Source organism: Rattus norvegicus, chromosome 8 (assembly GCF_021556685.1).
Source record: "Rattus norvegicus strain SHRSP/BbbUtx chromosome 8, alternate assembly SHRSP_T2T, whole genome shotgun sequence".
NCBI lineage: Eukaryota > Metazoa > Chordata > Mammalia > Rodentia > Muridae > Rattus > Rattus norvegicus.
The window spans coordinates 91,531,619-91,675,797 of record NC_141541.1 but is presented as its reverse complement, the minus strand read 5'-3'; the positions used below and the strand labels follow the sequence as shown (position 1 = coordinate 91,675,797).

The following is a 144,179-nucleotide window of genomic DNA, read 5'->3' as shown; positions in this document are numbered from 1 at the left end:
GTCATACGTTCCACATCAGATGCTCCATGGTACATACTAGCCACATGCCTCGAGCTTTGGTTTCTTCCCACAAGACTTGAATGGAATGCCACAGAACCTACTATCTGGTATTCCATGTGGCAATAGCAACTTGAACTTGGAAAGGAGCTAATACAGTGTAAAACTTGACCAGTGGGAGAATGGGAGATAGAGAAATTCTGCCTTCTTGATTTCTTTCCACAAATTGTGCAAGTCATTCTTTCTCCCAATATAGCCTACGGGGATTTCTCCAAAGCCACCTGTGACACCCTGTGACCTCATCAGGGCTGGTCACGAAGCAGTGCAAGCTTGAGAAAGCATCACCTGGCTCTGCCACCGTTCCCCATTCTTGGCAACCCCACTTACATTTTGTCACTTCTAACATTTTGGTTTTCAACCTCCCAAATAAAATATCACTATTTGTACTTTACATGGTTTTGGGTTAGAAGAAGTCATCAACATGGTGCTAAAAAGGAGAATTCTAGAATAATACCCCTTCTAGGCAGTCCAGCTCCATGGATTCCTGGGTGTAGTCACATATTTTTAATTCATTTATTTATTTTGTTTTATTGAGATGAGGCTTCACTGTGAGACTCTAGAGCTCGAACTCATATGCCAGGCTAGCTTCAAACTTGAAACAACTCTCCTGACTCAGCCTCCCACCTTCTGGAGAGGTATAGCCATGAGCAGCCATGTCTGGTTTCAGGTTGCAGATATTAAGGAGTCTCTCCTGCTGTGCTGTCCTTGGGTAGAGGGATAATGACTGTCTTGTCAATTTATCCTAGTAGTTTAGAACACCATTTATGGAGTCAGAAGACAATTTTACTTAGCAGCAAGCTAGTAGTAAGAAAAGAAATTGTCTATATCATCAAGTGATAGAACCAGGATCAGAACCAGGATTTGTCTGCCCAAAATGCATATCCCTGACCTGCTGACCTGACCCGAGTCTTGAGAAAAGCAATGGGGATTCAGGTTTCATTCCTATGCTCAAGGGACCATGTTGGTGCAGAAATGGCCACCACGGTACAGTGGCCACAAGAAAAGTTCAAACGGAAGAGCTTTCTAGAAAGCATGGTTCTAGTAGAGGCGTAACATTTAATAATAATACCATTTAATAATACCATTTAATAATAATAATAACAACAACAATAACATTTAATAATACCACAAGTGGTAAAGTAAACACAGGAGGTGAGTAAAGAGGCAAAGACATCTCAGAAAGAGAGGAGACCAGCAAGGACTTGGGAAAGTCAGTCCACAAGCCTCCATGACACGGAACAGGCAAGTATCATAGATTCTCCAAAGAGTGCACCAGGGAGGAAGGTGCTCTCCTCCCCTCTCCTGCTCTCCTCTTTCTCCTTTCTTGTTCCATCTATTTTTTTTTTGCTCCCCTCACCCCTGGTCTTGCTGTGTATAACAGGTTTGCCTGGTAAGTAAGATACAGACTACTTTGGTTTCAAACTAATGGCAATCTGGCTTCCGTGTCCGGAATGGTGGGGTTATGGGCATAATCCACCATACCTGGCTTTTGTCAGATCTTATGCCACAACGAGAAAAGTAACTCATACAGTAACCACGAGGTGACAGATGATTAGCTAGCCCTCTATAAGAATCACTTCCTAACCCTAACCCTACTCCTACCCTAACCCTAATCGTAACCTAACCCTAACCCTAACCCTACCCCTAACCATACCCTAAACCTAACCCTAAGCCTAACCCTTAATCCTAACCAAAACCCTAACCCTAACTCTAACCGTAAGTCTAATCCGTAACCTTAACCTAACTCTAACCCTAACCCTAACCCTAACCCTAACCCTAACCCTAACCCTAACCATACCCTAAACCTAACCCTAAGCCTAACCCTTAATCCTAACCAAAACCCTAACCTTAACTCTAACCCTAACCCTAACTCTAACCGTAAGTCTAATCGGTAACCTTAACCTAACTCTAACCCTAACCCTTACCCTAACCCTACCCCTAACCATACCCTAAACCTAACCCTAACCCTAACCCTTAATCCTAACCAAAACCTTAACCCTAACCCTAAACCTAACCCTAACTCTAACCCTAAGTCTAACTCTAACCCTAACCCTAACCCAAACCCTAACCCTTAGCCTTAACCTTAAAGAAAAAGAAAGAAAGAAAAAAAGGAAAGAATCACTTCCTGTACACATAGCAAAACCATCCCACTCTGTGCCTTGAACTTAAGTCACTTTTTAAAGCTGAAAAAGGTAGTGCTTAGTAAGAATTATTCAGAAAAGTCACCAGCATAAGCTGTTTTAAAGGCTTGGCTTCTTAAAATGGCATAAATAATAACACCCCATTTACAAAAATCAAGACAGAGTGGATTATTTTTAAATGATCAAAGTGACTGTCCTACATTCAGAAATCTGGTGCTGTTTGTCTAGAAAGGGAAAAAGTAAGAAATCATCTGCTGTGAGGAGAGCAGTCACTCATGTCTTACTATAAAGCACAATTAACCTTATCAACTTCCCTTCAAGATTTGGCAGAGGCAGCTGAGAAGCCAACACCTAGTTTCTTTCCCTTAAAAGTTGAACATGTGCGAATGGGCAATTTTGTCTTTTTTTTTTTTCAATGTTAGTTTTTTAGAAATATGTTATATATGTCAAGTATGTTTTTATTTTTTTAATTTAAGAAAAATAAAACCAAATACAAGATAGCAATTCTTTAAAGCTACTAAAACATCTGATTATTCTGGTGATATGCTGTCAGCTACTGTTGGGGTCATGGCAAGAAATAATCCAAAAATACCTTGGATGCCACTCTTCAGCCCTGTAACAATTGTCTGGTTGCTCTGTTTCTCCACCCTGAAAAGCAATTCTGTGGAGGATGCTAGCACTTTAAGAACACAAAACCCTCTTTGAATGTTTCTATAGCTTGGGGTCTTGAAAGTCCTCCAAAGACTCCTATGTTAATGGCTTGATTCCAAAGGCGATGGTATTTGGAATTGGTAGATATTTACAAGGTGGGTTTGGTACACATTCCTTAGGTCTTTGAGAGTGTGTTGATAAATTGGAGAAAGGTACTTTTGATCTCTCTTCTCCTTTGCCTCCCGGCTGATGAGATGAGGATTTTTCCCTTTCTACTCTGCACTTGGGCATGAGTATAAATACACACACACACACACACACACACACACACACACACACACACACCAGAATTCACACACATGTGTGCACACACAGGTGAGAATACACACATGCCCATACCCATAAGTACAAACACACACATGTGCTCACATATACATAAGTATACACATATATGCCCATACCCACATAAATGCAAGAACACTTTTTATTTTTATTTTTTAAGAGACTGTCTTGCAGCATTCTGTGTGCAATGAACCTGCTGTGAGCCCAGCCTTTTCCTGCCATTGAAGCCTATCCAACTCTCGTAATGTAATGTCTTACCTGCCAGGAGGAATAATGCTTACTGGAAGATAGGTCAGAAGAGAAGAGCTTTGCCAGTCTGCAGTAAATGCCTGGGGTACATATCACCCACAAAGGAGATGATCAAGCCTAAATATTAGACAGCAGTTAGACTCACTGATAGCCTCAAAGCTGTCTAATGTTCAAATTTTAGTTCTTCAATTTACAATTTTAATAGATAAATGCATGCTTTATACAAGTCCATATGATGGATTTCTACTTTTCCTCTTTTGACTAGTTAGAAAAATGTCTTTATGACATTCCAACTCACTGTGGTGGGAAAAATAGACACAAAAGAGAACGTTTGGCTGGTTTCCAGGTTTCCTGCCAAGAGTGGTGTAGTAGTGAAGAAGAATTGGGTGTAGCAGTTAAGTCTTTTGCTTGGATTATTTTTTAACAATTAGGGAATGCATTCATCACACAAAGTCTTTCTGTCAAGTTGATCCCAATAGCTTACACTGAAGACCTTTTATGAAGCTGGTCAGTGAAAATTATGAGCCAAGCACTGAACTAAATAAAATAGTAGAAAGTGTGCTTCTACCCTTCCTGGAGAAAAGATACTTTTTTTAATGTGTCAAAATTTGAAGTATTACTAAGAAAAATTTAACTACAGTGTAAGAGAGATAAGCTGTTTAGATTTGGGTAAGATAAATGTATTCCAAGTTGAAGAATGGACCTGGGCTTCCAGCCAAGGTGAAGTAGCAGAAACTGAAGTCTCTCTGCTCTGAAATAAATAAAATGTGTAAAGCACTGCTTTTCAAGAAACTAGATATCAGGTTGGACTTAGTAGCTCATAGTTGACAATTGCTATCTTAAAAGAGAAAGGAAGAAAGCAGAAAAACAGCAGGCAATGAATGACCTTGACTTACAAGACCAAATACAAGTGAGATGAACAGCAACATTGTGTTAACTTGTGGTCCAGAAACCATTTCCAGACTGTGTCGCTGAGCAGAGCAATCCAAATGGACACTGGTTGTCTCCTTGAGTAAAGGCTAGTGGGGGAGCCAGGGGAGCCAATGTGCTAAAGTCTGCAGGGCATGAAACTGTGTCAAAAGAAGTTATCTACAAATAATTATAAAACTCTTTTAGGCCAATAAATTAATTGTTTAAATTTCATGTATCTGCTAAATAGATTGAATTCATAATTAAACTTTTGCGTCGAGAAAATGTAGACTCTAGATGGCTCTGTTGGTGAATTCTGCCCAAACATTCAAATAAGATAAAAACAAGCATCGTTTAGTCAAACGATTACAAAGAAGCACACAGTTCCCAAGTCATTCTGAGATCCTAATTTCACTGAGACATAACAACCAATCCAAACTGTACAGGAAAAGAAATACGGAACATTATTTTTATGAGCATAGATTGAAATATTCATAACAAAAACTTATAGCAGTTCAGACCAAAGGGTATATTTCAAGTGAAGCTTTTCTCAAGAATGCAAGGTTAGTTTAACTTTCTAAACTCTATCAATGTTACTTACCATACTAACAGATGGAAAGTCAGTCACACACTATCCTCTCACAAAGTACAAAAAACAAAACCAAACAATCAAAAACAAGAACAATATTTGCAGCCATTCGTGGTAAAACAAAACAAATACAAAAATACAAAAAAAAAGAAGAAAAAGAAGAAGAAAAAAGGAAAGGAAGAAAAAGAAAAAAGAAAGAAGTAAACCTTCTTAGCACACTAGGAAAAGGAGAGAAAGTAGAGTATCTACAAAGCTTACCAAAAGCGTAAGACTTAATGGTAAAAGGTTAAATATTTTTCCTCTGATATCATCAGAAAAGCTAGTCTGTTGGCTCTTAGTATTTTTATCTAACAGTTTGCTGAAGCTTTAAGTAAGAAAAAGAAATTAAAGAAGACATTAGAAAGAAAGACATGGCCCTGGTTTTGTTTATCCTACATGGAAAAAACTGGAAGTCGACACACACACACACACACACACACACACACACACACACACACACACACACACACCTATTAACATTTCTACTGTTGGCAAACGCAGGCAGCAGAAGCTATGGCACAGGCTGACCAACTCAGCTACCGTCTGGGCCGAGATCCAGCACTTGAGTCACACCACCCTAATGTCTACTGTGTCCACACGCTGCTGGAGCAGGCTGAGGAGTTCACCCTGCAGAAACAGAGGTCACTGCTAAGTGTGAATGGTCCTGGGTCTGCTGGCAGATGCCGCCCACCCAGCTTTCTGCGTTGGACGACAAGAGGAGCAGAGCAGTGGTGTAGGCTGCAAGCACAAAGATGGAGCCCAGCGGGCCTCAGTATAGCTGATATCAAGGCAAGAACCAGAAGGGGAGATTGCACGAAAGCTGCTCCCATCTATCCACAGGATCGCCTTGACTCTGGGCAACAGTAGGATATCTAAGATGAATCTCAGCGAGGTTCCAGTAACCCAGGGATCCCGAATCTTTGCAGTGAATGTATCCATGTAAAGCTGTTTGGGGGAAAAATACACTGTCTGACACACAAAGCTTCCAATGCCATTATGATGAAGAGGCAGGAAATATGGAAAAAACAAACAAACAAACAAACCGGTAAGTGCACCACGAATATGCAACTGTCATAGGTGTAAGTGAGGGTTGTAGCTTACACTGAAGACCTTTTATGAAGCTGGTCAGTGAAAATTATGAGCCAAGCACTGAGCTAAATAAAATAGTTGTGGCCATGTTGATTCCCATGCTCCCTGTTGGCGCTAAGGGCCACAAATGGGTCCATGGTCCTGATGTAGCTGGGGGCTGGATTTACGTCCATGACCCATGTTACCCTCAAGGGCCATATGAATATACTTGGCTTTTGCTGCTGACTGAGGCCATGTTTATAACCCTAGGCTGGCTGGGTTGATATGAGTGGCCTATATACCCACCTGAGGCCATGTTGATATCGTGGTCTGGGTTACCTCCAGCCTGATCTGATTCTGTGGTCCTCCTATAGCTAGGGGCCATGTTCATACTCTGTGCTGTCATCAGAAACCATGTGTTAGCCATGATCCATGTTCCCACTGACTGTAAAGGGCAAGGAAGCTACTTTTGCAATGATAATAATGACTGCAGATAGACAGTTGAGAAAGGGGGACAGGGGAGGCTTCTGTGACAACCCCCACTCCCATCCCAACCCAACCCACCTCCTAAAAAATTAACAGTCTAGACAGGAAGCCACAGAAGAGAACCCTTAACAAGAGTGATAAGGAGGCTGAAGTGTAGCGCTTCATAATTTATGGCTTCTGGTTGGGGGTGTGGGAGGGAAAAGACTCAGTTCTATTTATGAGGCAGACCACCAGGAGTTTGACCATGCTCCAGTGAGTATCCAGACAACACAAATTGAACTTTTTTATCCTATTTTTTTTATTTTCATTTTGGGAGGATCACAAGGGTTAAGGAGTGGACATGGAAGGACTGGGAAGTGAGTATGGTTAGGGTGCCTGATATGAAAGGACCAATAAAAATATGTTGGGGAAAGGGGAATTTCTAGTGTTGAAAGTGTTAAAAACATGTAACTTCAGTGTTCATAATGGTGGTAAAGGCAAAATGGCCCCTGGTCAAATTGCACTCATAGTGATGAAGCAGAGAGAGAGAGAGGAATGGCCGTGCTTAGTTCACTTTCTCATTCATATGCCATCAAGACTCTGTCCAATGGGATGTGCCACTTACATGTAGTATGGGTCTTCCCATCTCAAGTCTCAATTAGTGGAGTCTAGAAATTCACTTTCATGTCCAGAAGTTTGTCTTTTGGATGACTCTAGATATCATTGAGTGGACAACAAATGTCACCCACTTCATTTTTATTATTAGGTTGTTTAGATTTAAAAAAAAAAGGAAATGTAGGGCTGGAGAGATGGCTCAAGGGTCTTGAGGTCTTGAATTCAATTCCCAGCAACTACATGGTAGCTCACAACCATCTGTAATGGGATCACATGCCCTCTTCTGTTGTGTCTGAAGACAGCTCTGTGTACTATATAAAATAAATAAATCTTAAAAAAAAAAGAAAAAATTGAGATCTATGTTTTCTATGTATTCTTTATCAGACAAGGATGTTTATAATGCATATGCATCCTCCCAACTGTGGATTGCTACTTAATCTAAAATCTGCTTATATTACTGGCAATCAGACATTAAGTTTGATAACTTCTAATTTTCATATCTATGATGTTCTCTATCCTGTATTGGTGGCTGGTTGTCAACTCCTGGCAGCACCTCCATTCTACTTCAAAGAAGCTGAAGTGCATTGGAGACCTCCATTTGGAGTTTGCAATCTAGCCACTGGGCAGTTGCTTCAACTGCAGACAGAAAGCTGTCCAAACTGGACAAGCAGGACACAGGGAAGTCAATTGCCAAGCTTTGCCAAGACAAGGTAAGCAGTCCTTCATAACTCCTGCTTCACAGAAAGTCTGTCAAATATAATGGGCCAGAAGGCAGAAGATGATGCCCCAATGTTGCAGAGGAACCTTGGGTTAACTCTCTATGCAGCCAGCTGTCTGTCATTTCTGTAGTTTTGGACTTCCTGCATACTCAGGTCTTTGATGGGGTTGAAGACTAGAGAGTTATAGCCTCACAATTAAGCTTAAGTTGTTTAGGATTTAAGAAAATGATTTAGGTACAGAACTCTGAACTCATCAAGATAGGAAACATAATAAAATATTTTATCCAACATTACCAAATACAAATGATAGGGCATTATGAATGTAATTCTTTTCTGATAGTTGTCATAATTGTTTCTATTGTATATAGTTTATTGTTATAAGAGAAAGGTCCTTTATTGAAGGGGGAGACGTTTGGGGATGGTTTTGTGCACTGTGCATACAGATGCTGACTTCTGTGCCCCAGAGATAGGGTTGCGGTCTGGATGTCAAGCATCTGTCTCAGTGTTGTATAAAAATTGTTTTCCCCCACCTCTGATTGGTTAACAAAGAGCTGATGAACCAATAGCTGCACAGAGGAGAGAGGAGGCAGGATTTCCCGTCCCGGTGAGAGGGGTGTCTGGTGGAAACCAGAAGCAGAAAGGATTCGCCAAGAGAATTTGCCACGAGCAAGTCACCAGGGGAATTGCCCTAAGGACAGTGGTGGAGCAGAAGCAGCCAGGCCCAGACTCAGATGGCAGGCAGGGAGCCACACAGCTGGGTAGGAGGGTTAGCATAAATAAACATCTGCCCCGTTACAGTGCTTAAACCTTACTAAATGTGACTCTGTATCAATATTTAGGAGCTAGAATGGGTAGAAAAACCCCCATTCTACTTTTTACAATTTACTTCTACATGTTGTGGTTTGGTTCTAATGCTATTTGTGTTAATTTGGCTCCCAAAATTACATGGGGACTTGCACATTTGAGCTCTGATTGGGAAATAAATTTGCCAGAGGCCAATGACTGGGCAGAGAGATGGAGGTGGGACTTTTAGGATTCCCAGGCAAGAAACACAGGAGAGAAAAAGGCAGAATCACCATGGTGGGGGAAGCAGCGAGATGAGACTTGTGGGAGCAGGAAAGAAAGCATGAAGCCATGGAAGAGTCAGGGAAGGAGGCCCCAGGGGCCACTTTGCCAATTGGGTCTGGGATAGCAACGATGGATTCTAGAGTTTAATAAGTAATAATTCAGGAATATCAGATGGCGAGAGTGTGCTAGCTGCAGGGAGATTTGGAAGTGCCTGGCCACTGCACTGTTTAAGGCATATTAAAAATCCCTACTCTCTCTCTCTCTCTCTCTCTCTCTCTCTCTCTCTCTCTCTCTCTGTGTGTGTGTGTGTGTGTGTGTGTGTGTGTGTGTGTGTGTGTGTGTGTGTGTTTCTTTCAGGAATCCAAAACATCTGGGTGGGTATAGAGGAGGTGCATGCATCCACTGGGAAAAAGAGAGCAAATTAGCAAAACTGCTCCATCTACATTGTTGTTTCCTTATTTTCTTACTATTTCATAATCATGAAGATATCATTAGCTGTTTAAAAGGAGTTTTATTGCTTATTGTTACAATCTAGATATTTCTATTAACATAAATTTAATTTAAAAACTCAATATCACCAGAACTCTTCATTGTGAAGAACACTTTATCTACTGCACTGATTGGTTAACATGACTGACAAAAATCCGGTGACTACACTTTAGACCATCTGACCTTTATGTCCTCATGACAGTGGCTTTAGGGCAGTGGTTGTTTGTTTGTTTGTTTGTCTTTCAAGACTGGCTTCTCTGGGTAGTGGCTCTGGCTATTCTGGAACTCACTTGGTAGACAGGCTGGCTTCCAACCTATTGCCTCTATCTCCTGAGTAGTGGGGTTAAAGGCATGCACCACCACACCCGTCCTAGGACAGTCTAAAATGTGGTTGTGTAAGTCTTTTCAGTTTTACCTGATGCTTCAAGACTTTTACAACTACCCACATTGTTTTCCATATATTCAGAATAGACTCTTGAAATGTCTCACCAGGGAAAAGCAAAGTGGAACTATAATGAAAATCCACTACCTGTCTGTGTTGGCTAGTTTTATGTCAACCTAACACAAGCTGCGGTCATTTGGGAGGAGGGGACCTAGAGTGAGAAAACGCCTCCAAATACAGGATGGGCATGTGGAGCATTCTCTTAATCAGTGATTAACGGGGAGAGCCCAGCCCACAGTGGGTAGAGCCCCTAAGCTGTGGTCCTGGGTTCTAGAAGCAAACAAGCCAGTAAGCAGCACTCCGGCAGGGCCTCTGCATCAAATCCTGTCTCCAGCTTCCTGCTCTGTTTGCATTTCTGTCCTGACTTCCTTCAATGATGAACACTGATGTGAACATATTAGCCAAATAAAATTTTTCCTCCCCAAATTGCTTTTGGTCATGGAGCTCTTCATAGCAATTGTAACCCTAACTAAGACAACATCCAGGGCTGGATAGATGGCTCAGAGGTTAAGAGCACCCGACTACTCTTCCAGAGGTCCTGAGTTCAATTCTCAGCAACCACATGGTGGCTCACAACCATCTGCAAAGAGATCCAATGCCCTCTTCTGGTGTATCTGAAGACAGCTACAGTGTACTTATATATAATAAATGAATAAATCTTTAAAAAAAAACAAAAGACAACATCCAAAGTATTACTATAACTAAATTCTGAAAATACTTTCAATTAGGATGTGAAACTATTGGGATCTGATAACAGGGTAAATGATGTAATTTAAAGAACACTATTAAAGTACTTGAGATTATCTACAAATATCAAAAATATATTCGACCTATAATTCATGAATTCTACCCTGGATATATACACCCAAAAGACTTGCACATAGTAAACAGTCATATGATTATGGTCACGCACAATAGTCATCTTATTCCTAGCAGTTACTGACTAAAGCAAAGCAATGTTTCTTCACAGACTAATGCAAAATTAAACTATAGAACAGTCACATGATGAAATAGCACACAGCAATATATAGTTATAAATTATATATTGGCACAGCTAATCTTCTCTTAAATGATGTCATTAGTTTAGACATTTTGCTCATAGGTTGCAGAACCAAATATAGTTTAGTTTAAACAAAGAAATATTTATGATATCGATACTGTACTGTCTTACTCAATTCACATGGTTAGGAGCTCATTTTCAAAAAGAAACCAGATTTGGAGAAATGTTTGATTTAAAATTTTTTTACCTGGAAGAAAATTTAGTAAAGAGTAAACATGATCAAGCAAATGAACCATTCTGTTCTTGAATCAAATAAGCCTTTTCTCTTGTTAGTAATTAGAACAATAAATAATTTAAACTGAAACTTTCTTTTTTTTTTTCTTTTTCGGAGCTGGGGACCGAACCCAGGACCTTGCGCTTCCTAGGCAAGCACTCTACCACTGAGCTAAATCCCCAACCCCGAAACTTTCTTTTTTAATGGTTGTTTTATTTACTTACTTTTCAAATGTTATCCGCCTTCCCCTCTGCAGACCACCTATCCCTCGCCCCCTGTATCTTTGAGGGTGCTCCCCCACCCATCCACTCCCGCCTCACCACCCTAGCATTCCCTTACACTGGGGCACTGAGCCTCCACACGACCAAGGGCCTCCCTTTTTATGGTTGCTAGAGAAGGCAATCCATTGCTACATGTGCAGCTGGAGCCATGGGTCCTCCATGTATTCTCTTTGGTTGGTGGTTTAGTCCCTGGGAGCTCTGGGGGGCCTGGTTGATTGACACTGTTGTTCTTCCTAATGGGTTTGCAAACCCCTTCAGCTCCTTCAGTCCTTCCCCTACTTCCTCCATCGGGGTTCCCAATTCTCAGTCCAATGGTTGGCTGCGAGCATCCACATCTGTATTGGTCAGGCTCTGGCAGAGCCTTTCAGGAAACAGCTATATCAGACCCCTGTCAGCAAGCCTTTCTTGGTATCAGCAATAGTGACTGGGTTTGGTGTCTGCAAATGGGATGGATGTGGCCAGTAGGATTTGCTGAAGGAGGCTAGAGGCAGGAGGATCACGAATTTGAGGCCAGCCTGGGCCAAACTGAAACTTCTTAAGGACTTATTTTCATCTCCCTCTCTCTCTCTTTCTCTCTCTCTCTCTCTCTCTCTCTCTCTCTCTCTCTATCTCTGTGTGTGTGTGTGTGTGTGTGTGTGTGTGTGTGTGTGTGTGTGTGTGTGCATGAGCACACGCATGCGTATTCTCCTAATGTAGGTTCCCACAGACACCAGAAGAGGGCATTCAGCCCCTGAAGCTGGAGTTACAGGCAGTAGTGAGCTGATAAACATGCGTGATTGAACTCCAGTCCTCTACAAAAATAGTATGCACTCTAAACCCCTGAGCTAGCTCTTCGGTTCACTGAAACTTTAAAATAATCTACAAATATTAATAATGGAAGATAGCTGTGTCATTTCCACTTTATAGATGTGAAAAACAAGCCTAAAAGACTAAAAGTAGAGAAAAATGGCTGTGCAGAAATCTGGTTTGTGAACAGTGCTGTTGGTTAAGAACTCTCTTCTCAAAAAGATCATGTCTTCACCCGCATTCTAAAGGGCGGTTAGAATCTGTGTCACCACACCTAACAGTTTGAGTCTGTATGCTTGGTTTGGCACGTTGAGGGATACACTCTATATCCAAAAAACCATTATTATTTTATTGTTCACCACGTTGTTCACATACATCAGTATAAACAAATGCATTTGGAAATTCTGAAAGTTAATGATGCTCTGTGTATTTTGTGTGCTTCAAATCTACCTGAATCTGGGGGACTTTACACTCAAGGACTAGGTACTCAAGGCTACTAGGAATATAGGTTGTTTGGGAGTGGAGAGTGTTGACTATAAATCCTCTTTCCTCTCAAACACTATGTCTTCAAATGCATTCTAAAAGCACGCTTAGTATCAATGTCGAAACACCTAACAGACCAGGATTTGATTTTGTGATGAGGAGAATATTAGAAAATACCATTTTTTTGGTCAAGCGTGTAGTCCAAAGTCAGCATTCTATTTATGAGAGTAATACCGCGGAGATAGTTGTAGAGAACTCCACTTTCCCCTATAATGCTGCCTGAAGAAGAGGTGTATGTACTCATTCTCTCATTCCTTAACAGAGATAACTCTCATGGATTGTGTTAACCTATTTGCATATTTTTAAATCATTTAAAACTATTTAATTTATTAATATTTTGTACCTGTATGTGCATATTCTCTCTCTCTCCCTCTCTCTCTCTCTCTCTCTCTCTCTCTCTCTATCTATCTATCTCCTTCCCCTGCTCTCTCTCTCTCTCTCTCTCTCTCTCTCTCTCTCTGTGTGTGTGTGTGTGTGTGTGTGTGTGTGTATGTGCACAAGCACATATACTTTCAGGAGTTAACTCTTTACATTATAGGTTCAGGAGATCAAACTCAAGCTGTCAGGTGTGTATGGCAACAACTTTTCCCTCTGAGCCAGCTTATCGGTCTATATAAGTATTCTAAGCAAATGATATTCTTTCTTGGTCTTCTCATAGAAATAACAAACACCCTTTGAACTGTAACTGGATGTCAAAAGGTAGGGAACCATCTTAGTTCCAGCTTTAAGAAATGCTGAAGAGTTACACTACCTGGGTTGTATTCTTCCCAAAAATTTTAACTTTAATCACAAAGAAACAATTAGTGAAATTCAAGCTGAGAAATATTTTTCTTTTGAAAATATTTTTTGGGAGGTTCTTGAAAACTATCAATGGTGAGGCCCTGTATCAAAAGTCCAACAGAACTGGATGGGGAGATAGCTGTTGGTAAAGTGCTTGCCATGTAAACTCTGGGAACTGTGTAATCCCTAGACTCCAGAAGCCACATATGGTAGTAAGTTTATAATCCCATCCCTGGGGAGGCAGAGACAGGCCGATCCCTGGGGCTCTCAGGCAAGTTAGCCTAGCCTAGTTGGCAAACTATGGGCTAATGAAAGACCCTAGTTCAAAAAACAAGATGGCTACTTCCCTAAGGCTGACATTAAAATTGACTTCTGGCTTCCATAAGCATGCATACACAAATGTTTGCCCACCTGCCCACATATGTGCACCCTTATGAACACAAATGAACAAGCAATGCGCAAACACCAAAATCCCCACAAAACACTAAACCCTCAATCTGTCATGTCATGAAAGATGTGAAAAGCTAGACAACTTGTTCCAGGATAAGAGAAAAATAAAACACTGTATCAAGTCACTGCAATATGAGCTAGGTCTTCAGTCAATGGGTGACTCTTTAGTCCTCAGATAAGAAAGTATGGAACAATAAAAGCGTGCATTTATTAAGCTCTTATTGTGTACCTAGTTCTGCACATTGAGAAAGATTTGGGTACACTAATAACATAGGAGCCAATGGATTTGTTGGCTGAGTAGGGACTCTGGGGCCAGCTCTCCTTACACGATTTGTTTCTTGGATTTTCAAGTTACTAACTTGACACAGGACACACTACTCTACCATTCTATACCTCACTTCACTAATTTTTAAGGCAAGCAAATGATAGTAGTACCTTCATCGTGGGGTCTTGCGAAGATGAAGTAAGATGGCGTTTATTAAACACTTAGAATAGTGTCTGATCATTCTCAATGCTCAGTACTCAGCACTGTGCTTAGTACACAGTGTTGGCTTTTTAGTATGGATAGTATTATCTAATTCAGTCCTCATGATGACCTTATGAGTTAGGTAAACACCTCTCTTCTTATATTTTTTGTGGGAAAGTAATGCTAAGTGTGGTTAAATCCCCTAAGGTCACTGATATGATTCTTGTCTATGTAATTTAACTCTTCAGATCTTTTCTTGATTCTCTCTAACTTCATTCTTTCTCCTCCTCCTCCTCTCCCTCCTCTTCTTCCTACTCTTTCTTCTCTTTCTTCCTCCCCTTCTTCGTCTTCCTTCTCTACCCAGCCCCCGGTTTATTTTGCCTCATGGTTTCAGAGCATACAGTCAGTCCATAGTGTAAGGAGAGTCTGGCAGAATACAAGGTAGATTGTATTCAAGCAGAAAATGAAATCTTCAGGCTAATTTAAAATAGGGATTGTTTACATAGTCTGATTGTTTTGTCGAGACCATTTTGAAAGTTGGAATATCTGCTCTCTCCCCAGATTTCTTAGTTGTATTTGGCAATTCCAGTGAAATCAATGAATGTCATTTCTCTTGCAGACATCATGTTGATTGCTTTGTGATAAGCTATTCTCATTCGATGATTCTGTTCATCTACCCTTTAACCAAGCATAGCAGAAGGATTTCAGTGTTGATTAAAATTTGGAAAGGAGAATATGGGCTTGGATAAATGATTTCAAATTATTTAACATCCTTGTTAACCAGACAATCCTCAAAGATCTTTTCCTCCTCTATACTGCGATATTTTTAAAAGATTAATATATTTTTATTTTATGCATATGAACATTCAGAAGAGCCAGAACAACCCTGAACAACAAAAGGAAAATGCTGGAGCTCTCACCAATGCAGATTTTAAGATATACTATAAAGCAATATTAATAAAAACAGCATGGTACTGGCTTAAAACAGACTCAAGACCCATGTAAACCCCCGTTTCAATCAAAGAGAGCATCTTCAACAGATGATACTGGTCAACCTGTATAGCTATTTGTAGAAGAATGAAACTTAATACTCAGCTCTGACCCTGAACAAAACCTCAGGTCTGAAAGGATCAAGGACTTTAACATAAGACCAGATATCCTGAATTTGATGAAGGAGAAAGTAGAAAATACACTTGAACTCACTGGCACAGGAATGGACGTTTCCAACAGACTCCGTTAACACAGGCATCAAACCCAGCAGCTAATAAATGGAAGCTCATGAAGCCAAAATGGTTCTTGGACAACAAAGGGCACTCTCATTAGAGGGAGGAGGACACCTATAAAATCAGGAAACATTTACTAGTGACACATCTGACAGAGAGATCATATCTAGGATGTATAAAGAACTAAAAAGCATACATAACAAGACAGCAAACTCTCCACTTAAAAAGTGGGACATGGAACTAAATAAAGAGTCCCCAAAACGAAATAGAAATGGCTGAAAAAAAAAAACTTTGAAAAAAAGTCTAATACCTTTAGCGATCAGGAAAGTGCAAATTAAATTTACTTTTTAGATTTTATCTTACCACAGTCAGACTGGCTAAGGTAAAATAAATAAATAACAAAATAAAAAAAGACAAGAAACATATAAAAACATAAAAAACAAACCACTACAAATACTAGCACTGCTGGAGAGAAAGGGGAGCATTTCCTCACTGTTGGTGGCAGTACAAACCGGTTCAGCCACTATGGAAATTAGTGTGGAGGAGCATCAAAAACCTGAAAATAGATCTACCATATGATCCAACCATTTCACTCTTGGGCATATGCTCCAAAGACTCTATATGCTAATATAGAGATATAGAAATTTATTCTTGTTTTATTGCAGCTCTATTCGCAATGTCCAGGAAATGGGTACAGTTTAGCTGGCCATCAACTGATAAATGGATCCCAAAAATGTGGCATATTTACACATTGGAATATTACTTGGCTATTAAGAAAAATGAAATTATGAAATGAATGGCGCTGAAAACAATCATCGTGAGTTTGAAGATCCAGACTCAGAAAGACAAATTTCACATTTCCCCTCATTTTTGGAGATTAGCTTTGAATCTTCAGCTATCTGTGTTTTATTTGGAATATCCAGAGAGGTCAGGAGATTACTAAGGGCCAGTGGGGTGAGGGGGGAGCAGAATACATGTAGGTCAGAAGGGGCATCAGGACATCTGGAACTGGAGTTACAGATGGTTATGAGTCAACTTACTTGGGAACAAGGAAATGGACCTGGCTTTTGTAGGTTGCTTTCGTCTATGTTGTGGGTTCTTTCTTCCCCCCTTTCAACTCCCTAACACTAGATAAGATAGGAAAAAGAACAGAGAGGAAAGGAACTAGATCCCTGAATGAAGTCAGGGGCAGAGGGAAGACCATGTTACTGTTAGACTACTTACTGCTGATTAGGGCCATCGAGTTCCTTGGGGCAAGTTTAACCTTTGATGTCAAGATATCTAATTTCTTCTTGTTTTGTCTTTGTGCATGACTACTTAACAAACCAAGACCAACAACAGCCAAACAACTAACAGCCCTTCTTGGGGCTCTCTGAAAGGTCCCCAGAAGTCCAACCATCACACAATCGCAGGAACTATCTGCAGCTGGGAAAACTATGCCTCTACTAGAGCACAAGGCAAATCATAGTCAGCTGCTTCGAAGCAGCACCATATCCCCAACACTTGGCTTTAAAATGGAAACATATTCTTCTAAAATTTCCCCAAAATTGTCACTACAGGGTTCTCTACAGAAGCAGCAAGTAACCTCTGAGCCACCTCTCCAGGTCCTATTCCCATTTTAAATGTGGAACTACCAAAGTTTTAGATGATATGACTCAGACCCTATTTTGCACTTGGTGTATAGACAAATACAAAATGGGGATAAAGACATTTAAGAAAATTATAAAAGGCATAATAAAGTCAAGTGGCAAGAAGAATATGAGGGGATTAAAAAGTTATGTTTGTTCATTTAAATCAGGCTTGTTTTGTATTCTGTGGCCTTTTATAAGTCATATCATTTCTTCATTTTATATTCAACTAATACTGTTATAAATACTTGGAAAGGGCAAAGCTGATATATAAATGTCACATGATTTTCTGGCATTCCAACCTTTTGTTTCCTTCCCTCAAGAGGTAAACTACCAGTGGTTCCATATGCTACTGTTAGTCTTATGAAATTGTGGAAAACTAGGATCATTGTTGATAGCAATCCTACTCTACCTCCCCATTGCCATTTATTTAATACAGATATCTCGAGAAAAAATATCGCCAATTATTATCTGTTGTATATTTCGAATTGTGTACACAAGGAAGATGCAGAAATCCAAAGTCCAGGGATTGTCCCTAAAAAGATAAAAACAGAAAAGACAAAAAACAAAACAATAGCTACAAAACAAACGAAGCCTCTTAGTATAGTGTTAGCTTTCACTATTAAATTTGAAACAGCCCAGAGTTACCTGAGAAGGAAGTCTTTACCAAATACTACCCAGATCAGATTGGCATGAGGGAACACTCATGGGGATTTTCCTGATTCTCATTTGACATAAGAGAGATCAGCCCATTGTGGGCAGCAACATTCCAAAGCCAGGTAGTCCAAGATGAATAAGGATTCTAGCTGAGCAGGACTGAGTGAGCAAGACAGCAGGCAGTGTTCTTTTATGGTTTCTGCCCCAAGTTCCTTCTTGAGTTCCTGCTATGACTTCTCTCACTGGAGCACCTTGACTTGCAAGTGTAAGCCAAATAACTATATCCCTCTCCTAAGACGATTTTGGTCATGGTGACCATCACAGCAAGAGAAAGAAAATGAAGATACAGTTAGTAAAAAACAAAACAAAACAAAAACCAACGTTTATATACTTGAATATTTTGTGACTATAGAGACTTACAAAGTTTGAAAGCACAGGGTATGGACAGCTCATCCCTTGTTTGCTTGTTGTTCTTTACTTGTTCTTTTTTTGGAAAATAAGGTTTCCTAGACAGGCAATTTTTTGTGCTATGCATCCTGAAAACTGCACTGGATTGGCCTAGTTTGGAGACTCTAAAAAGAGATATCAATATTTATAAAAAGTTAATATGTCATCGTTGGAAAACTAAATGTTTATCTGGAGGGTAGTAAAGAGATACAGTTGAGGATAGAGATTTTGGGGGCAATAAAATAAATATTTTATTTATTCTTGAGTATTGGAGAGTTTTTCACAATGACACATTTTTAAAATTAAATTTTTAAGATCTCTCAATTTCTAGAAGAATACATGTTCTGGTTTAAGAGAGAATTAGACCTTTTTTCCCACCCAGGGTTAAGCACTGAAGCCAGGGTCTTGCACATGCTAGACAATTGTTCTACTGATCTGCCTTCCTCAGTCCAAGAATTAATCTTTTAAAAAGTGAGAATGTAGGTTTGCAACTAGAAGATAAGGAAAACCCTGCACATAATAAACATTTTCTGTAGTCAATACAACTTAAAAATTATTACATTTATATTTATTATGTGCTGGTGTGTATGTGTGTTGGGGGAGGGGAATCAGTGTACAAGTTGCAGGTGTCAGCTCTCTCTCCACCTTGTAGGTCCTGAGGATGAACCACAGGGAAGGCAGATGTCCTTTCTTACTGAATCACCTTGTCCACCTGTCAGTGCAAAAGAGTCGTTGACTGCAGTTTATAAGTTTCAATTTCATCGTGGCTACAGGATCCTTTGACTCCAAACCTCTCCACATCCAGTTTGCATGACTAAGACTAAACTAGAAATTAGTTGTTAATTTTCAAATATGGGACCCCTACCCTCACTACCAAAAGTCTTATAAAACTGTCCAGAAATCTGTGTTGTACTTAGGTGTTTATTTCGCAGAATTTGTTGAAAATATTTTTTCATGGATTTGCTAAAGTTATAAATGTGTACTATAGCACATTAGGTTAAGACGCAAAAACAGAGTCCCATATGATAAGTATACCATTGTTTTTATTTCAGGTCTTGAAATTCTCTAAAGCTATAGTGGATATATATATATATATATATATATATATATATATATATATATAATCTCCACCCATATCTCTTATAGGCCATGCAATAAATTGAATTATGGCTGCTAAAGAAAGTCCAATTTTAATTACTGACCACTCATGGAGATGGGTCAAACTTTTGCTTTCCAGGTATAGCCCTTAGGAGGTGATGCTGGTGATTCATCAGCCTCCGAACTCACCTGTGCTGATCTGTGCACCTTGGGTGTTGGGATGATATAATGAGGGTCCACACTGCAAGCTAGCATTTAAATGATGGCTCCTCGGCTGACACGCAGAAAGTAAGAATTTGCAATGAGAATACTATTATATGAAGCAAAGCAGATGGGGCAAGGGCTGGATGCTAGAGATGGACTTCGAGTTTCCATGTCAACTCACTTTTGTCCGGAAAAAGAAATACAGCTTCACAGAAGGAGTAAACAATACCAGAACTTGTAATAGATCCTATCTGTGTTGTTTTTAAACTTTTCAAAAGTAAAGTTCTATTGAAATGGTTCATTAGTAATATAGGATGAGAACTAAACAAGCCACAGAAAAGGAAAAGAACTGCATGCCAAAGGAATACACAGACTGTAGTGATTATTCTAAGAAAAGTGCCTGGGGAGAGTTATTGGAGGAAGATATCTTTACAACTGAGCCATGGTTCATTTCCCAAGTCTGTATCAAAAATTACTTTAAAAACTTAAGGTCGTATGGAATCTGGACCTAATAATAAACGCATATCCTAATTTAAACTTTGTAGAGAGGAGAAGTTAGGGCAACATTAGTCGTAAAGAAATTCAAGCCTATGTAAGTTCTGGAAGCATCATAATCTAAGAATCAGAGAGAAGCAATCATAATACTGAAAAATTCAGTAATCCCTCTAAAGGAAATCTCACATCTGAAGAGGCCTGGTTTGTCCTGACCTGGTCAAATACTTTGGAAAAGGAAAAAACAATACTAATGTGACCATGCACTCTCACATTGCATAGAAGAAAAACCCTGTGGTTAGACTGCACTTGCTTACATCTATGACAAAAGAGAGAAAAAGGAAGAGGAAGAAGAGGAGGGACAGAAGGAGAGAGGAAAAGGCCTCCATTTCCTAATTTTTTTTTGCAAACATTTCTCTCAGTCTTTCCTTTCACAGCCAGAACAGTTGAGAGTTAGAGGCATGGAAAGTTTTAATGTATGATGCCTCAATTCTGAACCACAGGGACTACATTCATTGTTATATAACTTTTAGAGTTCTTCAGGTAGATCCAAACTAACCACACCGAATGGGAATCGAATCTTCTTTCTCATACTGGATTTACCATTAGAAACCGAGGTCTCAATGACAGAAGAGGAGGCAAATTTAGATACTTTGAAAATGACTGAAAATATAGGCGTGTTGGGGGAGATGGAAATTGGAGGCAGGAACCTACCAGAAACCACGACTGAAGGGTTAGATAGAAAGCACACTGTATGACGTGCACCAGCCAGGGAACAACGGGGAGAGAGAGCTCTGAAGAGTGGGAGTTGTTTGATTTTTTTTTTTTAAATAAGTTTTAAAAGTTAAGAAGATGTGCAGAGTCAGGAAAAAGACAACGTAGGTCTTCCCTCTCACGTGATTCTACTTTCTTAACATTCTTAAGATAGTCCCTGGGGGATGCCCAGCCATGCGTCATGCAATCCGTGTTGAAGGGAAACAGCGAGGGTGTTCTTACTACAACGTTGTGCGGAAAGGCTGTTTGTCTGTCAATCCTTTTTGTTCGGTATGGGTTCTCCACACCTGAATGTAAGCATGAGGGTTATGAAGGTAATAGGATTTGTAATCCCAGAATCTAATTATGAGCTTTTCATAAACTTCAGCACACATATCTCTCAATAGGATAATGTTGGTATTATTCTGTAAGTGCTTGCTGGCCAGTAATGTTTCAGTGGGATAAAGCAACAAGAGTCACGCTTGCAAAATAGGCACATGTATGAAAACAAAAGCAGTCTGCAAATACAGTATAGATAGGCCTTCTATTTTCTAATTCTGAAATTGGAAAGAACAGTTTTGATTAACTGGATGGGGTAAGTCTAATGGCATCTCTTTAAACTTCACTAAAAACTAAAATTAATTCTCAATTTTGAGGTCGACTTGAGTTCTACTGGCAATCTGAAAGTTTAGGTCTTATTCCTATGGGTGGTTTTCCTTCCTCACCAACAGGTCGACTTTGGTGTCCCTGAATCCTTGCATTTTTGTTATGAGGAAATTTCTCAATATTTATTGGTTAAGCCTCCCTCCCTTCTCTCTCCCTAAGTTGATTTTCATTCCTTGGGTGTTCTTGAAGTTTATGAATTAAGTATATATAAATGTAAGAGATGTTGTAGCCCCAGTCCTGAAATCCTGTCTTAAAAATCATATTAATGATACTATATTTTATTTAAAATACAACCAGCAGCAACTTCCTGGAGCTTGGGCATCCTCCCCACCATCTACCTTCTCTGTGAGTTCAGCCCCCTTCCTATTCATCAAACACCTCGCTAGGATAACACACACCTGCAGACTTCCTTATGTCTTCTCCCCCTCTGGAACAGCCTTTTTCTACACCATCTTCCGTGCTGCTCCGAATCTTAGAGAGATATGTTCCAAAAACTGTTTTTCTGTAATATCTAACTGTACTGTTAAAATCAGAAAGTGGTTCTAAAATGTGTACATGGATTTATCCATGAAGGTATGTGTTTCTTTTACAAACTAACCTGTAACAATTGTAAATGACCAGGGTTATTTAACTGGGAGGGAAAAAAAGCTTGAATGATTCACTAACATTAAAATAAGAAAGGGAATATATGATTATTGGAATCTAGCTAATATTTGTTACAGATTATAAGAAAATGTACTACAGTTTATGGGGAAAGCTTTCAGTGATCTAATAAGGGAGAATCATTAAGTAAAATTAAATACCAAAAAAAACCCTCAAACAAACCAACAAACCCCATATTAAATGATGCAGTGGTTTACTAAAGTAAATTAACCCCCATTCCTTCTGAAGGTACCAAACTTATAGCTGCTCATGAGATTCAGCCTTGATATTCATGGGTGGCGGAGACAGTAGGGTGTGAGAAGAACAGACAGGCATGGCAGAAGGCACAGAGGTGGAGGGTAAGTCGCAGCAGTGTGGCTTATCAGAAAGTGCCCTTCTAGTAGCATGTGCATTTTGTTCTTCAGGGCAAATAGGTGTTTGGTTTTGTTTTAAGTTATTCTTTGGAGAAGGATGCTTTCTGCTTTATTTCATGGAGTGAAACTTTTCGCTTTGAAAGTAGCATCCAGAGACTATACAGCTGAGTGGGAGGTAGTCTGCATAGCATGAGCAAGGACCTGGGTTCACCGCCCAGCCTTACAAAACAACAAAACAATGTAATTGCTCCCCCAAACCTCATAAGGGTAACATGAGAGCAGTACAGAAACACGACTTACATAAAAGGTAACACACTGAATCCACGAGTTTTCCTTCTGTGTCAGTATATATGTCATACTATAGGAGGCAAATCAAATTTCATAAAGATAGTAGAACGTTAAGGTTTGTAATTAGCATCCATCTTATTCTAGAAAAGATTTAAATGGCTGTCTATCATTCATGTTTTTGAAGAATTATTGCTTATCAAAATCAATACGAAATTTCTGTTAAGTGCTTAGCCTGGCTCACGTGATACCAAGGTTCCAGTGTGGAATTTCATAGAAATTTTGAAAAAGTTTATAATTCTTCTAAGGAGACTATCAGATAAAAATTAGTTTTTGCTTCCAAGAGTTCTTTTCTTCTTTGATGTTGTTTGGTTGTCTGTTTTTCTTTTCTGTTTTTTGTTTTTACCTCTTTAATTAAAATGCACTGAGATATTTCTTTAATAGTATTTTTTCTTGTACATAAAAACAGAAAGGAATAGAAAGGGGTATGGATTGCGTTAAACTGTCTTTACGTAGAAACAAATCACCTGTGGAAAGAACTGTGCACACCTCTGCTTTGGGAACAAAATACAGGATTTCTACAAGAACTTGTATTTGATAAGCAAAGACATTTTGCATACATATGCACAATAAATGACTTAGCAATCTCCAGTTAGCTGAAATGTTTTATGCTTGATGTTAAAGAATGTGAAGTGATCATGGTCTTGTTTTTTCTCAAAAGAACATTTAATGGACTTAGCAAGATGCAATTTAACAACTAGAGCTAAAAGCAATTCTTTATTTACTGAGGGAATGAGAGAAATCCTAATTTTTGTCAAGCACTCTGTATATTTTACATGAAACATTGATAGGAATTATTTTAAAGGCAAGCTTACAACTGTTTTCAAACTAAGTATTTCAAAAAGAAACTAAAAACATTGCCCAAGTTAGCCAAAAATGTTAGCAATAACATGTTTAGAAGGAAGCAGGCTTTCCTTAAAATTTTTTATTTTTGTTTTTCAGTCTCACGAAAAATCTTCCATGACTTCTGCCTGGAAACCATACATGATATCATGTTAGCTTTGCAGGTTTCCCAACACCTACAAAACTTTATCCAGCTAAATTTTACATTACCTGTCAAAATCTGATTTTACTTCACAGGGACAAAACATGGAAGAGTAAGAATTAGATTAGTGCTGCATTCAGAACCAGCAAACCTCAAGTCGAATTTTTAGTTATCAAAATCTGTTCATTTAAAGACCTTCTCAATGAAGTACCAAAATTATTTGAAGGGCACAATACATTTAAAACAGTTAAGATAGAACAACATCAGTCATATAAATAAATACAATTGCAAAGGCATATAAAATATGCTTTTATGCCTAATTATCCAGAAGCAGGCTACTTTACCCATCATTGTAAGCAAAGGATTACATGTTTTAAAAATGCAAACATGTCCAGATTCTGAGGACAGCCACGCCAGTTTAGGGGCAGTTCTGATAATAAGGTAGCAATAGGACCAATCATGATAACCTCTTATATTTATTTTATTGAGTTACAAAAGGCATTTTTACATCCATTATTCCAAAAAGGATTGAGATAGTTTCCTCTTGCTTACACGTGTGAGGATTTCTGGTGTGTTACTGCACTCTTGCAGTACAGCCGAAGGCGGCTGCAGCATTTCCCACTAGGAAGGCAAGGAGCTAGGAGGGTGCTCGCTCAGAGAAACAATCCGGAAAACACAATACACCTTCTTGGTCCTTACCTCACAAATTACCTTTTAAAATCAGACCCACAAAATGCAGCTTATTATCTAAAAAATTCAAAGAGGATCCTTTGTTAAGAATTAACAAAAGAATGACTATCCTAATTCTCTCTAAAATGCCAACCTTTAAAAAAAATTGAACTCTCAAAGTCTTTTTGGAAAGTGCTTAATTCATCTGGAGATAAATATCACTCGGTGTCCTTGTTTTCTAACAAACGGCCTTTTCCATTGTTCCCATTAATTTCACCCATATTCGTTTTAAAAATAACAAGGCCCCTATCCTCATCAGCAAAACACAGATGAACGATGTATCATATAAAACCTGTAATTACATTAGGATTTACGGAAGATTTTTGTTTCTGCTTTTCGCCAGTTTTTAAGAAGTCCTCCCGTGATTAACTGTAAACAGGAATGGTTTACACCATAAATTAGAAGCCATTAATTAGCATGACGAAGTCAACTGCAAGATACACAGATAATTTAAATTATTTAACCACTAATCACCTTTGCCAAACTGTAATATACTCTTTCAATAACCTTCGGTAGGTTATCGACCGGTCAGTAATTTACCTCCATATCAGTTAGAGATAAGTATTAGCTAGCGCCCTTTCCTTTCCCTCAGGTTTATATTAGCTCTTCTTGTAAACACTTTAAAAAGCTTTAAGGTTCTTCACTTCCAAATCCCTAATTAGCCATCACTAGCCTTTTTGTAATGGGGGAGGGAGGAGATGAGCTGAAGTACAAATCTGGAGTTCCTCTTGCCCGTTTATCAAAACAAAAACATTTAAAAAAGAAAACGAACGCTTCAGGCGATGGTAGTAATAAAAGAAATATGCAGAGGTGGCTTCAGGGAATAACGGGTTTGCAGAACGCAAGTAGCTCACAAAAAAAAGCAGCCCGAACCTCTATTGCAACCCACGGCACTCCAATAAATTACACAACACTTGCCCAGGCTGCAGAAATATCGCAGGACAAGACTTACACGGATGCCAATCCGCAGCATTTATACACATGCACATGGCAAGACAGGAAGCAAACACTAGCGTTCAAGTCGGGCAGGGCGGCGCGATCCCGACTTGGCCCAGCTTGAGAGTGCTCCCTGAGTCTCTCTGTGCGTGCGTGAGAGTGAGCCCCGTCCTCCCGGCATTTCCCCTCTTTGGGCAGTTTTGCTTCATTTGTTTCCTATTTCTGCTACATAGAAACTAACTTCCATCTCAGCCCAGCCAGCGCCGCTGAATAGAGCCTGTGCTGCGGCTCCGTGTGCGTCAGATCCCTCCGCGCAGCCGTGCCGGCCCCCTCCTTCCCTCCCTTTCTCCCTCCCGCGGGCGGCCTCCTTAGAGAAAGCGCCTGCCAGGCAGCCCGCCGCTTCGGCTCCGGCATCTTCTCGGGCCGGAAATAAATAAATAAGTCGTGGCCCGGGCCGCGCGGAGGGGCGACCGCGCGGGCGCAGGCCTAGGCCGAGGCACTCCTTTTCCCGCGGGGGGCGGGGGCGGCGAGAGCGGGCCGCGAAGGCGCGGACTCCTTTCTGTGGCGGAGGGATCCCGGCGGAGGCGGCCGCAGCCGGGGCCGCTGCCTGAGAGTTGTTGTTTCCTCCTCCTCCTCCTCCGCCTCCGCCGCCGTTGCTTGAATGGTGGAGCCGAGGCTCGGCTCGTGAGCACACACTGACAGCTACAGGGCAGGCGGCGGCACCGTCCCCGCTTCCCCTCGGCGGCGGGGTGTCCCGCCGGCGGCCCCGAAGTGACCCGCAAACATGTCTCGTGAGAGGAAAGGCCTCTCGGAGCTGCGATCGGGTAAGTCGGGAGCTGCGGGGCCGCCGCGCCGGGCGGACTCGCCCGCGGGCCCCCGCCCCCCGCGGCCGCTCAGCCCGTGTCTCCCCGTCCTTCTCTCCCGCGCAGAGCTCTACTTCCTCATCGCCCGGTTCCTGGAAGATGGACCCTGTCAGCAGGCGGCTCAGGTAGGCGGCGCGCGGCGCGGGCCGGGCGGGCGCTCGCGGTGGCCGCCCGCGGGCGTGGGGGAGGGCGGCGGCGGCGGCGGGGCCGCGGCCCGGGGCGCGGGGCTCAGCGTCCCCGCTTTGTTGTTGCAGGTGCTGATCCGCGAAGTGGCCGAGAAGGAGGTAAGGGCGCGGCGGCCCGGCGCTGTCCCGCCGCCGCACGGCCTTCCCCGGCCGCTGCGCAAGCCCGGGTGTCCGGCGGGGCGCGGGACGTGGGGCGCGGGGGTCCCCGGCGGGGCGCGGGGCGGGCTGGGGAGGGGAGCGGCGGCGGGCCGGGCTGGGGGCCGCGCTCACCGGGCGTCCTGTCCCCGCAGCTGCTGCCCCGGCGCACCGACTGGACCGGGAAGGAGCACCCCAGGACCTACCAGAATCTGGTGAGACATTCACAGCGCACTGCAAAGAAACTTTTCCCTGAGTCGAATAAAAATTGAATTTCCCGCAATTTTTTACAGAGACAAAAACTTGGCCCCAGAACGGGAAAGCTGCAAAGGCCACGGGGAGGGTTGGGAGGCTGGAGCGGGGACTGCGGGGGGCGGCGGTCGGGGGTGCGGACGCCCCGGGGCCGCAGGGGCCGCGGACAATTTATTTGTGATATTTTGTTAATGTGCTAGAAATAAAGATACGTCATGAGTGTTGTGCAGTGCAAGGCCGGAGGAGGAGGGGCCGGCGCGCGTATCCGCGCGGGCGCGGGTGCGCGCGCGCGGGGCGGCGGCGGCGGCGGCGGCAGCGGGAGCGGCGCAAGCCTAGAGAGCGCGCTCGCCAGCTCCTCGCTTGCTCTGCACGCGCGGCCGGCTCAGCTTTCTCCAGACCCACACAATAGCTGGTGACTAACTGCTCCGAAGTGGCATTAGCATTTCACAAGAAGGCCTTTGAGCCCCGGTGGAACCTTGGCAAGATTTTTTTTCTCTTTACCCCCCCCCCCCTCTTCCTTTTGTTTTCTGTATATTCAGACCAAGATTTTTAATTTTTTAAAAAAATCTTTTTGGTTGGAGGCGTTCTGATATGTTTGATGGTAGTCATCCAGCGGCACACTGTGCATTATACAAACAGATCGGCCGAAGTATAAACCTGGAAGTTTTAATAGGCGTTTCCTAATTTTGTTGATTTTGGGGGGGTGTATATTACCTTTTATTAAAAGTCATTTATAGAGGGCATTAAAGAGTTGTGATTTTTATCTGCATAGTTGCCCTGTGATGGACTTTGGCTTTTACGTTTTTGTTTATATTGAGATGTTTTCGTTTAATTGATTAAAAAATAACGTTTTTATAGTTTGTGAGTTTTCAAAGGCAATAATTTGCAAATAATTGCTTTCCAAAAATGGAGCTATCACGAGTATTGTGAATGGTAAGGTAAAGCCTTGCTGTTAGTTTACTTCATTCAGTAAAGGAGCTGTAGTTTTCACAGCATCTTCTTTGCCTAAGACATTAGTTAATATATAGTTAGTTGTTCGTATGCATGTGCATATGCATATGCATGTCACAGCAGGACCCGTTGAGCAGTTGAAATTTAGACAATGTATAAAAAATTTTTGAGATGTTTGTGACTCTTAAAGGTAGTTGTAATTACTAATGCTCGAAAGGCTGTAGTGATGAGGCAGTTTTAGTAGTTCAGAATGCAAGTCTTTTAAGTGATGGCATGGCATGATCTTGATAGCTTTTGCTTGGTTTTGGGTAAGAGTCGAATAGGTTTTGTGTGTATGTTTTATGATTTAATATATACTGATTACCCTGATCGTTTAGGCTTTAGAAACTTTAATAGAGAATGTTTTTATTTCCGTGCTTCCAAGGTAATTTCCAAGTATCGAATTAGGGAAGTTCAGTTAGTTACTTGGTCCAAAGTGATTGAAATTTTGAAGTAAACTCCTGAGTTTACCATTTGCAATATTGGAAATTTTTACATTTATGCTTTTTACAAAAATCTTGAGTGTATTTCCTTGCCTTTCGGGCTGTTTAAGAAAAAACAAGTCTAAAAAATACTATTACAACCATAGAGCTTTTCTTTTAAAACCAAACTCATCTTTTCCTTTCTTTAAAAACCCCACAAATTCCAAGTCACTGAAAATGGCTGTCTTGCCTACTTCATAGACTTTGAACTTGTGTTTTTTTGAATGAAACATCTAATAGTGTTTTTGACCAAATACTGGTAATGGTTAATCTGGGTAGGAATGTAAGAATATCACTTTGTATCCTGAAATGTAATTTTAGAGATGGTTCTTAGGCTCAAATATTGGTAAGATGAAATATTTGTATTCAGGTTTTTCAAACTTCATAAACTGTCATTGTCAGTATGTTATTTACCAAAAGCCACCTGTTTTCCTTGAGAGGTTTTTACCTCAGCAGTCAGCGATGGCTTTACTCTAAAGATAGGATAAAGTTCTTACTGGAACTTGAGTTTGATTCCTGCTCTCTTTCGTTTACTCAACATAGGACTGCACTGGATGCAGGGCACCCTTGAAGTGCTTGCCGGTCCATTAAGCTATACGCCGAGGTGTGGGAGAGCATGGGTTAGCTTTATATGTCACTTTAATTTTGATTTTAGGTAGCTTTAAAATATTTTGACTGTCAGGTTTTTTAACATATTGGTACATATGAAAATTATGTTTTGGTAAACACATGCATAGTCGCTTATATATTCTGTTGTCTTAATTAAATGTCATGACTTAAAGTTTTTCTTTTTGTACATCAAATTGAATTAACAAAAATTGATTTAAAATTATTTGGTGAGTAAAAATGTAGTTTCAACTTCTACTTGAAAATGGTTTGGAGTATACTGAACAATAATTTAAGTAGAAAAATTCATATGAAATTGGAATTTTCTAGAAAATCTTTAGGAAAGAACTATACATTTGTACTTAATGAGTTTAAAAATAAGTATTTATCAACATTGATAGCCTCTCAATAGAATTCCAATGTCATTCAGTTTTGGTTTAGAGGAAAATAAAGTGTTGAGTGCAGTTTTGAAAGTTTTATAAGTTAGAAAAGTAAAAATGACGTTTTATTTGATATATGATTGAAAAAGGGAATTCTTACAAGCTGAGCACTTTGTATTAAGGATGTGATAGATTATTAACTGTGGGAATACTTAAAACATTCTTGTACAAGTGAATAGAATTTGATAGGATAATTGTTTTTGGAACCATTTAAGTTTATTCAGACTTCATATTTGTTAACCTGGATTTTTTTCTTCTTAAAGTAAAAGACATTTTTCAAATATTCACCAGAATTCTTTTAAATGAAGCCAAGTATTAGGCCAAAAAAAAAAGTTTCTTGTTTTTATTTGTTTATTTTTAGATAGCCTGGTCTTGAACTGTGTGTGGCTGAGATTGACCTTGATTTTGTGGTGTCCTCCCCCCCCCCCCCAATGCCAGATTACAGAAAGGTTTTGAAGTGCTGGGGTGTAAACACTGGGTGTAAACACCCAGTGGGGTGGACACTTTGATAAGCACTTCACAGTTGAGCTCGCCACATATTCAGTCCTACCAAATTGTTACAGAGTAAGACGTTTATTTTCTGGACAGTATTTTCAGTTTTTTTAAAATGGGATTTCACTCATCCTAGGGTGGTCTTGAAACTGCTGTAGCCTACACTGGCTTTAGTTCTGTCTTTCTGCCTCAGCTTCCCAAGCTGGGGTTATAGGCATCAGCGACTTGGCTAATTTCTTACTTATGTGTTTGAATTTGTTGGCTTTTCAGTTCCTCTTCCCAGTTGTCTCCTTAACTAGTCCTGACTGCTATTTTATTAGGTCTTAAAGCAAATTATTAAAGCATTTTGATCATACTTGGGATGCTTTTTTATTTATAAGTTATTCTTTTCAGTTGAGTTAATATTTTGCTTATTCGTTTATATATGATTTTATTTTGAAAATAACTGTATTTCATTTTTTTAAACTAATTGCATGACATTAGAAATCTTTTTGTCAGTGAAAGAATTAGAAGTCAGGAGATGTGGACTGCTGTCTTAAAGCTAGTTGACAATTAGCTTGCAGGTGATATGAGCAAATTCTAAAATTTATTACTCTTGGCTATTTCTAACTGTAAAAATGTAGACGGAAAGTTATCTGGAAATAAAATTTTGAGTTAGAAATAGAAGTGCATTGTTTTTAAGTTTTTAACATTCATTTTGGAGTATACTTTTCCAAGATGGAAAGTTAAATCTATAGAAATCATACCAGTTTGGAAATTGAATAAATGCTTTTCGTAGTACCATTCTTTGATGTTGGCCTACTTTGGTTTCTGTTGCTACAATAAAAACTCTTCACGAAAAGTAACTTGGGGAGGAAAGGGTTTATTTCCACCCAGAATTCCCAAGTTACAATTCATTACTGTGGGAATTCAGAGGAACTGGAGGCAGAAACCTGGAGGCAGGAACTGAATCAGAGGTCTTTGGAGGCTGTGGAAGACCTCGGTTTATTGATTTGTTCCCCTCTGCTTGCTGAGCTACTTTTCTTGTGTAGTGCAGGCCAGTCACCACCCACTGCGAGCTAGACCCTCATCATTCTGCAATTGAGGTACCTCCCTTGCTTAGCCACAGGCTCCTTCAGAGGCTGGCTCCTTCAGTTAGGTTTCCCTTTTCCCAGTTGTCAAGGTGACAACTGAGTTTTTATAATACTATTTCTTCTTGTAAAGATGATTTTTGAGATAGTAGCCACATTGTAGAATACCTCTTTATTGCTGTATAATTCTGTGTCTTTCATTTTGTAAGTAAATAAGTTAGTTACTGGTAACTTCAGAATCAGAGATGAATAGAGGAACCGTAAATAGACTTTATTTAAGGATATGTCTTAGGTATACATATATTTAGAGTATGCTGATTAAAGTGAAAGTCATGGAATAAAACCTAGAGGTAACCTTAAGGAAATTGGTAACATATTAGATGTCTTTAAATGGTCTGTACAAGGGTACTTTGAAGATTTGAGTATAAGCCTTTTCCAAATTGGGAGAGAGCATCCGGGGAGGTGGATATTAATGGTAGCATTATAAGGGTTGTTTTTTTTTTTTTTTGTTTTGTTTTTTTTTGCGTGTCTCTTTTTTCTTCATTTTTAAATTCTTTGAAAGTTTCATACATGTGTGTAATGAAATTAGCTATTTTTTGACGTTGTAATTTAAGAGTTTCAATAAAATAGCTTAGCTTGGTAGTTTATAAAATTGAGCTTTTAAAATGACTTACAATTATAATGAGGGATAAGATGTGTTAGTAGGTTAGGTGTAAAGGAAATTGTATGTGCTAAAGGACTGAAACATTTTTTATATGCAGTTATTTTGTTGGTGCTTAGTATCATCCACTTTTTAAAAATTAGATGCATTTATAAAATTTATATGTGTACTTATTATGTGGATATTCATGAATGTGTGACTGTGGTGATCAGAACAACATTGGGCTATTCCTCAGGTACCATCCACTTGTTTTTCTTTTTTAAAAGATAGTTTCACTGGCCTACAACTCTCCCAGTAGACTAGCCTGGCTGGTCAACAAGTACCAGGGATCCACCCAGCTATTTGTCCTTTTAGAACTAGAAATATTGTGGATGCCTGGTATTTTTTGACCTGAGTTCTGAGGATCAAACTCAATTCTTTACCTACTTTATGCCCCAAACCTATGGAGTTTTTAAATGAAGTAAGTCTACATAAGATTCTTAATACTTACATTGCAAAGTGATATGGACATAAAGGGGTAGTGGAATTGTACCTTTGCTAACTGCATGGTGATGGTTTATAGGCGACAGATGGGCCTTAAAAGTCTGGGAGTAGGAATTGGTGTAGGGTTTGGGTTTGTTCTTGGCAACTTTAGTAACAGTAAAGGTAGAACTGTGAGGTAGGTAAAGTTTTCCGTAAGGAAAGTGTTTCTTTTTGAGATACATGTACTTATAACTTTCTCATCCTAGCTAATAATACCTTATAAAAAGAAAAGCTATTTGAAAACTTTAGAAAATACTGCTAATGTACTTTTTAGACTTGAAGGTGAAAAAACTCTTAAGACATAGAGAAAAGGTGAGTGTAAAACAAATAATTTCTTAAGTATTGTGAATAGGTCTGTAGAAATAGTTTGCTGTTAGCTCTGCTATGACTTTCTGTGAGACGGCAAACTTTAAATATTTGGGTGGTTGAGTTATCTCGAACTGGGCCTGGAGTGGAGATTTAGCTCCCATGGTTAAGTGCTTGCTTAGTGTGAATGAGGTCCTGGGTTCATTTCCCAGTGCTGAGAGAAGGAAAAAGAACAAAAAAGCAGAGGAGGAAAGTACTACCCTGACCATGTTAGAGACCAAGTGAAGTCTTTTCTTTTTCTGGAACTTTAGGTAAAGAGGGACTGAGAATTGACATTGGCTCTTTCTATTCAGAAGTTTGTGGCATTTAAAGCCATAGTAGTTTGTTCTTGGACTAAAGAGGATGTTTTCCAAACAAGTTAATAATTCAAAAATTGCATTCTCAGGTTAGTTTATGTTAAATATTGGCAAGCTTTTACCAACTTAGAGGTTCTTTGTAAAGATAGGCTTATGTTTATGTCCTTCTTCAGTACATCTGGAAATTCTTTGTCTGTAGGCATTTGTCGCTGCCCTAAGTTCTGTTATTATCTACCTACTTTGTGGTGCTTCAGCACGTGTGCAGTTTATTTTGAGCAGTACCTAATCTAATGGGTAAATTCATTCTTATAGTTTGGTTGTGAGCCTAGCCTTTAACGGCTGAGCCATCTCTCCAGCCCCGATAAATTCATTCTTAGGAATAGTTTTCTGATGTGCATTTCAGGATTCTCAGAACAATATATTTTTAATATTACTCATGTGGCCTTGCTAAGCAGACAATTTCCTAGTTTATTTTTTATTGATTTCAGGAAGATAAGGCATTAATGAACATACTGGGCATAAAGTATCTCAGTAGGAATTTTAAGTTACTTTTGTAATTATATCTAAAAGTGATAGACTGTCAAATTTTGGAAATCTGAAAATTACAATGTTCAGTGTTCAGTTTCATATTTTGTTTGAGAAGATATTTTGGTGACATGAATAAACTTTTGAAAAATTCTTTTGAGAAGTCATTTTAAATTAATATGTGAAAGCAAAAGTTTATAAATTAACTTTGCAATTAATAAGGTATTGAGCATATGGATTATAAAAGGGTATAAGTATTCTAAAATACAGAGAAAATTAAACTTTTATTTGTAGAATTTGAGAATATAAGGTATTAATATAAGTCCAGGATAATGATAGAGAAGTCATTTATGTAAATTTGAGAATGTTTGGTCTCTGTAATAGACAGTCATCATTTGTTTCCAAGCAAGGCTACCTTCAGTTACTCATCTACATGCGAGTGCAGCCTTTGAGCTTCTATGAGGCTTGCTGAGAAGTTTTTATCTTAAGGAGTCTAGGCAGTAACCTAGTATGGTCTACCCTCTGCTTAGTTTAAAATGCAACTGTAATGCGGTTTGTCATAGCCTTTCAGTTGACAATAGCATGTTAACGACACAGAACTAAATGAATGTGTGGTTCTGCTACAGTTGGCATGGCAAGCTAGGTTTCTGTCATGGGTAGAGAGGAGATGTATAACGGAAAAAGTTATAACAATGTAAGATAACTACTGTGAGCTGAGTCAGTTCACTTTGGTTTACTTTCAGAGTGGGGGAAACACTGGATTATAGGTAGCTTGGTGAAACGTAAGACTTCTGTCTCTGAGTGTGTGGTGATAATTATTTTGAGTACTGAAGATGAGACATATCTGAGAATGAAACTGGATGTTCTGTTTTTACACTGACTCTTTTAAGAGTAAGCAATTTAAGGACTTTTTTTCTATCCATCGGAAGGTAACTTTATCAGAGTCATAAATTTGAGTTTTAAATTATATTCTTAACATGTTTGAGAGATAATATATTTTACAACTTTTGCTTATAATTTGATTTTTAAAAACTTAATGTGTTACTCTAAAAAGTCATTTTGTGGTGTTTTAAATTAATTTGAATAGAGCACCACAACTTTGCTCTATGGAGGAATCTTTAATTCTGCTTGTTTTTACCAAAACAGTTGAGATTTTAAATGAATAAAGTTTGAAGTATTTGTATTGCCATTTTCTTTAGCCAACACTGTATTGATAAGCCCAGGTGAATTACCTACATGTGTTCTTATGGTTGACTGAACTCTTGAAATCATTCATGTTGTGTTTGTAAGTAGACTTCTAGATTGATTTTGATGTTTGGCAAGGTTCTCTATTGTTAAGCATTTTACCAGGAAATCATGAAAATCTAGGAATTCTCAATACTATTTTGTAAATAGTTATTCTAATTAAGAAGATTGATTTTACTTATAGATTGTAAGTTTTTAATGCTCAAGCCTTTGTGATTGGGAGGGGAGGGGACTAAAATTTTGAGAAGGAAACAGTACTACAAACAGCATTGGAATCTGGAGACCTGGACTTGATCGGTTCCTCTCCTGTTTTCTGAAGGTAAATCCTTAAACGGATTTGCTACTTTTGCTTTACCTATGACATAGGTGGAGTTTCCTTACTTGTTTTTTGCAATCTTTAATGTTTGCAGTTAAATTATGAAAATTGGCACAAAGATGTTTTGGGTTTTCTCCTGTGAGAAGCTGGTCAAGGTTATTTTGAGCACCAGCTTTAAAGGTGGTTATTGAGATTTATCTCTCTCACACTTTAATAGCAGTGTAAGTCTGGAAGTTCCGAGACTTTTAGTGTTAAAAATTTGGGGTTTTTATGATGAAGCCTAAGGCTTTTAAACAATGAATGTGGTTTTTTATTTGTATTAAAAAATATTCTAGAAGTCAGATTGTATGGAGAGCAGAAGTACCAGCCCTTTTGATCTGCCAAAGTTTATTGGTGTCATTACTAGACAGAGTGAATATGCAGTGAACACTTTAACTAAAACTTTGTGTTAACGCCAGACAAACTTCACTTTTGTAAATACCAGTTTGCTAAAGGAAAGGACATTTTTAGGTCAACATAGGCAAATCAAGTAATTGGTATGAACCTGTGTAGCTAATCTTAAAATGAAACTTCATTGCAAAGATTTTTTTATTATTGATACGTAATATCATTCATGTACGTAATATCATTCATGTATATGCGTCATGAAAGTACAGGGGAAACTGGCAAGGGAACAAAGGGGAGAAGGGCAAGTAGGGGGGACCCCAGGGAGAAATATACCCACTGTACATTGTAAACTTTATAAAATTAAAAAAAAAATAAAGAGGCTCAAAACAATTTCTTGGGTTAGATAAGTTTTCTCCTCAGTATATGGGTCATTTGTAATTTGTTGGAGTATTGTTAAAGTAACAGTTGACTCTACTGGTTGCAATGCTAAGGACACCAGATGATTTAAATAAGTTAGTGATGCCTTATGTGGTGATGAGGACACTGGGTTTAACATGCTTTCTCTATTCTCATTGCAAGCACCTCTGATGCCAGGTTGCTTGGATTTGGTGTTTTCTAAGCTACTGACCGTTTCTTTAAAAGTTGAATAAGAGTTGTTCTTTTAGCTTTTTGAGACAGAATCTCTGTAGCCTTGACTGTCTTGGATCTTGCTCTGTATACCGGGCTGGCCTCTGATATGCCTGCCTCTGCCTCCCAAGTACCTCCCTACTACAGCCCACCTCAGTAAGAGTCATAGTATGCCTAGAAACCAGTGGCTTTCAGTTTCCTCACAGTTAACATCTTGAATGATAACATCTTTTAACACTCCCTTCTCATGGTTGCCAACCTTTTTGTGTAAAATGGATAGCTGCTTATATTGGAAAGCAGGATCTTAGTTTTTCTTTTGTTAAAAATACCAAGACCAATAGCAGCTTGGGGAAGGAAAGGGTTATTTCATCTTACAACTTCAGATTACAGTCATTCCCTGGTGGGGAAGAACAAGAGTAAAGCAGGAATCTGGAGGCAAGAACAGAAGAGGCAGGGAGAAACACATCTTACTGGTTTATTCCCCATGGACTGCTGAGACTGCTTCTTACACAACACTGGACACCTGCCCAGGGATGCACCACCCAGAGTGAGCTTTGGGTCTTTCCACATCCACCATTACTTAAATGTTCTTCTCAGGTAACAAACTGACCAGGACAGTGAGCTGCCCAGAAGGAGGTTGGTTTACAACCAACCAGCTTAATTTTTTCCTGTTTTTTTTTTTTTTTCTAATATACTGACTGCTAGTCACGTTTTCAGATTATTATCAAACTGTAGTCAATTCTAGAAGTAGAATTCTTATCTACGGTGATGTGAGAAAGAAGGGGTAAGCCTGTGATTTTTGACCAAAGTGAAAAAGAAATGAAAAGAGCTGCATTTCTCTCAGAAATCTTTTGACCCTGACGTGAGAGACATTGCTGGACTGGATCATTCTTTGGGGAAAAGGTCAGTAAAAGTTGACTGCCTTGGTAAAGTGTTCTTGAGTTTTAAGGGTAAGTGCCTAGTGTTGACATGGAGATGATGATTGTAGTTTTGCACATGAGTTCTTAAAGAGACTGAGATTCTCGGTGTTCTGAGGAAGATGAATGACCAAGACCAAGACTAGATGTAAACTTGTGAAATAGCGTAAGAATTGTCCACAGATGAAATGTAATGTGAGGAAAGATTGTGTGGGTTTGGGCTCTTGACCTCAGGGAACTTGATTACTTTGTGACCCGGGAGAAGAGGATAACTTGCAGTAGAGGGCATGGTTTCACAGGTGGAGAAGAGCTAGAGCATAGCTTGGAATGAAGAGGGAGAAGTATGCAGCTGGCTCAGATGATGGCAGAGACAGTCAGATAAAGACTTACTAAAAAGACCAACAATACTTGTTTTTCTAGTGCTTTTGTATTTAAATAAAATTTTATATTAAGATACTTGTAGGTTAAGAGAAAGCAGAGAGAGCCCATCCATGTTCACCGAGGTCCACTGAGAATATTTTGCAAAATCGTGGTGATGATATTGACTTTGATTGAGTAAAAGGATCTCATTTTGATCCAAGTTTCTTCCACATTTGCTTACTATGGATGTGTGTGTGCATGTGTGTGCTCGCGCGCGCATGTTACATTCTGTGTGATTACCTGTTTCCCCCACTATATGAATTATATGTAATATGTATCTGAGAGTATAGTTAACATAGCAGTTGATTCTTATACAACAGGCACAATACGAAGGACATTTCATTTATCCAAGACCATTGCCAAGTACCAGGATATCTTTTATGAATACTCTCACTCTAACAGTGTCTTGCCTGTCTAAAATGTATCTCAAAAAGTGATATAACTTGAATCAGATTTATGCACATGAAAGTTGTTTTAGACTGAGTCAAAAAAGAGAGGGAAGAAATGAGACTGATAATAGACTATTTAAGCATATGTTTAAGGAGGCAAGCAATGGAAACATCTGGATGATTAAAACTGAAAGGAAATAGAGAACAGGTCAGGCAAAATTTGAGGGTTTTACTAGGAAGGCACATGAGGATGTTTAATGTGGATATGAGTAGTTGAGAACTAGTTTGGGATTTCTTCGAAGTCAAAGCATAGGTAGAGTTTCTCCATCTTCCACGTTAAAGGGAACAGTTGTGCTCAGAAACAGAATAGATTCAGTTGTAGCTTTAAGGATTCGATGGGATGAAAACAACCCTCCACTCCAACTCCCAGTAAGTAAGAAAGGGAGTATGGGAAACAGCTTATGCCTTGGGAAATTGTCTCAAGCAAGAAGGTAGATACACACAGTATAACAAAAGCTACATTTTATTATGCTGAAGGTCGTTATACAAGGTTCACATTCTATAAATTCTAACTAAGGTCCCTAAGCCTCCCCAAGGCTGCTCACCTGTGCCTCAGATCTTAGCTGAATGTCAGGTTCAGTCTCTAGTAGAAGTCTATGATTTGGGGATCAGGACCCTGGGAGACCCTAGCTGCAGAGCACATCAAGGTGGCGTCTCTCCAGATGGACAGCAGAGCATCACTCATGGTCTCTGCTTAGCTACAGTCCTGTGGCCATCATGGGGTCCTAGGACTGTGTCTGGTTATATTGAGTGAGTGATGCCATTGAATTCTGGTTCTCGGATAAAGCCTTGGGTCTAGTGGAGATCCTGAGTTCTCTGTCCATGTCTAAAAGGCACTTTCTTACTATGCTCACTGTAGAAAGAAAGTTTGTCTTTGCCCAACACCCCTGCCCCCCAACCTCCTGCCCCAGCACACACTTTTTGGTGATAACAGCTTACGGGCTGCTGAAGAGAAACAGTGACAATGATAAAAACACTGAGATATGTATTCTCCCATGTTACTTATATAAGAATACTTGAATAGTACTAGGACTTTGCTTTTTCTTTTAGAATTTGGTTTGGGGAATTTTCTGTGACAAAGGTGTTTGAAACTATTAGATAAAGCATTAAAATATATAAAGTGAAATATTGTTTCTTCTATTTTTATGCACTAGGATAGGTGCTAATAAAATGTTTTCAGATTGAGTAGTGGCAAAGTCAGCAATTTTTTTTTTGATGTTGATATGTTCATTTACCTAAACTATCATTTAACTCCTTGAATTACTCTTAGCTACTTTGTAGACAGGCAAACAGCTCTAATCCCGTGTCTTACAACCGACCCAGATAAGTTGGTTGGTGATTCCAATACAGTCTGTGGTCTTCTGGAATCCCAGGCAAAGAGATGAGGAATGGATTTCTGGTGAGGATTATAGTTACCATTAGATTCTCACGGAGGTTATAAAGTATCAAAATCTGTATATGCTACAAAGGGTTAAGGCCAATGAAGGGAAACTGAAACTGAAACTTCACATGAAAACACATGTGCAAAGAGAAGGGACTAAGGTGTTTGGACAGCGCCTGGACTGCAGTGAAGCACAGAAGGAAAGGTGTGGAAGTGGGCAGATAAAGAAAAGATTTCCAGTAGACAAGTGGACTTTATATTTAATACCTCAAAGCTGAGAAAGTATAACATTAAGAACTGAATGTTTCTTTTCTAACTCGGAAGTGAAAGTTCAGTATGAAAAATTAGAGTATGCTATATTATCAAAGAAAGCTTTAAAAGTCGAAGACCATTATAAACTAATGTTAACAAATAATGAACTACATACATCTGGGTAAAATGAAAAATTGAAAAGGAATTTTGAACAGTTTTAGAATCACATTGAAATACTTGTATGTGGGCTCAGTGTTTGAGGGCATTTGTATGTAGCTCTTGTCAAGGACCTGAGTTGAGATTGCAGCACCTGCACCTTATGGGCATCTTATGACCATGTATGACTCCAGTTCCTGGGAGCACTTTCTTGCCTCTGCAGGCACTGGTTGTGCTTGTGTGAGCATGCACACAATTTTGAAAACCTTTTTAAGGCAATAATTATGTACTTTTGGTCCAAAGGGGAGCTTATAAATACTCCAGGCCTTTTCATTTAAAATTTAGTTCTTTATTTCTTGTAATTTAAGGTGTAGGGGTATGTGTGTGAGTGTGTGTTGTGTGTGTGTGTGCGCACGCGCCCATATGAGTACAAGCAGGGAATGAGGATGACTATGGGTATTTTGCTCCATCACTCTGTCTTAGTCCTTTGAAATGGTGGTCTTCTGCTGATTTGGGCACTAGACTAGCCCTCAGAAAGCTCCAGTAGTCTTCCTGTCACCGCTCTCAATCCTTGGGGATTGCAGGCATATGTGACCCTTCATTTCTATGTGGACTGTAGGGATTCGAACTCTGCTCCCCAGCCCTTGTTTGCTCAGCAAATACTGTTACCTGCTGACCAGATTCCCGGGCACAGTTTTATTTTTAGTTAACACAGTAATTCTTCATGAGAAAAGTGCAGTGATAAATGCATTATGTGGTTATAAATCAGTGCTTAACACATCTAGCACCTGATATATTTATCATGGAATTATGGTAAGAACGCTCAAAATCTTTTGAGCTATTTAGGTAATTGATAACTGTACTCGTCTCTTGTATGTAGAATTCCAGAATTTTCTGGAACCAAGCAAAGAAAAGTAGAAATACAATTAAAAAAACTCTTACTTGTTTTGCTTTCTTTAGAACACTAAAGATAATTTAATACTCATTAGTGTTTCCTAAAGTATGTTCTGAGTATGACATACTAGGGAGAAAGTCAAGCTTCAGCCAAGCAAGTTAGGGAAATTACAGGCTAAACAACATTAAAAACAGATTTATCTAGTTTCTCAAAAGTGTTACCAATACTGGCCAGAAGGGTATATTGTACATAATTTGTAATGCATATTTTATTAAGGTTCTTTTTTTCTAAAGGTATTTATTCTGCCCTTTTGAACTTTTAAACAACATATCTATCTGTCTGTCCATCCTAGACTCTGATGTTTTTAATTATCAGTGTGACAGTACCTCATCCTCACAACAGGAGTGTTTCTCTAGAAGGATGTTTACTAGCCAACACTGAAATACATTCACACTAGTCTTCAGAGTATAGTAAAACTTAGAGGTGTATTTCGGTAGTAGAATGCTTGCTGAGTGACTCAAGGCTCTGAGTTCTATCTCTAGCACCAAGGAAGGGAAAATAAAAAGAATATAAAAGATAATATGAGATTCAATAAAAAGATTTATCTATTTACATTTCTCTTAATGTAAATTAAGAAGTTCATATTAGGATTTACCAAATGGATGAAATACTTTGAAACTTGGTCTGAAGGCCTCTTCTCACCCATACAAATTATGGAAGTTCATTTGTTGATGTGCATCATACTCTACTGGTGGCTGCAATTAATGTTTAACAGGCTAGAAACCTATTAAATACCAGTAATAATTTTATGTTATCACAAGTAACATCTGTGTAATACTTTTTCAAAGTTAACTTATGAGGGAAATTGCTGTTTTTTATTTACTCTATCTGTATCTTTAACATCTGGCTTACCTAGACCATTAGTCTTTGTTGATTCTGGTTTGAAATCATAAGTTGTATATATAGCTTTAAGGAAACTACAAAAGAAAGTGGCAGTTAAAGGCAAGCTAAGTTTTACTATTAGTTATGGTTTTTATCTGAAGAATCATCTGGTTCTCAGCATGTTTTAAGAGCCCCACTTCTACAATGGGACATATTTTATAACTTTGATAGGTAAGAGTATATATTCTAATTTAATTTAGTTTGGATTTTGAGACTTTATTGAAAGATGAAATAATAAAAAGTATTAGCATTATGATTTCAAATGCTGCTGAAACTTGTATGATGCAACAGTTAGAATTTTGCCCCCACTTTTTGAAAGTATGTTGGTAAATTAAAAATTTAGCATGGTGGGGCGTGGTGGTGCACATCTTTAATTCTAGCACTTGGGAGACACACATAGTTCGAGGCCAACATGGTTTACATAGTGAGTTCCAGAACAGTTGGGGCTAAGTAGAGAAACCCTGTCTCTAAAAACAACAATAAAAGTTAGCATAGATGGCATACTAAAAATCCCCAAAATTTGTATAATGAGAACCTAAAAATATTGTCTTTAAGTTTTAATTATTTTAGAGAGATAATAGCAGTTTTAAAACACTGATTTTATGAGTTTTTTTGTTGTTGCTGCTTAAGTTTTAGGAACTCCAACTGAAATATACCATATAATTCGATAATTGTATTTGTGCTGGGGTGGGGTTATTCTGTTTCCATCCCAGGCTGGCCTCAATTTACACAGTGAAGGATCTGCATGTCCAGACTACTGGGATTATAGGTCTGAACCACCAGATCCCAGGTATATAGTGTTAGAGATAACATACAGTGTTGCATCCTAGGCAAGCTCTGTCAACCAGAGTGTATCCTCAGCCCCGAAACTCTGTTGTTTATCATTGTTTAGTATTGGCTACCATGTTTATAGAATCTGTTACAATAGTTTACACTAGTCTATAGTGCCTTTTTCTTTCTTCTTGGTGGACTAAATAATACTGTGAAATACGTTGTTTAACAGAGTGGAGCATTCTCTTCGAGTGTTGACTGACCTAAACAGATTGTAACTTTAAAAACTGTTTTACTTAGCATTGCAGAGTAAACATTTTTGTTTGTGTGGTACATAATAGGTGCCTTTGTCTTTTTTGACAAAATAGGTGAAGTATTATAGACACCTTGCACCTGATCACTTGCTGCAAATCTGTCATCGACTAGGACCTCTTCTTGAGCAAGAAATTCCTCAGAGTGTTCCTGGAGTACAAACTTTATTAGGAGCAGGAAGACAGTCCTTGCTACGTACAAATAAAAGTATGAATGTTTTCCATTACACTTTGGATCTTCTTTTTCTCACTTTTTTGTGTTTTATTTTTGTATTCATGAACTGTATGTTTTAACAGGCTGCAAGCATGTGGTATGGAAAGGATCTGCTCTGGCTGCACTGCACTGTGGGAGGCCACCAGAGTCTCCAGTTAACTATGGCAGCCCACCTAACATTGGTGAGTTGGATTTACTATGTTGTGATAGCCTCTGGGTAAAGAGTTCTTGAAAATAATGTTTTTAGTTACTGTGCTGTCAGAGAACTTTTTATCTGTACATATTAGATATATCAACATTCAAAGATGGAAACCTCTCGAACTTTCTTAGGTCAATAGTTTTAATAATAAAGTCATAATGTACAATTTTAAATTACCTTACGAAGACATTATCTTATTAATGTTTTAATTTTGCTAAAATTTCCCTACTAAAAATTACATGTTGAGTTAATTGGTGTTATAATTCAATTTAGCTATAATGTTAGTTAGAAAACAGCTAGTTTTGTTTTCTTTTAATAGCATAGCATATTTTTGTCTAAAGTTTCAAAGAGAACAAACTTGCAAATAAGTTTTCCTCTCGAGTTGCTTTATAGACACAGCCTAATATCTCTTAGTACTACATTTTGTCTTTGAATTAATAGAGTATCCTCAGGTCTGAACTTCTTGATCTTGTCACTTGCCTTTCTTCCATCCAGTATATTGTCTAACACTATAATATAATATTAATTTGTATGACTTTACCTTTGCTCTTCACAGAGCAGTGCAAAGGTAAATTCTTACATGTAGAATGTAATAATGTCTTATTTCTTGTACCAGTACGTCAGCGCCTGGATTAGAGATCGTCTTGTGTTAGCCCTAGCTTCTTCCCTCATGTGCACTATTGATGTCTTTTATTGGAGGTGAAAAGTGCTCATTATTTAAAAATAATGTCTGCCTCATTAATTTTCCTGTGTAGATGTAGAACTTCAGTTAAACAAATGCAGGACTTTTTTGATGTAGTCTGTTACACTCTTGTCTGTTTACATTTTTTCTTTCTATGATAATACTCTGATATTTGTATGACCATAATCATAGTTGATCATATTTTATTTATCTTCCTGGTGAGATTCAACACAATTTTAAAATCAATCTAACATTAAAAAGAATTCCATTTTTATTATATATACTGCTTCTTTCTATTCATCAATTTTTCCTTCAGCTTTCTTTGTTCATTGTTCCTCTCTTCTCTTCAGCTCACACTCTGTCCCTCTTTACTTTGCACTTAGTTCTCCTCATAGAAGTATGGTCATGCCAGCCTGCTTTCTTAGTAAACTGCTTTCCTTTCACATTCACTTCTTGTGTTTTTTCTTGTCATAGTTTTAGTATAATACTTTACAGTTTGTGTTAAGTCATTTCACAATTATTTTCTTTTTGTATTGCCGTTTGTTTCTTAATTTTTCTATAAATATATTTTTATTGGGAACTGTGTAAGTGAAAAGGGTCATTGTCCCATCAGGTTATTCTTTTTTCTTTTCTTTGTAAAATAGAAAGGTAGCTTTTCAGACTCCCAGGATTTTTTATTTTTTTTTTGCATTATAGAAAAGTTCTATTGTTTACACTTGTATTTCAAGTTCCAGGTGACAAAGGGGTAGATTTAAAAAAAAAATAACTATTTTCATAGGGAGTTCAGAGCGTTTAGAGTTGTGTTCTCATTCCTTAAGTAACTAATTGGTCAGATTTACTTGTAAGTTACAGCTGTGATGACAGGTTCTCCTGTCCCTGATGTAGCTGGCAAGTGACTGTTTATTACAACGCACTCAGGTTCTCCTCAGTCCTCCCCACCTGCTTTCCCACAGTGATTGCGGAGTTTCATGTTGGTTTTCATCTTTATAAAGAGCAAAGATTGTCATCCTTTCATAAGGACTTTGACTTTTTCAGTTTCTTTAAGGATCCTGTGAATTTAATATTTGAACATTTCCTAGGAAATTTTTTTGGAAATTAGGAAGTTCATAGTAAGGCTGAGTAGATTTTATATAGATAATAGTGATTTGTTTAGCTCCTCAAAAATGACTCAATGAAATAAAATAATCTCCCACAAAATAACTGTTATAACATATAATGCTTTGATTGCCTAGGGATAGCCAATATAAATAAATGTTAGTATAAAATAGCTTTGAGTTTGCGGAAGAAGTGGTTTCTCTTGGATTCCATAGTGGCTCTGTAGGAGACCTCTTAATCAACGAAGAAACCAGATTGTAGATGAGTGGTAACAAAATTCAGTTCATTCTCTGGTTTTGATTTGCAGCTTCTGCATTCAATTCATATCACTATTATATATCAGTCTTTTATTTCTGTGAAATTATTTATGCATCAATGTACCGGCTATGTCTACTTATTATTTGAGTTAGTAATCCTTGGATCACTTTGTCTTAGTATAGGAACTGTGGAAATAATGGAGCATAGTATATTCTTTCAAGTTAAGTACTTGAATTTGAAATTAGGTACTCAGTCTTTTAAAGAAAATTACAGGAATCTCTGTACATTAGGCTTGTAGCTAAGGATGACTTTGAACTTGTGATTCTGCTCCCCTCTACCTCCTGAGAGCTGAGACTGTAGGTGCACACTTCACATCAGCTCTGTCCTGTGCTAGAGGTCGAACTCAGTGTGGTGGATAAAGCCCAAGAAAGAATTCCACCAACCACGCTATATCCCTAACCTCAAGTTTTATTCTTAGAGTAGCTGGGCTTGTTTCACTTAAGTAGCTTTGTTTTTAGTTAGATCATTTCCAGTTTCATCATCACTGCAGCCAAGTGAGAAAGTTTCAGTAAATTTTCTTAAAGCGAATTTTACATTATTTCATCCATTTCTCCCTAAAGACCTCAATCATAGTTTAACTGGAATTCTGTTAAAATGCATCTGTCGCATCTTAATTTTTCTCTCTTGACACTTGTTCCTTTGTATTTTGTGTGTCAATCATAACTAGACTTACTGTGTTTGGAGTTTTTCGTTTTTTCTTTCTCTTTTATTGAGATAGGGTGTCACTGTATTTCAGACTGACTTTGTAGAGTTAATTACAAACCTGTACCACCTTGTCCACAAGCTCTGGAACTTGTTAAGTTTTTTTTATTGTGTTTACTAAGTTTGTATTTTGCATGTGTGTGCTTGCTACATATTTGTATGGAGGTTCGAGAACAAGTTGTGGGAGTTGGTTTTCTCCACCATGTGGGTCCTGGGGATTGATGTCAGAGTATTTGGCTTCACAGCAAATACCAAAACCCTCTGACCCATCTCCTCATTCTATCTTTTTAATGCTGTTTTATGGACCCAGGCTATTGTACACGCTGTTCTCTCAACCTGGGAATATATTCTCCTCCTGTCAACATTTTTTGACTGTTTTCCAGTTTTTTAGATTTCCAGAGAATTTACTTAAACTTACTCCCCAATATGCTTGGAACCTTTGCTATGTGTTCCAAATTTTCCTTTATTTGATAACATTTACCATTGTTCTAAGTCCTTATTTCCTGTCTTTCTTCCTTGCTAGACTCAGTCTCCGTAAGGGTAAGTACCACATCTTCTTTTTTTCTCTGTTAACATCCAGTTGACTACACTCGTACCATACATGCTCTATAAATATTAGTTGGCTTAAATGACTGAGATGTTTGACATAGAAAAAAAGCTACCTAAAATTTTAAGGGTAGGCACGTGAGGTCCTAGGTGTGATATGTAGCACCAACCAAAAATTAAAACATTTAAAGAATTTTTATTAAAGTAACTAAGCTTTTTACCAATACTTAAAATTTAAAAGTATTCTTCTAGTTGAAGTAGCAGATTGATTCCTAGGAGAGAAAAAGGAAAATAAATACCATTGTAATGACAGTCACTGTCTCTTTTGTGTAATTCTTGGGAGTATCATTTCTTCCTGTCTTGAAATTTCAACTGCTTTGCTTCTCCGTTTTAGATAATATTCATAATACAGTACTTACTAAATCTATTATCCTTAAGTAAAACAACCGAACACCAAAACTTCACGTGGGAGGATTTCCTTGTAGGTTTTGAGTATACTAATCCTTTTACTCACATAAGTAAAGTAAGGAGAAAAGTTTTCCTGGTTGGTTTCCATCTTCTATTCCTCATTACCTCTCTGCATCATTATTAAGGGTTTGTCCTTCTAATTCTGAAGTTGGAGTTGTTGTTCATTATGTGATTTATCTTGTTCTGCTCTAGGTGCTGTAGAAATGAACTAAATTCTGTTGAAATGTTTTCCACATGCTATCTGGCCTTAATGTCTTTATTAACAGTAACCGCAGAATAATTTGTATATGTATAGTGATTTAATGTTTCCTTTTAAATCTTCTTAATAAAATAGAACTATCTTTGATACTTTATTTTTTAAACTCTAAAAGCTCAGTGAACTGTGTGGGGTGATCCGCGTGAGTGTGTGTGTGTGCAGCTACAAACACATGCATACACATATAGAGCCACATGTCATACTCTGTTGCTCTTTACCTCATTTTTTGAGTTAAGATCTCATTGAACTTTAGAGCTCATTGACTTTGCTAGGCTGACTGGACAGCAAGTCTCCTAGATATTGCTGTCTCTTCCTTTTCAGCACTAAGGCCATCACGTCTGTCTCATTTGGGTGCAGTGGTCTAAACTCAGGTTCTTATGCATGCATAACAAACACTTTACTTACCGGGCCAGATCCCCAGTGAGTTTTTATAAATAAAACTTAGATGAAAATTGAAGGCCTGTTCGTTTATCTTCTGGCTTACAAATCAGACTCTGTAATGGGTGAAATTCTTTTCTTCTTGATTGTGTTTTTGAGACATGATCTCCTTATGGAGCCCTATACCAGCCTTATACTTCTGCCTTAGTCTCCTCAATACTGGGATTACAGGTCTGTTCCACTGTGCTCAACAATATGTGACTTTCTTGAATCTAAAATCTTATTTTCTACTAAGCTTTGAATTCAAGCTAAAAATAGAATCAATGTAATTGGTTATATTATAATAGTTTTGGATATTTCCTTTTAGGCTTGTTTCCTAATGTTACACTCGTTGATAGTACTAATGTCATATTACTCTGTAATCCATTTTGTTGGGATCATTAACATTTACTCTGTTTTCTTACGGATAAGGCATCTAGTCTCGTATGACAAAGATGACAAAAAGTAGACCAAGAGCATTGCATAGTGTCTAGACTGTTGGAAAGCACTCAGAACATATTAGCCATTATGATCCATTAGTACAGATATGCTGTGTTGACATTTTTCAGCATTTTTGAACTTCATCTGCTAATATTTTACTTTTTAAAAATACATTTTGTTTGTGTGTATACTTGTGCTACAAGGAACCCTTTTGTGGTCCTTTGAAATAAGTAACATTTTATGTTTATTAAATACTTTATACCATATAGTATATTTGTATGATAGAAATGCTGAAATTACTGTCATCCTATAAAGACAAGCATTTTTTAAAACTTGAAAATCATAGAGAAATTGTTTTCAGAATGTTTGGTCATGAATAAAGAGTTATTCCATTAAAATTGAAGATATACTTGATAATTTGTTTTCTTTTGCTCATTTAAGTTTTTATCAATTTGTTGTCATTAAAATTTAGCTTCATAGATTTCCAAAGTCTTTAATGTACAGATATTAATTCTGAGTCTTATATTTAGAAAGCCTTTCTTTACATTGTGGAGATTAAAATGAAACTTAAGTTACAGATTACTCAAAGTTTATTTTTTTGTGCTTTAGTTTAGGAAACATTTTGGTGGTTATTATTCCTAATCTTAACGATAAGATTAATTTAAAAGTTAATTTAATAAACATTAAATTACTTAAAGCAACTTCCTGCTAAAGTACCCAGTGCTGCTAACCTGAGTTCTTACTTTGTGTCAGAAGGGGTTAGTGCTCAAGCTGTCCTGGGTACCTTCTGAGTTAAATACTTCTGTTCTTCATTTTCTCCACAACTGTTTTCTCACAGAAATTGTTTCCCTGGATTTGGAATCTGCAGCTATATTTCTTGTGTTCATTGGGCTGACAGACAGGCTTTGCTTTGATAAATTTGTGGTTCTGGGGCTCTCCAGTGCTGATATTAAGGGAGAAACTGCTTTTCTACACTAGAATCGATATTATACCAAATGTTACATTCATCTTAAAGATCTTTTAAAAATTATGGTTAATTTTGATCTTGGAACTTGGGTAATTTATTACAGGTTTACTTGAATGCTTGCTCGTTTTACTGAGTACTTTACAAATACAGAAAAACTCTAAACATTGTAGAGCCAAACAGTATTTCTGCTTTGGTACTTAACTGCTGATTTTTGCCATGGTCAATGCTCTTCTGTGGCAGCTGTACTTGTATGCTTGTGCATGTGCGTAAGCGTGTGTGATTTTTTTTTCCCCCTACTGTAAATAAACTTGGTACAACTAATACCTGTATTATGAAAGAAATTGGGGTAACTTTGCTGAAGTTCATCTAAAATCATCAGCCTTGAAAATTTGGCCCAGCTATAGAAACTTGATAATGAAAGATGTCATTTTATCAGCAAACAATTCTAGATTTAGACTTGCAACAAATGTTTTTACTTTATAATTTTTTCAAAGTTAGTTTCAAATAATCAGGAATATTTTTAAGTAGACTTATAATACCCAGAAATATTAAAATACCGTTAACTATAAAACTCAGTAATGCTTAGTAATGGCATAGATTAGCCTACCACAATTGTTAATCACAGTTTAATAGAAAAGAGGAGCATGAGTAAAATGAAAGACAAAGTCTTTTTTTTTTTTTTTTTTTTGTTCTTTTTTTCGGAGCTGGGGACCGAACCCAGGGCCTTGCGCTTCCTAGGTAAGCGCTCTACCACTGAGCTAAATCCCCAGCCAAGACAAAGTCTTTATAAGCTGTTTGAGTCACTTTTTTGTGTTGCTGTGAAGAGACGTTGTAACCAGGGCAACTCTTGTAACAAGAAAAAGCATTTAATTGGGGACTGGCTTACTGTTTCACAAGTTTAGTTTATTATTATTATATGGCAGTTAACATGGCGCGCGTTTGTGTGTGTGTGTGTGTGTGTGTGTGTGTGTGTGTGTGTGTGTGTAGGCAGTCATGTTGCTGGAGAAGCAGTTGAAACATGTCCTGATCTACAGAGACAGATAGACAGACAGAGACAGAGACTGACTGCCTGGTATGGGCTTTTAATGCATCAAAGCCAACCACTAGTGACATATATCCTCCAAGGCCACACCTACCAATCCCTTTAATCCTTTCAAAGAATTTTGTTATCTAATGACTAAGCATTCAAATGAACCTATGGGGATGGGGCACAACATTCTATTCCCTTGTGCCCATACATTTATAGTTATGTCATAATGCAAAGTCCAGCTTCAAAATCCTCATAGTCTTTCACAGTCTCAACATTTTTTAAAGTCTAGAGTCTCTCCTGAGACTCGGGCAATCTCATAATTATAACCCCATATAAAATCAAATTCTAAATGGCATAGAATATACATTACCATTCCAAAAGAGAGGAAGAGGAGTGTGGTGAAGAAATACTGGACCAAACAAGGCTAAAAGCCAACAGGGCAAACTCCAAATTGTCCATCTTCATATTTGAGATATGAAGATATTTCATATTTGATATTTTAGGTTTCTAACTCCTTTCAGCTTTGTTAACTTAAACATACTTCTCTCTCGGGCTGGTTCTGCACCTGGTCTACAGCTTTCTTCAGCAGATATCCTACAACTCTGGCATCTCCACATCTTGAGGTATTTAATACAATCCAGGCTTTACCTTCATAGCTTCATTTAATGGCCTCTGGGGACTTCCATCCAGGGACACTCCCTGACACTCCCTGACTTCAGGGCTTTCCTTAGACATAGGGAATCGTTCTACAACCTCTGTCATCTTTGACTCTAAAACCAGAACCACATGGCCATGCCTGAAGATGTAAGTTCTTGCTGAGGCTAGAACTTGACTTCCTCTTTCATTTATATTTGCATCAACTTTCTGTTATCGATGGCTTCCTTTACTGCTTAAGCTTTCCTGTAATTCCTTTTCACAAGTTAGTTGGAAGCTTGGCTGGAGAGGTCTTGCACTGACTTTTATTCCACTTCCTTCATTCCATTTAGCATCAGGCTCTAAGCTTTTTATCTCCTTGAGCACAGGACTTAACTCTATTACCTTACAGATGCTCTTTTTTCTCCTCAAATTGTGCATTTTGTATTTTTCCTTGCTTACATAGCTTCTTTTTATTACAGATCTGCATAAGCGTGACCACTAATAACCACGTGGCACTGTCAATAGTAGGCTGTCTTGAAATTTCTTCTGACAACACCATTAATCCTAAACTCTTCAATTTATCTTCAGGAAGATATTTAGGACAAGGGCACAAGGCAGCCATATCACAAGAATGGTCTCTAGGCCACTTTTTAATATTCTTCCCCTCTGCAACTTCCTGAGATGGGTCCCCACACTTCAAATAGCCCTCTTACCGTCTCCTATGCTCCTATAAAGATGGCACATTAAGCTCCACTTAAAGTATTCAACCGTTTTTCTAGTTCTCCAAACCCCAGCATGGTTAGGCCTGTTATAGCAGTACCTTACTCCTAGTACCAGCCAGACTTCGTCACTGTTATGTTACTGTTGAGACACCATGACTAAGACAAGTCTTAACAAGAGAAAGCATTAGGTTGGAGGTGTGCTCACAGTTTCAGCGGTTAGTTCATTATCATGATGCGGAGCATGGTGGCGCTGTGCAGGTGCTGGAGAAGGAATTGAGAGTTACCTCTTAAACTTCAGGCAGAGAGAGACAGACTGGGTCTGGTATGGGATTTTGATATCTCAAAGCCCACACCCAGTGACACACTTTCTCGAACAAGGGCACACCTCCTAATCCTTTACTCCTTTCAAAGAGTTCTTTCTAGTACCTGGTTACTAAGCATTTAAATATGTGAACCTACGAGTGTTACTCCTAGAAATTCACTTTATAATGCATATTAAAGTTGTAAGTGTATTAAAGGCCTAACCATGGAATGTAAATCAAAAGTTTTAAATAATTAGATATATTTTATTTTACTGTTTTCCCAGTAGTAGGACTATTAAACTAGGAAAAAGTGAGACAGAAAAAATTGGTATTAGTAATTGTGTAAAATATACATTACTTAAAAGTCAAGTACGTTGTGAACAATGAAAATTAGTTCTCACACCATGACTGAAAAAACTTGCTTAAGCTCACAAGAACTCACAGAGGCTGAAGTAGCACATGGTCCATATAGGCCAGGCCTACACCAGTTCCTCAGGATATATATTCTGTATGATTTCCAGTTTACTGTTTTTATGGGACCCCTGAATGTACAAATAAGTGTGTTTCTGATTCTTGTGCCTTTTCTTGGGCTCTTTTCCTTCTGTGATTTGTCGTGTCCATCTGGTCCAACTTCAATGTCATAAATATATAAGTATATATATATATATTTATATATTTATATTTTTATGTTATTAATTTTTTTCCCTAATGAGCAGAAAGGGAATGGATCAGGATGGGATGGAGAGGTAGGGAAAACTGGAAGGAATAGAGGGAGGGGGGCTGTAATGAGAATATTTTACATGGAAAAGAATCTGTAAGCAGGAGGAAAAACAGTATCATGCTTAACATCTCCATTGCTAGGTTCGAACACAAATATAGCATAGCTGTTAAAATACTGTTTGTGAAGAACACTTGGACAATTGATGAAATGGCTTTCCGTGGGGGCTTGCATTATACTTTGCAATGACATTGTTATTTTCTAAATTAGCTATGCACCAGTATTGTAGTTAGAGAGATGAGTCAATTCTTGAAAAATAACTAGGAGAAGAGATTTGTTTGGGAAATTTTGTCATTCTGGTACAGAAATTAGTGGTTTTGAACTCTAAAGTTTGATAGCTTACATACACATACTTGTATTTTATATCTTACAGGTAACATTTACAATGCCATGAGCTTTTCTTCTATAGTAGTTTATAGTGTTGTGCATACAGATTTTGATTGAAAGACTTCTGGATGACTTACTTTACAAATGACTTTGATTTTCACCATTTTCTCCCCCTTTATACATATTTTAAAGTGATTGATATTTCAAATGGCTAAACGTAATTTCCAAACTTTTTAGTTTATTACTGATTTATTGCCAGAAAAATTGATTGAATGTATTTAATCGTGCTCTTATCTGCAAATGAAGTCAATTTAGCAGAGTAGTTAAAATACAAAGCAATATTTGAGATTACTTAAACTACAAAACAGTATTAAATACAAAACAAAGTATATTACCTGTGGAGTTATGCATGTTATGGGAGGAAGCATGAAATAAATATAGTACATACAAATAGGTGGTTTTATGAAAATGTAAAAATAACCAAATACATGATTATCTAAAGGGTATCAAGAGTTAACTGGTGGTGGGGGAAAGAAGGGAAGTCATGGCATCAAGAATTTGAAATAGCTAGTTACATCGCATTTGCAGTCCAAAGTAGACAACAGTCAATTCATTCATGCACGCAGTGTACAACTTGCCCTCTTCATTTTATAGAGACCAGGATCCCTGCTCAGGGAATGGTCCCACCCACAACCAAAATGAATTTTCCCACATCAATCAAGATAATCTCTCAGACATTCTCAGAGGTTAGTTTTAATATAGTAAAGCCGTTTTAGAAATACCCCAGAGGCCTGCTTCCTAAGTGTCATGTTGACAGTATTAACCATCATATGACACAAGTTTATGTAAGACCTTGGTAGGTCAGTATCAAATAACATTTGTGATTATTTTGAATGAAATATTGTAGATTTGAGTAGAGAAGGTGGTGATCTTGGGACTTGAACTTTGGAAATTCACCAGTCTGCGTAGAAGGAATAGTCTCTTGCTTTGGAGGATAAGAAAGAATTCCCAAGGGAAAATGATTTAGTATTACTTGGTATGGTGTAGAACTCTTTCCTATCACCCTAACCAGGAAAATAAAGATACATTTAAACCACAGTTATATTTACATTTAATTTAAGAATTAAAGCTATAAATAATCTCATAGAAAGGAATAGTTAGTTGCTTTGTATCCTCTTACATCTATTCAACCAGGCTCATTTGAAAAATTGTTCTACTTTAATAAAATTTAAAAATTTTCTATAATTTGAGACATTTCCTTTTTACTCAAAAAATGTAACTAACTAGCTCATTTTTAGAATGTGAATAACTGCCATTTATCTTCCCCATGAAACTAAATTACATTGAACAGCCATTTATACCTTATTTAACCAAAATTCACTTATATTCCTTTTGTTTAAAAGGCTCACATTTGCTTGTGAATGAAATACACATTCTGTTTTTCAGTGAAATAGTTAAGATATAGGAGGATAGATAGATGTTATAGCAATGGTATAATAAAAGAAAAAAAGATATTTTGAGTCCTAGGGTATCTTTTCTGTTGTAAAAATGACCTACTTTTTTTGATATAGTCCGAGTTTTTTCAGATTTGGCTTTCTCAGTTGTATTTCAATTATATATTTTTTAACTCTCATAACTATAAGCTTTGAATCACCAACTCGATTACTTGGTAGCTCTCTCTCTCTTTATCTTCCTATGGTTGGTTGGTTGGTTAGTTAGTTAGTTAGTTAGTTAGTTGACAGCATGCCTACAGGAGAGGGTGCTGAGCAGTTAGCTGCTTGTTAAGTGTCGTTAAACATAGTGAAAGAGAGTTTCTTGTGCTTCTAGAATGGCTCAGTTGAAGACTTCACTGTTTAGAGGGATTCTTTTTTTTTTTTTTTTCTAGTTGACTCAAATTTAATTCTAGCTATCTTGAAGCTTGAGTAAACCCTGTTTTTAAGGCAGTAATACATTTTATATATTATCAGTTGTGATTTTTTTAATGTTATTCTCAAAATTTTGATTATGAGCCAGTACTTGTCATTGTGACATAATAATATTATTTTAGTTGTCTCTAACAAGAGTGTCTTCATGCCTTAACAGTGTTCAATATTTTTATAAAAATCGAATTTCAAGGATTTTACAAGTTTTGGGTAGAAGGAATTGAAGTCCATTTGTTAACAGATGTCATTATTTGGGTCGCATGTCACTAGTTGCTTCCTTACAGTACAGGGAGGAGAGTCTGAGCTGTCAGAAATTACCAGGTTACTTCTGTGTGAAAGGAAAGCATGTCAGAGGGTAAACTGTCATGGAAGCTTGAGTTTCCTGTAACTGAACTATTGTCTAAACTCGCTTAAACTTAGCTAAGTGAATTCACAGCTCTCAGACTTTTCAGATGTTAGACTATTGAATAGTGTTTGTGGGCTGACAGCCGTTATTTATTATATGCAAGTCTGTAAGTCTATAGTCATAGGACACACATGCATATGATTATTTTACCTCAAAATAGTATTACTTTAAAACCTGTGATGCATGTGTTTTTGTTATTTTTTTCAACAGGACTCAGAGAAATGTAGTGTGAGCCAAAAATTGCATGTAAAACAGTTGCTGAGATTCTTTACAATATATCTGAAATATTTATGTTTCATAAATATAAAGTATAATTTCTAGACTCTGATCTAAGTTAAAAAGCAGATTATTGGTGTGCGTGTGGACATGTGTGTGAGTGTATGTGTGTATAAAGTATGCACACTATTTTTAAGAAATGTTCTGAATAAGTTCAAGTTAGAAACTCTTGTGCTAATTATACTCTAATATAGCTGGCAGTCTTCTTTGGGGGAAATTAATCTGTTAAAAACAAAACTCAGAGTTATTAAAAACCTTCTCTGTCCATAAGTTATGTAAAGAAAGTAAGTACGGTAGTAATTTAGTTAGATGGGACATTTTGTGTTGGAGTCAGTATATAAAGCAAAGATCAGCCTTAGGCCTAGAGGTCAGGATCCCTAAGTGCCTTCTGTTTTCACTCATGGGAAGGTTTGTTTGTTTGTTTTCCTTAAAAACATTTTGTGAGACATGTTTAAAGTATTTGAGTATATTAGTTGATGAAGAAAAATACTACTCTCAAAATCTAACTGCTTTTGTAAGGAAACCTTAGGGAGCCTTGAAAAAGTATGGAATGCTTTGTTTTAAAGCACTCTGGCTAAACAGTAAAGACGTTTGAGTTTTAGTTTCATGCTTTATCGTGACTTTGGACATATTATTTAACTGCATTGGTTATTTATGGGAATAATGAGGAAAGGACAGTTATTTCAAGGACCTTAATTAATTTTGTTGTTTATTTTGAAGACTAAACTATAAACCATATAGGATTCATCTTTTTTTCTCTTTCTCTTTTTTTTTTTTTTTTTAAACCAGCATGTGATAAGTGAAATAAATGAGTTCTTGAAGTCTGAATTTAAGAAACCTATTTTGTTTCTGGAGTACATTTATATTCCCCCATTTTCTTGGTAGCGGATACTCTGTTTTCAAGGAAGCTGAATGGGAAATACAGACTTGAGCGACTTGTTCCAACTGCAGTCTATCAGCATATGAAGATGCATAAGCGAATTCTTGGACACTTATCATCGGTGTACTGTGTAACTTTTGATCGAACTGGCAGGCGGATATTTACTGTAAGTCATTTTAAAGTCTTATCTTTACTGATAGATAGAATTGAAGAAACATTATACAATAACTTGAAGTAAAAAGTTTATTTTTTTCTTTTAATGAAAAAATGGAAATTTGGATAATTTTCAAAAGCATGCTCTAACAAGTTTCTACTTAAATTTGAACTTTTTCCAAGTTTAGAAGTTCCTAAATTTAGTCCTGTTTTAGTGTAATCACAGTAACATTATGTCCTGTGTCCTGCATACATGCATTGCTCAATATTATATCAGATAGGCTGGTGGGCCTTTTATAAAAATGCCGTGTAATATTTTCAAGTCTAGACTGAACATGGGCAAATTGTAGAATAATATTATATGCAGAGACCCACTTGCTAACCAACCCAAGAAAATTTTCTTTAAATAGTGTTGGAACTTTTGTGCATGTCTGACATTCTTTGCTCAGGATTTTGTCATCCTTAACACCTAATTCTTTAAAAAACCTGATGATTTTAAAGAGTTGCTTTGGGAATTGTTTGGAATTTGGTTTCTCCTAACCTTCATGGAAAAGGAGCAGGACTTTTCAGCTTTAAGTGAGAAAAAATACTTTGGAAGTATTTCAAGTTATTTATTCAAGGGCCTTAACTATTATACTCAGTAAGGATAGTGTTTATCATACTACTGTGGTTATACTTATTGAACATTATCCTTTGGGCTGAAAGTATGCATTTATACAGTCCTTAATTGCTTTTGAAACAGGAAAATAAAAGATAGAACTTCTGATAGAAATACCAATTTCTCAGCAATCGATGGAAACAGATAGACACCCACAGCCAAACATTAGGGGATGCTTGGGGGATTCTGTGAGCGAGGGGAAGAAGGATTGTAGGAGCCAGGGGGAGGGTCAAGGACACCACAAGAAAACCCACAGAATCAACTCATAGTGTGCTCATAGAGAGACTCACAGAGACTAAACTGACGGTTAACCAGGAGCCTGCATGGGACTGACCTAGACCATCAGTGTATATGCTAAGGTTGTGTACCTTGGTTTTCCTGTGAGACTCCTCTAACAGTGGGAGCAGGGACTGTCTTACTCTTGACAACTTTTGGGGCCCTTTTCCTCATACTGAGTTGCCTTGTCCAACCTAATTGCGACTTGAATTGCCAAGGCTGGTTGATGTCCATAGAAAGTCTACCCTTTCCTGAAGAGAAACAGGAGGAGTGGATGGTTGGGGGTGGTGGTTCAGAGGGAAGATGTGTGTGTGTGTGTGTGTGTGTGTGTGTGTGTGTATACATATAACATATATATATATATATATGTATATATATGGGGGGGCGGCACAATGGTTGGGATGTAAAAAAGTAACAATAATAATAAAAAATAAAAAATAAATTTCCATTTCTGACTTTGGAAAACCACTTCTAACTTTTAAGATTTACTTATTTATTTTATGCATAGGATTGTGTTTTGCCTTCATGCATATGATGTGCATGCCTGGTACCCATGTAGTTCAGAAGAAAGCATCAGATTTTCTGAAGTCCAGAAGGCACACACACAGAAGGGAAGAAAAGTAACATAGTAATGATTATATGGTCTTGCCTAGACTCTAAAAGATATTTGTAAGAATATGATATAATTTGCTAATTTTGCCAAATTCATAGTTTCAGTTATCTGGTGATTTAGTAATTACTTTAAAGTAGTACCTTGGAGTAGAAATGCTAAGAAAGCATTTTTTTATAGTGTATTTCATTTATTTACATTTCAAAGTTATCTCCTTTCCTGGTTTCCCCTCCACAAACCCCTTATTCTATCCCCCCTCCTTTTCCTGCTTCCATGAGGGTGCTCCTCTACCCACCCACTACCCCTGCCTACCCGCACTGGCATTCCCCTACACTGAGGCATTGAGCCTTCACAGGACCAAGGGCTTCTGCTCCAATTGATTCCCGAAAAGGCCAGTCTCTGCCACATGTGCTGCTGGAGCAATGGGTCCTTCCACGTGTAATCTTTGGTTGGTGGATTAATCCGTGGGAGCATTGAGGGTCTGGTTGGTTGATATTGCTGTTCTTCCTATGGGGTTGCAAACCCCTTCAACTCCTTCAGTCCTTTCTCTAGTTCTTCCATTGGGGATGTTTTTGTTTTTTAAAATTCACTTTCTATTTATATACATTTTTGTGTGTGTGCCTGCAGGAGCAAGGTGTTAGATTTCCTGGAACTAGAGTTAGAGTCAGGTGTGAATATCCTCATGGGTGATGGCACCCAACTGGGTTTTTCAGTATATGCCCCTTAACCTCTGAGCTATACCTTTAGGTGTAAGATCTGATTTTTACAATTTACTTTTTTGTATTATCACTTCAGTTGATAACAGGGCACCTTTATATCTACTGCTCATATTACCTTGTAAAGTTGAACTTAGAGGTATTTTCTCATTGAACTAGAGGCACACTACATGCTGAACTCACTGGTGCTTGCTTTAAAATTTGGTCTTAAAAATTGAGTAAAGATTGGTCAAGCTTGTGATAGTAGTTCATGGGCAACATGAAATTCACATGTCAACATGTTGATATAATTTATTGGAATGAAATTTTGGTAAAGGACTATGCAATATTTTTTTTTCATGTATTTGGTATTTTAAGATGTTCAGTTTTAATACTGAGTTGCTAGTGCTATTTGAAAGCTTTTTCGAAAGACAAGAGCACTAGCTTTGGCATTAGAATGCTCTAGTCCCAGCTTTACTATGTTCTTTATCATGTCCAGAGAGGGGAATGGATAATAATAGCCAAGTAGGTTTTGAGGGAGTACGTAAAACATTGCAGTGATCACTACCCATCTAGGACTACAGAAAAAGCCATTACATTTTACCTATAGCTGTTAATTCTAAACAGACTTAAAACAAACATTATTTAGTTTACTCTTCTAAATGCTTGTGTGATGCTAGAGTTTGATTCAAGCCCTAAGCCACTGAACCATGTTCCAACCTCTAGCTAAACTTTTGTTTATAAATGCTATGAAAGGTTTTGGAGGAAATTGGTGAGTGAAGGTTTTGTGTTAGGAAACGTTATTTTTGCTAGTGTGTTTTAATAATATTTTCCTAGTAGAATATTTTTTAAGAGAAAGGAAGTAGCATAATTATCAAGTTAGGTTTTACTTTCTAATTTTCACTTAATCTTATAATCTTTTTACTCGATTTCAGAATCACTGCCTGAAATGTTAATGAAAGAAAAGCAGACATGATGAATTCTCAGGACTAAGGCAACAATATTAACATCCATTGAGTGTGTAAAAGGCAGATCCCAGCTGGGTGTGGTGATGCATTGCCTTTAATCCCAGCACAAGGCAGGGCTGGCTCTGTTAGGGAGTTCAGGCCAGCCAAGCACATAAAGTGAGGCACACGTAGTCTGTCCAAGAAAGTAGGGAGTCGGAGAGGGGGAGAGAAGGAGAGGGAGACAGATCCTTCATCTCCTTTCCAGAAAAGTAAAATGTATTTCTTTTCCACTAAGATTAAGGCAAAGGAACATAAAATGCCACGTGTATTAGAAGTTACAGTAATGAATATGGATTGGTGTATTTCTTTAGTAAATACGAATTTTTTTTACCAATCACTTTTAAGAATTTAAAATGTAAAAAATTGAAAACATCTCTATATAATAATAAACTGATAGTAGTGATACTGCGATTTTTGTTTTTGATAGAGAAGATACCTAAATTAATGAGGTATGTTAAAATAAGTCCATAATTCATCCTTACCATAGAAATGGTAAGGGAATTTGCTAGAGAAGAACACCTTAGCTAAATTGAGTGGATATTGCAGAGTTAGAGAAAGCTGTTTATGAATTTTAAGGAACTGTAACATAATTTTCATTATTGGATATAGCACAGAATTATTGATGGGTTTTCATTGAGCATGAAGTAAAAATAGTGATGGGAACAAATTCATCAGGTTTCTATACAACCTGCTAAAGAGTAAATAAATAGAAGTGTTCTCATTGAAGGCAGGGAGAACAAATGGTGCATTCAAAATACATCAGGTTTCAGATTAAGATAGAGCAACAGAAAACAGGCTGGTCTGCAATTCACCATCTTTCTGTCTCATGTACAGCCAGAATGCTGGGATTGTGGGTGCACACTACCACTCCTTGCAGAATATCTTTTAATGGATCCTATTGTGGTATATGGATTAAAATAAAAGTGATGTTGGGGGTGGTATAAATTGAAAAAATTTTGGCACTTAGCCATGAAACAAAGCAGAGCTTGAACAGTCACAGGGAAATGAGAGTTAGATCAGCACATTAAAAATAGATTTATAGGATTCAAAAGACTGATATATATATATACATATATACATATGTATATATATATGGACAAGTATGAGAGGACATGTATTTAACTTGTTTTACAGAAAGTCATCTTTCTTACTGTGTCAGGCATTTAAGCAGAAAAGGCTGCCAAGGTGGAACACGCTCTCTTGTGTCTTTGAGATGTCTGTGTGGGAAGCCAAGTAGACATTCTCAAGAACAATGGGAACTCAAGAGTGAGATCTTGTCTACAAGATTCAGCTTAAAAATTACTTATATGGGAAACAACATTACAGATGAAGAAAGCTTAATCTTCAACTTTTAAAGCGACAAGGGAACATCATAACTGGCATAGGCAGTTGGCCCCTGTTCTGGGTGATTTCATGTAGGTAGGGTAGGCGTGTCTGTCTTAAAAGCCAAGATTGTCATGAAAGACAAAAGACTAAGGCAGAGTAAGAGTGAAGGTGTCTTACCAGCTTTATTGATGATTGCTTTGATTTAACTGTTTGTAGTGACCTCTCTCAAACTATTTTAAAAATATCCTGAAACCAAATGCCTATATTAAGAGGTATGCCTTTTGGTAATGGTTAGGTTATGCCTTAGTGAATGAGCTGGCTTGGTTATTAAAGGAGGCCCAAGGGACTTGTCTCTTGTCATGTCTGTTAGCAGTTGCCACTTGGAAGTAGATACAGAGATTTTTTTACTAGATACTGAATCTCTTAGTCTCTGCCTCTTAGACTTAACCAGCCTCCAGAATTCTGAGCATTGTGTGGCTATTGTTTAGAGATTTATCGAGCCAAAGGTATTGTTACAGTAACTCCAATAGATTAAGACAGGAAACTTTGACAAATGCTAAATGTCGCCACTTCTGTGTTTTAATTTCATTGTTACTTTCCCTATATATCAGATGCAAAGCCTGCTTATTATTTTTTACAACTTTCTACTACTTACTCCCTTTGCTAGTGATTGGATTGTTTTCTCAAACCATTCATGTGGTTAATTTCTTTATTAGCAGGTTGAGGCTGGTAGAGAGGATCTTGGTTTGAAGATATTGACATAATCTTGCAGTATGCCCCAAAAGGTACCAATTGTTTAAGAGGAGAAATTGGAGGTGAGAAAACCAGGACACTTTAGAAATAACATGATGAAATTAATTTTACTAGTTGTAGGATATATCGACACTTCATTCAGAAAAGTGTTACAATAAGGAGAATGTTGCATCTTTGTGGTGACATTTGTGCAAAGACATTACCTGTATCTGTTTATTAAAAGACACATTCTACAGAGCCAGGCTCTGAGGTATTATATGGCCAATATTTACTTTGAATACATAAATAGATTCTAGCTATCAGAGTCTGAAGAAATGTGGCAGTTAAGTGTAATGTGTATATGGAGTCCAGAGCAAAAAAAGGAAAAAAAATTCATCATGAGTAGAATTGACAGACTGAATGGACCTTGCAGATTGAAATTAATATTATTTATATTAGCTTACTTGCTTATTCAGAAAGGGTCCATCTCTTAAGAGGAGATAGTTTCAGGTCTGCACACCTGCTCCTAAGTAGTTCAGAAAAAGACATTTCTCTCTGTTTATGTCTCTCTGTCTGTGTTTGTCTTTGTGTCTGTCACAGCATGTAAGTATGTAATGGTTATAGGGAAGAAATAGTACTGAAGTGGTATGTAATGATTATTGGGGAAAGAAATGGTCCTGGAGCACATACAGGAAAATCTTTAAGGGATTAATGGATCTGGGATTGAGATATGACAGACAGATTATGATTCTTGTAGTTTATCTCAAATTGAAAAAAAGTACGTCACTGGGAAAGCTGCAGCTGAACTGCCTTACCCTTGACAGGCAAATGCTTTAGAACTGAGCTATATCTATGGTATAAAAATGCTTCATGAAGAAAGAATTCAAGGTTATTTATATAGAAGCAATTATACTCTTACTTGGTATGTTTTGTTAGTGTTGTCAAGGAAAGGTATATTTAGGGGAATGTTAATTGTGGAAAACACTGTTACTGGGAAGGAACACCTGAGGATAAGAGATGACTTTTTGATAACACAGAAAATCTGAAGGAAGAAAGGTCGAGGAGTGCTTAAATAGGAATGTTTGGACTGATTTATTTGAACTGGTTAGAACAATGTTGATGTAGGCCTATAATTAACAGACTTTACTTACAATATAAAGTATTGTATCTGGTTAGAATCCTGGACAGGGAATGGTACTGAATTCTAGAGGTTAGTGATAAACCTTGGCAGCCAGAAAGAATGGTAAGTAGGAACCACCTAAAAGGAAAAGCTTGCTGAATATGCTTAGTCTTTCAAATAAAAGTGGGGATTTTTAATTTCTAGTATTGCAAAAGTAGTAGCATACTTATACTGGTTTTAGGTTTAGAGCCTATGATGATTGCTAAGTTGATTCAATGTTAGCATTACTGATATAGACAGACAGGAACATAAGAACATTGAGAAGAAGGGAATGATTGACCTTGGAATTTCCTAGCTAATTTTTAAGGGAAGTGAAACAGGATTCTTGGTAGATTAGCAATAAAATCCAGTGCCCTTTTCTTCAAAATAGTTTATACATAGATTAGAAACAATTTGGTAGCACATAAGATGTCTTGGTGGGTAAGGGAACTTGTTTCCTAAGCTTGGTGATTGATCTGACTATGATCCTTGGAACCCAAGTAAAAGTGGAGGAGAGAATTGGCCCTGCAGTTACCTTTTGACCTGCTTTATGCCCACTAATCCCTGCTCCTTCGCTGCTCCCCCGCCCCTAGTGTTTGAAAGCTTGCACACAAAGCGTCATGGGCTCTTAATAAAAAAATGTCTTTTAAAAATTTGAACAGTCTTTAGTTTTGACCATCTACTTTTTTAGGTTGAGTAAGAGTTAAGTCGAGGTGTACATTATTCTAAAAGTAAAAAAGCAACTGACTTTTGAAGTCCTTAGAGAAAGATTATGGTTCTATTCATTCTACTAGAAAATAGTGGGTTTTTAACTGAAAATTAAGAGCTCAAGGTTTTTTTTTTCTGTCAAAATGATAATTTCTTATTGGAATTTATAATGGTGATCTATTTTTTCCCCTCAAAAAATCTATAGGCTTACATTTAAAGGTCATCTTAGCAAAATTGCCCTGTTTCCAAATGTGTATAGTTTTCTACCTACACAAACATGAACTTACACTTTTAACACTTTTGCTTCTCTATCATATTATATATTTTCATTTCATATTTTACATACTTGTCACTTGAAAAAACATGTATTTAGTGTGTGTGAAGTGAGTTTATGTATACATGTGTGTAGGAGTGCTCATGCACAGAAACCAGGAGAGACTGTTGGTGCCCTCTACCACTCTTGACCTGTTCTTTTGAGTAGAGGTTATCTCTCCCCGAACCTGGGGCTCCTCTTTTCTCTTATAGGCTGTGGAATGCAGCAAGCCCGGGTGATCTACCTATCCTCATCCCCTTGAAGTTACAGGCTGCTGGAGTTATAGGCACTTGCAGAAAATTTAATGGATGCTGGGATCTGAACTCAGGAGGAACTAACTCTTAACCCCAAGTCATTTCTCCAGCCCCGATGCTTGTCTCCTCTTATCCTCTAGCTTTGTTTTATAGCAGCAACTGTAAAGGATTTTATTTACATAGGCAAGAGTATCTATTGGATTAGCCATATTAAAAACAACTTTCAAGTTCTGAAACAGCTTTCCCTTTAATAAATAAATAACAAATAACTACATTAAAACTTGCTTCTCAGAAAGTAGTTAAAATTTGTGAATATAGATTTTAGGCTTTTTTTTTTCTGCATCAGATTTATATGGTTTGCAGTTTTGTGTTGATGCTTAATGAATTTTTTTATGTTGTAAATATGGCATTTATTTTCTGAAACCCAAGGAAAGTCAGAAAGTCTGCATTACAAAGTAGAGGGCCTTATTAGACCTGTAGAAAGTCGGATTCTCAGAAGACATGACTGGATGTCCTCTCAGATGTCCTCTCGGGTGTGTGTGCCTAGACCAGTATCTAAAAGAGTGCAGGCTCTTCTCCCTGCCAGATGTTGTTCTTCCTTACACTTTATTTTATTTTTTAAAAATATGGCCATTTATAGGGACCTCATTAATTTATAAAATTTTAGGTAGATATTTTGCCCATAGTTAAAGATCTATATATATACTAATAGAGAGAAATTATTAATTCCAACGCTTTTATGTATACTTATAAGAATTTGATAAATAACAGTGATTCTAGAATAAAGACCTGTTGTAAAGGCATCTTTCTTCAGTAGGATGTGCATGGTTTTTTTTCAAGTTCAGCAGTAGAGTAAGTGAATTTATAGAATACATTAGACCAAATTCTTTGATTTGGACAAACCTAAATTTTGTTTAAATCCCACTTTACAAAAAAAATCCAGTCTTGTACTCTTTTATATTTTAACTTTTCCACCTCTGTCCTTTGTTGACAAAAGACATTGAAATAATTAAATATCTTGAAATAATTTTTTAAAAATCCCACAAAGTTTGATGCCTTGTTTTTAAAGATTATGTAAGCTAAAGTTTGCACAAATTTTTTGTCGTACCATTATTCAGCTCACACTAGGTATAGTGACAGTAGACAAACAAACATTGCAACGAGCCTTTTCACAGTAATTATTATTATTATATTGTTAAGTAAAATAGCTGTTTATTGCTCCTCCATGCTTTTTTGAGTTTAACACTATATATACCATAATTGGATTTAAAGTGAATCCCCAAATAAAATTTGGTCCTCATTCTTTGGTTAAGCATTCTATGTAATTATGAACTCTTAATGCTTTCTTTGTAATTATATCTGCTTCATTGTCAGCTATAAACTAGGCACTAAATTTTTTGCTCTTAGACCTTCTCTTGTAGCTTCAGTTCTATTCAGAAAGAGCAGAAACTAGCAGGGTCAGACACAGTGACTGTCCTGTTACTTGAAATTCTCCAGTAGCTACTTTACTAGGTTAAAGTCAGCCATTAATACCCTCTCTCGTCTCCCTTAGGTTAATAAGCCTTTCCAGATTAGTTGCTAGTATGTGGATATATAATGGTCCTGTAGCTGATGGCTAGTGTTTTCTACTGGGCATGGGATTTTAGTGAAGAAAACAATACTAGTAAATTAGGTGTTCATACTACCTGTTTTCTCACTGTTGATTTTGGGAATTTTCCTTCTTTTTTTTTTTTTTTTTTTTTTTTTTGGTTCTTTTTTTCGGAGCTGGGGACCGAACCCAGGGCCTTGCGCTTCCTAGGCAAGCGCTCTACCACTGAGCTAAATCCCCAGCCCGGGAATTTTCCTTCTTAACTACCTTTATTTAACTGTGTTTCTGTATTCACTTCTTTTTGGTTTGTTCCTTTTTCTCTTTCACCTCTCTGGAAATAATAATCATCTGCTTTTTTGTTTATTTTCTTGTCTGTCAGCTCTTTTATTTGCTGAGCTTAGTTACTTAATAATTCCATAAAAATTGATCCCAATGCTTCTTCATGTATGCATTTTAAATGTTATTTTAATATTTAAGTGTAGAAGAGAAGTAACTGAGTTTCGGTATGGCATTTTTGTAAATATGTATCATTATGTTTTGTTCTAATTTGCCACCACCCTCCCACTGTCCTCACCCGTGATCCCATCGTTAGGCTTGTTCCCTTACTGACATCCTCTCCGCCCTCCCCTTCTGGGAGTCCCTTCTGGGTTTTCATCTCACAGGTATTTTCCTCTCCTCCCCTTCATCCATTCTTAAGAAGTAAAGGATGATGCCAGAATATGGAGAAATGGAGGAAGAGTAAAATTAAATATAAAAAATGGGAAGGATAATGACAAGGGGAGAATAGTATTGGAAGGTAAGGGAAGAATAAGAGACTACAATAAAAAAAAATCAATGTTAAGGCAAAACAGCAAAATACTGCTCAGGAATGAAAACAGTCTAAAATCAAGTGATACGTGAAGGAGAATAAACAAACAAAAATCTTAGGGGAGAAAAAGGGCTAGGAAACAGAAATACATCTAAAAGTGTAGCTAAAAAAATGTGGCTGTATTTGGTGGCACACACTTTGGTCTATGTAGTAAGAGAACAGGAATGAGATTTTGGAACATGTTCTTCCTGGGTTAGCAGATTGAGGATGGCTAGTTATTATCTATGTAAAGGTTCGAGTGTTTGTATTGAACTGGCAGACTCTCGCATTCCTTACAGTTTGAACTGGTACTGCACCTGTATTAGACAGGTCTCCAGTGTTCACCTGCCTGCTCTGTATCCTTTACCTTTCTTCCTTGAGAGCTGGCTTGGTTCCCACACTGTCTTGAGGCTCTCCAGATCAGATCATTACTGCTGGTTATTGTTTTGTCTGGCGATATTTTCCAAGTCTTATTAGGAGTGTGGAAAGGGATTAAGCCCTGAGCCAGACCTACCTTCTTGCTTTTTCAAGAACTCCTGCCTGTTTACCACCTTCCTGGAGCTGTGCAACAGTTTGTTAGGCTCTACAGCAGTTAGGTTTAGATGCATGACTGCAGGGGTGGGCCTCACAAACTCTAGGGTTTCTCAGTTGGTGAGATCTGCTTTTAGCTAAGGGCCGGCTATCTTTGCACATGCACTTCCTGTCCATTGCCCAGCCTCCTGCCACTTTGTCTCTGTCTACCCATCCTGGCCTCCATATCAGCTTCTGTAACCTTTCTTCACTCAGTGTCTGAAGGAGGCCACATTGTGACTTTCCGACCTTTATTTCAGGTTCTTACTGCAGCTGAGTTTTTCGTGATAGGCTCTCCCTCAAGATGATACCTACACAGTTGCTGCACATCACCTCTAGGGAAACACGAGCCTCTGTCCACTAGAGAGGGCTCACTGCCTCACCAAAGTTGGCAGGCGACTTTGAAGTGTGTGAGGGTTGCGAGCTTGCCCTAGCATAGAGCTGCTTATGCTTTAGACTCTTGCGAACAGAGTCCAGTCTTGTTCTGACTCCTTCGTATTTCTTAGCATATGCCATATTGATACTGCGCCTTTTCACCACTTACTTAATATTCTTATTTAATACCCAGTGTGGTTTTAACATTTTCCTTTGGTAAGAGTCTAATGTCTTACTCTGGTTTATAGTTAATCTCAATATTATTTGTGGTGCTGGAATTAGGCTTAAGGAAAGAAAGTTTGTTTAAATTCGGATCAACAGTTTGATATATTTAAAGAATAATTTTTAGTCAGTTTTCAACTCAGCCTCTCATAGTTGTATAAAACACATGTGTAAGGTACTGAGGCAGTGGAGCAGTTTTCTGGGACTCGTTGCGTTGGGTCTAATTCCTATTGACCACCACTGAATAAATAAAACAAATTTATAGTGCATTATTTGCACTTTCAGTTTTGTCTTTTTTTACTGTCTGTGTTTCTGCTTGCTTGTATGTATGTGCATATGGGCTGTGTGCCTGGTACCATGGACCTTTCAAGGATGTCAGGTCCCTTAGAATTGGAGTCTGAGTTAATTGAGAGTTACCATATGGATGCTGGGACCCAAACTCTGTCCTCTATCAAGGTTCCAAGTACTCTTAACTGCTGAGTCATAGCTTCAGCCCCCTATGCTTTTTTCAGTTCCCTATTATTCCTCCCCCAACCCCCTATAGGGTTTTATGTAGCCTGAGCTAGCCTCAGACTTAGTATGTAGCCAAGGATAACTTTGAGCTCATTTTCTGTCTTCTACATGTTGAGTAGAAGTGTCATCACACACAGTTTATTGTCCTGTTAAAAATGTTTTATTATTATTATTGCCCAAGTGTTTTATTGGGCAGAACAATAAACTCAGGAGTATGCAGTAAGACTTTTTGTTAGATTTAATTTGTGAGAAGATTCTGGAGGGAGCACACGTTGCCTTTTATTTTTGTTAAAACTGACATTTTTTGTCAGAAAACTAGAAGTGTTCATGGTTCATCAACATGGATAGCATGTGAAACAATTGTAATACAGTTTAAAGCAAACTGTTACTCAGATCTTTATGGTCACAGTGAGCAATACCAATATTTGGAAGCAGAGTTAAACAAATTTTGCTTGTGCCTTATGTTATACATATGTATATTTAACTTAAAATTCTGTTTTTGTGATAAATATAAGACAGAACCAAATATGGATTTCAGTAAATAGTATTGATATTTTGGGGATTTTCTCCAGGTTCTTTGTAGACATCAAAATTCAGGTCGTTCAAGTTTCTTATATCAATTTGTGTATGATTTTTTTATATAGCCTGTATATCTATTACTATGTATTTTAAATCATCTCTGCATTACTTAACAATTAGCTACTGCAGTCCTTGTAATTAGTTCTTACATCTTGTTTATGGTAAAGAGGCTGGACATGTTTGTATACATGTATTTGTTTTGAATATGTTTATTAATTGAAATAGAAAATGGAAGTGGTAACATTGTTTTGGAAGATAAATAAATGCAGTAAATGAGAACTTAATCAGATGAGGTTTGTAAAACCTTTGTATTTTTAGCAAGTGCTTGCTGTTTTCTCCTTGTGATATGTGGTGGGACAGACTTTGTTGCTGGAGGTCAAAAGACTGCCATTCTTTACTTCCCATAGGCATGCAGATGGAATTCCTTTCCTTATTCCTCCTTGATCTTTTCTAATCTTTTTCTTCTGCTCTAGTAATAACTTAGTTTTGCCTTTTACAATATTGTTCTAGTAACAAACTAATTTTACTACTGTTTTACCAATTTTTACCTGATTTTCTGTTTTCTAGCCTCTTTCACTCTGATGACAAAGTACTCTTTGAAAAACACATCTGGTTCTGGTACTCCTTGCTTGATGTCCATTGTAGATCATCATTACTTCATTTTCATACCTTTCCTTTATGTTCTATGTCATTATGCAGACAGATTGCTACTTGGTAACTTCCCTAGTTTGCTACAGGATCCAACCACACAACTAGCTTGTATTTGGGTGGGAACTGTTTTAGGTAGTGTTGGGAGAGTTTGAATTAATAAGCATCTAACAAAAGTCCAGTACTGTGTACCTAACCCTAGACTCCAACCCTATGGCACAGAAAACTTGGGTGAGGTATTTGCCGCTTTGTACATTCTCTTCAGATAGAAAGGTTTGGGTTTGTTTTGTTTTGTGCTATTTTTAGCATTAGATTGTATGAACTTAGAAGAATGATTTCTTGAAACTGTAGTAAAATTACATCCTGCCAGACATTAATTTTGCAAGTATCTGTTCTCTATTTTAACTTAAAGTGGCAGAAACACTGATGTTGTGAACTCCTAGGATCATTATATGTTGATTAATGGTGCAGTTTGTACCATTTTAGATATTTAAGAATTTGGTATTAAAAGATTAAAACCCAGAAGTTCAGATCTCTCTTTGGAGTGTGATTTGTAATATTTATTTCAAGATAAAGAATTAATAGCTAGCCCTTTCCTTAATACTTCTTACTAAATTTAAGCTAAGCACATAATTTATATATGTTTACTGGTTTTAAAAGCCAAGCCTTTTTCTCTGAATAGTGATTTTAACTGATGTCATATAATTTTAACTGAAGGTCAATGATAGTAAACTTGTTTGTTACACTTTCAGCTTCTAATACCTTCCCCAGGTTCCCCAAATTACCATGTACCATTGCAAAATAACATATTAGGAACCATATTTGTTTTGCAATTATGTTACATATTATTATTGCAGTAATTTATATTTCGTTGTAAGATTGGAGGTAATGGTAATTGTAATGTATGTGCAGACCATCAGTGAATGTGATGAAACCTACATCGATTTCTCTTGTTTGTAGCTACAGTTCTTATTTAGTGAATGGTTTAATAGAATAAGGAATTTCAGAAGAATCGTACTTAAGATCTACTATTTTTCAATGCCTAAATATGTATTTGTTGATATGTAGAGATAACACATTTTTTGCACTTGAACTATTATTTGTAGGATTAATTCTATCGATGTTTTTATTCTAATTTCAAGGGTTCTGATGATTGTCTTGTGAAAATCTGGGCCACAGATGATGGAAGATTGCTAGCTACTTTAAGAGGACATGCTGCTGAAATATCAGACATGGCTGTAAACTATGAGAATACTATGATAGCAGCTGGAAGTTGTGACAAGATGATCCGTGTCTGGTGTCTTCGAACCTGTGCACCTTTAGCTGTTCTTCAGGGGCATAGTGCATCCATTACATCACTACAGGTAATTGTTTTTAAGTTGTATTAAACTTTATTTTTTTTTATGGCATCATTTTTTTTTTTTTCTTTTTTCTATTTTTCGGAGCTGGGGACCGAACCCAGGGCCTTGCGTTTGCTAGACAAGCGCTCTACCACTGAGCTAAATCCCCAACCCTATGGCATCATTTTTGTGGTGTAATATCTAAGGTTTAAACAGAAAAGTATTTTTTTATGGAATTGTAATAAGTCATAATGACATGGTAATCTTGCCTTTGGTTAGCTTTGTGTCTCTGGTTACAATTAGCTTCTATTAGTTTGGTTTTTAAAAGATGGTTTTATTACTTGGACTGTCTCTGTCTTGTAAAGACTGTTTCCCTGTGATTGCTTTTCAGTTCTCACCATTGTGCAGTGGCTCAAAGAGATACCTGTCTTCTACTGGGGCGGACGGCACTATTTGCTTTTGGCTTTGGGATGCTGGAACCCTTAAAATAAAGTCAGTTGCTGTTTTGCTTCATAAAATATATGTTCTTAATGATTGAAAGTGTAGATGATATCAAATCAACAAAGGGAAATGTTTAATTTTTTCCTTGAGTAAATAACAGAAATAAGTTTTGATTTTTTTTAATTAATCTCTGTCATTTTTATGCCTCACCGTTTTTTTCATGTACCATTTTTTTTCTCATACCTTGATTTTTACTTATCTCTGTCTTAAGTCCAGTTGTTTCCTTAAAGAATATATGTTTTATTGCTGGAATTAGAAATCATTTATTTGTATTTTTTTATTTAATCACATAAATGTGACTAAATGCTATGAAAAATGCTCTAATTTTAGTGCTAAGGACTGTTAAAGGGAAAAGTAGGATTTTAAATTATCACAGATTTATATGTGCATTGTTACAGGCATCAGAACTCATACTTAAAATCTATAATTTTAATTTTCAACATTAAACATGTCAAAATATTAATCTAAAACATTTGTAGCATCGCCGTAACTAGTGTAAATGAAGCTGAATATAATTTTTATGTGTATCATACTACTTTAAAGGAATTTTGTCATTGACATGATTCACATTGAGTTCATATTTGCTTTAGTATAAAGGATAAATTGTGTTTTGGAAGGATATTTTATCTTGTTGTTCTATTAGAAGGTGAGCAAGAGCTGGGGAGATGGCTCAGTGAGTAAAGTGCTTGCTATGCAAGCATGAGGTCCTTTTGGGGGGCTGAGAATAGAATTGACTCAGGAACAGGTGGGGCTTGCTGGCTCTCAAGTGAATTAAGTGATCTAGTGAACTAAGAGACCTTGTCTCAAAAAATGAGGCGCAGTCATTAAGAAAGACACATTCAGCGTCTGGCTTCTACACACATGTATTCATGGGTTACACACATAATTTACATGCCCCCCCTCCTCCCCGTAACACATATACACTACTTCAAAGAAAAGGAAAAGCTTAATTAACTATACTATATACTGATAACATACAAACCACAAAGCTAATGCCTATTTTACCAATGTGTTCATTTTTAGAGTTAACTTACATATTTGTATGCTGCTAGTCTACTTATATGAAACTTGTTAAATTGGATTAAAGGTTGTTGTAGTTCATTTCTACAGTGTCAGTGACTTTAGGATTCTTCCATGTACTGATTGATAGGTATGTATATGAAATATACTATGGAATTTATCTCTAGAATTTTAGGACTGGTGATAGTTTTGATTTTGATGTTTTTAGGAAGATAGCCAGCTATCATTCATTTTGTTGTTAAGATCAATTTTTAGAAGGAACCATTTCTTATGGCTCATTAGGATATTTTAAAACGATTATTTATTTGATTTCAATATAGTCCAAGGCCCACAAAATTTACAGAGCGCCCTCGGCCTGGAGTTCAAATGATCTGTTCTTCATTCAGTGCAGGTATGATTATTTACCATCGTAATTTTCAACTTAAAATTGTTCAATAGAAAGCATTTGTCAAAGAGATGGAATGAACGATAATATTTTCTGCTAGATTGTATATCATTCTCATACATAAATTAAGAGCTAATAAGCAAATAAGAATGAAGATTATAGAATTCAGTGTATATAATCACAAGAATGCCATACTTCTCTAGGAGGAGGGAATAAAGAATAAATAAATAAAGAATCAATCTTTATACATTCTCATTGCAAATAACGTGTTTTGAAGTTGGTTTGTTTTCATGGAATTTGGAGACATTCCATTATAAATCAGTAAAAATTTAAAAATATGTGCGTATGTATTTGTTCCAGTTTTATTTGCTGTGACTGTTCTGATTCTCTGGTTCTAAAGAAGCTTATACAGGAGCACTTTGAATGGTTTCCAGATGGCTTTATGATCTAAGTATTTAAAATAATTTGATGAAGAAAATTGGAATGCATAGATCTAATATATAATCTTCCCAATCAATATCCGTTCCTCCTACCAGTTTTGTCTACCGTGGTTCACTTCATAATTGTAGGTGGCAGTGTTAGCTGAGGGCAAAGGACAGTAAACACCTGGGAAGCTGCTCCTGAACTTTGTCAGTTTTCTAATGGAAGTGCCCAGTACTGGTGCCAGTAGACAGTGTTTGCTCCAGGTGTAATACAGATATAGGCTCTTCATGTTTATTTCTGTCATACTGTGGATTTATGTCTTTTCCTAAAAATACACTGTTGTTTTTAATGGTTTTTGGAGTGGATCATTTACCAAAAGTAGTGAAAATATTTCAGTATGTATAATAACTTCATGCTTATTGCTCTCAGTATCACTGTAAACTGTCTGTGACATTTAGAAAAGAGTCTACTGCTCTAGTACAGTGACATAAATGAACGTCGAGGAGTGCTTTGTTACTGCACGGTTGTATAGGCAAGTCATGGAGGGACTTGGAACTTAAAAAGTGGGGTAGGAATTTGATAGGCTTGGGAGAGAACAAAAGACGACTTGGCAAAGTCAATAGTATGTAGAAGTTGTGTTTTACTTATAAATGATTCTCTTGTTCTTCATAGGTGGAATGTTTTTGGCCACAGGAAGCACTGACCATATTATTAGAGTTTATTTCTTTGGATCAGGTCAACCAGAGAAAATATCAGAATTGGAGTTTCATACTGTGAGTATTGGTGAAAGAACTAGATGGCTACAGTCTTGCCTGCATCAACAGTTGTGTATTCAGCTTCTCTTTGTTTTTTCTGTTTGTACAGGACAAGGTTGACAGTATCCAGTTCTCCAACACTAGTAACAGGTAAAATATCTTTGTCTAACTTAATTGGAACTTAGTAAAGGTAACTGTAGTAGTCAGATTTTAGGTAGTGAAGAAGTTACTCAATGTATAAAAGACTGTATTCTTGACACAGAATAACCATTACTTACATATAATGTTAGGTATTGAGATACTTTTCTAAAATAGAATAAAAAAATTTTAATCTATACCTACATCTCTCATAGTAGAAAAGAAACCTTTGATTAAAAACTGAAATATATCACATTCTTAATATTTATTACTAGATGGTGGCTTTCTCTTATTATTCTCCTGTTCTTGTTGTAAAAGAAAATAAAGTTACTTCTTGACATCTTGAATAGAATAACTCAAGGCCTTTGATACTGAGGAACAACGTTTTTCATTGGAAAATATTAATTTTTTAAGTGATTTTGAAGTATTTTGAGAGTTATTTTTATCAGCTTACTCATGACCTATTAAAATGGTCTTATAAGCTCATGAAGTTTTGGGAATTCTTAGATTTATAGAGACTCAGGGAACCATTTCAACTGTATTAGAATAGTTTGTAAATAAAGATGTTCTTTAAAAAGAGAATTTTGGGAAAAGTACATTTTCATAGAGCCTCTGATCTCCCCACTTTTCTTTTTACAGGTTTGTGAGTGGTAGTCGTGATGGGACAGCACGAATTTGGCAATTTAAACGAAGGGAATGGAAAAGCATTTTGTTAGATATGGCTACTCGTCCAGCAGGGTAAGAGATGAAGCCTGAGATATTTATGGATTATTTAATATTATAGTGTTGTAGATGGGAATGGCCTTTGCTTATAAAGTTGTTTGTCTTGTTAACATGATTAATTTTCTTTATTATAGGTGTTGTTGAAGATGAACAGAGCTGATTTTTATAAACTATTTCATTGCCCTCACCATAAGACCTGATTAGTTAAATTTCTAGTTCTGATTTTTTTTTTTTAAGGGGATGGAAATGTTTGCAGCCTGAGTTACTGTGTTCTATGCTTTTTCCCCATGGTTTTTGTTTTCCCTTTGAGACATACTGGGTTGGTTTGAACTTACTTTTAGTCAAAAATGGCTTTGGTCTCCTTTCCTTCACCTTCTGGTGTTGGAATTAGAGGCATGTAGTCCCACTCCTGTTTTTTTTTGAAATGCTGGGGTTCTATCCCAAGCTTTTATGCATGTTATTTGGGAAGCACCCTACCAACTAAGGCCTCGAAAAAGGATGAAGTCATTCCCTGGCTTCTTCAGCCAAGAAAGATTATGATGTGTGTTGTAACTGCTGTTCTAGTTTTACTGGTTATTCTCTGTCTGTACTTGTGTTTATGTGTAGTTGTGTCATGCATGGAAGAACAGAGCAGTCAGGACAGCACAGCAGTAAAGATGGGCAGTGTTTGCACAGGCACACATTCCAGAGCCTCCCTTCATAACTTACAGATAGAATGACCCTCGAAGTCCTGGGTTTTCTGAGTCCACAATAACTCCTGCTATTGTGTCAGCTCACTTGTTTTCAATTACAATGATAACTATTCATGTTAACAAGTACAAACAAATGAAAGCAGATTTTATCTTTGTCTTGTATTTTCATAATTTCGGAATAAACAAATAAACTTGTCCTTTTCAGCCAAAATCTTCAAGGCATAGAAGACAAAATCACAAAAATGAAAGTAACGATGGTAGCTTGGGATCGACATGACAGTACAGTTATAACTGCAGTTAATAACATGACTCTGAAAGTTTGGAATTCTTACACTGGTCAACTGATTCATGTTCTGACGGTGAGAGACAAAACCCAAACTTAGTACTGCTGAGACTAACAGCAGAATGTAGTCTAAAATAAGTAAAAAATCTAAATATGTGAATAAGTATGCTTAAAATCTCTTGATATTTTAATATTACTTTTTAAATATTGCTTTTAGTATTACTGAGAGTACCTGTATAATATAGTCTAAATAAAGTTGTAGAATATAGTTTAAATGAAACTGTACTTGATACGTAACTAGGGATAATTTAAAAATGCAAACAGGATTGGCTTGGAAATGCATCATAAATGCTTCTGTTTGTTGTATAAGAATGCAATAACTGGGACTGGAGAGATGGCTCAGCGGTTAAGAGCACCGACTGCTTTTCCAGAGATCCTGAGTTCAATTCCCAGCAACCACATGGTGGCTCACAACCATCTGTAATGGGATCCCACTCACTCTTCTGGTGTATCTGAAGACAGCTGCAGTGTACTCATTAATAAAAATAAATAAATAAATCTTATAAAAAAAGAATGCAATAATTGTATTTTTGAGTATTACTAATAATGCCTAAGTAACTGACAATGTTGTTAGCAGTCTATTATTGTTTAGCCATTGGGAAAATTGAAATTTTTGTCAGTTTAATAATTCCTACTACTTTATTTCTAGAGGCATTGCCATTCTCTTGTATAATTTTAATTATTTATGAATGCCTTGTTACTTCAAAATATTTCAGGGTCATGAAGATGAGGTGTTTGTTCTTGAGCCACACCCATTTGATCCCAGAGTTCTCTTCTCTGCTGGTCACGATGGAAATGTGATAGTGTGGGATCTAGCACGAGGAGTCAAAGTGCGATCATATTTCAATATGGTAATTATATTTTTGTTTAATATGTTAATGATTTGTGATATTTTTGACAGGACTCTGCATATCACAAGTGAAATCCATTTTAACTTCATGCCTTATTATGACTTTAAATATCTATCAATAAGGAATTATTTGTCCTGAATATTTATTGAGATACTAAAAAAGTCAGTTGTTTGTATTATAATGCCCGTATATTGTGATAACTGGCTTAGTTTTACTTAGTTTATTTTTAGCAGTGATACTTTGACTAGTAAGTCATGTAAATGGAGTTGTGGGGAAGAAAATGTCTTTATATTGCATTTTTGCTGGCACCTTTTTGTTAGTTTTTTGTTTTTGTAGAACACAATTTGAGTACATCAGTTTCAAGATTGTAGCCAAGGCTTTAGGTGGTCCTTAACTTGGTTGAAACTGATTGTATGTTAGATGTTCACTTTGGCTTGATGCCTTTGCCTCCACTTTGTGCTCTTACCATTTTTTGTCATATTTTTGTTGAACATTTGAGTTAGCATTGGTTTGATTACATATATAGCTTACTAAGCAGTATCTGTACTCCTCTTTGATCAGTGTGTGAAATAAAGGGTCCTTAAATACTCCACTTTATTGTCACATTAAAAAACTACTTCCCCTGGATTTGGGTTTCCAGTCAACAATAGGAAAGAAAATGTGCTTTTATCTTTACTGGTTTAATTTTGTATGACACTGAGTGGTGTTCTTGATTGATTATAAGAATAAAAAGTTCTGTTAGTGAAGGGATTAACTTTTGCCTTCACTATGGACGTAGCTTAATGTACATAAAGTAAGAAATGAGCATTGTATAATTCCCATTTTTATGAAAAATGATGACATGAGTTAGATGTTAGTGATGAATGGATTTCCTTTGTGATGATGTTGAGTTGTTTTTTAAAGCAAATGTACAAATGCAGTAAGGTTTCTTTCTCTTTTCTACCTTCACATTTCTGGATTGCTCTTTTCTAAACATCTCTGTTGAGTAAGGAAGTTGGTCATTTCCCGCTTGGTACCTAATTGTGACTTTATTCACATTAGTGGTTTAACTTAGCAATTTACATCTCAAAAGAACATTCTTACACTGCTATAGAAACGAGGAGTAGTTAGTTAAGCACGGATTCTGAATTTTCTCTCATCAGGTAAGTTTGGAATGTCAACATTCTACTATTACTGCCGACCTAAAAATTACAGCACTTTTAGATTTATTGATATTCTGGTTCGGACATTATGAATTAGGTATATAACCAGAAATCTCATTGTAAAAATTCCTTAATTGCTATAAAAAGTATTTGAGTCAATGCGTGGTACCCCACACTTTGAAGATAAAATTAGGAGGATCAAGAGTTGAAGATTTGGCTACATAGGTAGTTCCAGGCCAGTCTGGGTTATTTCAGACCCCAATTTTTAACAGAAGGAAAGAAAAGGCAATACTTTCTTTTTATTTAGATTTTTCTGTTCTTTTATGTATAATAGTAAACTCTCTAAAGACTGACTTAGATTTTTTTGAAATCATTAGTATCTTCAAATTGGGAAAAACAAACTAAGATAAAATATTCTTGATACAGAAAGGTTAGAGTATTTGCTACTATTTTTCTCATTAAAAACTAGTTATAACCTGTATTTTTAATAGTTTCTAATTTTTAAATGATTTTTAATATACTTCAATATACTTACCAAACTCTAATTTTTATGAATATCTTTTATAACAAGGGTAATTTTTATTTCTGGCTCATGGAGAAAGTGTTCATTACAAAACTAAAGTGCTTTGGCCAGATTTACTTTGGTCACAGAGTATAAAACTTCATTTTTTAAAAAAAATTAAGAATTTTACTAATGTCTTCTTAATGCTAAATGTATTCAGGATGGTAGCCAAGACACTTTTAGAACACTGTGTAGCAACTACCATTTAGACCCAGTTAGTGACGTTTAACAACTGAACAGTAACAACAGTGGAATAATTCTGAGTGGCTCTTCTGTGACCTTTGTGACTGCCATATTTATCTCCCCCTGTTCACTACATTACCTTTTTTTTTTTTTTTTTTCTTTTTAAATCGGCATATGGGGCTGGATAGATGGCTTATTGGTAAGAGCACTGACTGCTATTCTAGAGGTCCTGAGTTCAGTTCCCAGCAACTACATGTAATGAGATCTGATGCCCTCTTGTGTATCTGAAGACAGCTACAGTGTACTTATATATAATAAATAAATAAGTCTTTTAAGAAAAAAAAAAACGGGCATATGACAGATAAAGCATTCAGTACTGCTGCCAAGAGATTAACACAACTTAGGAAGAAGTAGGAGCTGGTAGTCTCTTCTACTGGTCACTGTCCAGCCGCGGTCTCAGGTTAGCTGTTTGGTTTTGTGTAACTAATCAGAGCTGTTAAATACCACAAAGCTTTGATGAATCCTAATGCAATCTCTAATATTATGTTGTGCTTATCACCCTAATTCACCGTTGAATTTAGCAAATATTTTTGAGCATTATTTGGAGTGTCTAATCATCCTTTGTAGAATTTAAGAGTGAATAATATTTCAATTTATCCTTAGAATCTGTGAATGCTTATATAATAAGTATTATTTTGAGGAATTTTAAAAATTGAAGCTTATAAAATGAGTAAGTAAATTCATTATTGGGCTGACACCCAGAAAATAGGAAAGAAAGTATGCCTTTAAGAGAGAAAATTCTTAAAATATATACAAGAACTTAAAAATAAATGTTTATGGCTGAGGACATATTCTCAAGTGCTGAAGTAAATAGTTACCTAAGACACACAAGGTACTGGCTCTAGTCCTGTCTCTATAGCACCCCCAACCTGCCCCAGTACATTAGTCTCTGGTTGCTGAGTAAGCAGATTCAGAAACTTGAAGTTTTGAAAGATAATGGAATCAATGTGTATTTCAATGTTGTGATGGCTTACTCAGCATTTTCTATACCTTACTAATTAGGTAAATTAGAATTCTGTTCTTAAAATCTTAATTAAAATCCTGTACTAGTAAAGTTTTTTCATGTAAAAATTGAATTTTTAAATGCATGCATTTGAGATATAGTCATTATATTAAAATATAACATAGTTATATTAAAAGATATTTTAATAAACACCAATAGTCAACATTCCAGTAAATGTTCTTTTCTGTATTAAACTAAGACCTTTTAAAAAAGTTCTTTTGCTTTGTTTCCTATTTAAATTTGTAAACAAAAGAAAAGGTTTGCTACTAAGTTTTTTTATTCTTAAATAATTTCATTTCAAAATCCTCTGAATTCTCAGCTTGCTAATAGTATTTCAGAAAAAATAATGAGATAACTCGTCTGGTCCTTATTGCTGCTGCTCTTTGCAGAGGACCTGAATGATTCAAGCATTTAGGAGGCAGGCTCTAGTGTGTTTGTGTTAATTATGAGAATATAATAAGTGATATGCCTGGTTAGGGCTAACACGTCCTTCTCTGCTCCTGCACTGTTGTCTCATTGCATTTGGGGAAAGAGCCTCGATTACTCTCCCCTTACTTCTCTCCCCATTGCCTCTGTGTCCTTCTCTAAAGAGATTATTGTAGAGAAATTATTCCTTAAATAGAGACAATGTAGAGACATTGTTCCTTAAAAGAAGATTGAGCTTCTAGGCCTTGTACGTTATTCCTGTCTAGTAAATTTTGAAACCATGTTAGTACTTAAGGTTTCAGGCTGAAGAGTCCATGCATGACCTAAGTAATCAGCAGAAGCGCTACATCTTTGGTTGGTTTATGAAGCACATGGTGCATATTATGAGTACTGCAATCCAATTGGATATAGCTTTGCAAGCCTATTGACTTTTGCTTGGCACTGTCATGAAGAAAACATCATTATAGCTTTGTTTTTATGAAAATGTTGTGAAGCTACAATGTATAAATGACAATTAAATGCTAAAGACAAATTGTTTATAGAAATAGAAAACGTGTGCTGTATACTTTGCACACTAAAATTGATGGCACTATGTCATTCTCAGTATTAGAAAAAAATAAAGGAGGTTTGAAGCTCTCTAAAAGTTTAAATGTTCCTTTAAATGTTGAGTACCACCCCCCCCATTAAATTGCTATAGAGTATAACTAGAATTAACAAATTTATAACTTGATTTTAATTTTAAAGATTAAAATTTTTCCATTTCCATATTTCTTCATAATTAGTATTAAAAATACAGGCTCTATAAGTAGTGCTTATAGTAAGTGCTAACCTGACAGTGTTTTAGTAGTGCCTGCAGGCCCTGTGACAGGTTTCTTGTATCTGTATTGCTTTTGCTTTATCTCAGTTGCTGTTCATGCCTTTGTAGTCCTCACTGTTTTTTACTTCGTATTTTTCTATTTTTGTTAGGATACTCAAAGCTGTTGCTTCTTACCTGGGTTTGCTTTTAAATGGAAAGAAATATGTCTCATTAGTAAATGTTTTTCGTTTTTTTACTGAGTTTGATAATCTGCTTTGCTTTTGTTGTTTCATGGGTAAATTCCAAATAATAGTTTTTATTTAATGAAGTTTTCTTTATTTTTATAATTGTTCTCTTAACTTTTCTTTACTTAAGAGGTTTTTAAAAATGTTCCAGTGTCCACTAATCCAGACAATGTATTTCTCCTTGCAACATTTCAAAGGAGTAGAGGCTGCCAATAAACCACTCAGAATTTTTGCCAATGCATACTTCTGACATTAGCATGTTCTCAGTGTGACCTTGATTTAGGTAATTGTAGTTGTATGTATTTATGAGAAAGAAAGACTGAAAATAGCTGGCTGTAGCTTATGTTAACACATGGGAATTGGGAATTCAGATTTGCTCACCACGTCTTTCATTCTCTTATTTCTTCTTACGGTCTAGTCAGATGGAATCACGAATCTACAGACGCTGTTCAAATTATCCTGAGTGCTTATAGTCTTTGTTTCATTGTCTCTGAGTAAATAGTTACCTTCACTTTTCTTAGTAAATATAACTATTACTATTTTCGAGTTTCACAAGTTTTTTAGATTCTCTTTCTTTGTCTTTGTATAAAAATTGAGTCTTTTTGTTGGCATAAATAATAGTTACTGTTGAGCAACTTACATAGTATTTTTTTGGCAATCAGATAACCATTATGTCAAGGCATTTGGAATTTGATAATTTATAGGGAAAAGTATGTATAATTTATGTATAGGATATAACAACGAAATTGAAGGCATTGTGATTACCCAATATTTGATTGTGTATTTTGTGTTTATAAAACAGTATCCAAAAATGAGGATGACATGGCTATCTTTAGCAACAAAAGAGTTAACGTGAAGAACTAAAACATGCTTGAAATGACAAATATTGATGTCAAATAGAAACATGACAAATTAGAACAGTTGCTATATCTTAAGACACAGTTGTCAGTTCAGGCTGCATGGTCCAAATTTTTTTTTTAAGAAATTGAATTGAAATTCTATGTGAAAAGTTAAATGGAGTCAGTCAGAAAGAATCATATTAAGAGGAACAGTGTAAATAAAATGAGTGTTGATAAAATGTAGGAAGTTTTTAATAGAGTGTAATATATAGTGAGGTAAAAACACAAACAGAAGGCGAGTCACAGTAGTCTTATGTGATCTTCTGAATGGAAATAGTGAAACATTGTCATGGGTTTCTTAACTCCAGCCTAAAAGCAAGACTATAATAGTTTTATTGGTTAGAGGTTTTATTTCAAGTATAAAATTAAGTAGATTTAAGAGGGACTACTTTAGTTATTTAAAGATGAAAATTGTATGGGTAGGTAGTAAGAAATGTATAAATGAAAAAAATGTATATGTAACACTTGTTTTCTGTCTAATAAAGGGCTGTGGAATGATAGGGAGTAGTGATTCATTACACGTATTCAGAGGGCAGAGCCTGAGTTACTCTGACAATAATGGCATTAGTAATTGAAGTTCAATTAAAGAGAATGGATTTTTTAAAAAGTTTGTGTTTATTTTTTGTGGTGGTCTACCTGCTATGGAAATAGCCAGCTAGCATTTGGAGATACTAACTAGAGGCTCTAGGAGTTCTAGAGTTGTGCCCATCTAGAATTGTTTCTTCATCAAGGTAGAGGATAGTATAGAGAGAGTTTAGAAGGAAACTTTCAGAAGCTGTTTGGCAGAGTGCAAAAGAAAAGAAAGGAAAATCCCTGTTGTGTTTTTGACAGCTACTATTTCATTTTCAGAGAGTTGAAAGAATAAGTTCCCTTAGAATTCCATTACATTTGGAGCTGACTTAATTTACTTTTATAATATTTATATGTTGAGAAAAATCTAAAGCTGATTCTTTAAAATCATTCCTATATAATTTCTATTTTATGTAGTAGTTTGACTTACTAGTTTATCCCACAGCAGGTATTGCAGTTTTGTCTTAGGTAATGATTTATTTTTTGAAATAGCTATCTTTTGTTCATGCATAGTGATCTTAGCATAAATTAAGGACATTTCAATATTAAAAATCAGTGACAACCTTTCAGCATGCTTTGAAGGTTACTAGTTGACTAGAATATGGAGAATGTTAACAGATTATCTTTGTTTAAGCTATAGGGATAATTGGAAGGTTTGTTTGTTCATTATATTGGATAATTTTTTGTTGTGAAGAGTATGTGGGGGAGGGATAGAATAGGTGTGTATGTGTAGCTTTGTGGGATTTAACTCTGGTCATCAGGCTTGGCATCAAGCCCCTTTTCTCACTGATCCATCTCACTGACCCAGATACTATATGCATTCTGGAGCTTTATACACAAAGGAGGTTTTTCTAAGTATAAATACTCTCTGCTCTTTGATTCTTAGGATATATGTCTGTCTTAAGTAGTCATTGGAATGTTTTCTAACTCTGTGCTTCCTTCCAACTTAGTGTGACATTTAAAGAATAAAAAAAATTAAAGATGGGAATAACAAAAGTGGCCTTGGATATAGAATTGACATACTTCTTTAACACAGTGATTTTTGCATAATCTACTTCCCATCCTTCATCTTTGTGTTTCTTTTGAGGTCTTCTAGACCTATTTTTTTCCAGTCAGTATAGCCAGTTGATGTAGTTAGAAGTTACAATTTTAGGCTCTATTTTTGTCCTTTTGCTATAAATCAAATTCACATTTACCTAAGCCTTTGAATAATTCTTCAGGAACATTATGAATTTAGAACTGTGTAGGATTCTAACTGGCTGTTTACTGCTCTTCATTCTTACACGGCCAGAAGATGTTTATTTGCTTTTATTTCCAGACTTCTTGGTCTTTACCTCTCCTAACAACGAGTGTAACACTCATTTCCTAAAGATACTTCCAGGACTCAGTCACGTAGGATTTTCTAAGAGACACTGTTATAATATCTTCATCTTCTATTTTAAAAAGCAGAATATAGTAATTGCTGAATATGACTTTTTTTACTTCCTTTTGAAATTTTTGCAGTTTTTGGCTAATACTATTTCATGAATTATCTTAGCTATTTTTTGCTGTTTAGTGTGGATGAGTTTTGTTATATGGTCTTTATATATTTCCCAAAAGTGTAGAATAGACAGATTAGAGGAATAGTTCACCTAGAAGAATTCTTACTGTATAAATTTTGTCATTATTCCTTTGTTTTGTGTGACTATTATAATATGAAGTAAATAAATCATGCATTATTATATTTTATGTTGATTTATTTTTTAAGGTAGAACATAGAGCTTATACATTCTTTATACATATATTTCTTTATACAAATATAAGTGTTTTGTTTTGTTTTTCTTAAGTAAGTTTCATTGCTTCCTAATTACACTTAATTATATTTTAAAGTCTTATAAATCCCTTGACTGGTTTAAAAGACGAAATTCTTTTCAGAGAAAAGTACTTTTTTCTGGTCAACTTTGTCAGTTATCATATACATTATGTCAGTTATCATACACATTATGAAAATGAAGCAAGTAGGGCAGTCAGTCTTTTTGTTACTTTCTTTTGCTGTGACTAAAGAGCATGACGTAGGTAACTTACAGAAGAAAGTGCTTAATGGCTCAAGGGCTGAGTTAATAACTGTCATGGCAGGAGCTTGGCAGCAGGTAGGAATGATGCAGGAACAGACGGTAAAAGCTTACATCTGATTCACATACACAAGGTTGAGAGGGAGACACACTATCTGGGAGTAGCATTGACTTTTGAAACCTCAAGCCAACCCCTCCAACACACCTCTAACAAGGCCAACATCCCAATCATTCTCAAACAGAACTGCCCATCTGGGTACCACATATTCAAACATATGAGCCTGTGTAAATCATTCTGATTCAGATTACCACATTCCATTTTCTGTCCATATAGACTCGTTTCCACATCATAAGACAAAACATATTTAGTCCAACTTGTGAACCCCAGCGGCTTTCAGTTTCAAGGCTCTTTAAAAGTCCATAGTCAAGTGAGACTCAAGGTACACTGTAAAATAAAAAAGCAAATTGTATATTTCCAACATAAAATGGCACAAAATATACATTACCATTCCAAAAAGTAAAAGGACTCAGGGCATACTGGACCAAAGTAAGATCTCAACCAAGTAGGGCAAATTCCAAGTTTTATAACTCCATGTCTCATGTCGAAGGGCTTAGATGGTGCTGTTCTTTCAGCTTTGCTGACTGCAATACCCTTCTCCCTTTTGGGCTACATCAAAGTCCCTGTTTGTAGCTCCCCTTGGCAGATGACACTGCTCTGTCATCTCTGACATCTGTGGGTGTCTAACCCAGTCCATATTACAGCTTCTCTCTCACATAAGGCTGTACAGGCCTCTGTGCGGTAACTGCTTCGCCAAGTGTCTGGCCTCAATGGCTCTTCTGATTCTTATGTAGGATGCAGAGAGAATGTATGATTGTTCTAGAGGTTTATACGTTCCATTTCAACAGAAACATTTCTTTTGGAAATCTCCTGTCTTTATGAACATACTGATAGATAGCATCCATGAAAACTTGAGTAACCCCACTCCACTCCTGTTATCAAATTATATGTAGTGCAAAATTTCTAAGACAGACAGGATCCCATGCTCATAAGCTCTGTCAGGTTTCCTTGGTCATTGCTGAGTATAACTACTTTACCCCTCTTCCTCAATATTATTATAGCTTAAAGCTATAAATGTGGACTTAGAGAAAAGTATAGTTCTATAAGTCTTTTTTCCCCCCCATGGAAATTGAATGAATTGAGGACTAAAACATCTTAACACCTGGCCCAGACACTTTCCTAAAGTTTTGATGTAAAATTCTTTTAGAGATTCACATGGTCAGGTACTTGTAAGTTTATGTAGCAATTATTTGCTTATAAAAGTACTGAACATTTAAAATGTGAATCCTGACCTTTGTACTTACGGTCTTTTAGTTCTGGCGTATGCTATTTGGCTAATGTCCCAAACTACTATGGAGAGCATAGTTCTGTCCTTTGATTTCGAGCTGATTTAAAGTGGTCCCTTTCTCTGCTATCTTACTTTAAAGTTTCTTTATACTCAAGAACTATCCTAGCTCATTAATGACTCATTTCTTTTACCTGGTAAGTTCTTTATATATTAGTATTAGAAAACCTTCCTTGTTTTCTTTAATAATTTTGAGGAGAACTTTTTCTTCTCTATTAAATCAGCATCTGGGATATCATTAATAAATATTATATGTATATTTTTTTAAACTTAAGTGATCCAAAGGCAAGGTTAGTTGTCTTTTTGAGGTCATCCTATCCGCTGAATTTTAGAGTGGTGTTTCTCTTTATACTGAGATACTTATTTTTCTTGAGATATCAGTGGTTCTTCTGCATTTTAATTCCTGTGTTTCATGAACATCTGCCCTTCGGCCAAATTTTTAATATTCAAAAGTTACCACTTCTTTCTTTTCAAACATTTCCTAGGATATACGTTCACCGTGTTCTAGATCAGTGGATACCGGAACAGAAAGGAGGTATTTCTTACCTGATAATGTGTGTGTTCCGATTCTGCTAATCCAGAAATCCAATCACAGTTGTTGGAAATCATCCTTAGTTATTATTTGTTTGGGAGTCAACTCCCTATTTTAGATGTTTCTGAAATTCAGTCCCTAGATGTGCTTTAGATAGGGTAGAGTTTTTACCTCTTTCAGAACACTGCTAAAGAAGTTTTCACCTGGAACATAGTCTGAAGAAGCACTGAGAGCAAAAAAGTCAGAGTGGTGATTGGCCACCTCTGTTTGATTGACAGGTTGCAGGGAGAAACCCATTCGTTCTGGATTAATGGAACTGGAAAACAGAAAACAATTATCAGGTAAAAAAACCCTTTTCTTTAACCTTTAAAATTCACCATTAAAAGATGATTCAGACCAACAGGGAATTTTGTTTTAAACCAAAATGAATAAAAATTAGTGTCTTGTAAGGAGTGATCCCTTGCTACAACTTCTGAGTGTTACCAGAAAAAGAAAAACTGCTACCTTTGCTCCATGTTCTTAGCCTTTACAGAGAGGAGGGCAGGAATTGCTGGAAATAGATGGAATGTATGGTTCAGTTATCTTTTAATCCGGGTAGATTCTCTGGGAGGGAGGAGAAATCGGTGTATTTTTATTTTCTGAATTGTGTCTGTTCTGTGACTGGGTTGTTGGTTTTTTAACATTGTTAATTTGGCATTTTTCATGAATTTTCACAGATTATATTGTACTCTGCTTATTATACTTATCTTCCCTTTATCAGGATGTTTGTATACTTTAAAATCTTTCCACTATAAAATCCTAGTAACAGTAGTTACAGTTGTTTATATTTTAGTTGTGGTGTTCTGATTTCTGGTTAAATGTGTTTCAGATTGAAGGCCAAGGACACGGCGCAGTGTTTGACTGCAAGTGCTCCCCCGACGGCCAGCACTTCGCATGCACAGACTCTCACGGACATCTCGTAATTTTTGGTTTTGGGTCCAGTAGCAAGTATGACAAGGTAGTGTGTGGTAAATGTACATTGTTTCCCTGTTTCTTAAATACATTTGTGTCTGGGGTTTTATGTTTTTCCTGAGGAGTGAGTGAGTATCCATAATGTTAAAAGTAGAGGGCTTGAGGCTGGAGAGAGAGATGCTCCATGGTTAAGAGTACTTGCTGCTCTTTGATCAGAGTTTGGTTCCCAGCACCCATGGTAGGGGAGACAAAACTGTAATTCCTGCTCCAGGGGATTTGATGCCTCTCGCTTCTGTGAACACGTGCATTCTCACATACATGTTCTTATGCAGATGCGTACACACACATACATGCAATTTTTGAAATCAGCTCAAGAAATCCTATCTTAAACATTCTGGAGACTTGTTTTTAGAAAGCAGTATTAGAAAAACATGTATAAAGTTTTATCTATAATTAAATTGTAATTAGTTCAGAAGGAGTAAGTTTTTACATATTTTGTTAGAACAATCTAGATTTGAGTTTGTAACTTGAGATAAATTAACGTTGAATAGAAGTTTCAAATTATGTGAAATATTGTATTTACACAGGTAATATACATTTATGTAGGGTAAAATGCCTTCGCTTTTATGTGATTCTTGAAATGTGTGACCTGCTGTTTTGTTAGTAAAGATTCTTTAGGACTAGTATTTAAAATAAGTAAATGTTTTTTATTTATAGTAGAGTGAATGAATAACTCCTAATTTAACATATTGAAATTTAACTAATGAAACTTTGAAGTTGTTGTTCTATTAGGGCTCAATTTGTAACAATTTTACATTATCATAAATACTCTAAAGGTAGTTCTTTTTTTTGTCACTTTAATGTTTTGTTGTTATATTTCATAAATCTTGAGGCGTGGAGTACAGCTCTCCATGTTTGGTATGTTTGGAATTCTGTGTTCAATTTCTCTCAGATACAACACCCTAATCATTTAAATGGAGTGTGCTTTCAGAAAGGAAAAGTACCTATGATGTCTTATGCCTAGATGTCATTTACTTATCATTTACATTGAAACTTTTTTACAGAGAAAACTTAAAAGCAGCAGGTTTTCATATGATAGGCAGTGAAGAAAAATATAGTGATATGCTTAAAATTAATTGAGTAGAAGATTCTTTGGTTCCTTGAGTCCTTTTAATTCTGGATATTAAACACATAATGGATGTTAAAACTAAATCCTAGGGGTTGGGGATTTAGCTCAGTGGTAGAGCGCTTGCCTAGCAACCGCAAGGCCCTGGGTTCGGTCCCCAGCTCCGAAAAAAAAAAACAAAAAACAAAACAAAACAAAAAAAAACAAAAAAACCCCACTAAGTCCTAGTCTCATACAGTTCTTTAAGTAAATGTACCGTTATTTGTGGCACAGCGTTTGTCTTTTGTTCGAAATTTAATTTCTTCATGATAAATTTTATTTTTCCTGTATTTTATGGACTTTTTTTTTTACAGATAGCAGATCAGATGTTTTTTCACAGTGATTATCGGCCCCTTATCCGTGATGCCAATAACTTTGTGTTAGATGAGCAGACTCAGCAGGCGCCTCACCTCATGCCTCCCCCTTTCCTGGTTGATGTTGATGGAAATCCTCACCCGTCCAGGTACCAGCGGTTAGTCCCTGGTCGTGAGAACTGCAGGGAGGAGCAGCTCATCCCTCAAATGGGAGTAACTTCTTCAGGTAGGCCTCTCGTTTCCTAGAAGTCAAGTTTATCACAGATTCTAAAACTTGTTTACAAATTTGATATGAGCAAATGGAAAGTTCCTCTAATAAATATATATATATATATATATATATATATATATGCATTGCAAGATAATTAAAAATTGGGAAATTCAAGTCAATAATTTTAGTACATACCAGTGTTTAACCTCAAACAATAAGATTACTTTGTACTTCATTTATTCATTTAGCAACATTTATTAAAAACCTTCTTTCCTGATCTATTAAGCCTTGAACATTCAGTAGGAAATTTGGTATGTGCTCTAAAAAACTTAGTTACAAAGTTAATTAACAGTTATAAACAAATTCATAGTTGTGATTGATGTTAGTAAAGTTAATAATGGTGAAAACCTAAGCTAGATTGACTTTATGTCAGAATGTATTTTTTTAAATTTGAAACAGGATCTTACTATTTAGGGCCACCTGGCCTGGAACTCAATATGATAGTTCAAACTACTCTCGAATTCACAGAGTTCTGTCTGCTTCTGTCTCCTGAATGCTAAGATTAAAAGCATCTGTTAGAACACCTGGCTAGAAGCAATCAACTTTTAGAATTCTTTTGAGAAGATAGGGCTGAAAAAATATAGTGAGGTGTTCCTGTGACGTCATGGAATACTGATGTCAAATAAGTTGAATTATATGTTAAAATGTGGTCAGAGTGGGTTGGTAGACTCTTCTTCCCAAATTCAAAAAGTGGAATGCTGACCGACTTACCAAGTGGAGAGGATAGAGAACCTGTAAAGATTAATCCAGTTTTGTCGTTAGGTGTGCTATTTTAGAGTAAAAAATACTTCTGAAGATAGTACAAACAAGTTTTACACGCTACTGTGATAGACTTCTCAATAGATTGTGTGCTGAGTGAACAGTGAGTTCAAGGTCCTATAAACAGAAGACTCAAATGTGGTAATGTAGCATGCTATACAATTGGGTGTAAAATTAGAATAAAGGTGGACATTGGGAAAAACGTGCTGGTCCTTATATTAGACATGGCCTGTATGCATGGATGGTAAGGAGGATGTTTCTACTGCCACTTACATCGTCAGTATAATCCAATATATGTAAAGCTAGTATTTCTTAGCATACTCACAGGAGTTAAGAATACTTACTAGTTGGCAAGTAGTCTTATATTCAGATTCTAGACATTTCACTTCCAGAGAAGTACCATTCATAGGATTAAAATTTAAGATGTATGAGTTCTCTTGGAGTTTAACTGGCAAGATCAGATTTTTCCCAGCTCTCAAAATAGTTTTCTTACCGGGGTTTTAAGCACAGAAAATTAAAGAAAAGTGTTACTGTTAGTTGTTACTTTTCTCCACATTACAGCTTATCTAAAGCGTTCACAGATATTCAATCATTGCGTCCTAAACAGTTAGGAAACATAAATTTTACAGTTGTGTCATATAATTAGAGATACTTACTATATGCCTGACTCTGTTCTTGGTTTTAGAATTAGTGCTAGATACCTTTATCCTCCCCCCAAAATACCCAGCAGCAGCAACTTAAACAGAACATAGTTACCTGGAGGCTTCTAATTTCGGAGGGTCACATCCATGATAGATAGCATGGTGAGTAAAGGGAACAGCGGCATGTGGGTGCACGTGTTCCTGTGGCTCAGAGAGAAGCAGACATAGCTTGGCTGTACTCAAAGGTGGCCATTACCTTTAGCCACTGCTACTTGTCTCCTTCCTCCAGGAGTTTCCAAAAAAATCAAGAGTGCCACAAATTCAGACTGAGCATTCAGAGCGTGAGACGGAGCTAGGTAACAGTTATTAACTTGGTTCATAAGCGGACGTCAGCAGTAATTCCACATTCTCACGACTAGTTCTTAAAAGTGTCGTTATTTTAGATTTCTGCTACCAAACAGAACAAAACCTAAAAGAAAAACATTAGTGTCATTGCAAACTGTACTTGTTTGTAAATTTAGAGTTATGAAAACGTATTTGCTCAATATAGCAAAGCTAAGGTAAAACTAAATGTAGCTATTGTAATATAAATAGATTTAATTGGAGTTTTGTTACATTGATTACCTACATGGACTTTTTTAATCGTAAACTTAAGCTATAACAAGTTATTAGTCAGTAATCAAATATGATCTAGCATTGATTAGGAAATTCAATGTAGACGTTTGACTTTTGCTTTGTCTTACTCTACTTTTTAGCTTTAACCTATTCACGTTATTTACCTTTTTAATTACAGTTTTATGTCAATATAACTGGTATAATACACAGTATTTTCTTTTTAACCTCTTTTGTGGGGGAAGGGGAGGTTTGAGACAGGGTTTTTTGTGTAGTCCTAGACATCTCTGGACCAAACTGGTCTTGAGCCTGCAGAGATCCATCCACCTTCCTCTGCCTTCTGAGTGCTGGGACTGAAGGTGTGCGTCCCCACAGCCTGACTTCTTCTTTATTACTACTTCATTTCCGAATATTGTTTGAGTATTCTCTTTATAATTCATGTCTACCCTAAAATTCTGACCTGATCAGACTTTTACTTATATACATACATATATATATATATATATAATATTAATTATTCCACTTGTTTTTATGGAAATAGTTTCATAAATCTTGTTAAATGTTCTATTTCTATTTTTTCTATGTTCAAGATTGAACTTTTAAACAAAAAGATTGATTTTATTTTTAGTTATCTTTATGTAGGAGAATGGACTGGTGTGTGTGATTGCCTGTGTCTAATCCCCAAGGATCTGAAATAACAAATACAGTTGTGAGTTGCCTAATGTGGATGCTAGCATTTGAACTGGAATCCTCTGCCAAATCAGCTCAAGCCCTTAACCACTGTGCTCTCTCCAGCCCCAAGATTGAACATTATCTGCTTGTATTTATGCTAGATTTAGAAGATAAAACAGAAAAATACACTGAAGAAATAACTGAGCTTTCTTTTATAGTACATATTTGCTTGAGTACTAAGATAGAAAACTGATAAGGACCTGAAAGAGGGGACATGCTGTTCTTTTCGAGGGCATTTTGGGAAATGTTCACAGTATCATTTTAGTTGATAGTTAAAGAATGAGCTAGAATTTTATCATGTGTATACTTATGATGAAATTTCAAGACATAAATTTATTTGTATGGCTGGCATGAGTAGTTGTGTTAGCATATACCAGGCGCTTCCATGTCTGAACTCTAACCTGACGTGTTCACACAGTCCTTAACCTGAGTCTCCTCTCACCGCTGCCTCACCACGGGACTCTACTTTTTACTTCCACTTTCTTATCACTTTTAGATCTTTCACAATCTGCATTTATCTGCAGGTTTATTGTTTAAGTGCCCCAATCAGGATAGGTAGTTTGATATAGGAGAAAGACCTTGATGTTTCCAATTTGTTACTGGACCTCTAATCCTAGGCGTAGTCTCAACACATAGTAGACAACCATGAGCTTGTTGAATGTGTGACAGTTTTCATAAATTAAGGTATAAGTAGGGAGCTCTCCTTTGGCCATTTCCTGGACGTATAACTTTGAGTGTAATTTTTTTTTTTTAAATTTTATAGTGGTGCTCATAGTTTGCTTACCATAAGGTTTGTGAATGTTTGAGTCATGATAAGCACAAAATAGGTACTCTTCATCATTGTTTCTGTAAATTAAAAGTAGTTCATGGAGGTTATTGTTTCTATGTTTGCTATAACTTATAGGTGATCATTTCAGGTCTTCACTAAGGGAAAGTTCATGCTTGATTGCGGACTTCAGTTAGACTGACCAGTGTTTTCTGTGATATTACATAGGATTGAACCAGGTTTTGAGCCAGCAGGCAATCCAGGATATCAGCCCACTGGACAGCATGATTCAGAGGCTGCAGCAGGAGCAGGACCTGAGGCGCTCTGGGGAGGCAGCTGTCAGCAGTGCCGGCCGCCTGAACAGAGGTGAGCTGAGCTCGTGCTCTAAACCAGACACCATCTTACTCACCAGCAGCAGAGGAGTGACTAACTAGTTATGGTATATCCATAAAAGAAACAGGCTGCCAAATGTGATTATGTTTGTGAATAATAAATACAGAGTTATATATTACTGATGAATTGTATATACTTCAACATTTCCTTAAGTAAATATTAGAAGTAAGATTCCTTGATTGCCTCGGTGCTGGGGATGGAAGCCACTTCTTATTCATACAGGAAAAGTGATCTTATAGTAATTCTGAAAAACAGGAAAAATCAGCTTAATAGATCAGTTTCAAATTATAAAGTCAGTGTTTTAGTTAGTACATCACTCTTACTTGTCATATATTTAGTGTTTAAGTTAAATCTGTGAGCCATAAATGTCCTTATATTTGTTTTTCTTAACTCTTGAAAACTTGGCAAGTTTTTCAGTAATGATTTCATATTGCAGAGCATGAACTTAATACTCCAAAATTATGATTGATTACTTTATCCAATCAGTAGAATAACAACCACATTTTTGTTTTCATTAAACTTTTGCCTGTGGTTTTCTTGCTGAAAATGTGTGGGTTTTTTGGGTTTTTTTTTGTTTTTTGGTTTTTTTTTTTTCTTTTTGGTTTTGAGCTAAGTGAGGCAAGTGTCTAAGTAGAACTTAACTACCCTGATTTTTCACCCCATTTAGGCTCTGTAAGTTCTACCTCTGAAGTTCATTCACCACCAAATGTAGGATTAAGGCGCAGTGGGCAAATCGAAGGTGTGCGGCAGATGCACAGCAATGCTCCACGGAGCGAGATAGCCACGGAGCGAGATCTTGTTGCTTGGAGTCGAAGGGTAGTCGTGCCTGAGCTCTCGGCTGGTGTAGCTAGGTAAGGAGAATTCACAGTTGCTTTCATTTTGACTGATATCTTTGAAAATATCTTTTTGGCCTTGTGATTTCTTTTTAGTTAGTGTTTTTAGCTAATCAACACTGCCAAAAATGAATTTTTAAATATTTTTCTGTAATGATCTATGTAAATGGTATGAGATGGGGATGTGGTGTTAATATATGAAAAAAATCACCAGTTAGGCTCACTAAATATCTAATTGAGGACCAATTCAAATTTTACATGGTATCTTTTATTAGAATATGCAGGCATATGCTTATGTGTGCATATGTGGAGCTCGTGGTTGATATCAGGTATCTTTCTCTGTCATTTTTCGCTTTATTTTTAGCACAGGGTCACTGATTGAACTTGGGACTCATTGATATTGATTGACCAGGCTACCTGGGCAGTGAGTTGTAGGGACTTGTAGTGTAGTGTGTGCTCCCATGTAAGGGCATAAGGATGCACTCAAGCTGTGGCATCTGGTCGTTAGGCAGGTGCTGAAGATCCAAGTCCAGGCTCTCATGTTGACCCTATGTACTTCCTCTGACTAGGTGCCCCAGTGGAGCACTACTATGTATGTACCTGTCATATCTTCTCAAGTAGTAACCAATAGCACAAATGCTGGGTATGTTTAGAGAAAGCTACAAAGCGTGGTTTGTTTGTTTTTTTTTGTTTTGTTTTGTTTTGTTTTGTTTTTTTGACAATATAGCATGACACAGACACTCTGGAATACTGTTTTATATTTTATTAGGCAGCTGTTATATACAACTTCAATAATGATATGTTGGAAATTATTATTTTTTTTAAAGATTTATTTTATTATATGTAAGTACACTGTCATTGTCTGCAGACACACCAGAAGAGGGCATCAGATCCCATTACAGATGGTTGTGAGCCACCATGTGGTTGCTGGGAATTGAACTCAGGGCCTCTGGAAGAGCAGTCAGTGCTCTTAACCGCTGAGCCATCTCTCCAGCCCTGGAAATTATTTTTATTAGTGAATAAAAATCGTAAATAGTAATGGCTCATTATGCCTTTTCCATATGTATGTGATTGTCTGGATTGTTTTCACCCCACCCCACTTTGTCCTCTCATGCCTCCCTCTGGTTTTCCTTTATTTGCCCAACTCTTCCCTTATACTTTTGGTATTTGTTTGTTTTGATGATCCAGTAAATTTAATTACAGTTGCTTAAGTGAGTATAGGTGAGATGTAACTTAGAGGAATCCCGGCAGCTTACCAGTGGCTAGACCACTGAAGAAAGTGTCTTCTCACCAACCGTTACTACCAATAGCTTCTCAGGGAGGGGTGAGAACTTGGGCCCCTACCCTAAAACCTTACCATTAATTACCTATAAGTATTCATAGAGGTTTGTAACCTTGTGGACCACCCTTCATCCATCACAGAATGTGAGGGACCCAGTCTTGAGAAGGTAGTCACAGTAGCTGAAAACTACTAGGCGAACAAATACAAATTACATTTCCTTCTACTTGGCAGAGCGAACGGTGCCATATTCTACTTTATAGAGGAACAACTTATTGATAACCTAGATAAATCTGTTTTATTAAAATGATTTTGAAGTTGCATAATGTTTGATTCCGTTTATGAACATTATTGAAATATAAATGTTGGATTGGAGAGCAACTTAATGGCCACTAAGAATTGGTAGGAGGGAGATTTAAGGTGGAAGAAAGTGTTGGTATTCTAACAAAAGAGCAACACAAAACATCTTTTTATTGATGGAATGCTCTGAATAGATTGGCGTGGTAAATGTACAAGACATAATATACATAATATATTTGCAGAGAACTAAAATGCCTAAATGAGTAGCAGTAGACCCGGAGAACCCTGAAGGTGATTACGGTTTCCATCAATGTTAGCTCCTTAGTGTTGACATTGTGCTATACTTTTGTAAGATTTACTGTTGAAGAAAACTGAATAAAGAATCCCAACTCTTTTTCACATATATATGGGAATTTAAGATTATTTCATTATAAAAGTCTAAAAAGCTCAAAAACTTAAAATTTGAGATTGATCTTTTTCTGAAGATTTAAATTTCACTCTCACCTTACAGAATATATTGGGAAAAATGAAGCTTTAAGTTTCAGTTTTCTTACAGGTCAACAAAACTTCCAAGTTAAAGTTAAAAATAAAACTTTGTAGTTTTAATGAGTTGAATTTAATGAAATTAAAATTCAGAGTTAATATTCTTTAATTTTTTATGTTTATTTAGTTTCAGCTTTTTTTTTTAAAGATTTATTCATTTATTGTATATGAGTACACTGTTACTGTCTTCAGACACACCAGAAGAGGGCATTGGATCCCATTACAGATGGTTGTGAGCCATCATGTGGTTGCTGGGAATTGAACTCAGGACCTCTGGAAGTGCTCTTAACCTCTGAGCCAGCTCTCCAGCCCTTAGTTTCAGCTTAATGTCTGGAATAGAACATGGTCTTGCTTTTTGAATAGTAGGGTCTGATCTATGTCACTGGAAACGTTGTGTGCTTTAGTAATTGGAAGTTCAACTTTAAGGCTCTGCTGTTGAATAGGTTGCATGTTTGACATGTCAGAGTGTGTGAGCACAGGTGTCTTGCTAAAACTTTGCAAAATTCAAAACTTGATTTGATTTATAATTACCACAGCAGAAACCATTTAAAATGAGGGGAACAGCAAAACAAGTCTCTTCTTAGTATTTTAGTTATATTCTGAGCCACATGTTCCATCTGGAAAGAAAATACCAGAACAAACTTCACATTGTTAATGTAAGAGTTATCATTTATTTTAAAGGAATCATTAATAAAAGTGTAGATTAATGCTTATGGTTTTTAATATTCTCTTTTTAGTAGACAAGAAGAATGGAGAACTGCAAAGGGAGAAGAGGAAATAAAGAGTTATAGATCAGAAGAGAAAAGGAAACACTTAACTGTTGCGAAAGAAAATAAAATACTTACTGTCTCAAAGGTAAATATTAATTTGATGCTTAATAGTATGGCTGTAACTATAATGATCTTTTAAAAGATTCCTCTTAAAAATATAAGCATTAATATTTTACCAAAGTAACATTAATGAAAAAATTATATGGTTAATTCCTGGTTGTTTATAATATAAAATACACTTTCATGTGTATTTTATATTAAATATATTAATATTAAATTAAATATTTATATTAAATAAATTATAATCAGCTTAAGGAAAAGTATTTTTCAGTTCTTTTACTAGTTATATATTCTAAAACTTTCCTCTATTTTTTTTGCTCTTTTATCCTTATTTATTAATTGGATCAGCTGATGTATCCTTAAAAAACAAAAGCCACTTTTCTCTTAAGGTGGGTAGGTTGATGGCTGAAGTGATCTCTTGGTGGTTATGAGCACTTGCTGCTTTTCCTGAGGACCTAGGTTTAGTCACTCACAGATGTCCTCAGTGTCAGGGGAATTGAGCAGACTCTTCTGGCCTCTACCGGCACCAGGAATGTATGTGACACAGTGTACATATAGGCATACTGGCAGAATAAAATACACCCTTAAAAAGTAAAGAGTTGTAGAATATCCCTAGTATTTTATATTGGCATGTCTCCTGCGAGATTTGTGTTTCCCCTTCTCTAGTTTAGCTTAAAAATTTCAGAGCTCTTAGTTATATGAGGTTTAGGAAGACTATATGGAATAGCTTCTCAAGCAAGCCTTCACGATCACTGAGCAGTGATCTAAATGAATGAAAATTTACTGGTTTCTGACTAGCTTATAGTGCCTTAACCAAGTTGAAATATATTTTTCATGTAAAAATCTTCATGACTTGGTTGTTAAAGGCTGGGGTTGCAACCAAAAATATAAAAATCCTTGGTAGAGTTGACATGATTGGCTCAACTGGTTAGACATTTGCTAACAGGGCTGCGAAGCTAGGTTGGGTTCCAGAACCAGCATGGCAGGAGAGAACTGACTGCACAGTTTAGCCCCGACGTCTGTGTGTGTCACAACAAACATACAAATATGTAAAGGTTATCTAAATTTAAAATAAAAAATTAAAAATCCTTTGTAATCCAGGGTGAGGGCTGAAGAATTTTTCATTTTCTTACTCATCTAGGATTTAGCCTGAAGCTAGTCTGACTTCTCACTTAAGGTTGTAGGATTAAGGGTCAGTCAAGAGAAAGGTACAAAGAGCATATATGCTTGTTCTGTAGAAGGCTACTGCTTTTTAATAACATTGTGCCAGATTTATCATTGGCCCAAGCATGATACTCTAATAGAATAGATTTTATTTTTTGTTGAATAGGGAGAAAACAAGTGTTAGTTAACAAACAGCCTGCTTTCTTGTTCACTGTATTGTTCGTTCATCAAGGCATTTAAAATGGCCAGGTGTGATGGGTAACTTCTCTAATCCCAGCGTGGGGGAAGCTGATGTAGGAAAACCAAAACAATTACATTTAAAATGCTTTATATTTTACCAGAATTACGAAATTGCACATGAGGCTTTCAACAGTAATTTTAATGACATGATTTTGAGTAGTTAGAAATTTTTATGCCAAGTGAAAGGAAAGATATATTAAATTTTTAATAGTGGATTAATCAGTGTTTGACAAGGTAGGATATTACTTCCTTATTTGGCTTTTACATACTTTGTAAGATTTCTATAAAATTTAGAACAGATACATTCGGAGTGAGTTTGTGTATGAACATTTCATTTTCATTAGTAAGAATATAATTTTAGGTTCAAAGTTCCTTTGTGTCCAATTTTTCTACTCTCCTTAGTGTCAGGTTCATTTTTTAAAAAAAAGATTTGTTTCATGAACGCTGCCTACTTGTATTTATGTGTACTCTGTGCAGTCAATGCCAGTGGAATCCAGAAGTATTCCACAGAACCCCAGAAGTATGCACGGAGTGGTATAAGCCATTGTGGCTATGTGGGTACTGGATCTGAACATAGTTCCTGTACAGACCACCACTGTTCTCAGCTGACCATCTCTAGTTTCCCAGTTCAGTGATGGTCAGGGTACTCCTTAGTGTACTTAGTTTGACTGATATGTCTATTGTAAGAGTTCTTCGTTTTTTCAACTCAAGTTCTGAAACTTTAAAACATCGTTTGTGGTGTTGCTTTCTTTCGTTGTTGAATCAAGGTTTCAGCTCTGGATCCTCATGTTTCAAGGATTGGGTTGTACAGGCATTTGCATCACCCAGATTTGTTTTTATTTGAAGCTTTAAGTAGTATAGTAGCCTGCTTCATATTCTCACTCACATTTCAGTCTGTATGGTTAGCCTGCTGCCCTTCCCCATTGCTAATTGAATAATTAGTTTTTTATTTTAAGGACTTTTAGTTGGTTCTTTTTACTTATGGATATGATTTTTTTCACTCTTGAAGTTGCTTAAACATTTTTAGGAGCATGTTGTGCTTGAATATCTCTGTTTGACTCTCTTTCTTAAATATTGCATTTGCTGTCTATAATTTTTTTTTTTTAATCTCAGGGTTGAGATAGGGTATTTATATAGCTCTGGCTGCCCTCCACCTCTTTTATGTACGCAAGACTGGCCTTGAACTCAGAAATATACTTGCCTCTGCCTCTTGAATGCTGGGATTAAAGGAGTGAGCCACTATGTCCAGTTTGCAAAAGACTTTTTGAGTTTTATTTCAGAAAGAATTTCATTTGGCAACCTTAGTCCATTTCATTCCATTCACATATTTTAAATATGTGAATTTTCCATAATAATAACTTTTAAATAGGCAAGGCCCATTTCTTAAAGCCTATCATGAATAAATTTTATTTTTATTTATTATAGAATCATACTCATGAACATTTCCTGGATCTTGGGGATTCCAAAAAGCAACAAGCAAATCAACACAATTACCGTACAAGATCTGCACTGGAAGAAACACCCAGGCCCTTAGAGGAGATAGAAAATGGGACTAGTTCTTCAGATGTAAGATCTTAACATATTCACAAATCTCTGTCTCCTGTACTTACTTTTAAATATGACTTTCACTGCATTTACTGTAAATACAATTTTGATACGGCATTTTATGTTTTATTCTAGCCCTGTCTTTTCTTTTTTTTTTTAAAAAAGACCTACTTCTACAGATGTCATGTATTCGATTTCAAATTTATAAAAAAATAATATGGATTCATTATTCTGAGTTCTCTTTGATAGAATTTTAGAATAATACCTTATGAATAGAGTATGTTAAGTACAAAGTTCTAGTTAATGAAAATTCTGTGAGAGTTCAGAGGTTCAAAGATGTTCAGAGTTTATATCTGTATAGCTTTTAAATAGTGACTAATTATTAAATGCAGGTTCCTTTTATATTAAAGCTGAGCTACTAAATTGTTCCCATGATGGTCTGGGTTAGTGTCACTCTCACAGTAATTAGAAGCAGTTTGACTCTCTTGGTTATTTTTTATCCTCATTAACAAATTTCAAACCTCTTGTTCTGGCTTTTTACTTTTACTTATGTACAGATTTCTCTATAAATGGTTTTACTAATTTGTACATTTTTAATGCAAAGAAAATGAGCAATCAACTACAATCTTATTTAGGACTTTAGCCTAAATCAGTTCTCTCTTTTTCATAATTCTTAGTGTTTTAATTTTGAGAGATGGATTTACCTTAAATAGTGATAGTTAATCTGTTTTGAAACCATGTTGTATTTTGTGTTAAGCATATCAGAATCTTACTGAGTAACTTGGATGACCCTATCCACAGTGTAAGTTAGTCTCCAAAGCTCAGGTCTGGGAAATAATATTTCTGTAGCCTAGCACTTAGGACACTGATGTAGGACTCATTTGAATCTAGAAATTTGGGACTTGTTTTGTCAATAATACTTAGACCTTGTCTCAAAAACGGTATTTTAAATTAAAATTTAGAGAAAAAATTAGTTTTCTTATTGTATGACTCCTTTCCAACAGGATTTATTAGCTTTTGGGTTTTCTTGCAAAATAGGTTGTCTGACTAGTAAAGAAGATCCTTGAGAGACAGACAGTCAAGAGCTGCTTTCTCATATAACCAGAACAAACCAGCCGTTGCAGGAGTCTCATCTGCTTCAGTCACTTTTGTTTGCAAACAAAATTTTCTCCTTCATAGGCAAGAAGTCTGGTGGTGTTCCAGAGTTTAATTTCCTAGCTTCCTCTAGTCCATGTGATTTGTTTTTAGTCAGTCTTCACTGCCTCCCACAGGTCTGCTTCTGTGCTACCTTTAGAAAAAGAATTGCTTCTCTATAAATCTGGATGTTATTCCTGGAGGAGCCAGTGACCTTACAGTTCCTGATATAATGCTAGAATTACTTTAAAAAAATGGTTCAGAGCTGCAGTGGCTTTAAGTCCTGCTATATCCAAGATAGAATAATGTAGTTATTCTAGCAAAAAAAACAGAACTACAAAATAATTAACCTGATAGGAGAGATGGGGGGGGGGATTATTTAATTCAGACAGTGTACAACTCAAACTTAAGCGAAAGTAATATCCTGCCTCAGCCTCCTGAATAGGTTTTTGCAACCTTGACCATCTGTTGATCATTTGGAAGACCAAATGGGCAAAATCATTTGCTTTATAAAATCTTTATTTTTGAGGTATTTATAATTCTCTTTTAAATACAAAATTTTATAAAGTATTATAGTTCATTGCTTTGGGAACTTGGGTATTTTGACAATTAGAACAGTGCCATGAAAGTTTCAGTCCAGTTTAGCATCCTTTTAAAGCAGGTAAGTAACTGTTTTAGAGAAACTGGAATATGATAAAATAATTATTGACAGAAAGAAGCATGGATTTTTTGGTTAAAATAGTTTGTCTTTTTATGTTTTGAATTTAGAAGTTAGAGGTTAATTCTGTTTCTTTTCATTTCCTTTTAGGAAAAATTGAAATATAAAAATAACTACCATTTATTGATTTCACTTAGTTCATTGTACAAACACTTGGAATAGGAATACTGTTTCCCTAAAAAAAAAAAAAAATACACAGAAGCAGCACTAAATAGACTCAGCAGATTGCATTTGTATGTTTATTTGCAATAAATATATAGAAAAAGAAAAAGTGGCCAGTGAGAGGGATCTGGAGATTGAGGACTGAGGGGTGGGATAATATAATCATATTTAATTTAAAATGTAGATTATTTTGTTGTTGGGAAGATGACTCAGCAATTAGAAAGACTTGTTCTTCTAAAGGACTTGGGTTTGGGTCCCAGAATCCACTAGGAGGCTCACAACCAGCTGTAACTTCAATTAGTTCCATGATTCTGACCTCCAGGTAGCAGACATAACATGTGTTACACAAGCAAACATGAGACAAGGCTTAAACACAAATTATTTTTTAAAAATAAATTATTTTATTTAAGTTGTAAAGAGTACTATTTCTTCAAATGGTTTTAGTGTGCCTAAAAAGTGGTAAAACTGAATCATACTTACTGGAATTTGCCTAGGCTTTGGACTGCAATGATTTAGGTTCAAATTAAGCCTTTTTTTCTTAGTAGTTACACTGCTTCAAACAAGTTTCTACAAGTTTTTATACTTGTACTTCTTATATTAAGATCAATAATACATGGCAAACACAAAGAACTTAAAACAATTCAGTAACAATGGGGACTGTTACTGTTGAAGCATGATGTTTATATAAAGATATATAAGAACTGTGTCAAAGATTATAGCCTCTTGAAAAAAATAACTTCACAGATAACATTCTCTAAACTTTGAATTGTTCCTAAATTGAATTGTTTCAATTGTTGCTACAGTTTGTAACTTTATTCTTGTTTCAAATCATCTCTCATTGGCTAAAATAAGGCTAGAGATGGAATATACTGATTTGTAAAGTTGTTTTAATAGTAAGTAAAATATAAATGGACCTAATTTTAAGATTCTGAAAAACTGGCTACAAAGAGCTTAGCTTTTAAAAATGTTCAATACATTTCAGAGGATGACTGTAGAGTTTGTTATCCCTCTTTAATTTGTTCTTTTTTAAACAATGAAGCTTTTTTTTGTATAAACCTGTAATTCTAGAAATTACGTCAGATGAAAGAGAATCGTAAGACTGCCGATATATTTCAGAGCTGCCATATCCAGATCCTTGCATTCAATTCTCAGCTCTGAAAAATAAAATAAAAATTGAATTAAATAAAAATGAAATGTGGCAATTATCTCAGAGGTCTTTTGAATCTGGTATTAGTAGATAATATTTAATAAACATTTGTTTTAACTTTTTTGAATAAAAATACAAAAGTTATATTTCTATTCCCAAGTCAGACTTTGATATCCTACCGTTCTTAGGACGTAGCTTATGAACTCTGTCTTCCTTGTTGCAGGAAGGTGAAGTGCTTGCTGTCAGTGGGGGGACTTCTGAAGAAGAGGAGCGAGCATGGCACAGTGACGGCAGTTCCAGGTAGAGGCGTAAAGACTTTTACTTGTCCTGTCCGGGTGCTGTGTCCATCACCCAATACTGGATACAAAGTTATTTGAAGAGTCTTTTGGTTAGCAAAAGTTTAGAGTTTCTTCCTGACGAGTCTTTATAGAAATATTGCAACTAGATCTGTAAAGTAATGTTTTTAACTCTTCTGTCTACTTGTTACTTCATTTCTGAAAGCTATATTTAACATACAGCATTGTAAACTAGCTTCACTGCTATTTTTTGAGGAATGTGTATGCATCAGGTCATAAAAATAAAGTTTTATTCTTATATGGCCATTTTTACAGGACATTACTAATTTTCTCTACTAGTAATGAGAAGAAATTTTCTACTCCTTGTTTTGCTCATGTAAGCAAGAAAACCTTCATATACTTATGTTGGAATTTCACGTTTAAAGGTCTGATAGCATTAGCTACATAACAAGGTTTTAATGGTCCATGGAGATGTACCCTTGGGGAAGGAAATTATGTTGTTCCCTATACTTTTTCCCTCCTTTAGCAGTTCCTAAATAGATTTCCAAAGGAAACATTAAGTTGGTGCTATAAGTTAGTACAAGAATCTGATCATTTCTAGAATAGTATTTCATATTTTTCTGTTTTCAAAAAGTGAAATGTTCATACATTGAGGGGAACTTACATTAAAAGAGAATGCTTAAAAATATTTTTAATTAGGTTCTTAAATGATTTTAAAGACCATGTATGTTGGACCATAATTAGACCATAATTCTAGTGCTTGGGAAGTAGAACTTAAATTCCTTTAAGACATTTCTAATTAAATCTATACAAAATCCTTGCTGAGTGATGGTGGTACACCCCCTTTAATCCCGGCCCTTTATAGGCAGAGGCAGGTAGATATCTGTGAATTCAAGACAAGCTAGGGCTACACAAATTTTAAAAAAAGAACTTTATCCTTAGGCCACGAATGCTAGTGCATGCATTAAAAGTTCAGTACTCTGGAGGCAGAGGCAGGAGGGTCTCTGAGTTGGAGGCCAGCCACATATAGTAAGATCCCATCTTAAAAGTAGAAAAAACCCTTCACACTTTGACTAGTTCAGTACTTGCAAGGCTTCAGCCATCAGCACTTTAAAAGACTAAGAAGATTTCTAAGATCCCTTCATAAAAGAAATCCCCATTCTTGCTTCCTATGGTGCGTGCATGTTGTTTCTCTAAGGTTCTTTATACTTCTGCTTCAACTGAAAACTCCATTCCTTATTTCTTGTATAATGAATGACTAGTGACAGGTGCAAGCAGCATGCTTCTTAAATTATTTTAAGTTCTTAAATTTATTTTTCAATGATAGTTACAAAATTTGTTTTTAGATAGGAAGATCAGGGGAGTTGTGCATAAGGAAATACTCTTTAGTTCATTCATGCTTCTATCTCTGACTGTCCGTCCATCTGTCCGTCCATCCATCCATCCATCTATGTATCTAATAAAATGCTCTTAAAACTATCCTACTATAAGACTTAAAAGTCTTCTCTCCTTTTAGTGACTACTCCAGTGATTATTCTGATTGGACAGCAGATGCTGGAATTAATTTGCAGCCACCAAAGAAAGTTCCTAAGCATAAAACCAAGAAACAAGACAGTAGTTCAGATGAAGAAGAAGAATCTGAAAATCAGAAGCAAAAACATATTAAAAAGGAAAGAAAAAAAGCAAATGAAGAAAAAGATGGACCAACGTCACCAAAGAAAAAAAAGCCCAAAGAAAGAAAACAAAAGGTTGATTTAAAATTTTTATATCAAGTGTTTTCTTTTGGGGAAATGATTCAAAGCATAAATGTGAGAAATCCAACAAAATTGAGGTTTGTTAACAAATACTGACAGAAAAAAATGCAAAGGATACAGTAAGCAGTAGTAGGTGCATGGAGACGTGCTGGCGGGCGTGTCTGACAGACAGTGAGCATTTATTCAGAACATGGCCGTCTTTATAAATATTTGAGCATTTTAATTTAAACATTTTTTAAATCCAGTGAGATTTATTTACATAAGAAAAATGGTAGTATATAAATTTTGCCTATTAATGGTCTTATATTATCATCCTAATTATTATTCCTATAAATACAAAAAAAATTCCAGGAGTGCATCACATGAAATATAAATGACAGAACTTCTCATTTGTTGACTGTAAAGCAAATATAAGTCAATTATTGGGTAAAAAAATCACTTTTATGGCAAGTTTTCATTAAATATAGTATGCAAACTATATTTTAAGTTTTTGAGTTAGTAATATGTTTGGTTAATTAATGAGTCTGGACATTTTGAGAGAAGATAGAAGAAAGAAGGAAACAATAGAGAAAACCTGTCCTTACAAAGCTGAAATTTTAAACCAGGAAATGAGAGTTTAAATTTTTTTTTCCTCTGAAGTAGATGCATATTTGTCTGTGCTGTGTTAAATACTGTTATGGCTCACGGGAAGGTTATAGAGGAGAGTAGCAGGTGATGGTGCTTGCTACCAACCAAGGCTGACCACTTCAGTTTGATCCCTGGCTCTGATGTGGTAGAACATGAGAATTGATTCCTGCCAATATACCATGGGACATGCACTCACATACACACAGAATAATTTTTTTTTTTAAATTTAAAGTCAAGAATACTATAGTAAACATATATTTTGGTAAATAGAAATTTTGCTCTTGGGAGGCGGAAGCATGCAAGTTTCAGCTGCTTTTGTATGATCGCAAGCCCATCCAGGGTGATTGAGCTGTATGATAGATAGAGTGCAGCTTAATTTTTATTAGTTCAGAGATGATTTGCTTAAAAAAAAATAAATTAAAACAAAAAAACCCAACAGCAACAAAACCAACAATAAATACACTCAGCCACATTTTAAATCGCTTGCATAAATAATGTTAGGTTTCAGAGGCTTTATTATTTTTTTTTAGCTCATTTTCGATTCACATAAGGTAATAATATAAAGGCTCTTGACATCAGATTACTTGTTGGTGACCAGGTAAAAGTAATTTTTACTTGGAGCATAGGTTTCTTTTACTACTGTTCTTTGGGGAGTTAAAAAGTAAAAGGTCTGTTTTCAGAACTTATTTTCAAAAAAGAAGATTTTGTGTGTGTGTGTGTGTGTGTGTGTGTGTGTGTGTGTGTGCGTGCGTGTGTGTGTGTGTATGTGTTTGCGTGCGTGTGTGTGTGTGTGTGTGTGTGTGTGTGTGTGTAGCATAAATGACTTAAAGAATGAAACATCTACTTTGAGTAATGGAGGATGCTCTTGTGTTAATGAAAGGAGAAGGAAGGATGGATAAGAATTCAAGGTCAGCCTTTAATATATAATGAGTTTGAGGCCGACATGGGCCACATGTCTAAGAGAAATAGTGGTGACAGTGACAAAGTGAGAGAGAGAATAAATGTGAGTGAGTGAATGGATTCTTGGGTTATGTAGAATGTAATGTCCAGTTTATAGCTCTCATGAAAGCGATTAGCTTTCTGGCTCCTTGATACAACTAAGCCTATTGGATATAGTCTTAACTTATTACTGCCAAACTAAGACTCCGATTTTAAGACCATTGAGCACATTTTAACTTGTTGTGTGTACTTTTTATTAAGATGACTTGTTCTTAAAGGGGTAATCTAGAAGAATTTATAGTTTGTATCTGTTAGGATGTCTTTTGAGAGTTTTGTGAGGAGTAGACACTTTGCTTTTGACTCTAGCTCTCCATCAGTGATTTGGAAAAGCTGAATAACTTTTGCCACTTGTACTGCTTTTCTAGAATAGGGTTTTAATACTGGAGAGTAAAGTCTCTGTAGAGATTCATTTTTTGTGTGTTTAAAAATACTGCTAATACTATTGCATGCTTTCTCAGAGATTGGCCGTAGGAGAACTAACCGAAAATGGTCTTACGTTAGAAGAATGGTTGCCTTCAGCATGGATTACAGATACACTACCTAGAAGATGTCCATTTGTGCCACAGATGGGTGATGAGGTATTTTTAAATTTTTACATTTTAAAAGTTACTTAAGTTTTTTTCTTCAAGTAGTAACCTGAATATATTTATAGGTTTTGAAACTTAATTGTAGAAGATTGCAGCAGGTTTCTTTAAAAAACATCTATACATCTATAAGAGTATTGGAAAGGTACAACCAAATATCTAGTAATAAGATTCCTTTGGACAACTATAAATATGTGATAATATTAAATATAAGTCATAGTATTAACTATTTTGAAAAGACTGGGTTTTACCCCCTTCCTGGTTTTTCAAGACAGGGTTTCTCTGTGTTGTACTGGCTAGTCTGGAATTCACTCTGTAAAGTAGACTAGCCTGAACTAAAAAGAATGAGATTAATTTAAGACTTTCAGACTCTCAGGACCATATCTCCTTATTCTATAATACACATTTGAAAATTGTTACTGACTAATATCCAATAGAGTGACTAAAAATACTTAAAATAGAGGCTTCCTTTTTCAAAATGTAGTAAATTAATATTATTATAAATTAGTAATTAATAGGTATGATATATTTATCTAAAGAGCCTCTTGTTTTATAAACTTTAGAACTAGAACATACCTTTGCAACGGCAATTCTTAACGGTCTGTAGCAGTAACATGATAACAGTACTTTTCAAGATGTTAGGTTTATGTTTGGATCGTCTGTAGATGCTGGTGCTGAAACCTTCACCCCATTGAGTCTTGAACTGGGGAATTGTACTGCACACCTCCAGTGATTCTCAGGCAACAGAATAGGGATGAGTAGGAGGAAAATATGCAGGATAGTGGCCATCCAAAATATTACTGATCATTTAAGCACATTTTAAAATAACTTTCTTCAGCCTAGAAAGTTGGTTCAGGAGTTAAAAAACACATGTTGCTCTTACAGAGAACCTACGTTGAATTTACAGGACCCACATGGTAGCTCACAACCTCTTGTAAATCCAGTCCTGAAGAATCTGGTGGCGTTTTCTGACCTCTGTAGGCACTATGCATACAAATGCATCTATGCAGAACACTGATACCTCTCCCCCAACATTGAAATAAGTGTTTCTTAATAATGAGATGCACTACAGTGGCAGATTATTCAAATGTCAGTTCTGCAGGATACTTTCTAGGAGTTAACTTTTGTCTTGAAATGGAGGTGCACATATACACATACATCCACTTATGATTTACAGATTATTAATCAAGCTGGATAAATAAATATGAAAATACATGTTTGATTTCAATGTTTTCTACATGTGTATAAACATGTGATTTAAAAAGTAAAAACAAAAGGTTGTGACCTCCTAAATCCCCTGGTTGGGGGTGTGTGTGTGTGTGTGTGTGTGTGTGTGTGTGTGTGTGTGTGTGTGTGTGTACCAAATGGATTAACATACTTTAAATTCAAAATAAAACAATAAAATAAAAACAAAACATCCGCACATTTAATTTTCTGAGTTTTTAGATTAGAGCTCTTGAGTTTTGTTTAGGTGGCTTTAAGATAACTTCGAATAACATTTAATATTTCCAGTGTGAGAATTTCTGTATAATTTCTAAGTTAGATGTATGTAGCATCTTCCACCTTTAGTTTTGATTTTTCTTCTTAGGTTTATTATTTCCGGCAAGGACATGAAGCATATGTGGAAATGGCTCGGAAAAATAGAATTTACAGTATCAACCCTAAGAAGCAGCCCTGGCATAAGATGGAACTGAGGGTAAATATTGGCACGTTTCTCCATGTCAAGTACATATGTGCATCACTGAAGAAGTTGTATGAATGTTTACTCTTTGACTATAAGAAACCGAATGGGACTGGGGAGTAGTTCAACGGGTAATATGCTTCCATGAAAACATAAAGACCAGAGTTCAGGTCCTCCGGGCCCCCGCAACACCACAATGGCTATCTGTAGTTTGTTCCCTTTTATACTCAGTTCAGCACTTGGGAGACAGAGGAGTCAGGCGTCAGACTAAGCCAAACTGGCAAGTTACAGGTTCAGTGAGAGGCTCTTGTTTAAGTAAATAAAACAGACAGTGATTAAGAAGTGACCTGAGGTGTCTACCACTGGCCTCACAAGCACACACTTTGTTCTGCAGAGATAACGTCTTGTTTTTGTATTGTAGGAACAAGAACTAATGAAGATCGTTGGTATAAAGTATGAAGTGGGATTGCCTACCCTTTGCTGCCTTAAACTTGCTTTTCTAGATCCTGATACTGGTAAACTGACTGGTGGATCATTTACCATGAAGTAAGGACTGCTATCAAGGCAGTATTTTTCAAGATAAATTTGAACATATCTTAGGTACTTGTAGTTGTGTGACCTAATTAGTCTGTTTCTGTTTGTAATAGATACCATGATATGCCTGATGTCATAGATTTTCTAGTCTTGAGACAACAATTTGATGATGCAAAATACAGACGATGGAATATAGGTGGGTAATTATTGATTTAAAAGCCATAGGTGTTCTGCATATCTTACCCTTTATAAATCACTTACTAGTTAGCATAGCCTTTTTTTATCTTTTGTAAGTATGATAACAAAAAAGATATGCCATTTTTATGTTGTGAGAATGAAAATACTTTAATCTGGTTGATGTTCAAATTTTAAAACGTTTTCTGTTCTATTTGTCTATTACAGAATTATTTTAGAATTTTTTTCTCTCAGCTGTTTTATGTTTTTGAATTAAATACTTACCCAGTAGTATTGATAATAGGAGTCATGTTTGAGGACAAAGATGATATAGCATCATGAATTCAAATTTTGAACTTGGGCTAACATTAAAATGATTTTATTATTATTCATAACTGTCTGAAAGTTTGAAATCATATGCGTTTAAGTTATTTTAAATTAGACAAATGGGCACATATTCTTTGAGTAGTTCTTAATTTAAACTAATCCACTGTTTGCTGCGTTAGAGGGTTGTAGTAGATGTGTAATGGCATCGCTGATCACATATCAGTTGTATATTGATCTGTTTTTTTCAGTGCTTTTGGCATGTTTTTCTTGATTAATCTTGGCAAAACTTAGTTTTAAGTGGGGGAAGGAAGCAGACAGGAACCTACATGAAAATGAATTATAGTGATACACATGTATTAATATGCCAAAATAAATGTTTGCTTACAATAAACTTTAATGTAAGCAATGAGCCACTTTTAAAATGTTATAACGAGGGGCATGAAGTAAAACAGAAGTGTGGCATCCTCTTAAGACAAAGGTGAGCATGGGAAAGTGTAAAGGAACCTCTAGGTAATTGGAATGTCCCGCGTAGTTGTCACCAAGAAAGCAGTCTTCTGAAGAGTACAGATTTAAATTATCAAAAAAATAAACATTGTAGGAAATTATTTTAAAATGTGCTTTATACAATTTGTTTTATGATTACTGTAAGTGCATAAAATATGAATATTGAATATTTAAAATTATTTGAGGAAAATAATTTTCAGGAAACAATTGTAATCTGTTTGAGTAGTAGCAAATTATATTTATAGTCTAGAATAGATGTAACACATTTCTTTTACATATGGTTACATTGAAATAAAACAGTACTGTGCAAAAGTGATAGGTAGATCAGATATTTTGAATGAATAAGCATCAATACATTCATTTCTTTAGATCTTTCAATTTTTTTATGTTAGTACAATATTATGTCTTCAGAGTCTGTTCTTTAATTTTTGTAATATCTGTTCATCTGTCTTCTGCCACTTAAGATGGCCAGGAGGTACTACTGCGCATTGTTAACAGGACTGTCCATTTGAATCCAACTTAGTACCCAGTCAAATCAGTAATAGTTTACAAAGATTTTCTTTTAATTCTAACTCCGAAAGAGTTCTAATTTAAAATATACTTTACCTTGTTTTTCCGATTTAACACATTTGTTATTTAATGCATGTCTGCATAAATTTTTATTTTATTTTATTTTTTTTTTATTATTAACTTGAGTATTTCTTATATACATTTCGAGTGTTATTCCCTTTCCCAGTTTCCGGGCAAACATCCCCCTCCCCCCTCCCCTTTCTTATGGGTGTTCCCCTCCCCACCCTCCCCCCTTGTCCCCCTCCCCCCAACAGTCTAGTTCACTGGGGGTTCAGTCTTAGCAGGACCCAGGGCTTCCCCTTCCACTGGTGCTCTTACTAGGATATTCATTGCTACCTATGAGGTCAGAGTCCAGGGTCAGTCCATGTATAGTCTTTAGGTAGTGGCTTAGTCCCTGGAAGCTCTGGTTGCTTGGCATTGTTGTACATATGGGGTCTCGAGCCCCTTCAAGCTCTTCCAGTTCTTTCTCTGATTCCTTCAACGGGGGTTCTATTCTCAGTTCAGTGGTTTGCTGCTGGCATTCGCCTCTGTATTTGCTGTATTCTGGCTGTGTCTCTCAGGAGCGATCTACATCCGGCTCCTTTCGGTCTGCACTTCTTTGCTTCATCCATCTTGTCTAATTGGATGGCTGTATATGCATGGGCCACATGTGGGGCAGACTCTGAGTTCTAATTTAAAATATACTTTACCTTGTTTTTCCGATTTAACACATTTGTTATTTAATGCATGTCTGCATAAATTTTTAAATCAATTTTTTGTGAACATGAGAAAATGCATTTCTTGAAAATAACTGACCAGTTGGCAAAGTGATTCATTATTTCTCGTGTGTTAGAAATGAAAAAGTACCTTAATATAAGATAGTACTTAAATATTCTAATATAGATGATACTGCTATTACTGAGTAGATGAAGGCCGCTAGAAACACCCACATCCTTTAGACCTTTGCCTATGCTATCAGACGTTTTAGTAAGCACTAAAGACATAAAAGGAAAACATGGTAGAAAGCAAACGGCACTCTGAAGGTTTCATGTGCATCAGGAGGCTGAAAAGACAGGCATTCAAACCAGGTGTGGCTCTTGGAGCTTACTAGCGTGTTTATTATGAGCACTTTTAGTGGTAGAACCGTAACAGATGGGTAAAGAGAGAGACCCAAGGCAAAGCGGGAGGGTTTGAACTGTTTCTTTGTGTTGTTGCCCCTTAGAAAGAAGGAAGAGGGAGTGTGCAGTACAGTGTGGGGACGGTAGAGGTGAATGAGAGCTACTCAGGGTTTCATGGGTGATTATTATTTGTAGGAACTAAAAAATTAAAAACAAACTATAAATATGTTTAGCTGAAGTAACCCAAGTATATGAGAAGTTTAGACATAGCCCAAATGGTGGTTTTTAAATGCTACATTTGCAAAAATGATTAAGACAAAAAGGAAAAGTCTCATTACTGAAATCTAAGAAATAATAATGTAAGTCATATTTTAGATATGTGTGCTAATTTTCCTGACTTTTTTTAATATATGGATTACTTTCTGTGTTTTGAAATCATCCGGTTTAAGAACCTTCGAGAGATACACTTTAGGAATGGGATTTAACCAAGTGACTGCACATGGCAGTGTGCTGAGTCAGGCGGTTTTTACTATTTTCCAGGTGACCGCTTCAGATCTGTCATAGATGATGCCTGGTGGTTTGGAACAATTGAAAGTCAAGAGCCTCTTCAACCTGAGTACCCTGATAGTTTGTTTCAGTGTTATAACGTTTGGTAAGAAAATAATTAGGTTGTATTTTCAATTAGGCCAAGGTTTGAATTTTTCTTTTAGTAAAGAAATCAAGATCGTTTAATACTGAGTTGATTATTTACTTAATGTGATTTTCATAATTTTTTGTATTATTTTCTGACCCTTTTATTGAAATAATTTTGCTTTCTTATAGTTGGGACAATGGAGATACAGAAAAGATGAGTCCTTGGGATATGGAATTAATACCTAATAATGGTAAGTATATGTTGGGCTTGTTGCTTAAACTTTGTAGAGTTTGTTGGGGTTTTTGTTTTACATTCATTCTCTCTCTCTCTCTCTCTCTCTCTCTCTCTCTCTCACACACACACAAACACACACACACACACACACAGGGGGAGAGGGAGAAGGAGAGGGAGGGTGTGAGGGAGGAGAGAGAGAGAGATGTGTATATAGGCACTTAAATATGCATAGTAGGCCATTTTTGGAAGCCAGAGGATGGCTTGCAAGAGTTCTCTTCTTTCTTGGATCCTAAGGATTATACTTGGGCCATTAGATAGTGTGGGATGCACCGTTGCCCTCTGAGCCATCCCTTCAGCCCTAGTTACTGTTTTTTAATAAGGCTGGTTTACTGCTTGAGTTGAATCCCAGTTTTCAAGAGACAAAGGCAGGAATCTACCATAAGCTAAGGTTGGATAGTAAGAGCTTGATTCAACAAAGTAATAAACTTGATATCCTTTAAGTTTATTGTGACCAGCAAATAGAAAATATTTAATGGAAGTATTAATTGTAAGCCTGTTACGTAGTACAAAATTAGAGAAGTTTTAGCACTGAACATGTTGATAGACTTTGCCTATCTGGAATCTATGACTTAAAAGGGAGATTGAAATTAATATAGTACAACTAAATAGAAAGCTGTTTTATTATTCATTCTTTACATGGATTGGGGGAGGCATCTGAAACCATTTTTTGTAACATCAGCAAATAGTCATTAAGGAATGAAATTTCTAAATGGAAGTACCAATGTATGGCCTTGTCTTAGCATTTTGTGTGTACTAGTTCCCAGGTCTCAAAATCACTCTCTTAGGGCTCATATTCCATTACATGTAACACATACGGAATGCTCAATGGCTAAGGGCAGTTATAATTAATAACAGTAACTGTGACTTTCCATATAATCTAGGAGAATTGGGATTGTGGGATTAGTCCTGTGAAAGTGAATTATGACGTATTTCTGATTCTGGAAGACTGAATGTGGTTGAAGCATGATGATTACACTTGACTATCAGGTTTTGTTTTAAGTTTTTAAAAAGTAGGACACATTTGTATGTGCCCAAAAGGTTTGTAAGTGGCTTTTATTAGATTATAAATTACTATTTGTATATTAGGATCCTTTCCATTCTGTGTTGTTTAGAATTCTAAATGATTTCTGCCTGTGTCTTCAGGTAGAGATTTTTAAAAAATAACAAGAAAAATAGTCTGACATAATAGAAATAAATCTTTATAAATGTGATTTTTGAGTAATTAATGTACTGTAAAAAAATTACTAGAGAGATTCCTCAAGTTTAAGGCAAGCCTCATCTACATAGTAGGAGCTTCCTGGCTATTTAGGCTACATAGTGAAACCTTTTCTTAAAACAAAACACTACAAACAAAGAAACCAAAAGGGGTAATGGGGAAGATGGTTCAGCAGTCAGAATCACTGGACTCTCTTCCAGAGTACTTGGTTTTAATTCCCAGCTCATAACCATTTGTAAATCTGCCAACAGGAACTCCAGCACTCTCTTCTGCTCTCTTTAGGCACCAGGGATAGGTACACACACCTACATTCAGGCAAAACACCCATACACGTGGAATCAATAAATATGTAATTTTAAAAAGTTCTTAATTTTCTAACTTGCTGCCACATGTGGTTATTGTGAGTATTAAATAGGAAGTGAACTCAGTCAGGAAAAATTAAAACAATCCTCATGTTGATAGTCTTGGTCATTTAATATGACTAGTCAACATTTCCATTTCACTGCTCAGGTAGAAATATTGAAAAATAGAAAATATCATTATCAACTTGTAAAGTCACCTGGCTTCCCGTTTTGTCTATCTTTGTGAGTTTAAGTCTCGTGTTTAAATCTGGTTTGATTGCTGTGAGCTCACAGTTGGCCTAATGAAGAAGTGAGATTGGCTTTGTTGTATTGTGGCTAGTTTTCTTTTTAGTCTCAATGATACTATTTTTATGCCTCTTTGTCTGTTGATGGTTCTGATGGAATTTGGTTTTATTTGGGTGCACATACCTACGCACATAGTTAATTTGATTGCATACAGTGTTTAGATTCTGTTGTAGTTCGTTTTAAAGGAAATAAATAACCTGGTTTATTTGCAGAGTCTTTAACATTCCTTGAAAATTTTTTATGTACAGAGTTAAAGATGTAGACATGAAAAGCATCATTTCAGAAATGGAAGATTTAAAACTTCTCTTAGCATTCGTAATTCTCTATTTTTGTTAGAAAATTTGAGAATTTGATTAAAATATTATTGAAATTTTAATGTTTTTTTAAATGATAGTTGAGTTAGGAGATAGATTAAAAATTGAAATTCTTTTGTAGAAATTTTCTCTTCGAGGTATAAAATTGGACTGTAATACACTTATTAGATATAAATAACCATTTAGTTTTAAATGTCATATCTTTGTTAAGAATACATTTCTATTTAAAACATTTTCCCATTGTGAAAATTGTAATTTTTTTATCATCAATTATTTCTAAAGAAAAACTCTTCACTAATTACTACTGTTCATTGATTGATGTGTTTACCTGCATTTCAGCTGTGTTTCCAGAAGAACTGGGTACCAGTGTTCCTTTAACTGATGTTGAATGTAGGTCACTAATTTATAAACCTCTTGATGGAGAATGGGGAGCCAATCCCAGGGATGAAGAATGTGAAAGAATTGTTGGAGGAATAAATCAGTTGATGACACTAGGTAAGTAACTAGTAACAGTAGTATAGAAATCCTTCTAAGTTACATGAACTTTCTGTAGCTACATTTTAGGTGTCTGCCATATTTGTAAAGTTCTTAAACTCAATGGACATGATATGAACTGAAAGAGGAAGGTAATTCAAAGTTATATTTAATTATTTGGGTAGCTATGCTTGTTTTCTTATGATTTGGCACATAGGTTTTTACAAAGGGAAAGAAATGGAATATGGTCTTATATTTCTGGTATGTGAAAATAAAAGTAAACTGACAAAAAATTTGCTTATCTGGACTCTGCTGGAGATTGTAATGGTATTTATAGTACATACTAGCAGTCCAAAATCAACTTAAAACGACATAGGGTAATACTCAAAAATTAAGAGTAAGAACTGAAAATTCTGGGCGTACTGTTGTATGTAGAAGTTTTGTCTTTTGATTTTCTCTTTTTCCTCATATGCCAAGGATCAGACTGAAGGCTTTGTTCATGCACACACTCTATTACTGAGCCGTCTACCCAACCTCAGTCTGATAAAGTGGAAACTATAAAAGTCATCTTATAAATACTGTCTTAAACAGCTTTATTAATATTTTAAGTTTAAACTAGCTTAAAAAATATAATGATCTTGTGTTCTAGGTTTTGCTCTATTTTTCTTGTGTTGATAAATTTATATTTATATTTCTTCATCCTAATGTACCAGCAAATTTTACACTACAGAAAATAGATTTCTAACCTTATTTTTTCAGATATTGCTTCTGCATTTGTGGCTCCTGTGGATCTTCAAGCTTATCCCATGTATTGCACTGTGGTGGCATACCCAACGGACCTAAGTACCATTAAACAAAGACTGGAAAACAGGTTTTACAGGTTAGAGCCATTTGCTCTTGCAATAACAAAAGAACACTAATGGATTTTTTTTTTTTTTATCCAGTTACTAAAAGTCTATGCGAATGTTTCTGAGTTTTGGCTATACAGAGATAGACGTGAATTCCATAGGAATCGTTAAAATCAAGTCAGATTAGGTCCTTGTACTTTGCATTTCTTGAGAGTTCCCTACAGCGTTGATGCTGCTGACCTATGGGATTATGAGTGAATACTGATTCTATCATAGGCATTCTATAAGTCAAGCCTAAAGGTTCATTTCTCACTAATGTACTAGAATATTTAATAGATTTTCTATAAATTTCTCAATTTTGTCTATTGAGATTTTTAAATGCTTATGAAAATACAATTAGAAAGGATTTATAAAAGTTTTTATAGCTTTGTTTAAGCTATTATGGTTAATTTGCTTCTTTTGGGTAGCATGTTTTGACTGCTAATGAGTTTTTAGGGATCTTTTGGGGGGGTTGTGTGTTTTTGTTTTAATGTACATAATAATTATATTAAAATTTCTTTTATGATCAGTTTTTTAAGTTTAAGGTTTTTAATTTATATTATGTACTGATGTTTTTCTGTATAAAATGTAGTGTTGCATCTCTAATGCTGAGTTAGAACCTTGGGTATAGCACTGAGAACACTACCTTGTCCTTACTGACTAGCTTGGGCCTTCTCACAGCAGTAGTACTGACATGTGACCTGGAAGAGTCTGTCTTTCTGCCTTGTTTGCATTGGTGGGTGAGACGGCAGAGCAGAGTGAAACAGAGCACACCTTGATGTAAGGTGTTCTCACTGGGGTGAGGTCCAGTTGCTGCCTGTTGTAGCATTATCATTTGTGTTTCCTAATACCATGCATTATAAGTTTTGTCTGCTAGTAACGTAATGCCTTATTTTACATAATTATTACAATCAGCATTTTAAGCATATGTATAGGAATTCCCATGGCTACAATTACATGCTTTTATTCTGTAGAATCATATTTGTTCACAAGTAAATAAGATTAACTGTTACTCAGGTTCATTGTGTTCTCAAAAAATGTCTTCAGATTATCTTTGCTTTTAGAAATAGAATTGTGAAATACCAGAATTTTTTAGCATTGCCAAGTATTTGGAAATAATACCTAGTTAGGATCCTTGCAGATTCTCTTTATCTTTTTATGTTTTGTAAACAGTCTGTTGACTGCCTTTCATCTTTACATGTTAGTTACTAGTAGTATAATTAAAATTATTTCCTTTTGTGTAGAAATGGGGAGATGAAGTGATAACATGCATTTTAGGGAAAACAAACAGTAAAGGCTATAACCTTGTCCCTCTTCTGCCACTTTTCCCATAGAAACCCCCTTCTGAAAAGCAGCACTGTTGATAGTCTGCTATGTCTTATTTCAGACATTTTCTATATAATTTATATTTTTCTCTTTATAAAAACTGAGTTTTATTGTTATTTTATAGACTTGTTTTATTTTTTTTAATTGGATATTTTATTTATTTACATTTCAAATGTTATCCCCTTTCCTGGTTTCCCATCTGCAAACCCTCTATCCTATCCCCCCTTTCCCTGCTTCTGTGAGGCTGCTCACCCACCCACCCACTACCGCCTCACCACCCTAGCATTCCTCTTATACTGGGGCATCAAGTCTTCACAGGACCAAGGGCTACCAGGGTTACCCCTCCCAGTCCTTTCTCTAACTCCTCCATCAGGGTCCCTGTGATCAATCAGTCTAATGATTGGCTTTGAGCATCCACATATGTATTGGTCAAAATCTGGCAGAGCCTCTCAAGAGACACTCACACAGGCTCCTCTCAGCAAGCACTTCTTAATGTCTAAGTTTTGTGACTGTATATGGGATGGATACCCAGATCAGGCAGTCTCTGATTGACCTTCAGTCTCTGTTCCACTCTTTGTCCCAGTATTTCCTTTAGACTGGAGCAATTCTGGGTTAAAATTTTGGAGATGAGTGAGTGGCCCTATCCCTCAACTGGGGGACCATGCCTAACCTCTGGATATGGTCTCAACAGGTTCTCCTTCCCCTTTGTGGGATATTTCAACTAATTTCATCCCGTGGGGTCCTGGCAGGCTCTTGCTTTCCTGGCACCTGGGACATTCTGTTGGTTACCCCCAGTTCCCCATTCCCCATTGCTACACACCTGTGCTCAATTTCTTGACCCTCTGTACATTCCTCCATCTCCTCCCACACCTGATTCTGCCCCTTCTTTTTCTCTTCCACCTTCTCTCTTCCTCCCAAGTTCCTCCCAGTCTTTACTTTCCTTGATTATTTTGTTCCCCCTTCTAAGAAGGACTGAAGCATTCACTCTTTGATCTTCCTTCCTCTTGAGCTCCATGTGGTCTCTTAGTTGTATCATGGGTATTCCAAACTCATTGCCTGATAGCCACTTATCAGTGAGTACGTACCATATGTGTTCTTTGGTAGACTGAATTACCTCTCTGAGAATGATGTTTTCTTTCATGAAGTCACTGTTTTTGATAGCTGTGCAGTACTCCATTGTATACTCCACATTTTCTGTATCCATTCTTCTGTTGAAGGACATCTGGTTTGTTTCCAGTTTCTGGCTGTTATAAATAAGGCTGCTATGAACATAGTGGAGCATGTGTTTTTGTTATATGTTGGGGCATCTTTTTGGTGTATGACCAGGAGTGGTGTAGCTGGGTCCTCGGGTAGTTCTATCTCCAATTTTCTGAGGAACCTCCAGACTGATTTCCAGAATGGTTGTACCAGCTTGCAATCCCACCAACAATGGAGGAGTGTTCCTTTTTCTCCACATCCTCACCAGCATCTGTTGTCACCTGAGTTTTTGATCTTAGCCATTCTCACTGGTGTGAGGTAGAATCTCAGGGTTGTTTTGATTTGCATTTCCCCGATGGCCAAGGATGTTGAACATTTCTTTAGGTACTTCTCAGCCATTCGATATTCCTCAGCTGAGAATTTTTTGTTTAGCTCTATACCCCATTTTTAATAGGGTTATTTGGTTCTCTGGAGTCTAACTTCTTGAACTCTTTGTATATATTGGATATTAGCCCTCTGTTGGATGTTGGATTGGTAAAGAAAGATCTTTTCCCAATTTGTTGGTTGCCGTTTTGTCCTAACAACAGTGTCCTTTGCTTTACAGAAGCTTTGCAATCTTATGAGGTCCAATTTATTGATTCTTGATCTTAGAGCATAAGCCATTGGTATTCTCTTCAGGAAAATTTCCCCTGTGCCCATGTGTTTGAGGCTCTTCCCCACTTTTTCATTTATTATTTTTGGTGTATCTGGTTTTTATATGAAGCTACTTGATCTGCTTGAACTTGAGCTTTCTACAGGGCCATAAGAATGGGTCGATTTGCATTCTTCTGTATGCTGTCAGTTGAACCAGCACCATTTGTTGAAAATGCTCTTTTTTCCATTGATTTCAGCTTCAAAGATGAAGTGGCCATAGGTAGTGTGGGTTCATTTCTGTGTCTATTCCACTGATCTACCTGTCTATCTCTGTACCAATATCATGCAGTTTTTATCACTATTGCTCTGTAATATAGCTTGAGGTCAGGGTTGGTGATTCTCCCAGATGTTCTTTTATTGTTGAGAATAGTTTTCACTATCCTAGGTTTAGAGATGTTTTTAAGATTTTAGTAATTTGTTTTAATAGTAATTTGTTTTAATTTTAAATTTTGTACACTTATAAAGATTTCTGTTTGTTTTCTTTCTTTCTTTCTTTCTTTCTTTCTTTCTTTCTTTCTTTCTTTCTTTCTTTCTTTCTTTCTTTCTTTCTTTCTTTCTTTCTTTCTTTCTTTCTTTCTTCCAGGCGCTTCTCATCCCTAATGTGGGAAGTTCGATATATAGAACATAATACACGAACATTTAATGAGCCAGGAAGTCCAATTGTGAAGTCTGCTAAATTTGTGACCGATCTTCTTCTGCATTTTATTAAGTGAGTTATATATCCATGCTTTAGTATAATGTTATAGTGATGGCATGATTTTAAAATGTGAACTAATTTAAAGTGTAAAGTGCTAATGTGTAAACAGTTTACAATCATCTTTTACATAGATGGTGTTATCATGTAAGCATAGTTCCTCTTTTAAACTGTAAAATCTTAGTGTAAAGAAAAAAAATTAAGTCACACTTAATGGCTCCTGCCTTTCAGCCCAGCATTAGGAAGGTAGAAATAGTTGAATTTGAGGCCAGCGTGGTCTAGCTATAGAGTTTAAGACCAGGTAGGGCTACATAGTATGGCTCTGATCAGGAAAAAAGCTCACACCTTCAAACATTCGTATGAATGGTTACCTTTACCTTCACAAATGTGTGTGGCCCACATATATGCAGTACCCACAGAAGCCAGAAAAGGGTGTCAGATCTTCTGGAATCGAGTGACTAGTGGCTTTTATTTTATTTTATTGAATCTATTTATTTATTCACCTCACACCCTGTATCAGCCCTTCCTTTCCATCCAGGATCCCTGTATGCAAGTCCTTTCCCCATTCTCCTTAGAAAAGGAAGACCCCTATACCCTGCACGTCAAGGTCCTGTGGGACTAGGTATATCCTCTCCCACTGAGGCCAGAGAGTGCTGTTTATTTAGGGGTGCAGGATCCACAGAGAGGCACACAGACTCAGGAACAGCCCTTGCTCCAGATGTTTGGGTGACCCACATAAAGACCATGCTACAGGTGGCAGAGATTCTTTTATCTGATGTTTCCAATTGAGGTAATGTAAGGCTTTGGAAGGTTGCCTTAGCCAATTTGCACATTAAAATGAATCCTTGCCATTTGATTTGCAAAGTTTTCATTTTAACATATTAGGCAGTACAGCAAGGTAGGTAAATTTGAATTTCCAAGGTTTTTTGTCACCTCAGCTACTTGGGAGGCTGAGGCAAGATTGAGAACAATTTGGGCAATGTTAAGAGACACTTCTTTCCTTCCTACTGTTTTGGGTCCTCCTGGCCTTCAACTCATAAGTCTGCCTGCCTATGCCTCCAGAAATTGGATTACAGATATGAACTACCGTCTTACCTCAGGAGACATCTCAAAAGGAGAAAAAAATCCTTTACAAAGTTTGCATTCTAATCAACAGTCCCATAAGTTAGTATGGATAGTAGACATAAACACATTTCCTCCTTTTCTCAGCTATTATGTACCCTAAGAAGGCATTAAGCCTTAGATATTGAAGCCAGATGCCTAACTTAACTATATAAAATATAGTTAAATGTAAATGTTGCATATTAATGTCACTATTCATTTTGGGGACTTTTTTTTGCTACTTTTGTTTAAAATGATGTAGTATTGTATTTTATAAAAACACTCAGCTACAACCACATTTTATTGTAATAAAATAGAGAAAATATTCAGGCTTTTAAACAGTAGTTCTCAACCTGTAGGTTTAGAACCCTCTGAAGATCAATACTAGATATCCTTTATATATCAGATATTTACATTACAATTCACAACACTAACAAATGAAAGTTCTAAAGTTGCAAGAAAATAATTTTATTGTTGGGTTACCCATGGGTTAACATGAAAAACTGTATTAAAGGTTCGCAACTTTAAGAAGGTTGAAAAACTATTGTTCTATGAACATAACCTGAGGATTTATCTCTTATTCTTGAAATCAGTGGGTTTTTTGCTAAGTTACAGGTATTTTCTTTATAGGGTTAATTAGCAAAATTAATATGAGTAGCTAAATAATTATAAGGTTATTTGACTTAGTTACACTGTGTGGTTACAATGTGAGACCCCCTTTGAAAACATCTTGTGACTTTTTTCTCTCTGGTGTTTGGGGGCTTTTTACCACTTAAGTGAGGTTAGTTACATTTATTGATTACCTGGGAAACTTCTCTATAACATCTCTTTCAAACTGTTTAAAACTACATAATAAATTCATATTAAAATGAAGAAGAAAAAATGTTACTTGGATTAGTCTCTGAAAACACATTCCATTCAAATAGTTACTTGGCAGCTAGAGACATAGCTGAGTGATTGAACACTGTTTTTGGAAAACCCTGGGTTCTGACACCAATACCATCAAGAACATAGTCATTAACGTGAAGTGAAGGTTATGTGTCCAGACAGGGTCTCTCTGTGTCGCCTTGGCTGTCCTGGGATTTGTTCTGCAGACCAGGCTGGCCTCAGACTCAAGAGATGCACCTGCCTCTGCCTCCTGAGTGCTGGGACTAAAGACAGGCACCACCACTGCCAGGCAGATTTAAAGAATTAGCTCTAAAGTAAATGCCTATAGTTTTGGTGGTGCTGATAGTGGTGGAGTTTTTTTCTGTTTTTTTTTTTTTTAAATAAATAAAATTTGTAGCTAATAGATTTTAAGATAGCTAGGTCTTGAAATTTTGATGATTGTACTTTTTCAGTTGACTATTCAGCAAATATTTTAAGTAATACATACGTACAAAGTGATGTAATAAGTACTTGGCGATAGAATAATTATACTTTTGTTCTGTAGTAGAGTTTTATGATTTATAGTTTAGTGAACATGGGCTAATCAGAGAATTACAAAAGTAGCAAACTTGGTATACTAGTACATAGTCGAAGAATCTTATTTTTACAGATGAAGTAGATGCTGATGAATTCAGGAGGAGGTAGGTCAGGAAATTCATTCAAGGTAAGAGAAAGAATTATGTGAAGTGGTAAAAATGATGAAAAGAGTTGAAGTTGAAAAAAATGATGAAGAAAGAGTTGAGGGCTCAGTGAGACGTCTCAGCAGATAAGGGTCTTAGACCCTAACCTGATGATCTAGTTCAATTCCAAGTGCCTACAAGGTGGAAAGGAGAAATGAGAGGATCGAGTTGTCCTCTGCCCTTATGCACACATAGCATGTGTGTTCCTCTTCTCCAGCAGATCAGCTCTACTGTTTTGTTTAAAGAATGAGTTCGTGCAGTCGAGATTACAAATGAAGTCATAGGTGTTGCTGTACTTTTGGGTTGGACCAAATCAAATCATCAAGTTCCTTGATTGCCAACCTAAGGAACTAATCTTTTCGAAAAGATAAACCTTTACTGTGTTGTTGTATATGTGTCTGCGTGGGTGTGTTTATGCAAATGTCTGTCCCTTCAGAAATGTGTCAGATCCCCTGGAGCCGGAGTGTCAACAGTTGTAAACTTCCTGATAAGCATGCTGGAAACTGAACTGGTCCTTTGGAAGGACAGTATGCACTCTTTAACGAGCCATCCCTTTAACTTTTAGGATGTAGACTTCCTAAAATATGAGTTCTAAAAGCAAATAAATGTTGAAGTATTTTGATATACTCAGTTTGTTTTACACTGTGCCTCAAAATATTCATTTCAGTATAGTATCTTCTGATAAAATCTCAAGACAAGATGAAAAGCATAAACATCTGTTACCATGGATCAAGAGTGGGTGAGGCTTAGTTTATGGAAATGAGAAAAGGGAAGGGACCAAGAAATGTAAGGCTAGAATTCACAGTAGCAGACCACTGAGTTTTAAAGAGAAAGGGACAGTGAAAATTTGAGATGCCTCATGACTGTAAAGGCGATGTGCTGTTGGAAAAAGAGAGAAACAGTACAGGAGAGTGTTGAGGAAGTTAGGTCAGACAGAAAGTCATAGGAGACGACTAAAGATATGTTATGGAATACTTCCACTTAAGATGGGATAGTCACAGGAATTAGAAGACCATATATATTCTTTACCTTAAATCAAGTGCGAATTGAATTTTTCACATTGAAATCAGTCATAAAGGACATGAACTAAATGTATATGGAAAGTGTAATCAGCAAATGCCAAAATTGTTTGGCTTAAAGTTTTTAATCTTAGGAACAAATTCTTAAAGAAAATTCACATAGCTCTAATCAGACATCAACATTTTCTTTTATTTAGGGATCAGACTTGTTATAACATAATTCCACTTTACAACTCCATGAAGAAGAAAGTTTTGTCTGATTCTGAGGTATGTAACTTACTTCACTGTGATTGCTACATTAGTTAACACTGCATATTATAGAATTCTAAATAAGATTTACATGTAAATAGTTTTCAGATTAAAGTATTAGAGCATCACTTTTCCCAGTACTATATATTAACTGTTGCTATCATATTTAGAATTTACCTGAGGTTGAAACAAATTTTAATGGGTGGAGACTTTCCTCAGTCAAGTGCATTATTCATTTTCTAAAAAAAAACTACCAAGTGATAAGGTCTAGGATGTTTCATAGATTGGATGTTTTATTGCCTAAAAGGAAGAAGAGAAAGATGCTGATGTTCCAGGAACTTCTACCCGAAAAAGGAAGGTAACAGCATTTTCGTTTCTAATCACTTTTGCTTTTTTTTTTTTAACAGAAATTTTTGTTGTATTAAGTATACTGAAAGTTTATTTATTCTTAATTAATATTAAAAGTAACTGAAGTGTTCAAATAATTTTTATGTGTATTTTCCTGAGAAAGATTTATATTTTACATGGGTTTGAACATCCCTAATCTGAAAATCAAGTGTTCAAAAAACTTTTAAGTTCTGAGCAATGATGCTCAAAAAGTTTATTTTGGTGTTTGGATTGATTTAGAATTCCTCAACCAATAAATACTATGCAAATATTACAAAATAAAGAGACTTGAAATACAAACCACTTCTTCTGCCAAGCTTTCAGATCAGGAGTGCTCAGTCTGGGCTTCAGTATGGAACCTTGTAGTAAAAGCACAGCCTGTGGCTCGTGTGACAGCTCTGTGAGGACAGTTCCTGCTCTGCAGGCATCAGGACCAGAGTTCAATCCCTAGCACCCACATAAAAGTAGCTCAGTTGTAATTCCAGTGCTGGGGAGGTGAAGGCAGGAGGTTCCTTCAGGCTTGCTAGCCAGTGAGCCCATTTTCACTGTGAGATGCTGAACAAAGATGTTTTCACTGGTTAAGAGAACATATAGTTGGGTTCCTAACCCTATGTTGGGACAGTTAACAGTCACTTCAGGGTGTGTTCTGATGCCTCTAACCTTTGTACTTATGTGCAGATATTCGCTGACATGCATATAATTGAAAATAAATTCAATCTGTGGGCATGCTGACACATACCTTTAATCTCAGTAGTAGAGAGGCAGATTTCTATGAGTCTTAGGCCAGCTTGGCCTAAGTAGTAAGTCCTAAGCCTGCCAAAAGTAAAATAATACTTTAAAATGAAAACAAAGTTGATGGTCCCGAGGAAAGGTACCGGATGTGTCACATAGGCCTCCCATGTGAGTGTAAGTATACATGCCCTGCCCCATGAATGAGTGAAGGAACGAACGAAGGAATGCACAAATGGACACATAGGACTCGTGCTGCTACTTGTGCATCTTCATTTCAGGATCATCAACCTAGAAGGAGGTTACGCAACAGAGCTCAGTCTTACGATATTCAAGCATGGAGGAAGCAATGTCAAGAGTTATTAAATCTCATATTTCAATGTGAAGATTCAGAACCTTTTCGACAGCCTGTGGATCTTCTTGAATATCCAGTGAGTATTTCTAAGATTACTTTTATACAACTGTTTTCATTGCAGGGCTTCATTTCTTCATTCATTCATTCATTCATTCATTCATTCATTCATTCATTCATGATTTCATCACCTATTCAGTTACAAAGAACTCAAGTTGGAAACTGGTAGGATGGAAAGAGACCAAACATAAACCTGAAAAGAACTGACTCATTCTTTTACCTATTCTTTACCTGTTTTGTAACGTAGAGTAAATCTCTTAGTTTTCAATATGATAGAATTTTTTACTAACTCTGCTAGTTGGCTTTCTATTGCTGTAGTAAACACCATGAACCAAAAGCAACGTGGGGAGGGGAAGGGCTTCTTTACAGATTAGAGTCCTTCATGAAGGGAAGCTGAGGCAGGAACTGAAGCAAAAACAATGGAGGAAGGATGTGTGCTGCTTGCTCGGCTACTTGCCTTGTCCAGGACCTACCTGCACAAGGGCACTACATTCCACATCGACATTTATCAATCAAAAGAGTGTCCCCGATAGAGCTAACTGTGTGCACATTTGATGGGAGCAATTTCTTACTGTCTTACCTCTTCCCAGATAACTTGCGACAAGATGACCAAAAACAAACAAAAAGCTTTACCAGCACAAACGCTTTACTTCTCCCTATTAGTACTGAGAGCTTACAGCTGTTACCTAGACAGCAGAAATGATGCCTCTTTTTCTCATGGAACTGTGGTGATAAAATGAAAATACGTGATAGATAGTTGTAATGGTGAAAGAATTACTACATTGAATTATCTGTTAAAATTACTATATGTTTATTATGACTAGTTGACATCCATAGGTGGCCAGCCCTTTTCTGAAGAGAAACAGGATGATTGGGGGTATGGCTGTTGTCCAGATGTAAAAATAAATAAGTTAAGAATTTATTGTATGTATTTATGTAATTCCAGTGTATGAACGTTAGGGAATACCTGGTTAGAAGTGTTGAGATTGTATAATCAGCTCTTTATAATTGCATGTAGACATAGAAGTCTTGATCCGGGTTAAAATGATTTTTTAAAAAATTGTTTTACTTTAGGAATTCAAAAGTGTAAAGTTTATATGGCATCACAACCTAAATATCGTCTCATCTAGCTTGATTGTTTTTATGTAGGCATTTTAATGTGAAATGATAAATATGGACTTGTTGATAGATATCATAAAATAAATTTTTTTAAGTTTTGAAAACCAGAAACACAATCATTAAATATGCAAGACAAATGTTTGATTTTAACAGCAGAATAAATAGGGTCAGTATGGCACTTCCCTGAATTCCAGAATTGAGTTTGTACTCTGTATAGTACTCAGAGTTTCAGAAGCAAGGCCTCCCTTTATTTCCTACAAATAAGTTGTAACATAGTGCTTTCCAGTTTACTTCGCAGTGCCTGTTGTTTGTTGTTTAAGCCTTAATGTTTTATTTAATTCTAGAGATAAACATATTACCCCTGTGCAGAAATAAATGAAACATTGAGCCATGGTTAGGAAAGAATTTAGAACTAAGGTGTCCCACTCTTAACCAACTGAGGGAGATTTGCGTGTAATAACCGAGGGTGAGTGCCATATAATTCTTTCCACAGTGACTGTCATTCTTGACTGTACTGTGAGATAGGAATCTCTTTTCAGCATATATATACTATTTATGGACTTAGAATCTAAATTTATACTATTGTGGTATAGGATGTGAAATTATAAAGCTTCTTCATACAGCACATGAAAGATTAGAAAAATTAAAAACTAAAATCCAAATTGGGTTTAAAAAAAGTAAAAATTAGGGCTGGGGATTTAGCTCAGTGGTAGAGCGCTTGCCTAGGAAGCGCAAGGCCCTGGGTTCGGTCCCCAGCTCCAAAAAAAAGAAAAGAAAAAAAAAAGTAAAAATTAATATTTATTGAGTTATGAAGTATTTCTAACCATAGTGGAATCAAAATGGAAATTATTAACACAAAAACTCCAAGATAGATCAAACTGGGATTTCCACTTCTCAGTATAGAAGAGGACGAGTAAAAGCAAAAGAAAAGAAAAAGGAGTGAAATAACGGAAAGGCGCAGTCAGTGCTGTTGCTCATCGTCCACTGAGTGACCAGTAGCTGTTGTCTCACCTCTGCTTTGTTCCGTCTCGTCTTACTTTTTATCCAGTTCATTTCCAGCACAGGCCTTTTGACATCTATTATATTTACTATTATCGTTTTGTGACAGAATACCTAATTTGTTAAATCTTGAGATGTGAAATTACTGTGGCTTCAGACGCTATATGGATGGGATGTTTTGAGGAGTTTTAGATATACTTTTGTCTTATGTTTAGTGTTCTGACTGCATGTATGTATGTCTGTGTACCACAGGTTTGCCTGTTGCTTGCATAATTCAAAACATGGATGGGTCCTCTGTAAAAACAGAAAGTGCTCTTATCTACTGAGCCATCTCTGCAGCCCCACTTTGATTGTATTTCTTTACTTTATAATTTCAATAAGTTGACATTTTTTAGATTTATATTTATAGGTAGGCTGAAGTTTTTACTGTTGTTTTGTTTTTACAAATGATGATTAATAGTTCTGTAACTTGTCATAAAAATCCTGTTAATCCCTGTACTGTAAAATGATGCTTTGGTAGTAATAATAATACTGTTTGTTTCTTCCTTCTCTCCTAGGACTACAGAGACATCATTGATACGCCAATGGACTTTGCTACTGTCAGAGAAACTTTAGAGGCTGGGAATTATGAGTCACCCATGGAGTTATGTAAAGATGTCAGGCTCATTTTTAGTAATTCTAAAGCATATACACCAAGCAAAAGATCAAGGGTATATCATCATTGTTTTATTTTGTTAAATGTCAAGTCTCTAAATGTTTTTACTTTAAACTTTGAGCAAAATTAATGGGCTATCATGTTATTGGTATTGATGGTGACTTGTTGCTTTCTACTGTAAAATTGCTTTATTTTCCATCACAAGAATCTGGAAAAAAAAATACAAGCAACAGTTTTTATAAATTCAAGAGAATTTTACTAGAAGAATATTTAAATTACAGTATTTACTAAGTAGGCATTTTCTTTGAAGAATTTTTAACCCATTTTGTGGATATTTTTTCTCTATAGATTTACAGCATGAGTTTACGCCTATCTGCTTTCTTTGAAGAACATATTAGTTCTGTTTTGTCAGATTATAAATCTGCTCTTCGTTTTCATAAGAGAAACACCATAACCAAAAGGAGGAAGAGACGAAACAGAAGCAGCTCCCTTTCCAGCAGCGCTGCGTCAAGGTGCTTACTTCCTTTTCAATGACTGCTAGTCTATAACTTTGTCATCTAAATGGGAGAACTTGGTGGTTTTTAATGCTTCCTTTACTATTCCCTATATTGCAGAATGATATATTTGACATGCAAGTTCCTATGATGTGGAGGATTTTTAATCTTTTAAACTAAAGCTTTACTAGTGTAGGTGCTTAAATTCAAACTGCTAAATCTATACGGTGAAACAGCATTTTTAGGCTAGTGATGGCATCATGCTTTCTGTCATATAACTGTAGCATTTGCAATGGTCCTTCACTAAATATTCACTTTTCAAAGGCTCACAACCATATGAAATCCACTACAAATCTCATATTTTAACATACATCATAATAGTACAAATGTTGAATTCAGCAGTATTACAGAACTTTTAACATATATGTGGAAAAGTGTTAAGAATGATTAACAGTGTGATCTTATCTTACTTTCAGCCCTGAAAGGAAAAAAAGGATCTTAAAACCCCAGCTAAAGTCAGAAATATCTACCTCTCCATTCTCCATACCTACAAGATCAGTACTTCCAAGGCACAGTGCTGCTCAAATGAATGGTAAACCAGAGTCCAGTTCTGTCGTTCGAACTAGGAGCAACCGCATAGCTGTAGATCCAGTTGTCACGGAGCAGCCCTCTACATCAGCAGCCACAAAAGCTTTTGTTTCAAAAACTAATACATCTGCCATGCCAGGGAAAACAAGTAAGACTTAATCACAGTTTATATATCAAGGTGTAATTTTTTCAAAAGAGCTTTTGATTTTCCGTTGGTTTTGTTGTCTTTACTATTTTTCCTTCTTTGAAAAAATTAATATGAAGTGAGAGAAAGATAGTTGAGACTAAGGAATATATTTTTATAGAGCACAGAAAAACTGATATAGATTGCCTAAATTTAAACCTGACACTAACAGTTTGACCACACTTGCCTTCATAATCCTGAACTGAAAAGAAAGCTTCTAGTTGGGCTGGACTTGTTAACATTTTTTGTGAGCCACCATGTGGTTGCTGGGATTTGAACTCAGGACCTCCGGAAGAACAGTCAATGCTCTTAACCGCTGAGCCATCTCTCCAGCCCCTGTTAACATTTTTTATAGCCGTCTCTTACTAGAAAGTAGATTCCTGGGCTTCTCAAGTACGGATGCAGCCTTGGGTTACAGCCTAGTACTATAGAAAAGAAAGATTTTGTGAGGAAACTTTAAGTATCACTCAGTTTATATCTTCTTGGCTAACTGAAGCAGTTTGAGTTAGTAGCAACGTTTTGCCTAACAAGTCTCAGTTTCTAATCTTTCTTCATTTGTGTTTTAGTACTAGAGAATTCTGTGAAACATTCCAAAGCCTTGAGTACTCTTTCAAGCCCTGATCAGCTCACCTTCAGCCATGGTACGAAGAATAACTCTGCAAAAGAAAACATGGAAAAGGAAAAGCCTGTCAAACGGAAGATGAAGTCTTCCGTATTCACAAAAGCATCTCCACTTCCGAAGTCTTCAGCAGTTGTGGATCAAGGTAAGCTGGCTTCTTCCTGATACCTGGGTGCTGTGCCGCCGCTGTCCAGCGCAGAGACTGGGACTGGTCCATCACAGGTTTCAGGTGAAAGTGAAATGTCACTTGTCATTCTTTCAGCGGTAGTAAGTCCTTCTTACAGTTAATGTTTTTATAGGAGTTAGCCTTTTTCCTTTTGGGGATGTTAATTTAAAAGTTACAGTATGTACTGATGAATTTAGTAACTCATGGATGCGCTGGCCAGAAGAAATTACTGATAGCTGGAGGCTAATATCTGACTATCTGTGGGAACAAGTTAGTGAATACCCCTGTATTAACCCTGTATTATGCATATAGTGTCTCCTTGTACAGTTGGGATAAAGAACTCAATTCTTGGGTATTGAGATGGTTCAACTGATAGAGGTACTTGTTTGCACATGGGCCATTCAACCTTAGTTGGATCCCATAAACTGACAGGAGAACTGACTCTGCAGACTTGTTCTCTGACCCCCACATGAGTGCCAAAGCACTTGTACATACCATGAGCATGCACACTGTACAAGTAACTGTTATCTATCTGCTATAATTGGCACCTCTGAGGCACACTGCTGAAAAAGCTCACCCTTTCTAGTTCTTTCTGAACTCCATCTGGCTGGTCAACTCAGCTATCTAGCTTAAACTCCTTTACATGCTAATTCAATTTGTCTTCTCTTGGCTTCTCCTGAATTGCTCTGCTTGGTCTCAAACTAACTCTGGCAATTTGTTCTAATTCTCTGGCTACTTATTCTCTAGCTTCAGCTGCCTCTGCTGATCTGCACTGAACTGTATAAAATGAACTCAACTCCACTCCACTGACTAAATAGAAACTGACTGAACTGACTCTGTCCCTATACTGTTCTTAAATAGTTTTTCACCTGTGAGTTGGGCATATCTGACCAGTTCTGTCAAGCCTTTGTCTGGTTCATTACTTTGTCTGCCCCTCAATTAGATATCATTGTTTGGGATTAAAGGTATGTACTAAAGGATTCCAGCCAGAGGAATTAAGGGTGTGTACTAAGGGCATGTTTCCATTCTAATTGGATCACACAGACTAGGTCGTGTTTAGATAGGATAAGAATAGCCATGTTGCTGGATTAAAATTCGTCCATAATTTGACAGTATGACCATTTAGCAAAACAGAACACCAGTAACCTATTCACCCTCTCAGGCTATATAGTCTACCTAAGTCATGGGCTTTTTGACTAGGTTTATAGTAGCATGAAATTTCTCCTTTTAAGTGGGCCTCAAGGTAGAAATGATTGGTTACTCATAAACAGCACACCATTATTGCAACAGTGGACACGTGTCGCCTGACAGGTTGGTATTGTGCATATAGGCTCCAGCTCTTGATAAGACAGTTTTCTTCTCCTGCAGGCTGCGTCACACCTTCTGGCATTGTGTAAGAGTAGGCAACAGGTAGAGAGTTTGGGGGATCAATTGACATTTCATTTCCAAAGTGAGGAATGTTTTCATCAGTAGGGTCTTGCCATCTATTTAGGATGGTAATCAAAACCATTGGGAAATAGCTTGTATTATTTTGGGTGCTTCCTGGGCCTCTTTTACCAATAACTTAAAAAGACTTATCCTGAGCCCAACACCGAGATTTTTAGTAATCCACATCTTCTGGGTGGTAGCCATCCATTCAGGGTGGTTCTATTCAAATTCTTCTTTTTTAAGTACAATCTTAAAGTTAGCTTACAAAGTAGTGGGTTCTCCTATGTTGTTTTTTTGTTTGTTTGTTTGTTTGTTTTTCCCCATAGATCCTTAGTTTGGACTAACCCAACCCCAACCTCTCCGCAGTCCTCCTATCTTTACCTAGACATTTAATTCCAGTATTTTCTCACCTTTTCTTTTAATATGGCTTGTGTTCTGTTCCGTCTAAGGTTTTTCTTACCTTTTCTGAATAGTTTTAGATGGGGCTGCATTTTGTCAGGTATTGGAATACTAAGTGCTGTTTCCTAATTATACTTGCCTGGAAGCCCTTTCTCTATCCCTTTGCACTAAAACGGAACCTACTTTGTAACCCAGTCTGCCAGTCTGCATTTTTTTAATGGGAGTTGAGTCTGTTGATATTCAGAGTTAAAATTCAAAATTTTGTCTGTATTATTATCATTTTGTTGTGTTTTTGTTTTTGGTGTTTTCTTGGACTTTTTTGATTAACTCTTCTGTGGCTCCTTGGGTGTGTTAATCTCTCTCTTCATTTTTACATACTCTTTCCACTATCTGTAGTGCTGGCTTAGTGCTCGTAAATTCCTTTTATGTTTTTATCCTGAAAAGTTTTGATTTCTCTTTCAATTATTAGGTTTAGTACTACACATTATTATCCAAATTGACAGTTTAGAGCTTTTAAAACTTGGGTCCTCTAGCTTTAAACATATCAGTTGAATAATTAGGAATTATTTTGATGAACCTGCCTTCATAAATGACTTGACCTTTCACTACTCTGTCCTTATTCTGTATCTCTTGTAGGTTTGGGAAATTTTCTTCTGTGATATTTGCCAGGGGGTGTTTAGCATGATATTTCTTTGTTTCTAATATGCCCATAAATTGAATCTCAGATCTTTTCATAGTATCTCAAAAAATGTGTGATAATGTGTGTGTAATGGAGCAGTGTGATCCAGTTCCTCTGCTTGTGTCTTAGTGTAGTACTTTTATCAGCATCTTCATGTAAGGCAAAAGGACCCGCAGACTAAGGTAGTTTGCTTGGTAGAAAATCCTTTGTTACTTTATGCATTCTCCACCATTCCCTAACCTCACAGTTTGGGAACCCCTCCCCCGCCCCCCTTCCTCACTTTGCTCTGACTTTTGGGATTTCTTGGAATTTTAGGATGGATTTTGTTAACAGTATGATTTTTGATCCAGACAATAGTAGTCCATCTGACAGCATTGATATACTCGTGCCAATATTGAATGGTTACAGATTATCCTGTGCCATTTAATTACCTAAAGCAATAGACTATTTGACTAGCATGTAAAAACTTCCTGTGCAGTTGTTTTATTTTAATGTGAACAGTATATGTGATTGTGTGTGTAGGTGTGCACACAAGTGTATGCATATGGAGGTTAGCAGTTAATGTATGTGTCAAACTGTCTGTCTTAATCACTCACCTTGTATTTTGAAGCAGGGCCTCTACACCTAGACTTGCCCACTTGGTGAGGTAGGTTGACCATTGAGCTCCAGGGTCCTCCTGGCTGTTTTCTCAGCAGTTAGATTTACATGTATGTATCACAGTGCTTGGCCTTTTCTGGTTTCTGGATGGCCAAGCCTAAGTGTGGTGCTTGCACACATAGCAAGCATGTAGCTGACTGGTCCACTTTTCCAGCCAGTAGTTGTGTTTTGTTTTTCCTTAACCTCCTTAAACAATCTGAGAAAACAGTTTGTAACCAGGTATCATATGGTGCTTATAATTTGTAGATAAGACTAGGTGAGGAGTGTCAAACCGTCCAGGTTTTGTGGAGAGTAACTTGATGCAGCAGCAGATAATACTCCTAATTATCTTGTGTAGAGTAATTAAGAAGGAAGATTCTTTGCATGTCCAGAGAACATAAGGAGATCGTATGGCGATAAGCTTCTTTTAGGCTCCAGACTCCTCTTTTAGATAGAAGTTATTGTCACATTCACAGATGAAATTTCTCCATTCTTTACTTTCTGAATCTTTCTCACTTACCAAATGACTGAAAGCAAGAGATGACAGTTTCTGTGTTTATTCATTAATGAGAAGACTGGATTAAAAAGTCATAAACTTAGTATGACAAGAATATTTTTCCATGACTTAATTCCTTTAAAGTAGTGATACTGAAATGCCCTGTGTTAGTGATTTGAACAGTAAAGTACTTTGTTGTAGTAAACTGCAAATGGATATGATCATTTCACGTGATCCTAAGCTACAGACACATCAGAATAGGTAATGTGGGTAGTAGAGAGACAGCATTAACTTAGGCCTTCTATTTGTACTTACATGTCCCTTTCTGTTTTCATTAAGAATCTTTTGCCAGGGGCCAGTAAGATAACAGGTAACTTTGTGCTTACAATTCTGGCAACCTCATTCCTATCCTGAGAACCCATGTTAGACTAGGAGAGAACTCCCTCATCATCATCCAAGTGTACACATAATAAGTAAATAGTTTTTTAATTAAAAAGAATGTGTAAGTAGTGACAGAAATTTATCAATTTTCTCTCTCATTTTAGTAGATTATTATTACCATTATTATGATCATAGCATTAGATAGAATTATGCTCTTACCAACTAACTGGAGGACTAAACAACAAAAGCCCGTTATATCTTAAGCGTGCTGTTTTTCTCTTTTAGGAGATTGTAAGAACAATGTTCTTATACCAGGAACAATTCAAGTAAATGGCCATGGAGGACAACCATCAAAACTTGTCAAGAGAGGACCTGGGAGGAAGCCTAAGGTAGAAGTTAACACCAGTAGTGGTGAAGTTACACACAAGAAAAGAGGTAGAAAGCCCAAGAACCTGCAGTGTACTACAAAGCAAGAAAACTCTGAGCAAAATAACATGCATCCCATCAGGGGGGATGTGGTTCCTTCTTCAACATGCAGCTTTCTTTCTGAAACTAATGTCGTTAAGGAGGATTTGTTACAGAAAAAGAGTCGCGGAGGCAGAAAACCCAAAAGGAAGATGAAAACTCAAAACCTAGATTCAGAACTCATAGTTCCTACAAATGTTAAAATATTAAGGAGAAGTAACCGGAAAAAAGCGGATGATCCTATAGATGAGGAAGAAGAGTTTGAAGAACTCAAGGGCTCTGAACCTCACATGAGAACTAGAAACCAAGGTCGAAGGACAGCTTTCTACAATGAGGATGATTCAGAGGAAGAACAGAGACAGCTGTTGTTCGAGGACACCTCTTTGACATTTGGAACTTCTAGTAGAGGACGAGTCCGAAAGTTGACTGAAAAAGCAAAGGCTAATTTAATTGGTTGGTAACTTGAAGCAAAATACTGTATTTTAAAAAATCTATAAAGCAGGTACAGTTAAGGAGTACGTAGAGCTAAGATTTCTGCTTCCTTGCTGCTATGATGGATTAGGGAATGTTACAATTTGACTTGGGAAAAAGGAGAAAAAAAACCATTTAGAAGATAATTTACATCTTTGAATGAAAAAGTCTATATACATATATATTTCAAATGTTTGCTATTTATTGCCCTTAGTAGGTTATTTGTTTCCACATTCATTTCATTCACTGTTTGAAATTGAGGACCTGTTATAAATTCCTGGTTTATTTATGGAAGAGACCGCTCTGCTACACTATTAAGAAACATACTATTTCTAGAGGTAAAGAATGTTTCCTGTTAAATTGAGTTATTTTTGACCAAGTGAGGTACATTTTTACTGATAACAGAAGTCATGCCCCTAGGAAAAGAAATGTTACAAAGAGTAGCAGTACATTAAGAATGGCTTCCTCTAAAGATAACTTTCCAGTTCCCACCATTTGTTATCCTGAAAAGTGTTGTGAGTTGTAGGGTGTCAATACAGAGTATCTAGAGGAAGCATTTGTTTTACTCCATTTCTGCCAAACTTAGGAGAAAATGTATTGATGCAAAAGAAACATATCCACATTGGAAAACATTTGACTGTCTAATTTTTCAGACCTTGATTCTTATATCAGTCACTCTATCTCTGTTTATTGTGCCAAAGACTGAGAATCAGTGCAGTGGAAAGCCTGTTTTTGACTGTCAGGACAGCATACACTTTTCAATACTGGAAAAGCTATATATTCTAAAGAGCAAGTTATTACAAAATTATGCTGAGTTGTATCTTTTTTTTGGTACTAATAGTAGGAAAATAATGCACTGGTGGGTCCTTTGACAGAGATATCTTAGAGAAAATGTTTAAGTAGTTAAAGGATTCAAGGAAAATACAGGAAAAATGTATGGAATTTGATGTTTACGTGATCTGGATTAATGTCATTTTTAAACTTCAGACATATCCAATAGGCTAAAATGACTTACAAAGAACCATGTCTGTGTGCGTGTGTATATTGATAAATGGGTGTGATTGAATATATATATATATACAAACGCATTCTTAAGTACTATTACCCAGGTATAAATTCTTTTTTCAGGATTTTTTAGATAGTTAGTAGAATAAAAATAATTTTAAAATGTCATACTTTATAGTTTAATTTTAAGGAAAAGATTGGTTATTTTCAATTATTAAAAGTTAAATAGGCCAAATCACTTTTTATGCAATCATGTTTTATACAGTGGTCTCATTGCACATTGTGTTTTTCTGCACTTTTTACGGTGTCCTTATCAAGCTGGTATCTCAATATACACTCTAAAGAGAAACTCATTTAATGATTGTGCCTTGTATTCTATTATTTTTTGCATCATTAGTAAAATTAAGTTGTCTATTGTAAATGATAACTATATGACTTAGGAGAATGTATTACTATATGTACTGCTATGGAAAAAGGAAAGCAGTTATTTATTTGTTTATGGTACATTAGTTATTTTATATCTTGAGAACCAACAAATGCCATTTCTATTGTTTAAATTACTTTTTTTTTTAAGTTTTAAGAATGTAGTATTTTCTGAGGACTGATGTGGTTCAAAAATGTAACCAAATCTTTCAGATACTGCATTTTTAAAAAGGAAGAATGGGGAAAATATATATCAGCATGACCCTGATATAGAGAATAAAGTCTTTAATTGAACCTTGGCAAAATATGTAATTAGATTATAATTATTTCCTTGTTTCCAATAAGGATTAATGTTAAACTGTCATTTAACTGTCTTGAAGAAGAATGAAAAGTGATGCATTTCGGCTTTTTAGATCATTTGTAATGAAATTTGTACAGAAACCCTCCAGTGAAACTAAGTGAACCATTTTCCAGACCTTGACTGGATTGCTGTGATTTTACAGTTAAAAAAATAATTTCAAATTTTTTTAGTTTTTTTTGTACATTTATTTTTTTCTAACAAATATATTGAACTATATAATTAAAATTAAGTAGTTAACTCTTAATGCAGAAATGGATGATGTGTTATATAGAAAAATGAGTCAATGTCACCATTACTGAAAATGATAGTGTGTACATTGGAGATTTAAGTCATTAAAGTAATTAGTTGCTTTTGAAGGGAATCTATTTGAGAAATGTAATTTCCTGATGTTATCTGCATTGTATTAGAAGATTAGACTAAACTCCATTTTTATAAATAAAAGTAGCTATAAGGTGTGTTCCGTATAAGGAAGTGTGCACAGTCTTAGTGTGGAGGACCTCTAGAACGGTGCACAGGGAGCTCCAACCTCTGAGCAGGGAAATAAGTATTTCCATCTGTCTTAAAACAAGGAAATAGAACATTTCTGTTTTAAAGACACTGCATACTCAGTGACCGTATTTGGACATTTTTAGACACTGGTTTCTTGGTAAGGCAAAATGACTTGGATTGTATTATTTGTAACTGAAAACTTAAGATATATTAATACCAGATACAGATTTTTTATTTTTATAATTTAGCTTCTGTACATTGCAGAAGATAAATTATGAACTTTAAGTCATCATGTTTTGGTTTGTTTTTACTGCTTGGAAAAGTCTCCTCTTTGAGGCAGTAACATCCTATATACTGCTTATAGGCCAGAAGGAATTGTTAGCGCTTGTCTTAGGTAAGCAATAAGAAAAATCTCAAGTTTACTGAAACTTTCAGAAAGGAAATTTACTATGTACATGGAACATAGATACCAGTTTTCAGGCTGCGTTCAGTGGTCCATGGCTGAAATCCCAGCATTTGGGAAGTGGAGACAGAAAACATCAAGAGTTCAAAGTTACCTTTAGCTGCAAACCACGTTCAGGACTAGGGCTACAACAGCAGCAATACCAAAAAGAAAAACTCAGTTTATATATATTTCTAATATTCAACCATACTGTTCTCTTATGCTATCCTGGCTTCACAAAGCCCAAGTTTAACAGAAGTTTCAGTGTTGTCACAGGAGTAGTTTAAAGACTCAGTCTAATTGCAGTCTACCAGCCTTTGGAAGTAGAAATGTAGCATCTTAAAGTATTGTCTAGAGCACTCTTTGTCTTCTGCACATAAGTATAAACTGAAAATTAAGGGCCTTATTTCCAGTGTTGTTTTGCATTGTCTCACTACAACTGAAGGTTGGTGAGTTACTAACAGTCGTCTTACTCTAATTAGATAGCTGTGGACATTGTCAGGTGCTTAGGACACATCGGACACACAGGTTGACTGGATACAGTTTCACTTGGAGATTAAGTATGTAAGACAGTGAACAGCGAGCATTCTCACACCACATAATGGTTAATAACAGAACTGTCTCTTAGCTGCAGCATAGACTAACAGAACCTTCACAGGTTTATTGGAATAAAGTTAAACCCTGCATGATATTTTAGCAGCATTTACACAATTAGTTTCAGTTGACAGTGTTTTATTTTGACATTCCATTTTGTATAATCATAGCTATCCATAAGTTTCTCTCTAATGTAATTTGAGCTTTCTATCTGTCTAAAGAAAACAAACTGATCTTTAATATTTTGTTCACCTGAAGTTTAATTTTGAGTAGATTAAATGGACCAAGATACTTGAGTTACCAAAGGGCTATTATCAATGTTTATCCTAGAATTTTAAAGGTGAATAGGGGGAAGATTACTTTTGTTTGGAATGCATTTCTCCCATATTATCCAGAAGATATTGCTAACAGTAGTAACTTGATTAGGCAGTAAGTAGTCTTATGTTAAAGTACATCTTTTGTTTCCATAAAAAAAAAAATGATTTCTAGGTGACTTTAAAATTAATGCATTTACTAAGAAACTATTTTGTTTTTAATTATACTTATCAAAGTGATCCAAATGAAAAGACATTTTTGAACTATGTACAGTACTCCAGGAAGAGGTCAAATTGAGTCAGAAGACCATAAGTACCACTTTGAGCGCTCTGGAGATGAACCCACACACAGTACACTGAGTAGATTATCTGAGCTATAAATATATTTTTTAGTTTCAATAGCTCTGTTTTGAAATACTTTTTTAATGCAGATAAAAATATCAGGAAATTAACCTTATATGGCACAAACCAAATACAAAGTAGTATATGGATGAGTTTCTACATTTAAAGAACTAAGAAGATAGGTTCAGGATTGTATTATAGTACATGCACTTACAAGACAGATGCACACGCATGCTGACTACTTTCAAGGATGTGTGTGTTGATTTATCACAACAATAAATTAAAAAGTAAGATACAATGTTACATTTTTAGACCATATTGAAACAGCAAGAAGAAACAGGTCTTAAAAAGTTATTAAGAAAACTACTAAATCCCACCATGGGATATTTAGATGTCTAAACATAGCTCAATTTTTAAAAAAGCAACAGACCTAAAGGGTTAATATTGTAACTGACACATTTCAAATTAAAATTATGTTTATTTTGTACAGAAAGCAATGTTAAACACAAGCAGATCTGTTGTATGTAATAAGTGACAGAGTTTTTAAAATTATTTAGCTTTATTGATGTTCTTGTTTTATTTCTCTAAACCTGGAGTATCATGTCATAAACGGCAGTCTTGCACCACAGTAGCAGGCCCTTTCTTTTTGTACATATTGATTGGACCTTTCTTTACTGTTACGTGGACACTTTCTATGTTAGTTTTGATGCATAATTCTTGGAATCCTTTTATACAGACTAGAATGTATGTGTAAGAATTCCTGTCCCTGCAATGTAGTACCTATAAACTTATTTTTAAATAAATAGAAAACTTGTTTTTCTAAGCCATTTTTGTAGAGCCTCATGATTTCTTTGTTTTTCTGTTTATTTTCATTGGTTTTGGAGAGCCAGAAAGCAGTTGGATATGCACTTTAGCAGGCAGCTTACCAGAGCAATTGTGATCTAGAAGCCATTATGTAAATTCTGGGTTGTTAGAGGTTCCATTTTTCTGTCTTACTTGTGAAATGTTAAAATCATTATCAAAGATTTCAAGCAACCTAATGTAATTCCAGAGTGACTGAAGGTTAAAAATAAAAATGCCCTCGCCTTTCTGTGTGTCTACTTAGGACAGATTCATTGGTCATGTGTAGCCTAACCCTAACCGCACTGGTGAAGAGTAAGCAGTATGATAGTTTTATGAGGGCTGCATGTCAAGGAAACAAACATTTACTTAAAGCTGAAGCTTTGTTACGGCATCTATATGGATCTGTAATATGCAGTTTTACAGCTTGGCATGGTGGTGCATGTTTTAATCTCAAATGATCAAGAGCTCGAAGCCAGTCTTGATTTTATGAGACTCTATCTCAAGACAACAATTAAAACAACAACAAAGAAAAAAACTTTTTCACTATTTCCCTACAGACCTGTTTAGGCTGGCATTTATATTTATGAACTCTAAAAATCTCCAGTTTTGGGGCTGGAGAGGTGGCTCAGAGGTTAAGAGCATTGTCTACTCTTCCAGAGGTTCTGAGTTCAATTCCCAGCAACCACATGGTGGGTCACAACCATCTGCATTGAGATCCGATACCCTCTTCTGGCATGTAGGCATACATGCAGGCAGAAAGCTGTATGACATATACTAAATAAATAAGTAAATAAGTAAATGTATGTTTTTAAAAAATCTCCAATTTTAGGATGAAGAATATTAGAATTATATGTAAGACTTTAAAAATTCAAACATGATGGTAATCCATGTTATAACTAGTCATTCTTCAGAAGATGCTGCATTTAGATGATTTTGTGTAAAAAAATTTTAAGTTGAAACAAGGAATGATTTTCAGGTACATTTTCTAAAATATACCTAATTTTAAAAAAAAATCAGCCAAGATTAGTTCCAAACTATCACTTTGAACTGTTTTTTCTGGGTATAACATCAAATTTATGGTTTAGCTCTCCCCAGTATTTAAGGTCAGGGAGATTAAAAGCTAAAGCTCAAAACTCCTGACCAAGCTTAATTACAGGACCTTGCAGTTCTGGTCTTAGCACATTTACCATATGCTGGTTACCGATGGGGAGGAGCGTTGTAGGGAGAAGCCGACCTTGTACTATCCTTTGGGCCAGTTAGACTGGCTACGTGTGATGAGATGGCGGTACTGGTCTTCAGCCTGGGAAATGGGAGTTTGGCTTTGCCGACAGTTAAGGACTGAGTAACCTAGCCCGGCTGTTTCATGAGAGTTTTACTATCAGATTCCAAATAGCTTATCTCAGTCTCATCTGATTCTTGACCTTAGTATTTGGGTCTTAAATTTACTATTTTATATACAGCAGTAAGCAAGCTGTCTTCTCATAGCCAAATCGCAGTAGGTGACACTGTGAGTCAGTGTGCTGGTACAATATACTACAGTAACACTGCTGTGAATTGTTTACTGCTGGTTAAAAAACAGTAAATGCCATTTTCCAAGCAGAAGTCTCAAAGATAGTCTTAATGTCAAACATCCTCAAGTTTTTACCTGTGTTAAATTTAGGGTCTAGCCTTGTGAGAAAGCAAAATTAACCAAGTGGAGGAACCTGCTGAATTTGTAGTCAAAGAGTATTTTAATTCATCCACTTACCATTCCTAGCTCTTTACCATAAACATGCAGGCTGCTTTCCTAGGACTAGACAAAAGCCTTATGGATTTTGTTCTCAAGAGAACTAACTTGAGAACTTGCCTTATTTTTTTTTTTCCTCCTTGGAATGTCCTCAAGACAGAATTGCTGTTCCCACCAAGATGCATTCAAAAGTAGACCCATTAGCCACGGCAGTACTGGCACAAAAGTTAGGAGAAAAACAAAACTAGAAACATACCCCAGTGAATAAAGACTTTGAAAAGCTCCCATGTGTTTTAAAGCCTAGAACGTCATGTGCATGACCAGGGCTGAATATTTGTTCAGAGAAGACCCTAAATTTTCGCCTTTTCTAAGTGTAGTTTCTACACAAACAGGAGGTGATGGAAGTAGAGTAGTTAACTGTGTTTGTAATCACTGAAGCAATGATGAACCAGAAGCAGTGTGTACACCGAAGAATCGCTTGGTGATTTTATGTAGGCCCCACAGATTTCTAAGAAATCTCCGTTAAGTTGCGGCCTAAGTTCACTAGACTAGTAAGAAGGACTTACCTTATACGGCAGGATGCAGCCTTCTGCAGCAAGGGTTCAGAAGGTAAGACTGCTGGACTCAGATGGCCTTGTAGAACATCACCGTCTCTTCAGCTTTCTTCCCGAAAGGAAAACATCTCAGATGGTTGGACAGAGTCGCAACTGAACATACAGCACTGCTTAATCTGGGACTGTTGGCTGAAACCCTACCTGTCATGAGAACCTCTGCCCAGCTCAAACCCAAACTGAGTACGTTTCATCACTTCCTGCTTACCTTCTGATGCTAAGACACCCTAGTAAATGACTACTGTGTTACTCTAGCTCTGTGGGGAAGGCTCTGAGGTCTCTGGCTTTTATATATGAACCTGGCAATCATTGTCACTTAATGAAAACTTTTGCAAAATTTAGATGGATTTCTGTTATTACTATTTGGGAACCAAACATTCATTAAATTCCCATAGTAGTGAAAAGTAGCTTTTTAAAAAAATAAAATGAAGTGATACTGATTATTTCACCAAAAGAAAAAACAATTAATAACAAATGTTAAATAAAAACAGCAAAATTTGCAGCAAAAGGTCTAATTTTATTATCTAAGTGAACAGATTTGTTCAATTCTTTAGCCAATCTTTCTCCTCCAGGTTTTTTGTAGCTTGTTTGCTTTGGTTTTTGTTTCCCAGTTCAATGCGTAGTTTCTGTCCTTAATCTCTTGCCAAGCTTTTGTCCAGTGCCAAACTCACTGATGATAAGAACAGGGACTTTTGTTGTTACTAAGAATGATATATTGAGCACTAGTCTGCGTTTTATGAACCTCATTTAGTTTTTACAACTTCAAGAGATCAGTACTTCTAGGTTACATTAGAGAAAACACAGATCCAGTAACTTCTACTACTGTGCCAAAGAAGCTGGCTGATAGCGCCTGGCTTCCACTTGGTATCACCCTCCAGAGCCTTGAAGCAGTTCTGATGTTGGGTCTTATTGTAGAACACAGAAAACCATGTGCCATGGTCATTTTCTGGTTACAATTTAACAAAACCGTCTGGCATGAGTTATGCTATATTTATGGGTTAATCTGTGATCTTTAAAATGCAGATAACAAGTTGTAATTAAATGTTTAAAGATTTAAATAAAAGAAACTGAAAGAAAAGAGGGAATCAAGAAAGACAATGAGATCCATTAGTGTGACTACAAAGTCAGCATTCAAAGGGGGAAAGGTTGGGAGTGTTTTATCTCCCTGTCTGTGAAGCCTGAGGAAGGTTTATAGGACTGCTGAGATCACTCTTGAGTTTCTTGTCGCTTAGATGTGCATCTACTTAATATCCTCGGGTATTGCCTAGTCCAGGCACACTCTAGAGACCATGTGCACTTGCTCACACA

General features: G+C 36.4%; 1 protein-coding gene and 1 long non-coding RNA gene across 6 annotated transcripts in view; one reads left to right on the top strand and one right to left on the bottom strand.

Annotated features, from left to right (window-relative positions):
- The window catches only part of LOC108351752 (uncharacterized), a 21,510-nt gene extending 16,118 nt beyond the window's left edge, over nt 1-5,392 (bottom strand). Inside the window, exon 1 of the long non-coding RNA XR_015627353.1 lies at nt 4,951-5,392. This is a non-coding gene — a long non-coding RNA (uncharacterized LOC108351752). The remainder of the gene's footprint in view (nt 1-4,950) is intronic.
- Nucleotides 5,393-26,218: 20,826 nt separating this feature from the next.
- Phip (PHIP subunit of CUL4-Ring ligase complex) lies at nt 26,219-140,514 on the top strand. 5 transcript variants are annotated; one of them, XR_015626657.1, is made up of 41 exons: nt 26,219-26,426; nt 26,532-26,590; nt 26,720-26,749; nt 26,941-27,000; nt 42,614-42,764; nt 42,854-42,952; nt 56,146-56,306; nt 70,516-70,737; nt 71,105-71,205; nt 72,555-72,625; nt 73,715-73,815; nt 73,907-73,947; nt 74,575-74,673; nt 75,556-75,709; nt 76,410-76,544; nt 87,285-87,413; nt 88,847-89,072; nt 92,856-92,993; nt 93,688-93,871; nt 96,713-96,830; nt 99,635-99,775; nt 103,139-103,215; nt 104,728-104,959; nt 107,050-107,169; nt 108,764-108,871; nt 109,278-109,402; nt 109,504-109,586; nt 112,603-112,714; nt 112,885-112,946; nt 115,507-115,662; nt 116,401-116,521; nt 120,328-120,453; nt 124,363-124,432; nt 124,722-124,772; nt 125,812-125,961; nt 128,618-128,770; nt 129,064-129,227; nt 129,330-129,401; nt 129,686-129,945; nt 130,548-130,745; nt 135,071-135,824. XR_015626657.1 is itself a non-coding variant. In XM_087562216.1 (40 exons), the coding sequence occupies exons 1-40, from the start codon at nt 26,387-26,389 to the stop codon at nt 135,709-135,711; spliced, it is 5,466 nt and encodes a 1,821-aa protein (XP_087418342.1). In that variant the 5' UTR covers nt 26,219-26,386; the 3' UTR covers nt 135,712-140,514.
- The last annotated feature ends 3,665 nt before the right edge of the window (nt 140,515-144,179 follow it).

Coding starts and splice junctions, on each gene's coding strand:
- Phip (XM_087562216.1), top strand. CDS start 26,387: ATGTCTCGTGAGAGGAAAGGCCTCTCGGAGCTGCGATCGG. Junction 124,773..125,811: donor CTTCTACCCGAAAAAGGAAG/GTAACAGCATTT, acceptor TCTTCATTTCAG/GATCATCAACCTAGAAGGAG. Junction 130,746..135,070: donor TTCAGCAGTTGTGGATCAAG/GTAAGCTGGCTT, acceptor TTTCTCTTTTAG/GAGATTGTAAGAACAATGTT.